The sequence below is a fragment of the Drosophila gunungcola genome (genome assembly GCF_025200985.1).
Source record: "Drosophila gunungcola strain Sukarami chromosome X unlocalized genomic scaffold, Dgunungcola_SK_2 000032F, whole genome shotgun sequence".
NCBI lineage: Eukaryota > Metazoa > Arthropoda > Insecta > Diptera > Drosophilidae > Drosophila > Drosophila gunungcola.
This window is the reverse complement of record NW_026453186.1, coordinates 77-144,255: the sequence shown is the minus strand read 5'-3', so window position 1 is coordinate 144,255 and position 144,179 is coordinate 77. Positions and strand designations below refer to the sequence as shown.

Here is a 144,179-nt window from a genome sequence, read left to right as displayed (position 1 = left end):
ATTGGGGTAACAAAGTGCTTTCCCACCGCACATTTCAAGATAAACCAGTCTGAAATATGGCATGGCTTATGATATAAATGTGAGGGGGCAGTTACGGATATTGCGGCATTACTTTCAAGAACGAAAATTAATTTATGCTTTCAGATTTTCCCTTTCATCTTGGGTTTCTGTTACCGTGTATGTCACCGCTTGCTCTTTCCTGTGATAAAGTTAGTTGAGCTAGTTGTTTAAATCTTTGTAATATGGTTTCCTCGGCGATTAATGTGTAAAACAGTAATTAAACAGTTAAGTTGAAGAATCTTATTTCAGAAAACAAAGAAAGAAAGAAATCAAATAGTTTCTAATTACTAAGGTAAAATATTTTCAAAAGTAAGTTTTTAGATGGCGTATTAAGGAAAATACAGCTGCGATTCATCGTTTCTGAAGAATTCGCGTTTGTTCTTCTTATTGCTTTATTGAAAAAATTAGTTCATTTCCTTATTCTTTTTTATTATTTTTCAATTTTATTACCCCAAATATTATTTCAATTTGTAATAATAGGAGCAATATTACAGTAAGCTTAAATTTCGATTCTCTTGAGTGCTGATTTCCCTTCGTTTAAGTGCTTTAAGCTGAATACTACCCACATGACTTTTAAATACTTTCACCTTAATCGTATCAGGAGCTGTACCCCCTACCAAAAGCACGAACCCACTCCATCGGCTCATTAACAATATATTAAATAATGAAATAAAGCGATTATGATAATAATTTCAGCGCAATTAATGATGGCAGGCAGCGGAAAAAAAGTTTCCCCAATAATTACCTACAATTAAAATTGATTTATGAAAAAAGGAGCGGAGGATTCAACGACTGGAATTCAATTAAAAAGTGGTAGCTAGAGTGTTTCATTAGCAGAAGCACCAGGACGAGCAATTGTCCAATGGCCAATCAATTAATAAGAAAATGTTTCACGACTTACGTCCCAGATATATGGGCCAATAAAGGATGAGCCGTCCACTTTGGTGTCGGAGGATCGTACATGCACGGCATAATGTCCGCCGTTATGCAATTACGCTGCCTGCTGTCCGCTGATGCCTAACATGAACGCCCAAGCCAAAGCCCAAGCCCAAGCCCATGGCCATAGCCATAGCCATAGTACCCAAAGATAATTAACGAACTCACACACACGCACCGGCAGGACGATGGATAAATGCGTTTATTTAACAAATTAATTGGCGTAAAGTACGCGGAAAGCAACAGCAAAGGTACACGGTGAAAAATGTTTTGACAGTTGGGAAAATCGTATATTTAATTATGATATACTCTTGCAATTTCTTCGATTATGTTATCCATATCTAAAGTTTTAAACATAAATTGAAATAAATTTTTTGCTGTATTTAAAAATCCATTTATCATTGGTCAACTTTATATAAAATAAAATAGTTGATATTTATCACTTATTAATTTATTTTAATAACAATTATTTTTTTAATTTTCCAATACAAAAATAAAATGTCCGTTATTCGTTGACCAATTGGTTGGGTTTTTTGGTCTTCTTAACTGACATTAATTTTTGGATCCGGAAAGATTTAAAAAAGCTAACTACCAAAAAAATATAAGGAATTGTTTTGGTGAGTTTAAGGGGACTGCCAAACAAGAGAGTCATAGAACAAAGTCGATGTAATTTAAAAAAACGTCTTGAACAGCTTAAAAATTAATATTTGAATAATAATTTATAATAAATAACATAATTTGATTTATATAATAACATTCCAGAACTAAATAATTGACTTAATTTTAGTCACGTTGTTTTATTTATAGAGATTTTTACGGAACATTATTTTGTAAAGAACTATATTAAAATAACAAAAGGTAAGAAAGCTTTAATGGTTAGTCACATAAGCACAGTTTCATATTGAAGTTTAAATTATTTTCCCATTTTATTTTGTTTATTCGTGTCTCAATATAAAATGTATATTATTTTGGCTGAGTGTACGAGCGACAGAGATGGACATCTTGAAATTTTTCTGAGGTAATCTCTTCCATTCCCCTTTCTCTTTTCCGCGGCAGTTCGACAATTACTTACACATTGTTGAACCTCTTGCAAAACAATTTTTTGCCGCTGCCGCCGTGCGATTTCCGGGTTTTCCGGGCCCTGAATGTAATTAATAAACGCATTAAATACGCATGCAAGTGAGCAACCGAGCAGGACGTGGCCAGAACATGGACATGGCGTGGCATGGACACCTGAACCCGAGGCCGAGCCCGAGCCCGAACACGAATCGCAACCACATCCGAAACTCAACCCGAGTTGGAGCCACAGCCTGCCCAGGCGATTGGAATGAAAACCAATTAATCTGCTGCCCAACTCTGGTCAATGGCCTATGAAATGGGGCAGCTCGGGTGGCTGAAGGCTAAAAACCAACCCCCCTGGGCTGGTGCGGCAACCCCCGTGGAGTTGTTACAATATTTGTTCTATTAAACATCCGCCCCCGACACCCAAAAAAAAAAAAAAAAAAAAAAAAAAAAACAGAACAATAAAAAGTCGATGAGTAGGCTAGCACGAAGGAGAATGCAAGATAATAGACAATTTTTACATTACTGCCAGATTTTATAGCAGCGTCAAATTATGAACCGTAATACATCAGCCAGGGGAAAAAATTCGGGAAATCTCCAACTTCAGAGGGGCATAATGAACTCGTGATGAAGTTGGCCAAAAGAAGAAAGCCCATATGTGACTGGCAAAATATTCGCAGATTTCCAGTTTACGTTCCAAGCAAATAAAAGCTGAAAAAATTGACATGAAAGGTAAGTTTTTAAGTATATTTGTTTCTTTTTTCCAGTTTCGTGGCACGAGGCTATCAATTATTTTACAATATTTGCTTAGTAGACTTTTTTATGACCTATATTATTTTTGAAAAAAGGAATCCTTTTTTTTTGTAGACCAGTAAAATAAAACTAATAATTAATAATAATAATATTTAATTAATAAAATTAATTGTTAAAATATTCTCCAATTGATTACGAAAGAATTTATAAAAGATGTAGATGCAAGTAGAGTTTGTTATAACGATTATTAGTTGTGAAAATATTAAAGGATACATAAGTTACAAAGTTCTTCGTCAATGGTGGAACAGGTATAAAAACGTGATATTAAATAAATATAAAAATGTATATATCTGGTTTGTATACATTTAATTTTTTTGCCAAGTTAATTTAAATAATGAGCTTATGGAACCCCAGAAAACCAAATTCGTTGACTAACCACCTATCTGTTACAGATCAGCAAACTTGAAGAGACAAATATTCCAGTGTTGACTCGCATTTCTAAGCGTTTTTTTTTTTTGTTTTTATAAATCTGCTGGTCTTGGGCTGCAGATGCTTATTTATGGGACCAGACCGTACGACTTCAGGGGTGCGGCAGGGAGGAATTTGAGGCAGATGAGTGTGGGAGGATGACAAATCACGGCCAGGAGCAGGATTTGGGGTGCTGGTGTTGGTGCTGGTGCTGCGACTCTCTGCAGGCAATGTAATCACATTTATTCGCGACACTCGAGACACTCTAGGACTCCGATAGCCCCACTCCACAGCCCTTAACTCCCCAACCCCCCAACTCCCCCGCTGCGAGCCACAATTATTGTCTTGTAACGCACACGCCCTCAACAAAAAGCAAAATAATACGGACAAAAAAAAATAAAATAAAAAATAGAACGAGCAGCAACATTTGCCCCACAACAAACACTTTATACAAATCGCTACCGACCCGCTCCCCCTCCCCCTCCCCTTCCCCTTCCACTTCCCTTTCCACCAACCGCCTAAGTCCATGAGTTTTCCAGGGTGGGGCTTTTCCTGAGCCAGACAAGCGGCAGCTGAGTGATGGCATTTTTCCCTTATCATTTTTACGTTTTTGTGATAATTCATGTTTATAAATTGTTTATGTATTTCATTTGCCATTACAGTGCAGAAATTTTCAGCAGGGCGGAAGTCGGTAAAATTCGCCTTCGAAATTCTAAGGGCATAATAATGCCGGGCGATAAAAAATTCATGGCGGGAGCCCTGAGAAGACAAACCGAATTGCGAATTGGATTACACGGGCCAGGCAACGGCAAGCCAACGTGTCACGAGAGGAGCGAACAAATCCAATAAAATCAAAATCATTGTCAAGTCATCTAAGTGAGTCGTAATCTCTGGCAGGAGTAGCTGGCCTTAAAGTCCCTAAGCCTGAGATCCGTTTAAGAGCCACTGCGAGGGAATTACCATGGCACCCTGCTCATCACCTTTCAAACTTTCAAAACTCAATTTTCCCGATGAGTTACAGAGGCACCGAGTGCAGCACTAGCACTCCTCGCTGTCACAGCCCATCAACAACATCAGTTTTCAATCAAACTTTGCATATCCCATCAATCAACACCGAATCACACATCAAAGCCGCTAGCGTTCTTAAAAAAAGTGACGCTGCCAAAGAGCAAAGAGCAAAGAAGCCCCATACTCCGCACCTGCCTGATTCCCATTTGAAAACCCCACCCCTTTCCTCCTCGAAATGGCCGTGTCCCATAGAGAATGGTTCCATGGAAGCGCAACAAATTAGGCTAAACACCGACAAGCCCTCCTCCTGTCCGCCTGTCCTCCTGTCCTCCAGCCTCCTGGGGAACAGTCTCCATCCTGCAAATCAACCCATTGTGTGGATGCTGATTTTGATGCCGACGCAGCGAGATTTCCAGTGGCAGACCAAACTGAAACACCAACAATAATAGAAACAGAATCCGAAACAGGAACAGGAACACAAATGTGAGTCAACGCACATGTATGCTGTGGAGTGCACTGCGAGAAAGCGGGAAGTGCACAACACAAATTAATAACAGGCCTTACACCATTTTAATATAACATTTTAACTGGTTTTAAGAATTGTTTTTCAGAATGTGGTTGAAAGAAATGCAAGCCTTTATAATTGATGAATTTAAACAGCTCTAATTCATCAATGTTGGTCAGGAATATTTTTGTACAGCCTCTATGGTAAAAATGGCTTTATTCAAAAACTAATGTGTCTTATTATTTAAGTTAATAATAACTTATACGAAAAGGATTTGTATTTAATTGCTTCCCAACGTATAAGTGGAATGGCTTTATTTCAATAAAATTAGCAACCATACTAGCTGGTAATACATTTGTCGAAATGGTTGATTTTTCTTATTTTCTAGCGCCTTATCTTTAAAATAAAATATATTCATTTTTAAGAACGTAATATCTTATAAAACAGCAAATTTTGTAAAACATTTAAAAAAACCCAATTTTGTTTATACAATTTACAATTTTTAAGATTTCAATATTATAGTAGTAAGTAAGTAAGTCAAAAGTGGGTCTTCCAATCATAATTAAGTTTATCATAATCACGATTAAAGGGGCCTTAATTCATTTAAAGGAAATATATAAAACCAAGTTTAATATGAATGTTTTACATTCAGTGAAATAGATTTCTTGCAGTGCCCGGCACATTGCAAACGGAAACTTCAACGATCACGTACATTCAGACACCCAAAGATGCATCCAATCAATAAACAATCTACGACGACCCCTTCGATCTCCCCCCAGATTTTCTCGGAGTGTATGCAAAAGGCAATAGCGCCGAAGAGAGCCATAGCCATAAATCATACATAAGTCTAAGTAATTGTGTGTGCCGGCGAGTGTGTGAGTGGCACAATCGAGTGCTGAACCGGAGTCTTCAGTGGCTGGCTGGCTGTCTGACTGGCTGGCTGGCCAGCTGAATACTTGCAGTCCGCTGGAGCACCTCCATTGCCACTGCCCCACATTTTTGCCCATCCAAAGGCATGCTATTCCATGCCACACTACTATGTATTTTCTCGTGCTGACGCAGCGGCGTCTGTCGAAGTTCGCAAACACTCTGACTGCGCATATCCGGAGCAAATTAAAATTTCATTAAGAGCAACAAAAGCGGAGGTATGATTGGTGGGCGGGGCGGACTACTAAACGAGTGGACTCAACTGTTTTCGGGGCTCCTCGAGCATAATCGCTGACAATGGAGGAGTCGCAGCCTCGCAGCTGTCATCAGACCTCCAAAACAACAGCTTTAAGCCCCATTCGTGGCCTACAAGTAGCATTTGCCCATCGAAACGTGCGCTGTTTGAAATAAACCTTTCGCTACTAAAAAAAACATTTTAAAATATATGATTCCCGCATCGGCCAAATTGACAAATTTTTTTTATTTGCTTGCTCACACCTATAAAAAATGGTATAGTAAATATATAAATATCTGAGTTTAAAACTATCTTTTAAATTCAAAATGTTATTTTTAATGCCTAAATTAAATATTAAATCATAATATTTAAGACAATGCATTTTAAATTGCATTGTTAAATATACAAATATTTTAATTAATGTGGAAAATAATAGTATGGTTTTGTAAAAATATAGTGCCAAAAATTAAACAAAATTTTAATATTTTAAAATTAAAGACAGCAATCGGTGAAAATCAAAGCCAAAAATATTTTAATTGATTACAAAATATTTGGACCTACTAAGCTTTGTACCACTGTTACTTCTTCGCAATATGGCCAGAGCGTTAAATCTAAAGTTATTACTTTATAATAAGAACATTAACATAAATAAAGGATTTCTAAGCTAGAAGGTTGGAATTTTAAATTTATGTTAGTGTTTTACTTAATCGATTATATGTTTTTAAAACTCCTTTATTAACAATTTTGTAGCTTGATACAAATAAGAAATATTTATTTGATTTATGTAAATATATTACATATAGTATGAACATTTAGTTTTTTATCCGTGGGACCTAACTCTATATACAGACGCATTTGTATTTCTTACACAATAGTAGCAGATCATGCCAGTCAAGCGTAGGTTTTCAAACAGCAGGGGGCAAAGGCTCAAACACTACCCATGTACACACCCACACCCACTTGTGGCGTGAACTCGTGGAACATTAATTAAACAGGTTGCCATGATTAAGTAATAGTTGTGCCCCGTGCTTAACACTGCGCTGGATTATGTGGAGCAACTACAACTCATAGCCACATCAGCAACAATACGGAGAATGCAGTAAGCCAGCAAACAGTGAATTGTGGCACATAATGAGCCACAATTTTTGAGCTGAAAAACCATTTTAAAGTGTTTATTCAATTCTATAAAATAATATTCATACTCAATGACTTAGACTTCATGCCAAAATAGTTTAGTTTTTTTTGCCCATAAAAATCACCGAATAAATATTTGTTTTTTTTTATAGCTGGAATTTACTTAGACAGTTCAAAAGAAACATTAAATAATACAAAAAACTATGCATATGTATTTTTTTAGGTCCATCAGTAAATCTTAAATGGGTCGATTTCGCCCCACCCTCAAAGACAAATTTAAATTTTAAACAAATTTCATCTGCAAAGATTTCAGTCTTAAATTTTAAACAAATTTCATCTGCAAAGACTTAAGTCTTAGATAAATTTTTATTAATCAATGAATAACTATGAAAAATCCGTATTAGATTAATTATAATAAATAATAAGTTATTTCTACAGTAGTTGAACTAACATGCTGAGAGACCAAGCTGCATGTCTTGATTCAGTGTATTTAAGATGTTTAAATAGTTGTTCCGTCAACTAAGACGATTTGAGCAGCTTAACAACTGACTAATTACTGTCTCCACCAGCTCGGCTCATTTGACACCATCCATCGCACTTAGCCAGCGACACCTGTGCCGCAGAGAGGACACACATCCTCTGGCCCACAGCCCATAAAGAGGACACTAACAAAGTCTTTTGTTCTGGTTGAGCTTTGAAGACTTTGCTGGTGTGAGGTGAGTGTTTATACCCGTTCCTCGTAGGGCAAAAGGGTATGTTGTACTCCTTAAAAAGTATGCAACACGTAGAGGATCAGAATCAATGTTCGTCGAGTGCATACTATAACTATAGAAACTTGAATTACTGTTTCAAACAAAAAAAAAAAACAAGCCAACTAGAGCCAAAACATCTTAACAGACATGGTAGAGAAATGCTTTCGGGTGGAATATATTTTTTAGTTCTAAATCTATAGTAACACCGAAAATACTTAAAATCAAACCATTAAACTTATGTTATTAAAAATTTAAGTTATGTTAGGTAAAGCTAGCATGTAGTACACCTTACCGGCAGATGGTAGTATTGCAAATGGAGCCAAATTTTGAAAGTTGTCACCAGAGTAATGGGTATTTGATAGTCGAGCCACTCGACTTCAGGGTTCCTTATTGTTTAATATGTATACGCTACAAACACTCACGCATCCCAGTGTGTGTGCGAGTGTGTGGGAACGCTTTGTTGTGCAAACATATCTAATTAGTGTCAACTATTAACATAAAGAGTGCACTTCACATAAGAACTTGAGACGACAACGGCAACACCGCAGCAACAGCAGCACCAACAGCAGCACCAGCAACAACCACAACAACAGGATGGCCATAAACTAACTCTCGACTTGAAGTTGACTAAGCTCTCACAACAATGGCAGCAAAGGATGCGGGATGAGATGGCGTGTCCCTAATGTTAAACACTAAAAACACAACAAAGTTGGCTGTGTTCGCTGTGTCGGCGAAAGTGAGGCAGCAACCTAATATGCGTGCATTATCAGCGCTCTTCAAGTTGGCAACGAAGTTACAGAGGGCAGGGGTTTTAAGGATTTCAGGGAGGTGGTCCTTAAGTATCATTGCGGCAATTCACGAGATGGGCACCGGGTCCTTTGGCCACATCCTCGGACACTTCCTGCAACAGGAAATCGGCAGCACGGCCAACACGCACTGGCCGCAGGCCGAAAAACACCACTTGACCTGAACGAGCTCAACAATAAAGCTTGGGGCAGCATTTAAATAGCAAGCGCACGCATGTGAGCACTCAGAAAATACATTTAGCTGCATTGAAACTTCTCATTTCTAAATATTCTGTAATAACATATTGGAATATTGGATATCTCATTAAATTGATTAAAAATTTTACTATTACTTACTTATTTAATTATATTAAAAAGTTTAAGCCCAACAAATAAAACAACCCTTCCAAATACAAGTTTATGATCAATTTGATCAATTTATTATATAACTATTCCACTGATATTGGTTCATTTGTAGCTTGGCAAGCAATTTTATCTGTTTCATAAAAGTCGTGAAGTAATTTTGAATCTGTTTAAATAATTTGTAATTAAAATCTTTTAAAATTTCGGCTTTTTTGTCGTTTAAGTTTCGCAATTACACAAAATTGGTATTTTTCTGTCGTTCACCAGCAACAGTCTCCACCGATTGTATGATTTTTTTTGTGGCACTTACAATAAATTGATCCCTTACGGAAATTATTAAACTTTGAAATGAAGATTTCTTTAAAATATCAAACTTTTATGTGAAATTTTCGAAATTGGGTTATCAACAAGTTTAATTTGATTTATAAAACAAATAGTGTTTAATTAAAGACTTTTTTTTATTGTTTTTTTTTCAACCTATAAAGCTTCATACATTTGTTTAGAATTCAAGCATATTTGTTTGTTGCAAGTATGAAGTGAGTGGATGGCAGAAGGTCGACAGATTAGGAATTGGCATGATGCGAGGAGATTAAATTTGCACTGGCTCACAAAGTTCTTTCGGCACAACTTGAACTATTGAACGATTCTCGAGAGGGGGAATTTAGGGATTTAAGGCTTAAGTGGTCGACAGCTTGGGCGACGAAAACTATGCAAAAATTATGTGAGCGAAAAATTTGAAAAAGGGTGAAACTCTTTAATACAGTCATAAATTTGGCGCCTGCCAAAAGTGGCCAACTGGTGGGCTTTGAAGGGGTCCGAGGGGCTGATGCTGAAGCTGAGTTGCCGAAACTTCTGGCTGCAACTATTTAAAAGCCATAAAAGCCGAGAGCTGTTGCCAAACGGATGTGCCAGCCGGATGCAGTTGATAGGCATGAGTTACACACACCAAAAGCCAGCGACAGGACACTACAGGATATACCGGCCAGGATCACACCACATGCAAAAGCTCGTGCCACCAAACCATACAGTGAAAAAAAACATTTATGAAATTTCAATTATATGCACCCAAATAAAATTGAAAGTTAAGTTTAAATAAGTTTGTCTTGAAAATAAGCTTTAGACAGTATTAAAGTATAAGTATGAATTTAATACTTAACTATTTTGTATGCCGAAGAGTTTAAAACTGTAGACTAATGCCTTATTTTTGAGTTTTCTTTAATTAAGTTTTCCTTGACAATTTTTTTTTAGTGTGTGTAAAACTGGTTGATTATTTAAAAAGATTTTTTTGAAATTTAACATACTTTTTGAGTGTGTTTCTCAACGTCATATTAAATTAATTAATTTGATGCTTTTAAAACATTAGCTTGTCAAAGTTTATATGACTGAGGTCAGTTCCCCAATGTGATTAAAATGTTTAGGCCATGTTCTAGTTAATATTTAAAAAAAAATGATAAAGACAATTTTTGACTGATTTGTGACTTTAGACCCTTTAAGAATTGGTCATTCTCAAAATGAACCTCACAATGAGAATGTGAGTTTTACAGATAAAAAACTGAACCCTTAACATGACACTGAGAAATCGTTTCTCAGTGTCTTAATAATATGTTATTTATTATACATTCTTGATCAGCATTTTCAGACTGATATATAGATCATTAAGATCTCAGAGTCTATACAAACTAGAGCAATGTGATTTCGTTTTGAACTTGAATGCAAATATGCATTATCCTTGATTACAGTTGGTGGTTTATTTATTTCTCCCAGTGCCCAGGCACTTTCCGGCACATTTGGGCAGCAAAAAGGCACGCCGCAAACAATGGTGTGGTGTGGGGCAGAGAGGGGTTAAGGGTGCCGATTGGGTTAAGGGCGATCGGAGGGGAGATCGCTGCAGAAGCAGGCCAGGACCGCCCAAAAAGTGTTTCCAAAGCTACAAGGGATTTGGCTGCGGAGCGCACTAATTGCAACTCTTGTAAATCGACAAGGACAACCCACTCACACACGCACACTCACACACACACAGAAAGGCACTCGCTCATTGGGGACACGCACACAAAGTCGTAATGACACAACGGCAAGGACAAGCTGCAAACGATGCCGACAAACGACCAACGACAACTAAAACAGAAATTAGTTGAGACCGCTTCACAAGACGGTTATCAAATACCCTTGATATCTGCTTTCGAAATGCTAAAGATTTATTTTTAATGTTGGATTCAGTATGTATTTCTAGGAACTTGGTAATATACCGACTGTTTATGCTATTGAGTACAAACTAGAACTAGGACTAGAACTAGTTGCAAACGCTTTTCCAGAATGTGTTCCTTTAAAATTACAATTTTAGCAACTTTAGTTATTTTTGAATTAATCCGTGGAATTGAAAAATTATTAATATAAAAGCATGTCAAAGAAAATTAAGTAAAAACTGGATAAATTATGTTACATATTTGTTTTTAGTTCTTTGTAATTGCCTGTATCATTAGAAAATGTTACTCGGCTGTTTTTGTGATCTTGCGATTTTGCTTGACCTTTGAATAATCTTATTTTCTAGCAATTAATGATTTTATATAATTTAAAATATATATATACCTATTACAAAATTATGGTTAATTAAGGTGGAAATAACAATTTTGTTTTTTCCATGATACATGTTAAAAAATAATACATTTTAGATATACTAAACAACAAATTTCTTATTTATTTCCTTACTTGTTGTTTCCATCTTTTATGAGTACATAGCTTTCTATTTTCGTTTGTTTATAAAAAATGAACAGATCTGGTGGGTCGCGTTGAATATTTAATTTCGAAACTTGGTATTTAACTGTCTATTTCCATTAACACATACCTATATCGTTGAAATGTTTAATTTTAACATATAATTAACGGATCTATTGAATCGCATTTGATATAGTTCAATTTGATATAGTTCAATTTTCAACATATTGTTATTATTTATTCTTGTTGATCTATTAATCCTATATATCCATGCAATATTTCTTTGTTCCAAATATGGTAAAGTATTTACCAATCCACTCCCGTTCAACCGGCAATATGTCCCTGATATACTAAAGAAGTCAGTAGCTTTCAATAGTCACATACCCTATTTTTCGCCAACCGACCGAACCCCCACTTTCGCCGCCCCTTTGTTGGTAGAAGTCACTCTGGCAGGATGCTAGGACAACGAGGGCGAATACATGCATATATCCTGTGTAAAACTTCAAGTAGTGCTTAATAGTTAGTTAAGTCGAGTTGAATGCGTTTTTTCGACAAGGGGCGTGGCATTTGGGGAGGAGGATGGGGCGGTGACAAAGATGGCAATGCATTCTCCGCCTGCTTTTGAATATTGAGTGAAATATTGCCATGCTGCGAGGGGGCGGGGGGAGCTGAAAGTACTTTGCTGGCGCTGCAAGTGTCGCCTGTAATTTATTTACATTGCAATTAGTTCTCAGCTCCGTAAAAGATTATAAACTTTCGCCATCTCTTTTTGGCCGCCCATCTAGCTGTCTCTGTCGGTGTGGAAAATGGAAAAGCACGGGAGAAACAAAGGACAAGAAACTGAAACTTATGCGCTTAACAAATTGACAAATGCATAAAGTCCTCAGGCGAAAGTTTTACCCATCTAAAGTGCATCAGGAAATTGGCAAAGGGCCGGCCTACTAGTCTGGGAAATCGGGGAAAATACAGGTCAGGAAACTACCAATTGAGATCCGGAAAAATGATGTCATTTACAAGATACACGGCCCAATGGCAACTGATAAACGTAAGCCTGATTGATCGATGGTTATGCACCCCACAACATCTTCATTTGCATAACGAAAAGTACTTACAATGGTTTAGTTAGGGAAGGCTGAGATTTATAGAATTTCATTTGTGCCCTTGAACGCTTCAGAAGCAACTGGGAAATCTCAGGATAAAAATCTCAATGGAAAATCACTGCTTAAACGTAAACACCGCCAATTCTTAATTTTAAGACGTATTGTGTAATGTAGGCGTCACCAAATAATAAAATTGTTGCACCATAAAATATTTGTTTTATTCTGTCTTAAGCAATTTTCAATTGGGAAACCAATATTTTAAATAAAAATGAATAAAATCGGATGTCTCTTGATATTAATTTCTTAAATATTAAACCCATGCACCTTTGAATATTTTTTATATTCTGTTTAAAAAAATATTTCATTGGGAAATCATGTCATTAAATTAAAATGAATGAAATCGCATACCTTTTGATACAAATTTCTTCCATTGATAAGTCTTAATCAAATATTAAAGACGTTGCCAAATAATTATTTACTGGTTATTTACTTAAAAAAAATATATTTATTTTATACATTGGCTAAGGGAACACCATTTAATACTAGTTTTTTAATAGGGGTTACATCATATATTAAATAGTTTTGTTCTGGTTAAAAAATATTTCATTCCGAAATCAAGACTTTAAAAATCAATGTTAAAATACAGAAACCGTTTGAAAGCCATTTCTTATTTATAATTAATATAATATATATAAAACAGAGTGGGCTTTTAACATATTTTTTTCGTACAACTTACCGTATAGAACTTAGATGTTCTCTTAAGCAATTAGCTTAAATGAGATCAGCAGGTTTTCTTAAAATAATCTTTTCTTAGTTCTTTGTAAAGTTTTTTGCTTAAAGTTTTTATGTAAAACTCAATGCCAGTTTTTGTTTCTCTTTTGGAGTTATTAATGGAAAATAAAAAGAACTTACCCTTGTGCATTAAGTAATTCAACAATGACTCAATGAAAATAAGTCCAAAGAAGGAAGAAATCGGTGATAAAGCAACTTTTGCAAACTATACTATATACAAAAACCAGACCTTTTATTTTATTTAAAACTTAGTAAAACGTAAATAGATTAAAGGTATTCTTCTTTTTGGATGCTTTTCCATTTCTTTGGTTCTTAGTGGTTGCGATAACTTTGATAATCTTTGGCAAATGGCTGGCTAAGGCTTAAAATCGGTTTCCTCAATCCGCCATCGAATGCCACGCCCAATCGAATAATCGAATAGCAGTGAGAAATAGTGTGATTTTTTTGGTCTTTTTGCAGCTACTTGCAAGTTGCACAATGGGGATATAAATAAATAAATAGAAACCACTTTTCGCGCCCCGTTCGGAAATGGCAAACAAAGGGGGTCAGGGGTGAACGGGGGCGTGGTTTGGATGGTGAAAGACACTGGGGAAAGCGAAATCAAAGAGGAGAAACACTTGAAAAAAGCACACCGAAAAATAAGAGAAAAAGGGTAATGGCAGTGTTGTCAGTTTGGTGCAATGTTCATTTTTCTTTACCATCCCACCCACCTTTCGCTTCTTATTCTACTTCTTCTTCTTCTTCTTCTTTTTCTTCTTATTCTTTGTGCAGCGGACTTGAAGCGGAAACGGAAGTGCCACGTCTTAAGATGGCGTCTTTTTCATCTGGTCCGCAACTCAATGGCTGACTGGCTGCCTGGCTGCCTGGCTGATTGAGTGATTGACTGGCCTCCTCTGCAGTTGCCAACTGGCTCATGGAGTTCATCTTCTCTTCGCTTAAAACTTAAATTCCACCTTCATGGTATCCAAAACCCCATCCCCCCCCAACCCAACCCCCTTTTTTTGGCCTCCGCGAATTGGCCATCACTTAATGAAGTCGTTAAGCGGTTTGGCTTTCGCCAGAAAGAAGGCGTGGCCGGGAGGCTTTTAATAGCTTTTGGCTCAACTTTTTATACCTCGTCGCTTTCTTCTTTTCCCTCACTCTCTTTTTTATCGGACTTTCTGTCCAAACCGAAGACTTATTACTTAATGATGATGCGGCTGCCATCGAAGTTAAAACCCGCTGCACTGGGGAAAACTGTAATGAAGTATTAATCTTTTAAATATAATTAGCTTTTTTAAACTAAAACTAAGGAGTTGGATTTAAAAGTGCAGAGCATCACAAAATGCTTACTTACTAGTTATTTTCAAAAGCTTGATTCAAAAGTGGTTTATTTTTATTTATTTGATGAATTGCATATTTATTCGAATAACACAAAATTGTCCAGATCGAAAAATTTTTTCAGGAGTTATTAAGAAATTAAATTTAATACGATAAATATACTTTACCACCAGATGGCGCTTTTTTACTTGTCGCGTCAATAAAATTTATGGTGTCGCCATCTGTTGGCGGCGCGTTTTTTTTATGAATTTTGGTCAACAAAGTACAAAGTATTTCATAGTCGTGGCACTCACATACAGAGTTCCTTTTTGTTTTAAATAATTAATGGACTATAAATACATTGAAATAAGACAATATTTGGGTTTATTATATACAGAAATGTATATTATTTTGGTCGTATTTTTTCCGTCTGCATCTTGCCGCTTCATTAGACGCGCTCCTCGAAGACAAAAGAGTGATTCGTGAGGGGGCGTCAAGGCTCATTGTAAATGACTTTTAATTGTGGAGCGATAAAATGTTTTATTTTTCATTACATATAATCTGGGATGGAAAGTGGTAGCAGCCAAGCAAAGACAGACGGATCAAAATTTGCGGACCAACGGAGACCAACGGAATTTTTTAAACCGTAACCAAGTCACAAATAAAGTTTGAATAACGTATTCACCAATACTTACGTTTTAAGCTTCGATAAATTCGCTTGGTTATTGTAATGGTAAATAATAATTATTTAAGGGATAAAAAAATATTCAATATTTAAGATTTTTAAGGAACTAAGCCACAAGCTTTTAAAATCGAAATACTAAAAGCCAATTTATGGGCTCTAAAAATTCAATCGGAAACTTTAAAATAGTTAACATAAAAATGGGTACGGTAAGTTAAAGTATACTCAAGTAAATTGTTAAGGTATGCATAGATAGTAAGTTAGGTACTACTATTGCGACTACGACTACTACTACTGCTATACCACTATACATACCTACGTGTTCGGATCAAATATACCTATAGATATTTCCCAACAAGACTAAATATTGCCCCCGGTTAGTTGCACATATGTGTTGTTCCAAGTGCCCAAAAGTCGTTTGGGTTAGTTATTATGATTTTGTTATTTTTTGTCTTTTGTGGGTGCAATCCAAGACGCCAGGACAAACAAAACCATTGCAGAGGATGACATCGGCGTTGGCATAAGGTTTGCATAATCTCCATCAACGTCAATTACCCAAACCATTGCTGACGACGAAATCGGGAAATCGGGCAAGAGGAGAGTAACGCAACACGCAGAATTGTCATTTGCAGGCTTATGGTCCGCCCATTTTAGGGGGCGTGGCAAGGGCAGGGAAAAGGGTAAGCGGCTTAGTTTTGCCGCAGCGCAAAAGTCAAAATGTAAAAAAAAATCTGGTCACAAAAAAAGATGATGAAAAGCCATCAACAAGCTATTGAATCATGGGAGGACAAGGCAAGGATATGAACTCTGATGCTCTTTGATTTTTAAAGCAGTGATCTGATTCTCAATTTTAAACATTTTAATAATTTCAATTTCAATTTGCATTTTTATATAAAAACAAGTACATTTTAAAAGCAAACACGTCCTTAAGTGCTCTTTTGATGTTAACACGTTATTGTATTTATTTTAATCATCAATGAGTCTTTTTTTTTTTTTCTTTGGAAACTATTATATATGTGCAATTAACTTTTCAATTAACAAATAAATGGTTTTCCTTTCTGATTATTAATTGTAAATTTAATCATTTCTGATTATTAACTGTAAATTAACCATTTTTTGTCAGCTTTAACGCCAAGTGCTCACCAAGGGTTAAAAGTGTGTGTGGATGGGTGTGTATTTCCCCAACGAATTGAGCAATCGGCGCCTAGACAGTTTAGAGACAAAGGCCAGCTGCCGGACGTCATTCACATCCACATCCACATTCACAATACCATCTGATTCATAGCCATCGTCATCATCACAATCATCCACAATCGTGGGCCAGCTGGACTGGCATCGCAACAATTTAAATTGTGAAACACGTCTAATCCTTTGAGAGCTGTCACAGTAAACGTGAATGGCCTCTGCTCCCCTTTTCCTATTACCGTTTTCCCCCTTTCCCCTTTCCCTTTTTCCTCTTTTCCCCTTTCCCATGGCCAGTGGTCAGACATTTATGAAAATGATTATAAATGCACAAAGCATGCGGACCAGACAAGAAATGGCAGAGGTAAACTCACCAGGAAAGCGCACAGGGAGTCCTGTTTTCCTGTCCGGCAATTTCAATGGAAGCTGCACAAAAGTATACCACGAAAAATGGCAAATAATTAAATATTCAATGTCAGTGCACAGGATTTGGAAGGCAAAACTTAATGAAGTGCAATAAAAATCACGGTAATAAATAAAAACAATTTTCTTTGTAAATCTCTTAGAAAATATGTTGCACAAGAAAAAGGTACAAATGGCCTATCACTGTAAAACGAAACACTTTTTCCCAAAGGGTACTACTTTAAGTAGCCCAAAAATTAAAAACTTGGTCAGAACAAATTATACAATGACCAAAAGACATTATTTTGCTCTTTGAATTTTCATACTATATATTTTGTTTGTTTAATCGTTTGGTTCAAACTTATAACTGTGGAAATAGTGCTCTAGAGTCCTTAATTTTTAATATCACATTTTGGTAAATATATTTTCCACTATTCTTTAATTTGAAACGATGCTAGTGGGCAAAATAACAAATTATTAATTATACAATCTTAAATTAGACTGCTAAATTTAAGATAAACATTATTAGCTTGTTGTTCCTAAAAGTATTTTATTTAAATATACCAGAGATCATTTGGTATGTTGTTGCCGAACCAAAATATTTTGTTATGTACCTTGTGGTACTTGTATGGGAAATTAAAATAGAAGAGATTTATGAAATTGAAAGCCAGAGAAAGTCTGAAAATGTCAATTTGGTGACTTGTAAATAAACATCCTACAAAATAATCAGTGGGGCCGTATAAATACACCAATCCCAAGGAAATCTCTCATAAAATTTCCATAGGACCCTCATAAAAGTTATCATTTCTTTTTTTTTGACTTGTTAATCCGACTGGACCAACTAACCGGATTCACCAGGCAGCAGCTAAAAGGTGACGAGGCGTGAGGTGGGAATCCTTTTCGAAGGGAACGGCAAGTGGCAACTGGCAAGTGGCAAGTGGCAGGAGCTGAGTGGTAAAGTTCCGACATCAGCCGCAGACCGCAAACTGCAAGCGCTGCTAATGAGTGGCCGGCAGTACTGGGATGCAGGTGGACCCTCGCAGGTTGACCCCTGACCCCGGACCCCGGGCCCCTGACTATGCAGCACTAATTGAAACAATGCCGGACACCTTAGCCAGCCAGCCAGCCAAAAGCCAACAAAAGCGGACGCAAAGTGGCCATCGGTAGTCGGGAGTCGTCATTTGATGAGCTCCCGACGTGGCCAACACCAGGTTCCTTTCCCTTCCCATCCCATCCCTTCCCTTCCCATACTTTCTCCTACCTTTCCTTCCTTTCCTCCAGTTGCCATTCAAATGAAGGCGGCAGCTGGCGGCAAGTGTTTGCCAAAGCAATGAAATGGCCAACAGACAGAAGAAGATGACAGCTCACAAAGGGAACGAGATAAAGGGCACACTCAAAAGAAATCCGTCGTAAAGCAAATCTATTTCATTTGGCCTCAATTATATAAGAGCAATCTATTTGAAAGGAAATAATTTGCTTTCCAAAGTCTAAGACTAACACTTCAGAAAATTGTTATAAATTAAAACAAAATTAAAAAAACACTATTTATTTTACAAGAAAAACTTTAAAATTGTTTATTTCAAAATAAATCTATGGAATGTATAGTTAGGCTATATAGATAGACTAGTTTAGTTGACAAAAGAATGTAAAATTAGTTCTTGAGCTTAAGACACCCATTACTCAAACTCATATTAGTGGCAGTTATGGAAGTGCGAATGCGTATTTTGCTAGAACTATACAATTATCGGAAAGTTATATTAGTTTTTAAACACAATTGGGAAGAAACACGTTTTAACTGTAACCTTGTATTTTAAAAAGTTAAAAACTTAATTTTGCAAGGCAAAAGCTGCTAAGTTTCTTTGGCGAGATTGTTCGTTCAATTCCGATAATATTGCGATTTTCTTAATTTGTGTTTTATACAGCATTGCTGATAGTTTTTAATATTTCGATATTTTAATATTTGACATGGACATTCAAATATAAACTTGATTACATTTGTCATTACGAACTAGTACAATAACATTGAATCCATAAAAAATCGATACAAACACGTTTTTAACATTATCTCTTGAACATGTAAACATATAGCACGTTCAAAATTAAATTATATTCAGAAAAGTTTGTTAAAACTAAGTTAGGGTATTTATTTACCTGAATTTTTCCTCAAAATTATTAATCTTTTCCAGTAATTTAATTCTCAGTGGCAGTGCCGGGAAAGGCAAATGACTTCAAGTGCACCAGCAGAAGGAGCAGCTGATTAAGCTCAAGGATTATGTCCCTGCTGCGTGGCGGTAGTAAATGGACTTGCAACTCGATGGAATAACAGGTGCGGCTGAGCGAGGAGGAAATCTTAAATCAATTAGCTGATGGTTTGCCTTTAGCTGGAGCTTAATTTTGTGAGGAGTTGCATAACCTATAATGCGACGAGTGCTGGCCATGAATTATGAGAAATTGTAGTGGAAAGATTCCATTTAATAAGTAATAAATTGAATATAAATATATATACATTTACATATATAATATAATAATAATATACAATATAAATATAATAATTATGGTAATAGTCCTTCATTAAAATAAATTCCTGGCTACATTTCACACAAACTAACATAGATATACATTTTGTATACCGTGGTTTTGTTAATTTATTTCATACTTAGAACAAAAAGTAAGAACTAACTCCGTTTTCAAGTAATTCCGCTCTTCGCTTTCCATTTTCAGTCGTTACGATTTCATCGCAGACTTTCCCCACCGGTTTAGCTTGTATAATCTGTTTATCCAAGCAACGAGTCGAATTCACTGTGATTCCCCATTGATTCCCTTTGATTCCATTACCCGGCTGAAGTTCGCTCCCCCAGTGCATTCCTGTGGGTTTACAGAGGGCGCAGAATGGAAGGAAAAGCCGGAAAAGCGGGGGGTCTGGGAAAAACTTTGAAATCAAGAACTCATATTGAATGGCAGCTAAAATAATTTGTGAATGAATGATTCGTGTTGGCTGAGCGGTCCAGGGGATTAGCCTGTTGACAAGTTATTCCGGGCTCAGAGCCTTTACAAGTTGGCCAAATTCAGATTTTAATTTGCGCTTAGCCGGATTACGTGGTCGGTGCGGTTGGCGCTTGTTTCCGCCGCTTTTCGCCTTAACATAAATAATTTATCATGCACAAATTAGCGTTGAGGATGTCGGCTTTCTGCTTTCGGCTTTCGGCTTTCGGCCTTTGGCTTTGGGCCTTATGTCCCTGCCACAAACACGCTCGTCGCCACACGATGAGTGATGGCTGACACATTAGTTCGGTCCGTCCGTCCTTGTCCCCCCTTTCGCCACCCCCCTTTTTGGCCCCACGACGTTGACAAAGCTCTATGTTTACTTTGGTTGCCGCTTCAATGTTTTTTGCGACAAAAAAAATAATTTTGGTCAACCGCAACAATTTTTCGGCAGGAACGTGACAGCAAAAAAGGACCACGACGGCCAGCATCAACGGCAAAACAGCAAAACAGCAGAGCAGCAAAAAGGGATAAATTATGAACCGGTAGCCAGCGTCGCAGAGGAGTACAACAAGACTTGGCTCAATACTTGTCCACGTAAAGAAAATTCCTATACTACGAATTCTTTAAAACGAACTTAGAACAATATATTTATAGTCAACCAAATACAAAAGCCTCTATTCTTAATATAAAGGTGTGCTAAAACTACAACCAAAAATATCTGAAAGTCTTGTTTCAATCTTGAAAACAATCTACAGAGGGTATTTAAGTATAAGTATTAACTGATAACTAAGTGCTATAAGCCCTATACTTTTTAGTTTCATTTTTTTACCGAAGAGTCTAAAACTGTAGACTAAGGCCTTACTTTCAAAAACATAAGTTTTATGTTGATACTTTCGCGGTATTAATTTAATACTCATCTTACTGGAAAATTGTTCAATAGTTTTAAATTTATGTAACAATTGCTTGGTTGCTAAGTCAATTTTTTTATTTTGTACTTAAAAAAAAACATATGTATTGAACTATATGCCAACCAAAAACACCATTGTCTGCGTACGATTTCCAATTAAACGGGTTAAAAAAAGATCCAGTTCAACAGAAAATAATACAAAAGAGCTTTAAAAAAATATTTGACAATGACGATGAAAATTTTAAACTCCAACAAGTTAAAGTTAAATAAATACTTGTTTGACTAGGCATTTTTCCTAAATTGAGAGTACATTCTTAAATGTTTTTATAATATTATAGTTTTAATATAATATTTATTTAAAGAAGAGGCAATTAAATTAATGCTTATTAGGTGAAACAAGCCGACGTCAAAATTTTTAAATTTTAGGTAAAATTTTGAAACTTAAAATGTTATTGTAATATTGTATACGTATTTTATATTTGTTTACTATTCGTTGAATTAAATTTTATTATTAAAAGAATTGCTTATTATTATTAAAAGAACTAAATGTAAAAAAAAAAAAAATACAACAAATTTTTGCATTAAATAGTACATTTAATATGTTTCTTGACTTAAGCAGCTTTTTTTTTTTTTAATTTTAGTTCATTATAAATAACCAACTCTAATATTGTAAGAAAAAAGGATTGTCTTCATAGCTACTATTTGGTTTTGTTTTCTTTTGTTTTTAAATGCTAGTTAAGATGAATTAATAAGAAATTTATTTTTGAAATTATATTCTTTTGAAATAAACAATACTTGGCTGCAGAAAGAATAAAAGAATAAGTTGTTTTTCTTTTTCCTTTTTATTAACTGTTCCTTAATTATATAGGAGTTTCTGTTTGCAATAAAAGAGGATCCTTTTTTCACAGTGACACCGCAATTTTCCCGGGCATGGCAACAACAGCAACAGCAGCCGTGGCAGCAATGTTGTGGTGAAACGCTTGAAATGTCCTGGCCAGAGCTCTGCGTCCTTCTTATCCTGCAGCTCCGGCTCCTGGTCCTCGTACTCGTACTCGTACTCGTCCTGCTCCTGCCTCTGCTCCTGTTTGTCCTGCACTTCTAATGTAATCAACATCTTGTAGTTTTAATTGCATTTAGCGTTGCGAGCGGCGCCTAATTCGATTGTAACGGTCAGCTAACAGCCCGGGACACCCCGTTTTAGCCCTTTTGGCAGTCCTTGGCAGTCATTGGCAGTCCCAGCCATCCTGCCAACCTGCCATCCTGCAGTCCAGGCATTCTAGATCCCAGACCACCTCCAACCCGTCCCCCATCACTTGTAGCACTTAATGAGTCTTGAAGGTAATTGGCTGGTTTTAATGGCCACGAGTTGAGTTCGACATTCAATTCTTTGCCCGCTTCCGATGCTTCCTTCCTGCCGGCCACGTCCATCGATTGGCCCATTACTTCCTTCCACTTCCTTCCTCTTCCTTCCACTTCCTGCCGCCCACTTTTGGCAAAAGCTAATTATAAAGTCAGTGTAAGTAGGTGCATGTAGGCAGCCGAGCACTCAGATATCGAAAACAGACTGAAAGCCAGAAAATAAAATTCGTTTACCCTTAAGTTTGCCTTTGATTTAGTTAATTTTATTAAAGCATTTTAATAACATTTTGCTTGTTTAATGTTTAGTAATTTAATATATTTATTTTTATCTTAAAAATTTCTTATGTTCTATTCATATTTAATATATTAAAAAGCATTTCAAAAAGTAAAACGCTTTAAATAGTTAATTTTACTTATTTGTTTGTAAATTTGTTGTTTTATATATATATATATCTAAAACGTTGACTTATATGGCTAAAATACATCTGTGTAGCATATACATATATATAAAATATTATAAAGGAGACCAGTGTATTTCAAATAGCGAGTGCTCTCATTAAGTAATGATTTTAAGGTAACTTAGGTTAAATTGCCCACGATTATGGGTCGGCTGAGTTTTCCAACCGCATCTCTTTGACTGGAGTGGGTGTTGGCGGAAAAGTGGGCGTGACTTGGGGAGTGGGCGTGGTGCCAAGACACGACGCATATTGCAATAGACAAAAGACAAAGCGCGCAAACAAGCAGACAGCCAACAGACAGGCCAGACACACTGAGAAAGACAAGAAAAAATGCCAGACCAAGAGTCTGGGAAACGGGGAGATTTTCCAGGGGGGCAGACGAAAAGACACAGCTATAGATACTCGAAAAAAACTTTTTCAATATGAGCCAAGCGAAAGGACAGCGGATGGCGAAGAGTGCCCCCCATTTGGGCGGTTTCGTTGGCTACAGTGGGACGGTCTCGAAATCAACCGAAGATCGATGTTTCGGAGGTGAGAAATTACAGAATTCGATCATATCCAGATGGTGAAGTTAGAATAAACATTAATTGTAGGCACAAATTAAAATATACAGTGTAAATGAGCTAACACTTAAACGAGAAGGCCAGATGTTTTTTTCCTAATATAATTGTCATTTGGATTAAATAGATCCAAATATCTAATAACATGCATATTCGTTCGTCTTACTTTCCAAAATGCCGAGCCTTGTCCAATAAACAGGAAAAATTGTCTTCATTTTAACATATATCTACAAAAGTAAAACATTTGTAAGTTACTGATTAACTATAGTTTACTTGGTTGGTTAGAAAAGAAATTTAGAATGTTTATTTTATTTATTTATTTAAAAAAAAATTTTCATTTTTAGGTAAGTTATCGATTGTCTAGCAACATCAGAAAAGCAATTTATAATTGTTTCATTGAAATATATGATAATAATAACAATAATAACCAGTATTTCGTACCAAAGTAATGCTTCAAACAACTTGGCGAAGGCAATAAAAAGGAAGTGCAAAACATTTGCCCACGAATCTCCTAATTTGGGCCCATTGTCATCTCATCCTGCATTTAAGGCCCCCTGTTCTTGGCCCTGGGTTGTCTGTGACAACAAGGCGACACATATTTATTTTCTTGTCCCATTTAAAAACTTTATTTATTGACGCTGATAGGAATCTAGTCAGCTATCTGTGCGTTTTAGCTACACCGCCTGCTCCCTTATCCCCATGGCCACGCCCCCATCTGCCCCCACGCCCCCAATTGGGGGCAGGCGGCCTTATACCTGATTTTAAATTTTGTACTTATAGTTTGGTTGTTGTGTATTGTTGGTCGATTCTTTTGCATGTTTGCAACTTGCTAGCAATAAAATCAAAGACCAACTACAGAGCCAAACACTTTGTAAAAGACAAACAAAAGCCCAGAGATAAACACTGACCAAAAAAGTGACCACAAAGCCCGAAAACGGAGGGAAATGGGCTGCAGGCAACTGAATCTACAAATTCTTGATGAGTGAGTGGCATCGGCAAAGGAGTTCACATTCATTGATGTCACCAATAAAGTGAAAGAGAGTCCTAGCACAAATAAATACGAGCACAGCAAACAATGGACACTGAGAGAAAAGGGTTGCATATGAAACTACCTTATTAAATTTCTATATTAAAATCTAAATAATTCGGAATAAACAAGAAAGGAAAGGTTAACGCAACATCTATAATAAAGTCTATGTTAATTTCTGGTAATATAAACAAAATTTATTATAATACATTTTTTTAAATTTAAATCGAAAAAAAACCCTCAGAGATCAAACCCTAATTTTTCGGTGCAGTTGGCCTCGATTCAGAATATGATACTGTTAAATGGTACCATTTTTTTTAAAGAATGCAATTTTTATTATATTTTCTGATGGTTCGTTCTATTTCTATTTAAACAGGCTATCAATGAAATAAATTATTCAAAAATAAAATATTCATAAAAACAGGTAAAAAACGTTTTTAACACTTAAAAAAATGGTACCATACAAAATACAAAATTTGGAGTACAATTTGCTGAATCAAACTGCTCCGGAAACTGAAGATTTGAACTCTGAGGTTTTTTGAATTTTTGAAATCCGTTTTAGCTATTAATCCGATGTCTATTTCTTATTAATTGTATCATCAACATTTAAATCTACTAAAAAATGATTACTGTTAGGTGAAGCAAATTATACAGATACTTTAATCTATTTGTTGTACATTTTAGGAAACTCATTTTAATTTAATTTTAAGTTTGACTTACCAGTTTCGCATGGTGCACGACCTGGGGAATAGTGGATCTGGATATTGCCCATCTGGTGGGGATTGTAGAGCCGTCATAATCTAAAAATCTTGCCGCCGGCCGGCCTGGCAAACAAACAAACAAACAAACCAACCAACAAACGGACCAACGAAAAGCCGTTTGGACTTTGCGCCCCACTCGAGAGCACAAATGACAAAAGGCCGGACGGTTCTGAGCCACAGCCTTCCCCCCACCTCCATTTTGGAAATCCCCTGCCCTCGACCACCCACTCTCTGAAAACGCAGGGAAAACGACAATGCAATTTTCATTACGCACTTGCCAATTTTAAGCCAAAGTTTAGCACTGTCTGGCCGCCCACCCATACAAACAAACCGATCGGGACAAAAACACAGAGGAACACTCAAAAAAAAAAAAATTGTAATCAGACCTTTTTTTTTGTTTTTTAACAGAACCTTCAAAAAAAACAATTAATTTTAATTTATTTTTAGAACAGAGCTTTAAAGGAAAACAGTTCAAGTTATTGCCAATTCTGGTTGAATCTAACATTAGTTAGAATATATTTAATATAACTATAAAAATAATGAAATGTCGAGTTATATTCATGTAATTTTTAGAAAATTTGTACAATAACCTTTGTTAATTTTTAAAACAAAACATTAGAGTTAATAAAAAACATTTTAAGTTCATGACAACCTTTTTTTGAAACTATTGTCAATTCTAATAAATTTAAAAGAACCAATTGTTATTTTTATAAAAAATCCAATCTTATTTTAAATATAAATTAGTTTCATAGTAAATTATATTTTTAGGAGTTACTTTTTGCGAGGGCAGAAAATAAATATTTGGGAGTAAATGTTATTCATACAGGTCATAATAATAAATATATATTTAATAGGAAAAGCTAAAGAACAAGAATAATTTTATATTCAATTTAATTTTTGTTAATTGTAGATTATGTCCATACGATTTTTGGAATGTAAATATAAAAAAGGAAAATTTTTCAAAACTGACATTAATATTTTCGCAAGCTTACACAAATTAAAAAACAAATGGTTATAAAAATCAGGCCGAAATGAGCCTAGCCCATAGATTTTGGGTAAATTGAACAATGTGTAGTGGAAAGCTCTCCACTTACTTGCTTGTCCCAAATTTTCTCAGTGTATCCACACACACATCGACATCATATTGTGGTCGTCGGCTTTGTGGTTGTGTCTGCCACGCCTACTGCCAAGGTAATAAAGCAAAAGTTCTGATCCAGCTCCAGTCCCCTATTTTCCCCTATTTCCCCTATTTTCCCCATTGCTCCTCTTCTCAGAATCTGATTCTCACCAAGGAGCCGATAAGCCGCCGACCAGAAGCAGTTTTGGGTGGATGTGGGAGGGACTGTGGATGTAGATGTGGAAATAGAAGTGGATCCGCATCAACAAAGGAAGCGGAAATGAGCCGGCCAGATGTCTTTCATTGCACGTGTGAGGGCGTAGGTGTTGCGTTTGTTTAGTCACTCTGAGGGCTCAAAAGTAAGCACACTTCTAATCACAGGTTCAACCTAACAACCCTAATAGATTGGCCTTAAATATTTAAAATTTAAAATTGTATATTAAACACTAAAATTAAATATGAAATCATAATGTTAAATACAATGCATATTATATAACATGATTTAAGATTTAAACCACATTATTATATATTTGTCGATATCTGAAGAACGACTTTCTAAATAAATTGATTTTAATATAAAATAGTCTTTTTATTATTCTTTTTTTGTAGGTTCTTAAGTTATTTAGTACTATCGTAATATTAATTGGTTAAATATTCAAAAAGGTTGATGTCAACTTCTTCGTAGTACGCACTGCAAAATAATTGGTGCTATTAGGTAACAATTTATAAGAAAATTGTTTTATTTAATTAGGATTAAGAACCTTTAACAAATTACATGAAGGACATTATTTTAAATAAATGAAAAAGTTTTATAAGACTAAGAAATATATTTAAATGATTTTGGATAAAAAGTAAAAATAGAAAAAGGTTTTAAAGGCTGTAACCATACAGCAAAGTGATTAAACCTAAGCGCTTATTCCAGCGCACACGTGAGAAATCGAATAATTAAGGAATATTTCGATACGGTTTCGACCGCCGCCACGCCCATACGCCCACCCGACCACACATTGCCCCATCCAAGCTAATTATACGCGCCTCCAAATAAAAACAAACAAAAGCGCGTGGTCGCTTATAATGATTATGAAGTTGAAAGGGAGCTGGAAGTGAAATGCTTATCAGAAAGGTGCAGGCAAAATGCAGAAAATATTGGAGTAGGCGCCGATTTCAGTGGGCCACAGAGGGGACACCGGGGAATATATAGAGGGACCCAGGTGGAGGGGAAAGCCATAACGAAGCCATCGTCATCGGCATGACCATCCGCTCGTAATTACGCGGCCCTCTTCGAAAACTGATGATTTTCATTAACGACAAGTTAATAACTTAGCCAACGCGAGAACGCAGTTGCGTTGAGTTGGAGATTCGAGGCGTCTTTATTATCGATAGCCATCGAAAGGTAAACACAAGGCGAAAACACTTGGAAGCGGAGGATGAGACAAAAAAAAAAGTAAATAAAAATGTCTCCCTACCTTGATTTTTGGAGCTCAAAACCGTTTTTATTCCCACTTATGTATTTTTAGAACACCTTTTAAAATTTTCCAACGTTTTTTATTAATTAAATTTTATAAAACCATCTGGTTATTTTTATACCAGTTTATATTGCTAGTCGTGCCAAAATAATAGTTCAAAAATCTTAAATATTATTTTTTTTCGAAATTTTGCATGAAGTTAGTAAACATTTTTCCGTTTACGTTTTCAAATATTTTTTAGCCGATTGTTTTTTTTTTGTGATTTATAACACAGTCAGCCCTTTTTTGTTTCTAAAAGCTGTCATAAAACTGGCGAAAATTATTCTTTTTTTTGTTTAAGTGTTTATTTATTTTTATTTTTTTATTTTCACGCGATTAGATCACAAAGCACTTGCAATGAAAACAAGAGTAAATTAACTAAATGCCTTTCTGCAACAGAAATTTTTTAAGTTGATATATTTTTTAATACAAATTTACTTAAAAGCTTTTTATAGGGCTCTACAATTTCAGTCAAAAGATATTTCGACCCTATAAAGTATATATAATCTTGATCAGCATCACTAGGAGATTCGATCAGAAGATATTAAATATAAAGTAAGTGCAACTTTTTCAAAAACTGTTAGAAATATTATTTTTAAACCCTTGTAACTTATGTCAGACCTTGCATTTACTATTTAAGTTTAATATCTTTGGGGCAGAATTTTAAATCATTTGATGGCAGTCCAAAAAGGGTTCATCTTTTCGAAAAGAGGACATAATTTTTGTGCAGTGTGTTCGTGCCGCCAAAGTCAAACAACAAACAAACAACAGCAAATAAACAGTGGCAACAATGTTTCGCCAAGTGTATGAATACAAAACAAAAGTGCAGCGCCAGCAAAGCAACAAATGTTGCAGCAACTGCGCAGCTCGCAATAGAGAGAGAGAGAGGTTTTAACAGCGTCTGACATTAACAGAAAGAGAGACAAATTGTCGGTCAACATGTTAACAGCATCCCGGCCTAGCAACACAGCAACATGTTGCGCGGACGGCGATCGAAAACAAAAACAAACACACACAGCACACGTGCGAAAAAACGAGCGCCGAACGAAGACGAACCAAAACGAACGAAGTCGAACAGTCGACTCTCTCGCTCTACCTCCGCTCTCAACACACAGCCTCTCTCATCATTTGTGCTGGGAACGATGATGTTTAACATTCTGTTAGGAAAACGTTGGTACTTAACATTCTGTTGGGAAAACGTTCAATCTAAAATTTCGTTTGGGAAATCGACGATGAGCTCTTTGGCTAAACTCAAACTCAAACTCAAACAAAAACGAGAAACCGACCGAACAACAACAGAACAACTGAACAACTGAACAACCGAACGCGAACGCCGCCGAACGACGCGATTTCCATGCGTTTCGAAACGCCTGCGCAAACGGCTGGAAAAGCGGCGAATTTCGAATTTTACTTCAAGTGTTTTAATTAATTTTGAAAACTATGGGAGACATATAAAATACGTTTTTTTTGGAAGTGACTTTTAAGGGTATTTAAATCCTTTGTGTGACTTGAAAAACCTGTTAAAAATCCTTTGAACTTAGTTTTTTTTTGTGTGACTTTTGAAAATATTAAAAAGTGTAACCAAGTGGTTTTGAAAACAATCGAAATATTTTGTATTTCGAATTGTATAATTTTTAAAACTATTAAACAGTTTTGAATTTGCATTTCGGATGACTAGTGCTATTGCAAATTTTCCTGCTTAGTGATTTCAAAAACTACACTTTTCAAGATTGCATTTTTTTTTGAGTGAATACAATTTGTGACCTCTAAAACTACAGAACAACTGAACGTTTTTTGATATTTGATTACGAATACGTGGTTTCCAAAAACGAAGGATATTTTGGAGCTGCTGCAATACTGGTTGTGAATACTTGAAAACAAAGGACCGGAGATGTCTCCCCTGGCAACGATCATCGGTGGACTGCTGCTCCTGGGAATCCCCGGATTTCCGGGCTCACAGGGAATCCCCAACGACGTGTACTTGAAGATGTTCCCCCAGCAGGTGGCGCCAGAGGATCCCTGCTACACCAAGGCGAAGGAGCCGCGCGTGTGCATCCCGGACTTTGTGAACGCCGCCTACGATGCCCCCGTGGTGGCCAGTTCCACGTGCGGGGCGTCCAGTGCCCAGCGGTACTGCGAGTTGCAGGACCGCGAGCGGGACCTGGCCTGCCACACCTGCGATTTGAGCGATCCGCTTCGCAGTTTTCCGGCCCGCTCGCTGACCGACTTGAACAATTCGAACAATGTGACCTGCTGGCGGAGCGAGCCGGTCGTTGGCAGCGGCGACAATGTGACCCTGACCCTGTCGCTGGGCAAGAAGTTCGAGCTGACCTACGTGATCCTGCAGCTGTGCCCCCACGCCCCGCGCCCCGATTCCGTGGTGATCTACAAGAGCTCCAACTACGGGCTCAGCTGGCAGCCCTTCCAGTTCTTCAGCTCCCAGTGCCGCCGCCTCTTTGGCCGTCCCGCTCGCCAGTCCACCGGGCGGCACAACGAGCACGAGGCCCGCTGCAGTGACGTCAACACGCGCCCGCTGGCCTCGAGGATCGCCTTCAGCACGCTGGAGGGGCGGCCCTCCGCCCGCGACCTTGACTCCTCGCCGGTGCTGCAGGACTGGGTGACGGCCACCGACATACGCGTGGTGTTCCACCGCCTCCAGCGCCCCGATCCCCAGGCCCTGCTCTCGCTGGAGGCCGGAGCGGCGGCGGACTTGGCCGGCGGCAAGTACAGCGTACCGCTCGTCAACAGCCCCAGCGGCAACAACATTGAGGCGGAGGCGAGCGCTGCCGGCAGCGGCCTCCACTACGCCATCTCCGACTTCTCGGTGGGCGGGCGCTGCAAGTGCAACGGCCACGCCTCCAAGTGCTCCACGGACGCCACGGGGCAGCTGAGCTGCGAGTGCAGCCACAATACCGCCGGGCGGGACTGCGAGCGCTGCAAGCCCTTCCACTTCGACCGCCCCTGGGCCCGGGCGTCCGCCAAGGAGACCAACGAGTGCAAGGGTGAGTTCAAACGACTTTCAAAACCAAATATACAAAACATAATATTTATATGCCTTTTTGGGAAAAAGTAGGGCTAGAGAATGTATATAAGATAGTATAAATTTAAGTAAATTCCATTATTAATCCTTACCTCTCATATAATACTGGCACATTTACAATACTCGTTTTTGGTAGTACTATCAGTCAGTACCTCTTTAAATATTCAAACCATATTGCTTCTTGGGGATACGAAATCGAAATGCATACAGTGTTAAAAAAAAATTGAAAAGAAAAATTGATAAGTCATAATATTAAATACAATGCATACTATATTGCATGAAATGCATTATATTCAACTTAAATGGGTTTAAATTTCATTTTCGGATATTAAAATCAGTTCTAAAGATCGAATGAAACATTTAAAAAAATGTAAATGATTTCATAAACAGCAGGGTGAAAATCAAAGCGAAAAGTAATTTTAAATTGATTACAAAATATTTGGATTTACTACGTTTTTTTTTTATCAGTGCAGGTAGAATAGTTTCAATCGAAAAAGAAAAGTTTTGGAATTTATTTTTTTGGACATTTACTTGTATTTGAAGAATAAAATTTATTTAAATTCAAATTATTTTGATTTTGTTAAAAATATCAAATTTTAAAATTGAGATATGTTGGGTTATACGACACGAATATCATCCAAACTCCTAAAGGAAATCAGATATAAAAACGTTATTCAAAACAAAACGCAGTTTATCTAAAAACTGTTTGAGGCTTAAAAAAACTCTCATAATAATCAAGGGCGTTTAAAATAAATATTTTAGCTCTGGGAAAAGGCTATAAATAGAATACGGTTTCATTTCAACAATTTAGCTTTGTTTATTTATTGGTAATGGAAGCAAAGACCCTATATAAGCATTATTCCCTGACAGCTGCCAGTATATATACCTTTCTCAACTTAAATTGTTGTGTTTATAAGTTTTGAGTTTTATTCTGAGTTATGATTATCTCTAATGAATCTTGTTCGATTTAAATTCACTCTGCTGAGCTATGATATTATACTCCTATACTAGCCAATTTTCTAATCCTCATTTTGAATCCCGAAACTAAATTGCCAACATACCTTGGGGAAAACTATGGAATTACGTATTGTTTTATTGGCCAATATTATTGAGAGGGCTTATAGAAACACTCGAGGGATATATATATATATATTACCTGAACTGTTGTACCTAAACTTCTGCTGTGCGGAATATCCCGGTCGGGAGTTTTGCCCCGTACGCGTGCTACCTAGACCGAAGTCAACCGAACTCCCCCAAAACATTCCCAAAAAAAGGGAAATTTCGATGCGATAGCTACCTTCGGGGCGAGTTACCCCCAAGGACTCTTGCGTGGCCATCCATCCAGGCCAATCTGTTGGGCAAACATATCGGGGCACACAGTTAAAAACACTGGAAAAAGGTGGGGAACAGGGTTGCGAATGGCAGTATGGAGATATGGCACGGGGGAGGCAATGGCAACTCCATTAGAATTCAATTTTCGAGCCAGTCGCGTGTGTTTAGTTTTCATCTTAGCTCCGGCGATCTGGCTGGAGACTGGAGGCTGGGGTTTGGGGGTTGGGGGTTGGGAATTGCTCTTTTCCTCGCAGGATAAGAATTCTGTGACAGAAATCTGGTGGAAAGGGAAAACCTGAAGGCATTACTGTTTGGGCTGCGGATTTGGCTTAGCCATAATTGAACAACTCGACGGACACGTGTATGGAGTTAGGGGGTGAGGAGTGAGGCTTGGGCGTAGGTAAGTGAGATTGAAGCAAGACCAAAACCAAGACCGCTTCCCAACTCTTGGGCCAACCCTCGCGAAATCGAGACCTTACCTTCGGCCAGGCTGAACAAGCAAACAACAACAGCACAAGCATTCAATCAACACACAATAGATTCCGTTTGCCAGACGGAGAGGCAGATATACCGAGTCCAGAATCCAGAATCCAGAATCCCGGATAAACCCTCGCAATTAACCCTCTAAAAACACGCTGAGCTCGAACAATAAGCGCGAATTTAAGCGAAATTAATTTGATAAGCATTTTCAACAAGAGCGAACACACAATTCGACAATCGAACATTAAAACGAGAGCAGGGAAGTTTTTCGGCTTTCGATTTTGCCAATGTTGATGTTGGTATTTTTACGTTTATCGTTGGAGCTAACAAAATTATAAGGGTTCTCTATGTGACAAACGAATTTTATAAAAAGTGGTGTGGGAGACTTTCCTTGTTGTTTTCCTTGAAAGGGTATCAAAATTTAAGCTGTAACTTGAGTCCTTGGGCTCACATTATCCAATACGGATTATTCTTTACTTATAAAGCAAATTTTTTTATTTTTCAAAAATGTTTATGTTACTAAACTTATGAAAAAATAAGTGCCTGAAACAATTGGAATATCCCTTAACCATTTTGGATAGCATACTAAATTATGTTTTATAGTTTCTCCATGTTTGTTGTTTTTAAGTATTTGATTTAACATTTAATAAATAAATGCAAGTTTCATGACCCATTTTTCGGAGTTTATCCATCCAACAGCTTTTGTTATTATGTATAAATTAAATCCTTATCACAGTGAAGCATCATTATGGCATCGAAACTGTAACCTGTTTTTCATTAGAACACAAAGTTCAGCCATCATTCACTGGCTGCAGTGTGTGTTCGGGGCACTTGATGAAAGTGTCCTTCGTGGTCATCACGTGCCATAACATTGCAGTTTTTTGTGATCCAGTTCAAGGGGAGGGGATTGAGGGGTTCTGATGGGGAGATTGACATGCAGCCGGGACCTTTTGGTATTGTTTAGTGCATAAATCACAGTCACACCAGGGCGGAATATGTATGGAGGACGGCGGCAGTGGCAGTGGCAGAGGCAGAGGCAGACGGTCTTATCAGAGGATGGCACGTGTGCCAGGCTCTCCGTCCTGCTGCTGCCACGCCCACCCCGCCTTTCGGTTTATTAGGGTTGCAAAATGCAACCCCTCACCCCCTGGTATCCGGCTCAAAGGACCCGCGCAGCCATACACACATATGTTGCATGTTTATGGACAAACGAAATTAACGTTGCCATCGCCGCTTTTGACGTTCAATGTGACCTCAAACAACGGCTACAAAAACAACCAACAGGCAGCAATTACAGACCCACAACGGCAACAACAACAACAACAATGAAAGGGAAACGGAAAATGTCCAGGCCGGAAAATATTTCCGTTGAGCGGTGTGAAAAGAAAAAACCACAGAAAATTCGGAAAAACGAACATATGCGAGCAGATTGCATTCGAATCGAATCAAACGAAATGGGTATGGAAATCGAATCGAATCGAATGGAATCGAATGGAATGGAATGGAAGGGCACTAGATTATATCTCCTAACTAACTGCGAAACGATTTGGCACGGGCTTTAATGAGGAGGCGGTGACAGCGGGCAATTTGCATGCAAGAAATCACCAAATTAGGCGTTTCCCAAGTCCACACAACACATGGAAGGATTTTCAAAAAGCATTTCAAATATACAAAACAATAAAGAGGAGAATGTCGACTGTAGTACCAATTTTAATATATGTTTACATATTTTTGCATTTTATTTAAATATTAAATATGAATTTGACATTTTTTATATTGATTATCCTTTAATTACCAAGCGTGTAAAAGGAAAATACTCTCTCTTTCGAAATGTATCATCATTTCATATTTGTTTTGTGCCATAAACAATTTGAAATTCATATGGATCTAATCATTATGAGAAAGAAAACTTAAAGGCGGAAGTTGATGGTTTATATAGCTTTTTTTTTTGGAAATTTCTTATTACGCCCCTGGGGCAGATTTTCAATCTGATGACCAAAATTGTGGAAACTATGGAAATCAACAAATAATAAAGCAATCGTTGGGTTACAAAATAACCCTTAAGTGTGCTGATACTTTAGAGGGCGCATTATGAAACAATCTCCTGAAATTCGTGATTAATGCACAGATGCAATCCCATTATTTCTTTCTGCGCCGGAAACCATCCATTCTCAACATTCTTTTACCATAAATTGCCAAACTCCCAACTCGGAGCATAAATTGCGTTAGATTTATAGGTGTCGGGAACAAAGGAGAGCTGCGCACATACATATATTTTTAATGAGTCGAGACGGGGCCAGGGCCAACTTTGACCCGCACTTAGCCCCTCAATCATAAGGCGAATGCAGTTTATCACACCTCCGTCGACACCTACGGCGGATCCAAGATCCGGATTTTAGATTCCGGATCGAAATAGTCAGCAGTCAGCAGTCAGCTTTGGCTGCAATATATAATATAGTGTGTGCCTATACTCGTATGCACAAGCACATGGGAGTAATAAAGAGCAGAAAATAGAGAGTCCGCCGACGGCGTGAATTTAAAGCAAAAACAAACAATTTCGAGATGTGGCTAAAATTAACGTCGGCGTTGTTGAGATGGCGCGCAATAAATAAATTTAAATCCGTTAAAACGTTTGGCAAATCAAGACATTACTCATACGCCGTGTTCTAGCCGCACCAGAAATAGTTCCTCACCCTCCACTTTTACCCAGCCATCAGATCGAGAGATGGACGTGTCTAAAATGCCTCGGAGTGGTGATAAATGTGCCGGGGCTTAGGAAAATGCCGCGCAAATTAGCCAAACAATTTGTCCAACCAGCATCGAATGGAATGACTATAGTGGCCAGGGCTGCCCGTTGATGATTGTGTGTCATCTAGTCCGTCAAGTGTATCGCAAGGTCAGACGAACTGACTAACTAAATGGTTGATTATACGATATTTAAAATTTTTCCAGTTTAGTTACCTAAAAGTCAGTTTAAGGGTCTGTTTCTCAATGTCATGTTTAAGGTTCTAGTTTGTTATCTTTTGGAGGAAGTTACCCTGAAGTTCGGAAACGGTTCGGAAATACAAATACGCTTTTCCAATATGGTTCTAATTTTTCAAAAGGTCTTAAATGACATTAAGAACGTAATAGCAATTTAACTCCATGTCATTACTTAATTGGTTAAAATCCAGGAAATAGTATCTTGAATAAATATCCCCTAAACTGGCAGTAGTTTTGCCAATTCCAATAACAGGCAGTGTATTCGAACGTTTTTATGCTTCATGACAATACATGATTAAAATAGTTAAAAAAAAAAAAAAACATTTTTAATACTAACCTTAAAGCTATTTAACAGAAGGAACTTAAGTTCACCGAGAACTTCACATCAACAAAGGCTTATTGCACATCTTTTGTGAATGAATTTCATCTCTTTGGCCTTATCACCTTGCCCTGTGGATGCATTTTTCCATCAGTCAGTTTTAGTTGGTTTTACCAAATTTTTTCCTTGTCGTTTCACGAGCTTGCCTTTTTTGTTTGGCTCTCCTGGACACTGATTCAAAATTGCATTGGCATGTCCTCAAGTTATTTGAGGGGAGGAGGAGCGGGGAACGAGGAACGAGGGCATTGTTTGGCTCTGATTCCGCTGCTTTGTGTGTGAATGTCCTGTGGCTATAATTTCGCACAGCATTCCCCAGCCCGTCGCCTTATGTCAGTTTTCATCAGTTACATTTCATGCATTTTTTTGTGCTCTTGCATTTTTTCTTTTACACTGAAAAGCCGTGGGTGCTGAGGGCAGGTTTTGGGGGAGGGGCTGGGGCCAATGAGTAGAAAGCGAAACGTGCAAAAATCCTTTCGCCTTGCCATCTCCTTCGTTGTCATTTTAATTGTTGTTTACCGGGCTTGTCAAATGCGCACTTCAGTGTCAAAAAAAAAAAATATAAAATAAAAAAACAAGAATTTAGCTCTGCAGCAAGGGCTTCCGACTATATGATATCCTGTATGTGTGGAAAACATCTTCAAAAACTATCGGTAAAAATGTATTCTTTTAAATGCTGCTACTGAAAACTTGTTAAATTAGATTCGCAATTAAAGCAGTAGCTCTGCTCCTTAAACCCTGCTTAGATTTATGGTATTTTTGTATCTTTTTTAAGTAGGAAATACTTTAAAATGTGGTCCGTGTTTTATGGCATAGTTCTTTGATTACTGATGCTAAATTCAAGCTATAGCTTTGCTCCCTTTATATTCTTAAGATATTTTAGTATATTTAAAATAGGTATTTTTTTGGTATTTTAAAAAATGGAAATACTGAAAAATGCTGTCCGTGATCTGTGACACAGTTTGTTGCTTTTGATATAATTTTTTCTGAGTAACGACTTCATTTTCACTAAATAGTTAGCAAAGCCTCAAAACGGAAAATTTCCAGGTAAAGGAAAAGGACGGAATCGGCGCAATATAGAAGCCCCCAGGTGGTGCTTTCAGTCGGTTGCTCGGCTCGGGGATTTGGAGGCCAAATTGGGGCCGGGGACACCTAGACCATTCGTTATGATGGCCGGCTGTCTATGACGAGGCTGTCATCGCCATACGCTCTGATTTACTGGCCGGCACACACTCGCACTGACACATCCTCGCCCATATATCCTGGCCGCTGCTTTTGGCTTTTGGCTTCTGGCTTTTAAGCCACCTGCTTTAATTTTTGCGCTTGAACATTTGTGATTTTAAAACTCGGCTTTTCATCGTCATCACACATTTAGCAACACATTTTAATAAGCCCCGAAAAAGTGTTTGATTCTCTTGCCAAATTTATGTTTTATTTTCTGTGCCATGCAAAGTACTCAAACCGCTCGCAGCCAAAAAATACCTTTATCCTCGTCCTCGTCCTGCTGCGTATTTCGGCTTTGGCTTTGGTTTGAGTTCGTTTTGGAACGGGCTTGGCTTTCAAGTGATTATGATTATTTTTATGCACATAACGCCACACATACCGACTATACATATGTTATTATGTATGCAACCCCAGCAGCGAAAGACCGTCGCAGGCTCATCAGCAAACGAGCGGCAAAAGCAAAGGGCATCAGCAGCCAGGACACAGGGAGCTCAAAAGCCAAACAAAACAAAACAAAACGAAGCGAAAAGTTAAGTCAGCAGCTTTGAGGCGGATCTGCAGATCCATAATCACTGACCTGCAGATACCCTTTGGTGGGTGTTAGGCAGAACCAGTTACAATATGGTTCGAATCTAACAAATTTGTTAGGAATAAATATAAGCCAGGGACTCCAAGTAAACGGCACTTGAGGATTTTATTTTTAAAAGACTACTGGGATTTAGCAGTATATTTTTTTCAATTTGGTTGATTTGATGGCATTTCTAGTTTTGCTTAAATAATAATTATTATTGGTTGCAAAAAGTTATTTTTTGGTTACTATTAACATTTTGTGTCGCATAGCAAACAACATAAAAATAACAACGTTAACTTATCAAGTCAGATTTGCAATCTTATTATTCAGTATATTTATCGTTTAATTATTTATTTACTTATTTTTTTTATTATGATCCAAAATAATTTGATATTTCAGACTTTGATTTATGTTGTTTATACAGACTTTAATAGGAACGAGTATAATAAAGCAATCCATTATAATGTTATTGTTATTAAAGAGATATCCTTTAGAAATGTTTACTATATTGCCTAGCAAATAATGTAATGTAATTTGTTTTATTTTTTGGCATTCACTTTTCAATGTCATCAATGTGAAAGCTAAAGCACTCCACAAAGTGCGAGGACTGCTCTTGGCTTCTTCTGGGCCACAGCTTTAAAAGGTAGAAAAGGGATCTAAGCCTTTTGCCACCCACTGATTTTGGAAGTCACAAGACCCCCTCCCCCCTTGTGTGTGTCTGCTAGAAAATGGCCAAGGGCCAGCTAGGATGTCAGAACGAATGCCGTGCGTTGATTTTAACTGTTATTACTTGTGGGCGACGCGGGATGGCTGCGGGGATGAGGAGATGGGGGATGGGGGATGGGGGGATGGGGGGATGGGATCAGGTAAGAGGGGATATACATTTATACATATGTCTCTGGACACGGGATAAGGACCTTCTCGACCGTCTCGACCGTCTCTATTTGTCTGGCCATTTGAGTTTTGTGTAAGCAGTTAATTGGATCAGGGGCTGCTTTCTCCCTCCTTCCACCCTTGGATTCCCCTAGACCATCGCATCATCGCCAGGACGTCAGTCCAGTCCATGTGGTGCAAGGAAACGGCACAAGAGATTGTTGCATACTTCATGGAGCTGTCAGATACATTTTTAATAGGCTGTGAATGCCAGGCCAGTTGTTGGCAAATGTCAACACAAACGGCAACATAAACAGCAACAGCAACTCGAGGAATGCCACCGCCTAAAGTCAAGTTGGAGCTCTGCCTGTTCGTGGAATCTATTAAATCATTTTTGTTGCTAATACATTTGTACATAAATAGCATAAACATGCAGCATATGTGCCACTCCCCTTTGTTGTCGCTATGTAGCTGGTGTTTTCGGCGCTGCTCTTGGGAATTCCTTTGAATTTCAATTGCGAAAATTCCCTTCGAGCCGGACTAGCCTGCCTGCCAATATGCGAAATGCGAATTGCTATTTGTGACTTGCGACTTGCAACTTGGGGCAGCTGCCCATGCGCAACAACAACATCAATATCAACTGTCTGCAACAATAGACAAGGAAGTTAGCTAAAAAGGAAGCTACATGGGTGGCTGAAGAAGTTCTGGAATTCAAATAACGCTATTCGCTATAATCCAAAATATGTAATTCTACTTACTGAACAAATTTACAAAGCTTAACTTAATTCAGATACTCGATTTATGTGGCAATATTTCAATGCAACTAGACTTGGTCTCTTAAAAATGATTTAATTTAACCGCTAAGTATGTTAAAAATGTTAAATATGTTCAGATTAATATATTATTTGCCTTGACTTAGATAGTTCGATATGCAAAAGAGTTATCATCACACAAAAACATAAAAAAAAAGTTTAAAATAAATAAAAAATTATTTTTGTCCATATAAATGTGTTATCTCATCAAATTATATGAAAATTGATAACATTGTTTTTTTTTAACGATAGTGGCACAAAATGATCTTTAAATATGTATAAATATTTTGGTCGATATGAGGATCTTTTTTAAAATCTCACATTTACTTTTTCTTTAGTATAAGGTCTGTTCTAAGTCTGATCTTTCCATCTTGATATTATTCACTCAACAAAAATATTCGAAAAAATGTTAGTAACTATTCGTCGTGTAATAAATAAAAACTCTTTGGGAATCTCTTCGATCAACCCACTGGGCCTGGCCTAATGATATGTATGGCATATCGGACACAAAATAAAAAGAAGCCAACAGCAAAAGGCAACAGTTTCAGCAGTTTGCCGGCGCAGCCGACATAAATCAAAATGTGCGCTGCAGTGGCAACTAAGACTTCTTCTCACCTTCTGTTTTTTTTCGGGGGAAACGCCGCAGCCAAGTGCCACTAAACGTAATGTAAATAAGCATTTAACAGCAAAATCCAGCATCTAGCATCGAGTATCCAGTATCCAGTGTTCAGTGTTCAGTGTTCAGTATACAGCATCCAGCAATAAATGGCATTACAAACAACGGGCAAATAAATCGCAGTGAAGCGCAAATGCTCAGATGAAAAACGTCGACGCCGCCAAAGTTGCTGCCGCGCTTAACATTTACAACATGCAACAGCAGAATTATGCAGGCAGCAGCAACATTGCAGATTGCACATTGCACATTGCACATGGCATATGGCACATGGCACATGGAGTTGGTGTTGGTGTTGCCGCCGACATGTTGACTTATGCCGCAGCAACACTGCCGGCAACAACTTCTCAGCTTCCCGAAACTTGCACGCTTCAAAACACTTGGACATGCGATTCGAGATTTGAGCAGCAGCAACACAGGAGAAACACAGCCAACAACTAGCAACAACTGGCAACAACTTGCAGCGGCGGCTTCATCTCGCTTTTTATTGTTGCCGCTGCACCTTGCCTTCTTCCCATGGCCAACTGAACAACTGAAGAAACTCAAAAGACCCAAGTCTGAAACAGCAAAATCAGCGGCGCAGCCAGAAGTTGCTGTTGCGGGCGCCATAAAATGACCAGAAATGAAACATAGCAAAACGGGAGGAGAACATGTTGGTTATGGGAAGATTTACGGATGACTAAAATGCAGTTTTGTATTAAAAGGAAGCAATATGTATGCACTTTCACTTATTTTATTCAAAAGTAAAAGATTTATTTAAGGATCATTTTGACCAAATATTGCATGCTTTATTCGGAAGTCGAAAAAGATTGTCAGTTCTACAAAAAATATGTGGTAAAATTAAAAATGTACCCCCAATCCCATCACTTTACCACGTAAAAACGTATTTATTTGAACTTAGTATTACGCGAATTCAAAGTACTAAAAAATAATGTTGATATAAGCAACATATAAACTTTAAATTAAAGGTTCAGGTCATCTTTTGTTCTTAAGATACATGAATGACAAGACTAAGAATTTTAAGTCACATTATAAATTTCCATCTTATTCCATTTTGTATGTTCCGAAGTGATTTATTTATTTCTGCATAAATCTTCCTTATTGTGATCCATAAATCACGCAGAACTGAAAATTATGTATTTGATTTTCTCGTGAAAATTACGATTATTTTCATTTCCATTTCGCTTATATGTGTTTTATGCGTCTGACTAACCTATTTTGATGCTGTATTTAGTCAGCCCATTTGATTGATATGTTCTCGGATTTGTTTTATAGATAAACAAACACCGGTCCGTAATTAAGTTTCTCACTTTTTATATGCCACGTATTTTTTTTGTTTTTTTTTTGGTATTCAGCTCTCATCTCCTGCGAGCATGCCATAAAATTTGCTCCAAATACACCTAATTATCGAGTAATGTACAGAACACTTTCCCCGCCAGCCGCCCGCTTCACAGTTTTCCGCCTGTCAGCGGGAAAATTTATTTAAAAAAAGGAAAAAACAAAGCAGGTGAAATACCGAAACGGGGCGAAGAAGTTGCGCAAAGTGGCTAAAAAACGAAAACGATGTAGATGACGCCTCTCGGTTGGCGTCAGGTGCATGGGTGTGAAGTGCAATCAAAATGTACACTCAAAAAACTCAAAAATTTGTGCCTTTAAAACTAGGAAAATCGTCATTGACGTTGCCCAAAAACAATTTTACAATTTTTTTCTATTTAAATAATAGCAAATTAACGTTTCACCAAACATTTTAACCAAATTTTGCATTGATTCAAAAAATCTATGAGCTCAAATTGTGCTTTAAATTTAAATTTGTGTGATTCCACCGATCTTACACTTAACTTGTACTTCTCATTGTACAGAAAAGTGTTAATTTCCCAACCAAGCGGCAAACCCTTTGGCAGTTTACATATTCTCAGCCTGAGTTTTTAGACAAATAAAAAGCTCATTAGGCGAGCTGACCAAATTGCAACATGTTTCTTAATTTCGTTGTTATTTTTTTTTGTTTTTTGGGAGGGCAACTGCCACGCCTGCGGAAAAAAGCCAATTCAAATATTAACCCTCCAACTTCCCCCTCCCTCTCGCAAGCAAAAGATAAACAAACAAGCGGCGAGTAAAATAAAATGAGATAAAATAAATGAAAAGCAAATTTCAAGTTGGAAAAAAGCTCCAAAATCAAGCGGGAGACGTTAAAAGCCATTAAAATTGAAACTGTCGAATGATGCCCATCATGATGGTGTTGTGGAAGGGGGAGGCGGAGGGGTAGTGGGGGCGTGGCAGGGGGGGAGGGGCTGGTTGTTCCAGCAGGTGTGTGTGTGTGTGCGACTCGCCCAGGGTCAGGCAAATAATTAAACCTCAGCCGATTTAAGCTGCGAAAGTTACATTGGCCTATCGGGCAGATCCATCAGTTTGGATTGGAGCATGTGCTCGTGGGCCTGAAATTAATTTTCACACAAACAAGGGGAATCTTTGGGAAAGCTCTTTCTTCTGGGAAACGATTACCAACATAATGATCTGAGTCGATGTGATTTTTGTTTGGTTTTCAGTGTGATCTACCTTTGGGGTGGCATTTTAGGTAAGCATTTGTTATAAGTTCTTAGAGGGAATCTTAAGACAATAGTCATATTTTTTTTTAGGCTACGTAACCTTTTCATACATTGTTTACCGTCTTGAGAAGTTTGCCTTAACATAGTTATAGATTTATTTTTTGGTATAAGCATTTATAATATATACAAGCATTAATTTTATTGACACGGCTTTGAACTCGGTTTTATTCACAGTTAAAGTCAAACGGATATTTAAACACAAACTAAAAATCCCTATTAAATACCTAATTTCTCTCCGATTAGCGCACAATTAAAGCCAATTTATTTTATTACATTCTATTAGGAGAAATGTCCTGTCCAGGATTTGAACAAAAAGGCTCGCGGCTCCAATTAATTTCTCGGTAAACCTCATTCTTTGGGCCCTCCAACGTAGTTTCCACTTAGTGTTGTTATTGCCTGGCGCATTCATCCAAGCATCGATGTCGTTTTGGGTATTTTTCCTTTAATTAAATTTTACACAAATATTTTGTGCGAAAGTATTTCCCAAATTGAAGTTCTATGCCGACGAAGCCACCCCGAAATCGCCTGAATGGGGATGTTCATCGCGGCTGAGACTGGAATGGGGATGAAGAAGGGTTTGGGGTTGGAGGTCTGACAAATGGTCACCTGTTCGAAAGGTAAGGCCCGAGAAAAGGGTGCCCGGACCATCTAGCCGAGATTTCTCGACGCTCCTCGGACCCTGACAGGCGCCAAAAGACGATGAGATTAAGTCATCGAAGCGGCAACTCGGAAAAGGGCAAAGGGAAATGGGAAATGGGAAATGGGAAAGCCAACAACAATAATCTGGCTTTCATTGTCTCGGGGTGGGTGGGTGGCACTCATCGTTTTCCCTTTTAGAAAATATTTTCATTTGACAAATTTTAGATTTCCTTTTCATTTTTTGCGTTCGGTGGTTGGTTTTCTCGTCGCTGTCTTGTCTCTTAATTTTTTTTTTTGCTTTGGAGTGGCATTTATTTGCCGAAGGCAAAATGCTCATACCATCCACTGGCTCACTTTAATTTGGTTTTTTTTTTTATTTTTGTTTGCTGCTCAAGCACGTAATTATCCTTTTTGGAACGATTGCTTACTCCCCGACTCCGGCCATCTTTTTCTGGCCATTTGCATTCGGCAACTTGTTTATTTACTTACTTTCAGCCCTCCTTCTGCCAGGCATTTCCATTTTATGACATCTTGTTATTTTTATTGTTATTGAGTTGGCCTTTTGTCGTGTTGGGTTGTCCCAGCGACACAGGTCGTAGATTCTCCCATTGTTAATGCCATATTATTAATTTTTGAGGTCTGTAAACGATCCTATTAGGCAGTCCCCGAAGAACATTGACAACTTCATCAGACCTTAAGGAGACATCTCGCCAGAAACAACAGCCCAACAACTTTTGGATGGTTGGGGGCGAGAAAAGCGGATCAAGTATCGTAAGACCCGTGTCAAAAAGAAACTAATCTTCGTTCTACAAGATCCAGCCACTCTGATTAGAAATCAAAGCCTTTTGCCGGAACCACAATTTTCGCAGCCAACAACAATCCGTAATCAAATGCAAATTATCGACACACACTCACCAAAAAAATGTTTGGGGCGTGTTCCCAAAACAGAAAAACACCAACAACCACGTCGACGTCCACAAAAGAAAAAGTTTCGATTTGGTTTTTATTTTATTTTTTCATTTTATTTTCCCTCCCGAATTTTTTCTCCCTCCCTCTTGACCACAAAATTTATGTAGATTTACTGTGGGCAGTTGTATCTGTTGGATTTCGGTTTTTCTGCCTTTTTTCTGTTTTTTTTTTGTTTTGTTTTTGATTGAGACATTTCCAAGTGCGACTTCTTGGCCATGGTCAATTAAAATGTGGCGGAGGCCGAAACCGAAGATTGAGAGATTTAAGCTGAAGATGATAGTTGGGATGGGAAATACTCTCCACAACGAAAGGGGATTAGAATCTTTGAATACAGAAAGACAAAGTTATAGTCACACTCTAGATTCATTACAATTAACTTACTTCAACGATGTAAGCTTTTTAATTAAAACCGATAATAATGATGAATAAATGATGATCAATCAACAATGAAAAGTCAATGTTAAACAAAAATCTGAATAAATTTCTTTATATAAATACTACATGCCATGCTATGGTATTCTTTTTAATGAGAAAGTACAAAACACAATATAATGCCTATGAAAATTATTAAATACATGTCTTTTAAGTCAAAGTTACTCTTCTAAGATAGGGTATCTAACGCTAAGCCGCTGGCCAAGATCCACCAGGCAACGCCTATCCATTTCAATAGCTCTGCCGGCTGATTTTAGTTGACTCCAGCGACCCAACACGCCAAAGCGCAATCAAAAAGCGTTTTTAATAATGCGCTAAGTGATTGTTAAGCGCTGGCGGAGAGCTGAACTCGATGGCTTTCCCAATCCCACAGATTCCGAAGTCGGTCTCAAGTCGTTAATGAGTCTGGCGGTTCGACTCGACAACTGCGACAGCAAACCTTCGCGACCTTCGGTGACACCCGCATCTTGCACCCGAAAAAAAATTGGTTTCTAACATTAAGATGTTGCTGGCGAGAGCAAAATTGTATATGCTGACCTGCGGGCTATAACAACTGTGATAACTTTTTATAAATCGCAAGGAAAATCCTGTATTTTTGATAAATTTAGGTCCAATTTCTCAATGTAAGGTTAAGAATTAACATAGAGTTAAATTGTTGTTTCAATAATATTGAGATTATCAATATAATTTCAAAATGTATCTGTAAGAATCGATGTTTATAAGTAAGTGTTACTGTTAAAGTAAATAATTGTCAGTTGGCAAAACGAAAAAAAATAAAAATTAGCCTTTGCCGTCTGCCTCAAGCATAGTCTTTTGCTTCCTCATCAGCCACCGATGTGCTGGTCATCTGACTAACTTTAACAACTTATCAAGTAGTGCTTTAAGTTTGCCATACCTTTTTATGTACACCACACACAAACTAACAATTTTTAAAGAAAACTTCCAAAGGAAACCATTGCCTCGATTTCGTTGATTATTTTGTGCAACATTTTTAGTGGCAACTAATGGCAAATTTTTCCCAGTGTGGGAGTTGCCCTCAGAGACGAGAAACGAAGGGCTGGGCCTCTCCGCCAGCTTATTAAAACTCAATTACATTTAATTAATCAACCAGACGGAGATAGGAGCTCCGACACCTCGCGCGATGACGTTGCACAATCGAAAGGCGCCGCTGCACGAGGCAAAGGAAAATGAGTCTCGGTCTCAATCTCAATCTCAATTTGAATGCGACTCTGAATCTGAAGAACTGGCGAATCGGCATTGGCTTCATTAGCGATGAGGCCAAACACCAAATTATCGGCTCAAACAAATTGAAGTTGCTCATCTGCATGCGTAAACAAATCGGTCAAGTTCCCCTGATTGGAGGCGACAAATATTTCGAAACCGATTCCGGTCTGTGGAATGCCGCAGCCCATCGAGGAAGTGAAAGGTGGCAAGATGACGGTGACGTCGATGGGAAAACGATGAGTCTCCTCCACTGGCCGACTGATGAATGGTCGAGGCCTGCATGAATGAATGTGAATGGATCGGTGGTCATTGAAGGGGAGAGTTGGAGGAACTCGCTGCATGATTTCTCATTTTTTAAGAGTCCATTGAGGGGGTGAAGGTTACCTAAATGACAGGACTGGATTGGCTTGGGTGTGTATAGGCTTAAGCATACAGTCTAATTAGTGCATAAAAATGCTAATACCATTGAAACTCCTAGTTCTACTACATTGTAGCATTTGTGTTCACATTTCTAGCATCTAATACCATTAAAATTTCAATTCAACGAATCGAAATATAGAACAATTACATACTTCACTGCCAGTGTGAATTTCATCAAGAGTTATTTGTCAAAACAATATTGTACTCTTTGCATTCTTTGCTTAGCCACTAACTGCTAGCAATTACCAATGTTTGTTCGCTTACGGGAACTTTGTCCCCATTTCAAAGTTTTCTTATCACACTCAACTATTTAAGAAGCTGGGAAAACAAAACGCTCCCAAAAAATAAATATAACCAAAAGCTAAACCAAACCAAAAAAAGAAACAATACAAGATGCAAACAACAAGAATAAATATTGTAAATAAATAAATATATGATTTCCCAGTATTTAGATGGAAAGGTATCCATCTTTCAAAGAAAAGTTGTTTAAGGATATGGGCGAATATCCAATTCAAAAATTTGAAAAAAAGTACAAATTAGTTTGATACAATAAGTCGGTAATAACAAAAATTCCTGGATTAGGCTGCGCATTGTTGATTAGATTTTTAATTAACAGCTTTATGTATATAGATTAATCCAACCCCAAAAACTTCTTGTTCCAATTTAGCTATTATATAATTCAACAAATCGGACATACCTCAGGAGTACCCTGTTATAAAAACTGGGAGAAGTCGAGATTGAAAATGACAAACAATGCAGCGAAAGTCGCCAAACGACGCCTGCCCTTAAATAATATTTATACACCTCCCCCAAGTGAGTTTTCCCCATCTCCGCTTCACATTTGGGGAAAACGTTGGGGAACCAGAGGAAAAATTACTTCATTAAAAGTTCGGAATGGAGAAGAAGTGTCCGAAAAAGGTTGCTGGGGGAGCTGAGGTGTCCAGCTGCTGTCCCGATAAGAAACTCATAATTGGTGTCATTAAAAAAGCCATTTCGGAAGTTGTTAATCTTCCGCCGCGTCGCATCGCATCGCATCGCATCGCGTGGGGCCAGCAATTATGCCAACTAGCGGGGGACTCTGTGGAAGAAGTCAAGTGAAGATACATAAATATGTAATTTATTAAAAGACGAACCGAGCGGCAGCAGATGAACCGAGCTGAAAGAAGCAGGCATCTGAGAAACCGTTTACAACAATGCCCTGACTTTTGTTTATTGTTATCATTATTTAGCCAACTGATAAGGCACATCGTCCAGGGACTTGGGAATACACAAAGCTACTAAGCTACTGAACGGGGTATTCGCGGCTCAAGCCCACCACTCCCCCTTCTTGGCCATGGCAAAAAAAAAGCTGCTCGTTTTTCATATATTTCTGCCCTGAGCTGTGGTCTCTTCTCTGTGTTCATCTTTTAATTATAAAGTGCGATAAATGTGACACAAAAAAGTTGAGGCAGATAGCCAAGAACACAAAAATAGCAGGGGACAGTAACAAAATTCTGTAAGTGTTAAGCATCAGGTCGCAAAACGGAATACTCTGTAAAACGTTTCCTTACTTCTTGTTCACTTTGTTTACTTTTACTCTATGCATATAAATATATAAATAAATTGAAATAAAAATATTTTATATATGCACATTTATTTACATCTTTTATTATATATAAATCTTAAACGGATTAATATATTGCTTATGTATAAAACCGGTAAACATTAATCATCTACTAAAATATGACAAAGAACTTTCAGTTATTCCTGTTTATAAATACCAACCATGTTTATCTTTAGTAATAGTTAATAGTGGTTAAAAAGAAGCTCCCTAGATTTATATTATATATATACATATATCCTTTTTCATAAGACAAATTATTAGAAACTATGCAACTTTTACAGTTTTAAGCCGATCCAAACATTTAAGGGTATAAAGTATTCCTTTGTTTTCTGATGATTTCATTTGAGAAACCCCAAGGTAGGGTATAAACAAAAGAACGGCAATCAAAAGTCGAAATTTTTTTGTGGCCGTCGTTTGTTTGTTTTTTTAGGCCGCCTGCTGCCTTCTGCCTGCCTTTGTGAATAGCATTTAATAAACACACACCCAGGACACCCAGGATGTCGGAGGGACGAGGAGAGCCCATCCCATCCCATCGCATCTAGGCTGGCTTTATGAAATAGCAAAATGTCCCATAAAGTAAAATGGCATAAGATAGTACGAAGGATGCAAGTTGGGGCAGAAAACGAGTGACCACAAAACGAGCTGTAAAGGGAGGAGATACTCGTACATGGCCATCTTGTGTTGCGGCTTTGTCTTGCCCATAAATATTATCTGCACTTGTTGGCCTATAACTTTGCACTGGCTTCTGTTCCGTTCTTTTTTTCTACTTTTATTCTGTTTTTTTTTTTTGTTTTCCTTTTACGACTGCCACTGTGCCCGGTTATCGGGGACTGAAGTTGTGGCTAAAGTTGGTTTCGTCGCCCCAGTCAAGTGTTAATTTCCTCCCCAACAATTAACTCTGGCCCATCTCCCTCAAAACGAAACGAGGCCCGTCATCGGAAAGCATACACATAGATGGCCAGAAACGGCAGAAGATGCATTTGGAGCTTTGGCGATGTGTAGTAGATACCATTGTCTTAATATGCAAATTGCATTGTCCCAAGCTGCAGTCGTTGTCCTAGGGTTCAATTGGAGCGCGGATCAGCTTCCGTTTATCTCTTTGACCTCGAGCGTTTCTGGAAAACAGCAAAGCAGATAAATATATGTACAAATATTAATAAAATTCGGCTGGTCTGGCTGGCTGGAATCATGACCACACAGGGAAAAAAGTAGGGCAGCTTATTAAGGGTCGATTTCGCAATGCCATTTTAGGTTTAACTTTTTTCGTCATTCGTTTGAGAAATCTGCCATAAAATGATCTACCTTAAATATCTATATTCATCAGATTTGGCTTACCCTACTTACGCAAGCAGAATATATTGTTTTAAAATTACAAAATCTCAATAAGTTATTATTTTCAGTGCAGATCGAGGCTGTCGCGGGAAAAGTCTTGCACATTTTACTTATTATCATTGTTTTGGCCCATTGTGATTTGCTTTTGGCTGGCCCCGTTCATGTTACTTTCACGACTTGTCCTCTCCCAGTATCCATATCTGCATTTGTATCTGCATCTCCATCTCCATCTGCATCTGCATCTGTATCTGTATCTGTGGCCCTGTCCCGTCCATTGACAATATAGTTTATGCCGCACTCAGGTGAATGGCACTGCCAAATGGTAGCTATCGAGTAACCGTTTTGTCAAAGTACGGGTACATAGCTCGACCTGACTTAACTTGACTTGGCCTGGAAGGAAGCAGGGGCATCCAGATAGTGATCTTTTGCCAGATTTAAATGGGAAACGACCCAGGAACCGGGGATCGGGATCAACAATCGTGTGAGAAACTAATAATCCATAAGCTGGCATTTCTCATCCGATTCAAGCACAAAAGACTCAATTCGCCAAGGAGTGCGTTCCGAGCTCACAAATATGTGCATCCCAGTCAAGCCAATCACTGCCTCAGTTTAATGGCCTAAATCTTGGTTCTGATTCGGCCAGCCCGACAACAAAATCTTTATTATGGGCCGGACTAGCGATGGGACTACAGATATCCCTGCCGAAGGCGAAAAACACTGTGATGTGGGAGCTGTGACAACAGGTTCATTAGAATCGGGAGAGTATCGGTTAAAGAAATGTTATGCTTATGAGACAGCAGCAGGAAATTAATGTGAGCCATAACTAAACCCTTTGACAGTTTATGCATAAAAAGAGTTTGGTAATTACTTTGGTGTAAGCAACGAATGTATAAGCATTGATCTGGGAAATATCCTCAATATAGATATAAATAGGGAAATAGTGAGATGATCTTAAATTCACTGACCTCTGAGTATGATTTTATTAATGTCTGTTTATATTTAAATCCAGTTTTTAATTTGAGAAATTTGTAAGTCTTAGAATTTTAATAATGTTTTCGTATTATGGCATTAAAAGCAGGTTTTCCCTTGTCCCCTTTACTCTGCGGCCCTATATTCTTGCCAAGTCCTTGATTTACTCCAGCATCTGGCTCATTTCCAGGTGCATCCACGCCAGCACTTCCTGTTCCCAATGTCGCTTTCCACTTTTATGGCTTAATAGCCCTCAATGGAAATCGATTTATGTTGTCACTAATTGATTAGCAGCAGCTTTATCCCTGCCCAGTCGGCATCGCCGTCGACACATCCCTCTGCACCCCGAGCTCATAATAAAACATTTCCATTTTGGCCACCGTTTGCACACCTGTTAGGTCGGTCCCTTTTGGGCGGCAATTTCCGAAAACCCAGAAGAAAAGGCTTCGCCAAGCCCCCTCCCTTCGATGGCCAGTGAATGAATGAATGTCAATGCGAATGCGAATGTGAATGCGAATTTGAATGCATCGCAACCGTCTGCCTCTCTGTCTGTCCATCCTACAGTCCATGTGCACGGAACAAATGTAAATAAATGCAAAGGCTGCACGAGGGACTTGGCTCCTCTGCCGGTCCTTAATACATAGTTTTGCATGCATTTTCCTTCCATCACACTTAGGGAAAATGCTCCTAAACAAATGAGCATGAAGTAATGTAAAATGAAAATTTTGAAAGGAAACCAACAATATTTCGTCCTTATTCTTCAACAACTTATGCTTCCCTCCTTCCATTACACTTAAATGCGCGTAAAGTAACCAAAAACCAAAATTTAAAAAGAAATCTAGCTAGGTTTTAGAAAATGTCATTTGCAAGTCTTAGGATTTTAATAATGGTTTCGTAGTATAGCATTTAATGCAGGTTTTCTTTTTTAAATAATTTAAGCTAGCAAAAGTGTCCAAATTAGATCGCAGAATTATATATATTTTCCATAACCTATAGGGTTTGAATTTAATTTGTAATTTTTTAAGGAAAAAAAATGCATTATGTTTTGTAATATGCACAAAAAGTTAAGGTCTTTCAAAGTAATTTTTATATCAGATTTAAGATTAAAGATTTCTGATATAATGGTACGCTTAAAAAGTTTTTAAGCTTTAAAATTCAAACATTTTCAATCTAGCCTTCAACTTATCATAAAGACGAGAAAATGGGCTTTAAAAATTAAACTACAAACGCATATTTCCATAGTTTTTTGGAAAAAATGAAGGGTAAGACCCATTTTTATTTCGAGTGCAAGAGAAGGGCCTGAGAGACGGGCCAAAAATGTGCAACATGGCAAAGCAGAGCAGAGCAGAGCAGAGCAGAGCAGAGCAGCTGCTGCTCGGAAAACTCATTGAACAATTGACCAAATCGAAGCCTCAAACTCGGCACAGACAATAAATGCACAATACTACATACTCGCACCCCTCCGTGGATCCTGGTGCTGAAATGTAGCAAAAACCGAGGGGAAAAAGATTAAAAGAGCCATGAAAACGAAACTGAGGCGGCTGACACGCCTCCTTTGCCAGTTCATCCCATGATGGCCAACATGGCACATGTATACATGGTCCGCTTTCCATTCCTGGCACATTGTCATATCCAAAACCCAAAATCCAGAGACAAAATCCAGAGCCAAAATCCAGTGGCATTGTGCGACTCGGGCCACTGGTGGCATCTCTTATTAATTTGCTTAAGTGCCATAAATGGCAAACAGAACGCAACAGAACATTGCGGCAGCCAGGGGACACAAAAGGATTTAGGTTTCTGAGCCCAGGCCGCCCAGCTGGAGATTTACACGTACTCTCCGATATCTCAGGTCCTGACCATGACGAATTGCCAAAAACTACAATAAAAAGGAGAAACTACTTAAAAAGTGAATTGCCGGTTTCTGGGGAAACCCAAATGCTCTTTCTTGCAAGCCACAGTTGCAGAATTGCTTGCAATCGGAGAGCCCCAGGAAATAATTGGTGACCTTTTCACTTGAACAATAAGTAAATCTATGGGTTCAGATGTGCGAAGTCATGAATTTGTGTGATTGCGTGGGATAGTTTAATGGCTTGGATTTTGCAGTGTAAGACATTTGAAAAGCATGTGAAATTATGACTGGTAAAATCAATTTCAACAATTGTTGAAAATTTAAAAATGTATCATACTAAAAAAATGTATTTTTTTTTAATTTGCTTTTATTTTTTTACATATTTTTATTTTAAAAAGGCTTGGAATATTTTTGAGAAATTTAAAACATCAAATTTTTATGAATTTTTATCTATCAATTTTGTTTGTTTTTTTCTTGCTCCTACAGGATTTGCCAATGCATTACCTTAAAAATCGTTTTATTTAATCCAGTTATTACATGTAATGTGTTGTTTTTTAATTTTCAAAAAAAATATTTACCAAGTATATATCTAACAGAATCCCTCAGTCGATCATACTCCAACCTATTCTTTCTCGGGCCTCTTGAGTGCAAAGCAGGGGCACCCGGGGAATAAAAAAGTAACTGAGAAATCTGCGGATAATTGCATGTGACATTGAAAATTCCGCCAGAGTGCGACCCGAACTCGTGCCCCCCTTCCTGCGCAATGCGCCTTCAGTGAATGTTGGAGGGGGCAGCTGATTTATGTTTCGCTGGTGGCAGCAGCATCTTTGACCTTTCGGACGCATCGCATTTCATGGAAGGTTTCTCGGGAATTTGTTCGACCATCGCAGATAGACCATCTTCGAGATACGAGATACGAGATACGATGACCAGTCAGCATTGTCAGAATGGGAGATACGATTTTTAATTGACATTCACACAACAAAAAGGGTAGCCCCAATGGGTGAGATAAAGTGACAGAGTGACGGAGTGACGGAGTTTTCTGCTTAATTAAATGCAATCTACAACTCTATTGAGAATCAGTAGCGGGGCATTTTTGCGCATTTAAAAATCATTTATACGAATTAGCCCCCGGCAAATGGTAATTAAGGCGTGGCCCATGGGCACAGAGTCCACGATTTTACACAAACACCACACACACCGACCCTCCACACACGTGCAGCTCCAAAAGATAAACAAACAAAATGCAAATGATACAAATGCAGCAAATGCAACTGCAAGGCCCCCGAAAAAGGCGAGAAAAATGTTAAACAAAACATATTGCCGCAATTGGAGGCCATGTGCGGTGCGGCAAGTGCTGGCTGACATTTCAACACCACAAAAAACGAGCACCACCAGTTCCAAACTCTAAACCCAACCAGCACCACTTTGATCCACAGAACAGACCTGCACATGAAAAAATCTAGGACTGGCTAAGTCTAGAAACAAATAGGCAGCATTAAATGCAATTTTAGCATTAGCAAAAGGTATTTCAATCACCAAAACAATATTAAAATTTCCATTTTAATGATAGTTCAAGAAAAGTGATATATTTGAAATAGGTTGAATTGTGAATTGTATCGTATTTGTGAAGTTTTATGTAAGAAAAAATTATTTCAATTCACAACGAAATAGCTGTTATTGATTAAAAAAAAATGCTAGTTTATTTTAAATTTTTTTGAACTAGCTTGACTAGCTTATATTGATTAAAACTGTTATTAATTTTCAATTTTATTCAACTTGCAAAGCTCAAAGATGACCTTAAATATATATTGGCTTGGCTCATCTTAAATGTACCAAGTTCTACATTATAGATAATATTAAAAACTTTTTAGATAATTTTAATTTTTTGGGGGGTTTTTGGTTTATATTTCAGTGTAGCTGTTTTCCATTTGTTTAGATAATCACTGGAAATTCTAAGTTCAATTGGTTAAGGTTGTTTTCAAAGTAAATATCTTAGATTGAAATAAAATGGATTTTTTCACTGTGTGAAAATCCCAATGCTCCGATCCGCACACGAGTCTGAATCCGAAATCCCAATTCCAATCAAAACAAAGATCAAAACCCAGCAGCAACAACAATGCCGCACTTGAGCGGTACGGGCGGGACGAGCGGTACGGTGCGAGCGGTACGGTGCGAGCGGTACGGGCGATCAGCGGGCGGGCAACGGCAGCGGAGACCTTTCACCTCACCTGCAAGTGCTGTTGATCTAGCTGCTGTTTTGTTTATCTGGCAGATACACACGCACACACACACACTCAAACACATACACACACTTGGTGTTGTTTTCAACATCAACAACTTCAACAACAACAAGAACACCGAGCGGTAGCACTCAATTGAGTTTGCTTTGTCTACCATCTCAAGTTGTCCAAACTAATTAATGAGGAGAAAATTGTGTTAGGAAAAATACGTAAGGACTTGTGTTCTATGGCATTTCATTTGAAATAAAAAATTATGCTGCATAATATTTATTAGCTTTCTGAAACATTTATTTATAGGAAAAAGGTATAGTTCAATAGCTTACTTAAATTCAAATATATTTATTTATTTATTAATGAACTGCACAGAAAAAATTGTCTCGGAATTAAAACTATTTATAAATTAACTCTTAACTATTGAGTATAAAAACTTTTACTAAGTTGTTAAAATTAAACTTTCGATATTAAGCACCAGCATAATCTTTAGCTCGTCGGCTTGTAAATTAAATTGAAAACATAGGCTTATATTATTTAGTACTGAATTAGTAATTAACTATTAACTATAATTTAAGCTATGTTTAATTGTTTTGGTTGTGAATATTCAATTAAATATGATATTTTTATTGCTTGAGTAATTATAAAATTTCGGAGTTATCAAGCTTTAATATGTTTTGTGTCTTTTCACTTAAAATTGCCATTTTTATGTGCATGTTTTAAGCACTGTATTAAATTGTGAAAATATATTGACATCAAATCGAAACGTGAAATGAATCAAGTGAAAAGTTTCCAAGGCATTGGCAATATTGTACATCACAATATACAGTGGATAGTGCTATAGCGGCCCTTTATTTAGAATCTCCGTTCACTTAACTTATTTTGTTTTTATTTCGGGCCCACTTTTCAAGCAAATGAGTGTGCGTGTTTTGGCTGGGCGACTTAATTAGGAAACTGCTGCCTTTTATTTATGTGTCTTAACGAGTCGTTTATTTAACCCACCCTAACGTTCGCTCCTTTTCTCCCTCGAATCGAAGCTGGGCACACAAGCATTTTGAAAATTTGTTTATTGTTTTTCCTCTACGTCCTCCTCCACTAATTTGGGAAACGTAGAGAATGCACCACATAAACCGAAAACTGAAAGCCGAAAATTGAAAACTGAAAGCCGAAAACCGAAATCGGAATTGGAGTTGGAATTCGAATATTTAAAAGGAAGAGGGCACAGAGAATTGAAATAGTTTGGGGCCTTGACTTAAATAAAAAAACAAACAGAGAAACATTTTCCGAACTGAACTGAGCGTTCGACGAAAAACCAAACATAAATTCCTATTCCTATTCCTATTCCTATTCCTATTCCTATTCCCCCTCGACCTCGACCTCAGCCTGTGTGGGCCGAAGTGAAGCCATGAACATTGTTTTTTATTAGCGGCAGGATATCGTCGATGCTAAACCCCCTCTCTATCCCCCTTCCCCTTCCCCTTCCCCTTCCCCTCACCCACCAAACCTACATATATTTATATGTTAATTCGCCGGCGTTAATTAGAGAACAAAACTCTGAATGCGGCTAAGAACAAGTTGGATACTCCGGCATTCCCATACACTTCGAGTGCTGAACCAAAAATGTATTTATAAGCATGCATTTTTTCCCTGCTCTTTTTTTATTGTATTTATTTATTTGGCCATAGGCAAACAATTTGTAATCGTTGTTGTTGCCACTGTCGTTGACAAGGAAAATGTTGCAGCTGTGGCACGCAAAACGACACCGAAAACAAAAGCTGCAGTCGCCTTAATTGCACTTTTTTTCTCCATTTTTTTTTCTTTGCCGTCCGCAAGGAAGCGCCAAAAGAAAAATGTTTTTAAGTTTTCCGAAAATCCCCTGGGGGGCGGGAAAAAAAAAAGGAATGGAGTGGATTAGATGGAAACGGGCGTGGGCCGCAGAACATGGCCAACTTTAATCCATTACTCTTGTTCTATTGTCTGAATCTGAACGAAAACGTACGTGGGTTGGTTAAACACTTTAAATTGGGCTCAAAATAAATGTGTCATACCCAAAAGAGTCTCCTTCTAACTGTACAGAGTGGCAATAGTTGGGTGCAAAACAAAAGTATTAGATAATGCTGGTCTTCAGAACTTTAAATATTTTAAAACGATAAACGATAAACAAATATTTAACTATCAAAATATTTAGATTAACTAGTGGAGTACAGAATACAAGTTTATTCAATATTGTCTCATCAATTATTACTTAATGTGTGCAAAACGCTTAATTTTCGCTGTTGACTTTTACAAATTTGCTTTTTTGCGAGCACCTGAGCACTCAATGCTCAAAAGTAAGCAAGATAAAAGGTGGTGTTCGGTGTTCTTACCTTTATTACCATTTCAAGTGACTTTTAAAGTGTGCCAGCTGTAGGTTTTTTGCATATTCGTGGGTGATGTTTAGTGTTTCAAGCAAGTGAAACTCAACTATTTACCGCAGATAAGAATCTAAATTTCAAAAGGAAAAAATTCTTTTGAAGCCAAGCACTTTCGAGGTGACTTTTTGATCGTAAGCGAAATGGAGTTTTGCCATCGAGTAGGCGACAGACGAAATATGTTGGCGGGCAGGTGCTAAGAGGCACTCCACAAGTTAATTACTCGCGCCGATAAAGCTCATTGCAATGCAGTTAGAAGGGGAACGCAGAAGGGAGGGGGATTTGGCCCGGGGTTCATCATTGTTTGGATGTTTTGGGCCATGTGGATGAGGATGGACGAGTTTCTTGGTAACGCGGACGCTTCCAGCGAAGCCAGTGCGAACAATTTATGAAAGTGGCTCTAGCTGTTTACGACTGTTTTGGGGCGTTTACGATGAAAATGTTTATAAATACGCGCCCTGTACTAGGAGTAGTTCAAAGAGTGGCGAAATTGGGTTAACCAGAATACTCGGACAGACAGACCGACAGACAGACAGACAGACGGACAGACACTAGAGCTAAGGCGAGATGGGATGACATAATTGGCCGCTTCTTGTGAATCCACCGAACAATCATTTCGCTTTGTTCGCCTCGCAAAATTCAAATTATTAATTACCAAAGTATGCGCGTAAACAAGTCTTTTTTTTTGTGTAAATCGTTCACTTGTGATAAATCACAGAGACACACAGACACAGACGGAACAACACGGCCACAGACACCAAAACAATTTTGCGATGAAATTGTCAAATTGCAGTGCAAAAACGCAAGAGCAGCAACCGCAACCGCAATCGCACCAAAAGCAGCAGCAACAGCAATAACACCAATTGAAAGCCCCCTCATCCGGGGAATCCCCCTTTGCCATCCCACACCCCCACCACGAATTCAATTCACAATTTTCGGTTACCGAAAATCACTGCGAGGCGAACGCAATCAATCATAAAACGATGAAATGTCGACAACGACCAGCACACGAGGGGTCGCTGGAGGGGTTGGTAGAGGGTGAGGATACGGGTGGAGGTGGTAGTGGAGGGGGAGGGAAATTGAAAACTCTCAGCCAGGACATGGACAAGGAAAAGCCCCGGCCCAAACAACCCCAAGCCCCAAAAAGTGCGAATATAAACCCATCAACAGCTACTGGGTTCATGCGAGGTCCTTTCCGCAAATTCATTTCGTGATTGAAAGCTCTAAACTGGAGTTTCATTCCAAGGAAAAATCAGAAAAATTATTTTAAGCCCTTAACATAACTGTTAGTTTTGCAAGCAAAATAACTACACTCTTTGATTTTAATCAATTTTTAGTTATATTAAATATTCGATTGTTTTCGGAATTGATTAACATATCTGAAAATGGAATCAAATTTAAATCATATTTAATTTAACACATTTTAAAGGTAAATTATGGAATTTAACATTAGGATTTAATATCTAATTTATATAATAGATATAGCAATTTGAATTCCATTTTACTATTTTATTTTTTTAGTCATTCCATTTTTTTATCAGAGTATATATCATTTTTAAAGGAATAGTTTCTTTGACTTGAGGGAATATTGGTAAATTAAGAAACAAAAAACAAAAGCAAAATAATTACTATGAATACATATATACAAACCATTCCTCTCAAGCGACTCGTCTAGAAAACAATTTAAATAATTTTTAAAATATATAAAAGCGCTGCAAGCGCGTTTTTATTTATAAATCATATTAATTGGAAATATTATCGAAGATATCCGATTTTACAATTTAACCTGCATAAACTTGGCACTCCAGAGTAAGTGAAAAGCGTAACGTTGGATTGGCTTTTGGTTGGTTTGCGTTTGCCTTGGTCTGCTTGGGTCCGGAATGTTTTGGTTTGTTTTGGGCACTGGCCAAAGCGAAAGCTTTCCGACAATTTATCAATGGTCTTCGATGCAGCAGCTCTGGCCAATTCTGAACTCCTAAGCTGGGCCAAATCTGCTCCTGGCCAGAGCCAAAGTCATGGTTTAAAATCCCCAAAGTGGAAAAAAAGAAACATTTGACTGCGTCTCTGCGGCAGTTAATTAGAGATGCCCAACCGTCGATTCCGACTGCGGATTGTGGATTGTGGATTGGGGAAATATCAAAGGGCTTCCATTCATAACTTGCAAGCACTCGCATTGCACTGTGTCAACATGGACCGAGTACCGGAAACAGTCGCCATTCAAATTTCGATTTCTGGGGTCGAGAAAAAAATTAAGTCCAACTTGGTCTTGCCAATATATTTATTGGACAGGAAAACAGATTTTCTAATCTCAAAATTAAAGGAGAGTATTAAATAAATCACTACGATTTGAAGTCTCTTTAAAAGGTGTCTAAAAATATGCAGCAACATGTTTTTGTTTGTGTCCGGAAGTGTGAGGGACTTGCTTCGAATGACGCGGTTAATTATTTTATTGCATATTTTTAGACGGCCAATTAATTAACTCAAGTTAAATCGCATTAAATAGTTACTAATAAGAAATCAATATTATTTTGATTTAAATTACTCTTACTTATTAATATTCCAAGATATTGTGAATTAAATATCCTTTTTTAGTTGTCGTAGATTATTTGCCGTCTAGGACTGTATTTTCCGGCCTACCAACTTTCCCTGTCAAAAGCAATGTTTTTTATTCTCAGCCGAGTGACTAATTCGAGTCGAAAGTTAAGCGGCCTAAAATGTTTTTATTGGAAACTCTCACAGGCAGTTAATTTCGGAGGCTGCGACAAAGATACAGATACAGATACCGATACCGATACGGATACTGACGATTTCATTGTCTCCCCGGCCATCCACATCCATCCATGCAATGCGGGGAGTGTGAGAGTGTTTTCGAGGGCCACTTATCAAATTTGAACTTAATTACTGGACTCACCTTTCTCGGATAACACAGCAGCTTGGGGTCCGGCTAATGAGCGGTTTTATGCATCGCTTTAAGTCGCATTTGATTGAGCTGGATGGGCATTTTGTAATCGTCGAACTGAAATTTACATGGCCCCAAAAGCCGATCCAACAAAAAAAAAATAAAAACCAAACGAAAATCTCTTGCCCAGCCCATAAATCAAGTGGCATTCGCCGGCAGTCGCAAGTCGCAGGTCGTAAGTGTGTCATTAAAATTAATTATCTAGCATTTTTAACACCGAGCCGAACCCTTTTCGGGGCGGAAGTGGGGAGGTACGGAACATAGCCCATGGTATTCTGGTGGCTTGGTAACTTGTCAATTAGCCACACGCCGAGCTTTGAGCTCTGCGTTTTCTAAATATTTGCTTAGCTTTTGTTGACGATTCTACAACGGTCTCCGAATGCTCCTTCGAGTACACTGGAAAGAAATATGTTACAAAAATACAGAGAGCATGTCTTATAAATTTACAGCATAACTTAGCGTAAAAATCTGTCATCTTAGGGCGAACAGTACTTAATTAAGTCTTAAATTTAACTAGTTAGCTATATTCAAATTAAAGTTATTAAGTAAATGCTCACAACAAAATGAACCTCTTTCAAAATTCACCACTTCAGTTAAAAATTTAAGAAATCGGTATAAAAATGAGTCTATTTTTATATGGATTTTCTGCCCATATCTCTGTATCTCTTTAATTTGAATTTTATAATATATTCTTTGTTGGTACCCACTTTTATTAAAAACCTTATGGATGAAATATTGCTATACAAAAAAAGAGTCCATGAAAATATTAATAAAATTCAGATTTCTTTCACTTAATATATGAGTAAGATAAATATTATTCTAAAATGGCTCAACCAAGCCATCTTGGTTTGAATAAAATTAGACTATATTTTTAAAAAACATAATTTAATTTATTAAGAAATTCCAAAAATCCCAGTATTTTTTTTTTATGATAAAAACATTACAAAATATAATCAAAATTAAATTTTTTCAAACACAATAAATCAAGTTGGTTTTCAACCTTATTATGTGTTTGTAATATTCTTTGATTTTTCCTAGTGTATGAATGCGACAGTTCCTGACTGCGTTCAAATATTTGCGCTGACATAAGTTTGTCTGCGGCTGGCATGAGGACGGAATGGAGATTGGAGATTGAAGAATGGGGATTGGAGGCAGTGGTATGAGGCATGGGGCATGGTGCAGGGAGACCCGGTGGAAGCAGTGAGAGTGGAGTGAAAGTGGAGCCGAGAGTCGTCTTGTCTGCCTGCGGCCGATAATTATAACATGTGTGCCCTGTCCAGAACAAAACCGAACGGCGAAATGAAGCAGGACTGACACAACTGTCGATTGCACGGAATCGCAGACAGTGGGCCCTCGACCATGGACAATGGTGCGGTGCTTCAAGTTTTTGTCTAGCCACTGGCTGCAACGGCAGAAAGACTCGTGGTCTTTGCCATTGACAGGTCAGCTGTCCATTTTCGACTGCGCTTCCCTTGGCGTCCAGACCTCAGCCAAAATATGCCAACTCAGCACCAGCAATTGCACACAGATAAAATGGGCAGCTGGTTTAGACGGCCAAGATTTAGAGATCCTTTGAGATAACTTTGCACCTAGATAGCTTAAAAAGCAATTTAGTTAATGAAAGACTTTTAAGACTTTTAAAATGATTTTTTTAAGGCTGTTGCTAAATTTGCAAATATTTCAAAAACCTATCTTACAAACTTTGCTCAAACAATTTGATTTAAAGCTCAATCGTAATAGCACTGTTTTATATATTTGCTCACAAATTGTAGCCACAAATGGCTGACCATTCAAACAAAGCGCCCTATTTCTCTCCGTGTATCAATGGCAGGCAGCAATAACCGCAGCAGTCGCCATCGAATGTCAATAGCAAAACTGTTTGCCAAAAGCATAACAAGCAGCAGGCGACAGCGAATAAGCAAAGGAACGAACCTACGGTCTTCAGTGATCGAATGGAATATGCCAGTTACCTTCTCTTTAAAAGATTTAAGAGATTTTACCATTGTTAAAAATGAACAAAGACCAATATTTCTTATTATGATTATAAAAAGTTATGATTAAAAAATTAAAGAAATCCCATAACCAGTAAATTCACCCGAAATTTTCTCTGTAAATTTAAATTCTATGCCCATTTTCTAATCCCCATGAAAAGTTCAACAAAGATTTTTTAGCATCGTCGTGGTATTATATCAATAAAATACACAACAAATATTCTTGTGATTAAAAATAAAAGGGAGCAAATTAAGTAAAGGTAAACCTTTTAAATAAAAAATGTATGTGGGAATCAGAAAATTCGAGGCTACTTATTGTCCCTATATTAGGCATACGCCCCGTTGTCGATGGGTAAGGTCTTCAGTAAGTAATTCAAAACAAATCGTCGCATAAATTATCCAACCTAAGCCAATGTCCCGCTAGACAAATAGCGCGCCCATCCACTGCCAATCCTAGACCCATTTCCCCATCCCATCTCGCTTCATTCCGTCCAATCTCGAGCCATTTGCCTGGACAAACCATTTAGCGGGCCATTTTTTTCCATTTATCGCATTGGGCAATCGCCAAATCAGAGGCGGCGATAAAGCCGTTTAAAAGCGGACAGCTAGAACTTAACAATTGCGAAGTGAACGCGTATCTGCCAGATGTGTCTTTTCTCATCCGAACTTGTTTCGCCTTGTGTCTTTCAGAGTGCAACTGCAACAAGCACGCCCGCCAGTGCCGCTTCAACATGGAGATCTTCCGACTTTCGCAGGGCGTCTCCGGCGGAGTCTGCCAGAATTGCCGCCACGCCACCACGGGCCGGAATTGCCACCAGTGCAAGGAGGGATACTACCGCGACCCCACCAAGCCACTCACCCACCGCAAGGTGTGCAAAGGTACGTCAATACGTTGCTTCTGAACCATTTTTAAGGACATAAAATATGAAGTATAAACCCACAAGCTCATAGAAATTGGTAGCCAATAAGTTATCCGTGCTAAAAAAAATAAAATTTTTAATGCAGTTGTTGGAGAATTAAGCCACCAACACATAAATACTTGCTGCTATAAAATCGAGGGCCAATCAGTTAAGTTATAAAGCCAAGAAGTTTCATATTGAGCCAGCTTTCTGAAAATTATTACACAAAAATTTCCAAACGTTAAATTATTGCCAACATGATGAATACTGTCAGGGAGATTTAATCACAAATGCAACAACGAAATCGATTTGCAATACGTCGAGTTATGGGATCCAGAAAAGACGTTTTGGGTCACTAATCTGTATTCCATCTGAACCTAAGAAATAGGTAACAAAAAAATGAGTTAAAAATTCACCAGTCACAAAATTTTTAGAGGTTTTCTATATCGAAATGCCCATTGTTTAAGTTTTGCGCTCTTATGTGTTTTAAGCAGTTTTAAATTATTAATTTATGAAAATTAATTGCAGTGAATTGTGTATGGCAAAACCTTAAATACTTATCCAAGAAACACTTTTTGTTATTTTACTTATATATAAGTGTAAGACAAAGACAACAGTATGGAAACACTGGAATGAAATAGAAAGATTTTAAAGGTATTGGGAAATCGGAAATTCTTCCTCCCGAGATTAGTGCACAATTTACAATAATTAGCTCCCTGTGAAATCCAACTGGGCCAGCATCCAGCCCCCTGTGGCAACCCTTTGGCCGTCCCCAGGCGACCTTCGAGTGTGTTGTTTGTAATGTAATTTATGACCGCCATAAATTCACGCGCTCCAATCGAAACAATAAAAATAAAAAGAAGCCAGCGGATAAGAGAAAGACTACAGAAGAAGAAAAAAGAGCACAGCCAAGGCCCTCTACAATCGAATACCCTGCTAATGCTAAAACACAAAAAAATATATTCATAGAAATTTTTAAGCATTCAGAATAACAACTTTTTAATAAGCTGCGTTTTTATTAAAAACTTGAAATGTATAAAATTTAAATTGGTTTGTAAATGAAACTAAAAAGTATACTAAATAAACTAAAGCCTATTTTTTTGGTACTAAATTGATACTTAATTGTATTAAGTATTAAGTTGATACTTTTTATTTAGTGTTAAATTGGTTCTTCATTTTATTTAGTATTAAATTAACACTTATACCTTTGTATTTGGAATAACGCACAGTTAATTTCAACTATGAGCTATTGTCTTATGTGTACTTCAAGTACCAAAATCATTCTGAATTATAGGTGAATTTGGTCATTCCATTATTTATTTTATAATGATAAGTGGTCAAAATGGGGTATTACGTTTAGCGAAGATCACGGATGTGGTATATGACGCCGATGAGGAAAAGGAGGAAACGCGCACATACGGGAACCCAAATTTATGACCTGCAATCATTTTCATTGGCAAACAATCAAATCAGGTGGACCACATGGCTTAAATCTGAATCGCTTGCCTATTTATAGTTGCGCCGCCCACATATAAATATATATATATATATATGCGTATTATGCATCCCGCTGGGAATTCACATTCAAAAATGTATACCTAATTGCGAATCGAGTATCGTAAACAAAAACAGAAACAAAAGGCCCCGTTTGGGGGAAATGTGGGAGGTGTTAGGGGGTGTCGACTGTCGTTTGTCATTGGGATGTCAGAAATTTTGTCGAAACCGCTTTGGCTTTCGGATTTTCGGTTTTCGGTTTACGGCTTTCGGCTGACTAAGCATCATAATTCTCGCAACCGCTCAGCCAGAGCCGTTAAATCCAAATCAAATTCTTATCGATTTTTAATTAATTATCCGGCTAAGTCGGAGCAGAGCGAAGCCACATCGTAAATAAGCACCGCCGATTGTCGATTGTTCCCCGCAAACACCCAACCGATCCACCCACTCAACCACTTGCGATTTTGTGATTTTGTGATTTTGCGATTTCCAGACAAAAGGCGCCGCGGTGACAATTTTTAAATTATATCGCCTTTTTTTTAGCGGCGACTTTGTGCGTCCATAAAAAACGTATTCGTTTTATTTTGACACGCGTGCGATTTGTTAAGAAATATTTTTACATTTTTGCATTTCGCCCGCCGCCTTACACAGTGGCTGCCATTGTATTCAGTTGTTTCTGGCTTGTTGGCAAAATGTTTTACGTCATGTTTGCCATTTGCCAAATGTTGCAACCGTCGACCTCTTTCTCCTTTCTCCTTTCTCCTTCCCCCGAACTTTCAATTAGTCAACCGAAATTGTTGGGAAAATCTTTGTGGCCCAGGAGCCGAGCAATGGGGAATGAGGAATGCTTTCCAGCTGATGCAGACTTGCGGAGGACATCCAGTGATTTATTCGTTTCATCTCGAGCTTGCTCGTTTCCCATGCCCCCAAAAACGTTCGAAATAAATTTTAAATAATTTCACATTACTAATGGCATTTGTTCAAGTGACAGCAGCAGCCACAAAAGATGTCTCCTTATGTGTTTTGGAAAAAGGAATTCCTATTTCAACATTCAAGATCAGCAAAAGAAATTGAATTCATAAAAGGTTTTGGCACAAACCAATGTTGTAAATTATAAATTACATTATCGATGATTAATTTGTGTTCTTGAATTCCTTCACATGGGTATTTCGAACAATTTTAAAAGAGATATGAGAAATAAGATATTTTGCTCGACATTTATGCATATAAATGAACTGTTTTGTATTGATAATTTCATATAGAAACCAGTCCAAATAACAATCACTTACTGAAATGACTTTATGATTATTTAATTTACCCATCAGCATTACCCAAATACACATTAGTGTAACCTTCAAAGCGGCACTCAAACAACAGCCACAATTCCACGATTAATATAACGAAAGGCTTTACATTTAAAGTTAATTCGACAAACAAGTATTGAGCTTCCATTAAATCAATCAGTTGCTTAAAGCTGTGAATTTTAAGAGCCTACTGTCCATAAGTTTTGCCTATTAAAGCACACACGCATCCCATAAACCCTCGTCTTTCGCTTTATAATTAACGCCTTAAAATCATTTCGAATGGCAGCTAAAATGAAAAAGATTAGACTGAAGAGGAAGCAACTCACATCCGCAAACTATGTTTGTTTGAGCACACACACACACTCGTTGTATTTGAAGTTGATTTAATTTAAATATTCAAATGATTTACTTGAGGATGGCAAAGTCAAGTCTAATGGAGCAAACGCCACCCAAAAGCCATAATTCAACGCCCAGACAGGGATTTTAGTTGGAATATGAAACTGGGTTGCGAATGGGGTTAGGGATTGGAGGTTTGGTTCAGAAATTGGAATCGGCTTGGAATTAGAACTAGAATTACACACAGCAGCAGATGCAGATGCAGATACAGATACAGATCTGGATTCAAATTCAGATACGGACACGTGCTGTCAAAGTCATTTTGGGCAAACGGCTCAGTCAATTTCCTTATTTGTGCAAATGTTTCAATGACCGGAAAATTACATATTATTATTTGTCCAACGAGAGCATCCCGGCATCCTGGCCGTAAACGAATCGTTATTCATACACTTGTCTGCATGTGTTGCCCGTTGCCCGTTGCCCTGGCTGCTGCTCTTTTGATAATTAAAATCCGAAATCCACTCCGTTTCCCCACAAAAGTATACTCTGCTTTTTGCCTTGTTGCCTTTCGTCGACATCATTAAATTTGCATGACACACAGAAAGGCAGTAAAAACAAGAAGAGCAAATCTCAAATCGAATTATGTTTGCCCTGTAAATACTGTGCACGAATAGGGCCTGCTATTATTTCTCTTAAATTGAAAAATGATTTTGCCTTATATATCAAATACCACGAGCATAGAGATGTTCTAATTGAATTTTCCATTAAATTTTAAGCTGTCCTAATTGACATCTAGATGATTCCATTGCTGTTATTTAACTCTCTTAAATATTTAAAATGTGCGAATTATAAAATAATTAGCTTTTTAATATTTTATAAAATATGTTTTCTTAAGGTCTATTATTATTAAAGCAGTGTCTATATAATATCTGTACTCTCTTTTTGGCTGTTTTTTGCAATATCCTTTTTTAAAGAACAAGATTAGGAAACAATTTAAAGCAGACTAAATAATTACTTATGGATTACTGCCTTTGAACACCTCTTAGTTCAATTGAATTTTTGGCTTATATATATATATATATATGTATATATAAAACCCATTTAAAATGTATTAAAAAACAAAACTGTTTTAAATTCATTTTTTAAATCAGGGTTTATCCATGATCATATAATACTCTTATGTTTTTTTGACTTTCCTTAAGGTAACCCATTTTAAAAGAACAGATCAAGAATCATTTAAGGACAAACTTATCGATTACTTGTGCATTTCGGTTTGCTGAGTTCACAATTTCCAATAAATGGCCAGTATTTTCTGCAAGTATTTGCTCAAGCCAAGGCTAGCCGAACGAGGCGGCCTTCCTTTGTGTTGACAAGGCCGTTGAGTCCTTCCATTATCGTGTCATATCTGCCATCACCGTTTATCGTCACCCAGTAATTAGGGCGTACAATTGAAGGCCTGCCAATTGTTTTCTGCTGCCCGAGATCAGAACTCATAGGCGTATCAACTGTGACAAAAGACTCCCGAATTGCATGTGTCAATGGGGGCATTTACCACACATTTATGGGGCGTGGTCGTGGGCGTTGGGCGGTGGGCGGTTGAATACAATTAACCTTAGCCGTGACTAAATACGTGAAATTAAAAGCCATAAAATCAGAAAGTCACGTGCGAAATGTAACAGCAATAACATGAAGGAAAAGCAGGGGGAATAACATGGGGTCACAGCAGGAGCGGCAATTAAAATAATGCCACACACACGTAGCCGGGAAAAGTTTCTTTATTGCCCAAAAAGTTCATGAAATGCTGGGGGGGGGGGAAGGGTTTGCAGGGGGAAGGACATCTGCGGGGGAGGAAATCAGTCAAACATCATTAGAATTTCATAAAACGCGTCGTTGCAACTGTGCCGAATCGCTTAAAGGTTAAAGGTTAAAGGCCATCGCCACCCCAGCGAGGTTCGCTCGGCAACTTAATTGAAATTTTGGAATGCCAGCGCGAAATGCATTTATCATACGGCATGCCAAGACGGCTTCGAAAACTAAGCCGGAAAAATCTATTACAGTCGCCCCCAGAAAAAGAGTGAGTGGGTGGTGGTGTTGGGTCCCACCAAAACTAAGCCCTGTGACAAATTTTGTGCTGGCAAAGCTATAAAATTTCATGCCAAGAGCACAGTCAATTTCCAAACATTTTTAACAAAGCTAAACAACCCAAAATACGCAAAAAAAAAAAATGATAGAAAAAGATGAGTTGTGTAAGGGGAAAAAGGGACACCATAACGAATCTGATATGCCCTCAGAGTATTCCGAAACGCCAGGGAAAATGGTTCGACCTTAGAGGAATTTCAGCAGATTTGATTGATTTATATTTTACTTAACTTTACTTAACTTAAAGTTATAACTTAATAAACCCCTTATAGGTAGACTCTCATTGGTCTTTAGTTTTCAGCTTAACTTTTAATAAAAAGTTTGGGCACAGCACTGAAAATATTACCGATCCAACAAAAGCTGTTCATTTTTATAGCCCTACAAAATAATCACAATTTTAAAATTAGTTCTTAATTCGTTAGTTTCAATCGATCTTTATATATTACAAAAATCCTATTTGTATACATATTCAACAATTTAATTTCTTAAACTGTCTGACGCTTAGAAAAATTTTAAATTAATTGAAATTTGCTATTTTCTATGTGCTCCTTAAAGTTGTTCAGCTCAATACTGCAAATGAATCATGCAAATAAACTTTGTACATTTGTATATTAAGGATCGGAATTAAAATACTATTTTCATAATTAATAGTTTAATAATTTGCGAACTTTGAAAATAATTATTCGATGATGGTCGTAATCTAATAAGAAAAGCATCTTACTTAAACGTAAGATAAAAATTTTAACATATTGCCTAAAGACCTTAGTTTACTGATGGGGGCTTGTTATGGGTTTTTATTTTCGTACAGTGTAATTTGTGCCTACTGCACCGTTTAACCCACAACGACATGGTAATTTTGGACAGTGGTTTGCCTAAGGGCAACCATCCAATTTGATTTATGACATTTTGCATACGAGGTGACATTTAAAGCTGTGCAAATTGTTCGAGCGTCAAATTGGCGCTGCCACCCACTCCAATCCACTCCGCAGTTGGAAAATCATTTTCCGAAACGGTGCACTTCAGTCAGAAGTAGCTGGAGTTTGGCAACAATTCGGCATTGCCTACTTTACTGCGCGTCGTTTGATTTTCAATAGGCCCATTCAGATCTGTTTACCCTGCCTTTCGCCATTTCCCGAGGCGCCTCAATCTTTAACGCACAATTTGAAAAGCGCGAAAAGTTTTTTCCATCCGTCTGTTGGTCTGAGATGATTTTCCCAGCCCCCCCTCTTCACCCGCCTCTCACCTGTTTGGAAAACTTTGTACATGCAACAGAAAATTGTAGCCTCCAACAGTTGAGCGAACTTTGCGCCAGTTGCAACCGCGATAAACTTTTTTCCCGCTCGTCGGGAAATGAAGGAAAAGTCGGGTGGCGGGAGGGAGGCGGGGTCGGTAAGTTTTCCTAGAGTGTCGCGCAAAGCCTTTGATTTATTAATAAGACCCAAGGAAAGTTCCGCCCGCCGGCGGAACTTCAAGTGTGAAGTGCGAGCAAAGGTGAATCGCCTTTTGGACCGGTTTGAGGCTTTCGGGCCAAATCGAATGGCTCATTTGAATTCATGAGCAATTGGTAGATCATTCGAGTGAATCATTGGCGCCAGATGCGAGATGTGTGCATTTAATTGAATGTGTAATCCATACCTTAAAGGAGCAACGCTTACCTAACCGCCTTAGGTGCTCTCTTAAAGGATGTGGGGTTGAACGATGGTAATTCAAGTGCACTTCTGGGTCACTTAAGTTGTAAATTATTAGATTACTATTACTATTTGGTACACAGTTAATACAAAACAAAAATGTTAGCTATCATAATGTCTGGTATCTTGAAGTTATTACATCGCATTTTATACTAAACAGGAATGTTAGATAAAATCTGGTTTCTTGAAGTAATAATATCTATACATCGCGCAATTAAAGCTGCCATAAAATAAGCAAGTACTCTTAAACATCGTGTTTTGTATCTGGGTTTTGTATCTGAAAAAAACCTACAAGCTCTTAAATTAAAATAAACATTTTTGCATATAAAACTATATCAATCTGCCAAAGATTAACAGAAATCGGCAGATACTGGCATACAAGTGCGATTCGATGTGGTCACATGGCCCTTTTTCCAGGTACCTATTCGCACAAATGGATTTCCTTCGAATGCAGAAGTTCTCGCCATTATCCATATACATATATATATATACACACCCGATCTGGTCTGGTTAGTGTTCCAGACTGGATCCACAGACACCCCCCTCCCCCTCTACCATCTACCCTCTACAATTCTGGACTCGCCACTTGGTCAGGTGTAATCTCTCACTGCAAATCATCCGATGGCGCTGCAGACTGGATCTGCGAAATCTTCTTCATAATTCTTCTTCTGCGGCTGCGGCTGCGTTTGCGGAGGAGTCTGTTTGGTTTTCTTGGGAAAATTGCACGATTCTTTGGGCTTTTGTTTTTGCTAATAATAACAAATAGCAGCATCAACAATAGCCCCCTGACTAGTGGCAGCTGTGCTCTTTATGGCTAACAATTTTCGTTCTCATTTTCATTTTCGTTTTCCTTTTTCTCAGTTCGTCGCTGTTGTACTAGAAAATTTCGGGTAATATTTTATGGCAATTGATGGCCGAGGAAGAGACTTTTCGGTGAATTTATGTAACGCACTTTCCTTCATTGGTCAGTGTTCTTTTTTTTTTTTTGTTTTAGGAGAGTGTGGGGGGAGGGGGGGTTCGCTTGCGCAAAGTTGAAATAAACAATAACAAATTGCGCTTGATTTGCTTTATGATGTTTACACTAGGCCCAGTGCCTTGTTGTGTGCTAGTACTTTGGTTTGAGTGAATGCGAGTGGGTGGTGCTCAATTATTTTCTTTTTGCCGAAAAAAAGGAAGCGAAAGCCAAGAAAAATATGATTGTGTGCTAGCGAATTTTAGGACTACCTGGAATTGCAAGCAACGAAAAAGCCACTATAAAGGTGAAAATAATATTTAAATAGTACAAAATTCTAACCATAGTTTTAGGAAAAAAAGGAACATCAGAAAATGTTAAATTAATAACAATCCCGTTAATAATCATTCAATCCTTGAAAAAAAGGTTTAAAGAGTACATTGTATTTGTAAATTGATGTATGTATGCCTGATGTATATATTCGACCAATATATTTCTGAACAAAAGTCAGCAACATATTTCCAAATCAAAAAATTGTTATTCAAGTTATAAGAAAATTAAGTCTGACATGAAAAATGATTAGCCACCAGATGGCGGCACACCTGTTTTGTTTCCCAAGTATATAATTCCTGGAGGCGCCATCTGTTGGGGGTATTTGAATTTTGCAACTAGTTAAACAGAATAATGGGTATCTGATAGTCGGGGCACTCAGCCACATCGTTCCTTCTTATTTCATTTATTTCTGTGCGGTAATGAAAAATGATAAATAAAAACCAAATCGAAATATTTAAAGCAGAAAATTGTCCAAATTAAATGCGAAGGGTCGGAGGTCGGAGGTCAATGGGAGTGGAGAAAAAACACACATTCTGGCCATTTCATCTACAAATAAAGGCCAAACCATACTGCGAATGATTGATTTAAAAATACCCGTGCCTGGCAGATGCCATAATACATACCTGCAAATGTGAATAAACATGGATATATATTCGGCACATACGCACATGAGAACAGGCATATTTATTTATGTGTACTCAACTGTTTAATAGGTCGTTCAATGAGGTAACTTCGAATCGGTGCGTAGCGAGAAATTCGTGTTAAATCAATGATCTAATGAGTGGATAATGGCCTTATATCACCAGTTTCAGTGGAGAGTAAATATCCCAGGGAAATATGAACCAATAATTATTCGGTGAGTAATCAAATTTGACGCACTGGAGGATAATAAACGTTTCCTATGTCTTAATTTTACAAAAAAGTATTTAATAAATCAAGTTTAATGATGAAAGCATCCGTGTTTTAGGGATAAATAATGATATGGGTTGCATAAAATTTCAGAAACCGAATTTCAAAAATTAATCTAAACTAACTAGTAACATGCAAACTCGATTTACTCTCACTGGATCTGCAGTCCCCTGCTGCCACATGATATATCAAATGGCCAGCCGGTCGTTCGAGTGATTCATTTGCCAACTGCTCTCATTAGGAGCTCATTTATTTCGGGGAACCCTGACCTGAATCGATGTGGATAAGCCAAGAAGAGGGACGAGCTCTTCATGAGCTCTTTGTCTGGAAAAATGATTCAAAGCGGTGGATTCGGGTCGCACTGCATCTCAGCACTTCTCGATTCGAGTTAAATTAAAAGGAGACCTGGTGAAAGGGATTGTCTGAGTCATCGGTCCACTCTGCACTCAATAATTAAATGGAAATGCAAATGACTCTGGGGAAATCCGTACCCGACTATTCGAAAATGTAGCCACTCGATTGGATCCCTCTGTTGCCGCCTCGCCATAATGAAAATTCATAATCTTTACCTCGGCCAATGGACCACACACGAACGCGATGAAAAACCAGAGGAAAACGAATTTACACAATGGAAACTGGTAAGAAAATCCGGCCGGAGCATATGGAATGCACTGGGGATGCAGATGGGATCCGGATACGAGTATTGAGGATGTATGCCAATGCCAATGCCGCGCACTGATATGGGATGTGGATATGTAATGAACTCGTTCATTTCGCGTTCCACCACGCACATTGCCGCTTTTTTTTCTGGCTAGCTTATTTTAACAATGTCCAAAAGCTGAAAGACCCAAGTCCCACATCCCATATCCATACACCATCCTACTGGCCCACACTCTGCCACTCGGAGATAGCGCGGTGCGCACAACTCGCATATTGTTGTCATATTGTTGGCCTCAAACCCACCGTATGTTGCACTGTACAACCAAGTATATTTTAAAATCTGAGATTTTCTTGAATTTGTAGCTCTTTTTGAAGAAGTACAATTACAAAAATCTGATAAAGAACTTTATTGGCAGGTCATACCCATGATTCTCTTGTCTTAATAACTATGTTGCATTGTATAGATTAACTGAGAACGCAAACTTTATAATTTCTCGTTATTTTAATAATTTTGGTCAGTGCTAAGGTACCTAGTAAAGGTTCAATAATTATTAATTAATTAATTAATTATATCTATAGATTAAAACCTTATCTAAGAAAATATTTATTTTATTTCTCTTATGTAAGTGTTTATAAATCTATATAATTTTTATTGATTAATTTAATTTCCTTTTTAAAATAATCCTTTTTTAAACTTAAATTAAGACAAATGGTGGCTGTGGAACCTTGTCACTTACTACTTTTAAGATAATTTTGGGCACCAAAAGTGCGATAGGTCCTTAATACCATTATTTAAAGAAAAAACTCTATTGATGGTGCAAGAAAATTGATTTTAAATTAAAAGTATTTAAAAGACGTTTAAAAATAGAAATTTTCAAATATTGAGTTTTGAAAACAAAGAAAATTCGGAAATATAATATATAGCTTGATTTAAGATTTTGCACTTTATTTTCGACCCACTGTGCCATTCTCCGACTATGAAACGCACCGCAGGCAACAATGGACACTCGGAATTGTTGCTCTGGTTGCTGTTGTTGCAAGTTATTATTGTCTGTTGTCGTTATTGTTGTTGCTATCATCCGGATGTGTCACTGTGTGCATATAAATCGCATTTAATTTATTGTAAATCGGATTAAATTACCAAATGTTGCACGAACGCACGAAACGAACACGAGATATGGTATATGGAATATGGGAGTGGGAGCGAGAGCGAGAGATTCGTAGAGTGAGAGCAGGACGGAAGGATGGATTGCAGGCCTAGTTTAACCCATTAAGTTTCAGGGGTTAAAACTTCACTGGTAACTTTGAGCCTTTAATATTCAACTGAAAATAATAAATGAAGCTTAAATTCGTATCTGATTGCTCTTCGGACATTTTAAATAAATACAAAACACATGTGCTTAAAATAAAGCAAATAAATTTAACATTTATTGTGTCATTCGAAAATATTAAGCTTTTAGTGCATTTGTCGGCTCTAGTAATGGGTTAAACACTATGAGTGTGTACTCAGAATTTGACATGAACACAACCCTCAGCTTTTCCCCTTACAATACCATACACAAGTTAAATCTTTAAATATGCAACAGCTTTTAGCCACGAGACAGCGCAAAGACCCATTAAATGTGGCCAAAAGCGGCTTATTAACTAAACAACCCACAGGGAGCTAAGAAAACCACCGTGGAGTCCTTCAAAATGGTCTCATACCGACACATATGACACAAATAATGCCCCAAAATAAGGGCAAGATTCGTGAAATAAAGGATAAACTTCTCGCTTTCGCCAGTGAACAAAGTAAACGAAAGCGAATGGCAAAAAATATATAATAAATATAATATATAAATACAGATAAATAAAACAAGTATTGCGGGTACCAAAGAAGGTAAAAAAAACAATGTAATTCATAATTATACTTTGTGCTTAGGCTTTTGTATTATCTCTGTATTCGTCTTAAAACATTGAATGTATATCACCATTTATTTTCTGAATAGCAGACTAGCATAGTGATAGTATCTTGAATAAAAATGAGTTATTTGTTTGTTTATGTAGAGTCTATTGGTACTACCATTAATTATCCATTTTGTTAAAAGTTAGAGAGTGGTAGAAACCTGTGTGTGCTGGCATGACCAATGCATGGTTGCGATAAGTGTATGAGTAATTCCAGTTCTACCTCGAATAAATTCATTTTTTTGCTCTGTGAAAGATACAGAACCACTTGCATTGTTCCAGTGCCCACTGATTCTGTAAATCTGTAAAGCATAGAGGAGCATTCCCTCCGTCCATAACGCTGGGCGGACCCATTTGCACTCTCATTTGCAATTAACCGTGTGCGGACGGACAACAAACGGACAAAGAACGGACAGCGTTAACTGGTGGCGTGCACTCAATTTGCCGGGAAAGGCGAATATACGTATACGAGTGCTCGGACCGTAATCGTGTCTGTTAATGTACATTTCCACGGCTCATAAACGAATCTTTTTCAGCTGCAAGGACGGTAGCTTGGGGGCGAAAATCACCGGTAGTGGCGGTGGGCGATGGGCGATGGTGCAGAAATCAGAACTTGAAAGACTTTAAGTAAAACTCAAGTGGACCAGATTGGCGATTCTGGCGGCGATTGTCGATTGTCGATTGGCGAATGGGGAATGCCATTTGGCTTTGAAGTGCCGGACCGCGTCCATTAAGTTCTCAGCACGCTCCAAAAAAATTTCATCAGCATCTGCATCTTGTTTTCTTCGTCTGATATTTGTAATATAGCCCGGCTAATTGTTCGATCGCATATCTCTTTTCGTTGCAGCCTGCGAGTGCCACCCGATCGGGTCATCTGGCAAGATCTGCAACAGCACCAGCGGTCAATGTCCCTGCAAGGACGGGGTCACCGGACTGACCTGCGACCGCTGCGCCCGTGGCTACCAACAGAGCCGCTCCCACATCGCCCCCTGCATAAGTAAGTACTTAACCCTAAAAGACTACGACTGAAGTATCACCAAAATCAACTACAAAGGGAATTCAATCGTTAGCTGTGAAATAGTGCTGCAAAACTATCGATTGCTTGTTTTGATTAATATTTTCGATATTTGCTCTTAAAATTTCAATAAGCAATTGATGGTACCATCATTGACAGTTTTGCAGTGGACTTGTTTTTATTGCTTTTTTTATTGGGTACTACAGTCATTTCTAAGAATTTGAAATCACTTATAAAGGTATCTAGAAGTAGGCAACAATATATTTTAATTACGGAATATATTGTCCCTAATTTTCTTTGCATACTTTTAGACACCAAGAATCCAAAACCTTATTGTTTTATGTGCACCCCCACATGAAATAAATAGTAAAAACTTCACCGGTAACAATTATAATTGTTTATTATTCACTATTTGAAATACCTACGTTTTTTTTTTGCAAACATCCAAGAGATGTTCCACAATTGTGTTAATAGGACAGCTATTTATTTGATTTTCATCATGTAACAAACTCTATTTCCTAACCACAGAGCAACCGCCGCGAATGATCAACATGCTGGACACCCAAAACACCGCTCCCGAGCCGGATGAGCCCCAATCCTCGCCAGGATCTAGCGGCGATCGCGGAGGCGTCTCCGGAACGGCCGCCCAAACCCAGTACTATCGCACCGAGGGCGGCAGGGGTAAGTAAGTGCCTCCTCTCATATCCATATCTTTCTGTTGTGTTTTGTGTGCTAACCGACTATCCGGAGCCCCTGCTTCCCCACCCTTCCGCACCTTGACATCCTGTTTCGAGTGCTTACATTAACTGGTAGCATTGTTTATCAGTGGTCACAGGGAAGTCCCGGTAAAGAGGACCAGTAAATGGAAATAAACAGCAATAGACTTTCAAGACTAGAGTTTAAGTCGGTACCTCCTTAGGATCAGCGTAAAGCTCCATAATAAGTATATTATTAAGTTAAAAAATCTCCTTACAACAACATTTATTTACGTTAAATGTCCAACAAAATAAAATGCCAATGCAAAGTTAGATAATTTTATAGTTATCATTTCAGGAATGAGTAACAGTGGAAAATAATATTGATAAGACAAAAAGTTTTATTAAAAATTCCCTATATTTTATTACTTGAGTTCTGCTAGAATAGATAGGGCTTTTAAGAGACCTGAATTGCAAGGAATACCCCACGTAATGTCACTATCCAAAACATTGTACAGCTTGTGACTGATTAAACGCTTAAGTGGAAGCACTACAAATGCCAGAGTTCTGCATAAGCGAGGGATCACTGTCCAAGGCCCGCGGCGAAGGAGGCGCATAGTTTGCCATGGCGCTTGGCCCGCCTTTGTAATCCTTTCAAATGGGTGAGAAAACACAAATCCGCTAAAGTGCAGTCGGCTGTCGGTCAGGAAAAGTGGAAGTGGAAAAACAAGAGGCGGCATAAGGAGCAGAAGAGTTAGAAAGAGATGGCGAACCAAAATGAGAAAGAGATGGAGAGACAACGGCACCTAACAGACAACGCAAATGTTTGCACGCAACTTTTAGTTACAGTGGCGAAGAAAGTACAGTGGAGCCCCAGAGAGAAAAGGGAGGAATGGGGAGAGAGGTGGGGGGGTGTGGCGAAGTGCAACAAGCATACAAAATGCGCCACGCAGCATAAATCATACTAAGCCCAGTTCTGCCCACCTCCCACTCCCTCTCAAAGCAAAACAAACTTTACAATAAAATTCCAAGAAAAAAACAAAAGGACAGATTCTATTCAAGGGTGACGACTTTTAGTTATCCCATACTAATCATTTACAAATTTTGTTTTGAATTGAAATTTCTTATTTAAACTTAATTGTGCAATATAGACTATAGCGGAATTTTAAATGTTCTAACATAATTTTATTCTTGTACCAAAAAAAAGGTAAATTACCTAGTTCTTATATTCAATTAGGTTGAACTGTCTACTTTTTTTTAATTTAATTCAATTTTTTTAATCGAAAAAAAACTGAAGCATTTTCTATGAGCAAAAAACCATGGTGATATTTGGAAAGATAGAAGCAGCATTTAACTGTTTTCCAATATAAACGTAGCTATTACTGAGAACTACAAATTCTTTGAACAAATCAGGCATTCCCTTGATAGCTTTGAGTACAGGGTATTAAAACAGCAGCAGCAACAGTGGCAAAAACAACAAAGAAGACCCCAAAGAAACATCACAAAAAGATAGAGAACCAGTGTGGAAAATGCAGAATGACAGAGAGCAGGCGAAAAACTTAGCAGAGCAAATGTATTAAAAAAGTTTTTTATTTAATTTCCCATGAATAAGCTGCAGCAGCGGCAAGAGCAGTCGCCCACTTTTCGGTCCCACTGTGTCCGGTACGAGTACCAGTGCCAGTTCTTCTGCCTCCGCCGCTAATTGCTCCCAACTATTTGCTCAAGGCATTAGGCAAAAGTCAGCGAAGGATTACGGAAAGGCGGGTTGATGGGTGGATGGGTGGATGGGTGAATGGGAGGAAGGTCGACAGGATGAGCCATTTATGCAGCTGCAAGTGGAAACAATGACAAATTGACTGAGCAAGTTAAGCAGCCACAGGAAGTATAAGCGCCGACTTAATCATAATAGAGTAACATCGTCATCGTCAAGTGACCAAATCAAATGAATGAAGAAAGTGAAGAATAACTATGAGCCTCATTTTGAGAAAGCATAATGAAACTCAAATCTGTTCTATAAAAAAAGTTAAACGAATTAGATTCTCGCCAATGATATACGAAAATGTCCAGTAATTAACAGTCAAAAAGTCCTCGATGCATAAAAAAATGTTTAAAGCATTCTTCTTTAGGCAAAGAAAATATTTTGAAAATAATATTTGAGGAATTTAAAAATGTCCTGTTGAAATGCAGTGAAATTTTCTTAAATTTGTATCCTTTTGTATACAAAAGGAAATTAAATTTATCAATTTAACTTAGAAAGACTTAATTAAAAGTGCATTGAAATTGATACCATATTTTTTTATTTGTCTGGAGTTCCATATCCGATTGTTTTATTTTATATGAATTTGCATAACATAGGAATATAAAAATAAATGCAACACGATTAATATGTCAAATTAAGTTAGTCGTAGTCATGAGTTTAAAACTTGTTCTCACTATTAAAAAAATCCAGGAAAATTTCACAAAACGCTCTTATAATTGACAACCACCTAACAGTGACAAATTTATTCGTATATTTCCTTTAATACCCTGAAAGCTCTATTGAGAACATTTTATTACCACGGCACCCGAAGCTACAAGAATAAGTTCTCAAAATCCATAAAATCCATTAAAATTGCAACAAGATATGAATAGCTGCCAGACGCTGTGCCCCAAACCCAAGCCCAAATATCCAAACCCGAATATCCAAGCCGACTAGGATCAATTCCTGGCTGCAATTGTTGCATATCAAGTTGCCTCCGGCTGAAGAGCAGCCACTCCACTCCACTGTACTCCGTTCCTATTGCTATCCATCAGGCCAAAAATGCAAATCGAGGTGCAGACGAACTGAGGACTGCGTTTAAAGAGGCAGCCCCTCTTAAATTTATTTGTCAACGGCAAAGAAAAGCGCAAGTTGGAAAAGTTGTCGGTGGAAAGTTTTCCATTTCTTGTAACCAAGAACTGAGTTAGTCAAATGGACACACAGACGCAGGCTCAACGAAAAAGTTCGTCCTTTGCTATTCATTGGCACAACATGAGGGGGCGTGGCTGGCGCTATTGCCACGCCCCCCGCAGTCAACCCCTCAGCACACCCCGCCACTCAGTACTCAGTGCTCAGCACGAACATGAATGTTAATTATGAATTTATAATTTGATAATCTTATTAAATTAATTTAAAATTCTGTCCAAGTTTGAGTTAATTTAAAGTTAGTTGCCCCCGCATGGCAAAACGTCCAACTGTGTGCTTTTATGGGGCGTGGGTCAACTTTAATATTATGTTAATTTGATGACTGGCAAATTTTTGAAAGATTTATGTTTACTCAAAATGTTCACAAACGGTTGTTATAGTGCAGCGTACTATATTTCGTTGCCAAAGGTTAAAGTTGCCGATTTATGTTCGAAAGCGGTACAATAAAGTAAAAGGCTTTAAAGTATTAAATAAAATGTTATAATTTAATTTAAATATAAAATATTTCACTAGGTATATTCCAGTACATTTTCCGCTGTTCAAGGTGCTGCAAAAAAGAAAGTCAAAAACAAAAACAAAATTAAAACAGTAATTGACAAAGGCTAATTCTTAATAAAATAAAACAAAAGCAATAACGTTTTTTTTAACTTTAAAGTAAAATTGCATATATTTGACCCTTTATAATAATTATATTAATATAGCATCGTGATGAAATATTATTGACTTTGGTCTAGGCGAATTTTTAATTATTTTCTTTAATTTTACATATTGTAAAACATACTTCATAGCAAAAATAAGTAACTCGAAGAATTTTCCAATTAATATCTCACAATTTCTGAGAGATGCTGACCCACTTAAGCAGCTTCATAGTACATAGAACAATGACACCATTGCCAAAAGAGGGATTCCCTAATAATGACTCAGAAGTTTTTGACCTCCTAGCTTTATTTTCGGATATTTTAGTTCGTATTCGGGGCGTGGCTAATGATCTTTAAATGACGGCGATAAATATCGTTTGCTTGCTAAGTGCATCGGAAAAATTCACTTTATTCGGATGAGAGGGATGCGCAGAGCTAGCTCCATAAATAGCCAAGGGAAAGTGCCATTTTCACTTTCGACTTCAGATTCGGTTTTAATTTCGACCTCTCGGCGATCGATTTATAAATCGTCCGACTCATTTATTATAAATGTTTATGCCACGAACCGATCGAGAGTTGCCTCAATTGTGTCACGTTTGCTTTGACATTGCGATCGGCGGCAGAAAGAGCAACAAGGCAAATTGCAATTCCCAGCCAAAGGAAAAACAAAACAAAAACTTATTGGCTAATTTTAGTCGACACAAAAGGCGTCCCAAGGCACGAAGTCGAAATACACGCAAAAAAAATAAGAATTAAAAAAAAAAGCATTGGATCTGAATGCAAATGGAAATGTATATAAAAAACTTTTGTTTTTAAATTATTAAATTAGAGCAATACGTGATGAATTTCTTTTTTCTTTCTTTCCTTCTGATATCTTACCTATCTACCATTAATTAAATAGTTACTGCTAAGCGCGAATTCTTTAGCAGAAGTTGGTGGAATATTTCGCTCGAAACATTTATAAACCGATGGCTGGGGAAGACACCATTATTTTCTTTCTGTGCAGGCGAATGGGCTGGCAGGCGGGGCAGTCTTAATGTAAAATTGATCGAGCACTACTGCCGTTGTTTCTGCCACTGTTTCTGCTAATTGGCATTGGCCATAAAGACATAAATTTTGCAATTAAATTGCAAACACCAAAGTGGAATGCCCGCTCCGAAGGACGCATACAAAAAGGGACGGCTTTGGTATAGGAGCAAATAGCACACCCTAGCAAATCCTACCCTTAATTAACCTCTAACACAATATCACTCCGATCCATTTGACCATTTGTTCAGCTTCATGTCATCTGTGAAATGTCGAAGAGATTGCTTGCTCTGTGTGGCGAATTCCTCAACACAGAGGACCTCACATTGCGAACAACTTACTATAGGATTTGATTTGCTAATTTTAAATTCCATGTTTTGTGTCCTTTCAGAATGCGGCAGATGCAAAGTCAGCACCAAAAGGTTAAACCTAAACAAGTTCTGCAAAAGAGACTACGGTAAGTTGAATAGCCCCTAAAACAAAACATACACAAGGAAACCTAATAGCTTAAGCTCCTAATCAAATCAATTTCTATATTTTTTGTGTTTCGATGATGATTATTATGCAATAACTTGGTCACTTTTTTAATTAAATCAAAATGAACTTTTATTTATTTCCATGCTAGAAATGTTTAAAAAACTTATGAAAAGCATAGAAACCATTGTGCCATTGTGCGTACATAATGCCAATTACATTTATGTTGAAATGTTGTTTTAATTTAAGCAATTTTTTTTATGTTTGGTATTTGGATGCTATGGTACATTTTGATTTTTAATGTAATTGTAATGTTTCTTGGCTTCTTTTTAAATGTTCAATAAAATCTCATGAAAATAACTATTGGCACTTATTTTTATTTTTATTTATTTTTTAAAAATGAACAGTTATAATAAAAGCAAAGAAAGTGCCATATTAAACCGTCATAGCTAAAAAAAAAGGAATAGTTAACATTTTCCCATTCTCTGCTTTTAACCAGCAGTTAGGGTATTAATTTCTAGTTATTGCAAGTACTATTAAACTCCAAGCTAATTGAAATTTCCCCATTATTGTTATTTATTATTTAGCAATAATGGCCAAAGTAATTGGTCGCGATACGAGCAGCGAGGCGGCCAGCAGGGAGTCTCCACGGCGCGCAATGGATCCCGACGTGGCGGACTACGAAATGGACCAGGATCGTCCGGCGGAGTACGAGTTGCAGGTGGGGGCGGGGGCGGAGGCGGAGGGGGCGGACTATCCCAGCGCCAACGAAGCGGTGCACTACGATCTGCAGATCCAGGCCGTCTTCAAGCGCAGCAGGCCAGGCGAAAGCAGCGGCGCGGGGAACGTGTACGGAATGCCGAGTACAACGCTAAAACGCGGTCCTATGACCTGGATCATACCGACTAAGGACCTGGAGTGCCGCTGTCCCAAGATCAGAGTAAACAGGTAGGCATATCTGTAAATCAATAGCCGATAGGGCATCAGAAATAACTTATAGAGTGACTTAATGGTCAGTCGAAAATATATGACACCTGTAGCACATCTGTAGTCATCTGAATTTTGCAAAGCAATCTGTCTTGAATCGCATAAATACAAAAAAAAGCCTTTTTCCTTGAAACAAAAATATATAATATAAAAACACTGAAGTTATGTCGATTTTCCAATAAAATTGTTCTATCCATCCCACTCCCAAAAATCAAAATGAACTTACAATGATTAGTGTTGTCTAAAATAAAGCCCAGTTTTCGCAGACAATATGTGAGAAGCTTATCATTTAGTTCATAATTCCTAAATTTTAAACTATTTTGACAATTGTTTAGGTAATTTGTTACTTGGATGTATAACCGCTTTGAGATATAATCGTATTTAAACATGCAAAATGTCCAATTCTCGATTGAAATGCGTTTATGTTGAAAAATCATAAAATCAAATTGTTTTTAAAATTGATTTTTCGAACTTCGCCTGATGCGTATAAATTGAATAAAAATAAAAACACTCTACTCTAAAAAGGTGATTTCGGTGGCCTGTCTTACCAACCAAATAACAATTCTTGGTTTTGTTTGCAGATCCTATTTGATCTTGGGTCGGGACTCGGAGGCACCACCCGGGTACCTGGGCATCGGGCCGCATTCAATCGTTATCGAATGGAAGGAGGACTGGTACCGACGCATGAAGCGCTTTCAACGGAGGGCGCGCACCTGCGCGTAATTAGCCCAGCCCCCTAAAAACCCACTTCCTCTGTGTAGTCTCAAGATTCTAGACCTAAGAAATGATTAAAAGCACGGAGCCGAACAGGAGAAAACAATCAAATCGTGTCGCGATAATATATTTTTTTTTTTTCGTCAATTTAACCGATTTTGTAGCAGTTAAAAATCAAACTAGCGGTATTTAATTTATTTAACTAACTTCAATTGTTACAAATCAATCGGCTATTGATCAATAGCAATCGAACACACGAAAGTATCTATACATGTAATCTATGTAATCTATATATACGACTTGTATTATTCGCTAAGTTAAGATTCCTGTCAGCCCAGTTTAAGCATTTGTGAACAATTTACGTACTGGGTCAGTTTCAGCAAGCAAACGAAGCGCCAGTAAGCAATAACTTATCTGTAAGAAACACTTTGATGCATGCAAAACTCGCAAAGAATCGTAATTAATAAATATTGTACAGAGCAAAATGCTTAATTTATCTTTTTAGTTTTATTTTAAATTTCAAATTTTTGGCGGGCAATTGTAAGTGCTGCCACTCTGTGCTATTTTTAGCTCTGCCATCTGTGAACTATCGTTGCCATCTTTAGGCTATTGTCGTTTATTTTCGGATAACAACTTGGCAGTTTCCGATTCAGATCTTAAATAATTTTTCATCGTGCGGAGCTGTTAACATTTTGAATTGAACTTTAAATCTGTGACACTTGGCGGGCTATCGACAGGGTGGCATCCTTACAGCGTTGCCATCCACTTAACTATCGCTTAAGCCTATCGATTGCTAACCATATGTTCTGGGTTTTGTTTACATTTGCTATTTTATTTGCTTACTTTTTGAAATAAAAGAAATTTGAAATTTACTGATATGGAGACCAAAAGGACAGCACATTTTGCAGGATTCTGGTAACTGCAGGACAAAATTTGATTTGGACTTGATGCCGACGCAATTTGTGCATGGATTATCTTGGGAGTGCCCCTTAAATTGAAGAGATGGCAGATTCTTCTGAAGACTTTGGTAAAAATGTTTTAACACTTATTTAAGATTTACAAAAATGTTATTATTGTAATGTTTACTTTATTGTTGTAGTCGCGTTCTTGGGCATGGACATAATATATAAATATACAAAAAAATTTGTTCAACTATTGCGAGCACATCGTGCAGGATTTTAAAAAACCAAAGCTCCAAATTCAAGAATCAATTTTTAAAAGGTAAAAGGTACTGCTCGTCAATATATCTGTATTTTAATAGTAATGCCTTTCTTTTTACAGGTATTGTTGTCATTACTAAAAACAATCAGGTCACAAGAGAATTAAAGAATTAAATTTAAAGTAGTGTATAATTATTATAGGGTAGGCACTAATATTTTTCAATACCCGTTTCATTGTTTAAAAAACTTATTTAATGTTACTGTTTGATTGCAACAATATAATTGCAATGAATGCCTAATAAGCAAATTCATTTAAGAGAATTAAATAATTAAATTCAAAGTAGTGTATAACAGGGATTAACAATAGCCTTTTTAAGGTCCCAGTTACTAGCACTCTACGCCTTAGTGTATATCATATCTAATGTTATATTATAAAAATAATTAAACAATTGTGTCTGGAAAGGCATGGTTTTCAGTTTTCGACCTTCAGAATTGGCTAATTGAAAGGCAGTGAACTATTGAACTAGTTGTACTATTGTATGCTTATATTGTATGTCATTGGTTGCTACCATGCTTCTGCACTGACAATAAAGTGCAGGTTCTACTTTAAAACCATCCAAAGCATTTTTAAATAATAATTATTATTTAAACAAATTTAATTTTTATTTGCTTATAATACAAATATTTATATTTCAATTAATAACTAATATCACAAATATATTTATCTTTATCTTTCACTTCGATTTATTTCTACAATTTTTAAACATTTACAATAGTGTAGCTATTTTGCTACAATTTTCTATTTGTTTTTAATAGAAGTTTACATTAAAAAAAAATAAAAACCCAAAACCTTAGCACCCAATCACCTCCAATAATAAGCATCTCTTATATGTTTATTATTTACTTTTTTTTCTGGCTTCGGTTTGTTTGTTTGTCTATGCCTCGATTTGTTTGTCTGTCTGAGTACTGAGAAAAATGATTACTATTTAGCATACTAAAATATGTTACATTTAAGGTAGATGTTTTCGAAACTTTTGAAAAGTTGTGTTACTATTGCAGGTGGTATATAAGTCGAAACAAGATAGATCGGACGAATATATCATACAGACAAACGGGAAAAAAATAAAAAAAGAAAGTATAAATTTGCTGTTCTTCAATTTTTTTGTTTGTTTTTTAGTGCTGGATTAAATTTTATCGAAATCGGACGACTATATCATATATCTTTCATGAGAACAGTCAGAATAATATAAAAAAATAAATAAAAAACAATTTTATCTTCTCCAATTTTCAATTTTTTGCAAATTCTTTTGGACATAGTAATGGTTTAATAATTCAGGAGGAACGATCAAATCACAGCGCTAAAGATAATAAATATAATTCGATGTGTAGATGTTTTAAGGAAAATATAATGTCTGATATAGCTGTAAGGGTAAATAAACTTTCCGAGATCTCGAGGCTCACACGGACGGACAAATAGATTCATCGACTCTGATAGTTATATAGTCTTAATCAAGAATATATATACTTAATGGGTAGAAAAAGCTTCCTTCTACGTGATTTCTCTGTAAAAACGAATTTTTGGCCAAAAAATATGCCGTAAATTGCAAATTGCCGAATGTTTAAATGCAATCAAAAAAACTGCTACGTACTTAATGTATACTTTCCAAATTCTAGGTTGGTGTTACCCCTTAAGGTAACCACTGCGACTTCAAGTCGACCCACCTGCAGTCAATTGCCAGCAGCTTAACTAGTTCCGACTAATAAGGCTTCAAAAAATCCTAGCTTAAAAACATTCTGATTATTTTTTTGTCTGATTATTTTTTGACCATATTTAAAGTTAAAGTAACCTTTTTCTATTACAATGTCAATTCTTATCAAGTTGGTCTAAAGCCGTAGATTTCGAGTGTAAAGTGGAAAGTCGGATGCAAAAGCAGAAAACCTAAGGCGGCTCACATTTGTCCAAATATCATAGCGAGTAAGCATTGGCGGCGGCGCTTCGAGTGAAACAAAATATTGCCTGTGTTTGGCGACTTGCTGTCGCCAAAAGTGATATGCAAATGAGCAATGAGAGCCGCAAATTTACTGTTTATATGCCATGCAGAAATTTGAGCAACTCAGAACGATGTAATTGGACCAGGGTGGTCAGAAAAAAAGACAATGTTTTGACTACCATATTGACGAAGTTAATATGTCCTTGAAGTTTATATCTTTAAATGGAAAAAATCAGACAACCTCAACCTCAAGTCACTTTATTTAATGCACCAAAACGCATAGTACAAGCTGAAAAGAGTAGGACTTCAGTGTTTATAACTCATACGTACTGTTGCCTTCGAACAAATGTTTTTTTCCTCCAGGTGCCGTTTATTTAAATTTGTATGAAAACTGGTCATAATTTTTGGGGTTTTGAATAAATTCTATACACTGCCCTCTTTTATAAATCTGCCATAATAAATGGTAAGAGTAACTATAGGACTCTATTATACATCCATAAGATAACGATAGCCCAATAACCAACATATTCATATAAAAATATCATACCTGCTACGTCAACAATTTTATATGCCAAAGATATAACTCGCTATGCTATAAAACAATTAGGATCGCAACTCAGTTTAAATCTAAAATTAAGGAATACATAAAGTAATATAAACAACAAAAGAAAATTTAAATTTTATTAAAAACCGCTCAAAAAGCCACTATTTTATTAATAATCTTAAAAAAAAGAAGGAAAATATTGAGTAAGACAAAACGTAAGATAAAGGTATTAGTTTAAAGTCTTTGCCTGTTTGAATAAGTTTGTATTTTTATTTCAACGTGTGTAGCGCTTTAAATATAGGTGTAAGCTTGCTGCGCCTGAATATTAATTATAATAAATCAAATTGAATATTTAATTAATTGTCTATTAAAAATAATAAATGTCAGTCTTGAGTAAGACAAAAACGCTAGTTTTAAGTCTACACCTATTTAAATAAGTTTGTATCTCCCATTCAAAGTGATTAGCGCTACAAAAATAGGTGTTAATTTGCTGCGCTGGGATATTAATTCAAATAAAATTATGACTCTTACAAAAACAAGTTCATAGTTTTTCTTGATGTAATTATAATAATGAATTATAATTAATAATAGGATACATTTTTAAATTAAAAAGATTTTGCTTAGTAGATGTGTGATTTTTTAAACTTCTGACTCCCTTCTGCCAAGCCAACAAATTTTTTTGGGCTGACTTTTACAATTTAAGCCAAAAGGCTCAATCGTCTTGCCCGCCTATTGGCACTATTAATACAAACTATTAATACAAACAGGTGATTCTCGACCGCATCTTTCAGAGCACCGCACTTAATACACAGGTGCTCAAATATTATGGCATTGCTTCATATATTTTAATGCAAATAATGAGAAGCCAATGGGGTTGTCATATTAGTCATATTAGCACTGGAAATCGACACAAAAAGAAATGTGTGCTAAAGGGCTCGCAAATGTTAGTTCCGCACAACAACAAATGGTTTAGTGGGTCGCTTAACAAGTGCATTTCGGCCGTCGACCAAATTCGGTTCCGCCCATCGCCCGCCTTGCGCCCAACTACGTCATCAAATCGCTCCTCTTCCTTTTCCTCGCTCTCTCTCTCTCTCGCTCTTTCTATATTTTTCTCTTTTTTCGGGCTCCTGCAAGCCGCACACCCACGCAAGCTTTTCTCTCTACACACAAACAAATTAAGGTCAATATATAAATTCTTGATGTAAAGAAAACACCCAAGGGCCTAATGCCTTTAAATATGGCATTGCTCATTAGGGTGGTCAAAAAAAAAAAAACTCTCACCAATTTGGCTGTGCAATATTGTATACGAAAACCAAAACGTTTTTATTTGTAAGTGTTATGTGTTTTTAAAATGTTCTCAACGTTTCAATAAAAATTCCTTACACGAAACTGTTATTGACTTTTAGAATAATTTATTTCATCAAACACGAATTTAAATTCGTTTTGTATGGTGTAAAAAGTACCCAATATCATAGACTCTTACATTCTGTATTCTTTGATGATAGTTTCACTGGTAAAGATATATTTTATTTGAAACAAATTTTTTGAAATTAACTAGGAATTAATAAGTTAAAAAAAACAGGACTTTTACTTTTAATTTGACAATTAAACATTCATTTGAAAATTATTTAATTTTAATTTATAGAGAATTTTTTCCAAATTAGTGACTTTATTATTTAATTAAGTAATAAGACTCACTGAGCCTTTGCATGCTAACGATTCAGATTGAATTTTGATGGTAGCTTAATTACGTACATATATTTTTTTCTGTGTAGCCGGCTAAGCGGCCGAAAGCTCTGCTTTCCGCTCAAAAAGGAGCAGGGTCGACGGGAAATACTGGGAAATTGCCGGCTGCGACGTCGACAGAGAGCGAGTACCGATACCGATTCCGAGTCCGAGTCCGAGTCCGATGCCGATGCCGATGCCGATGCCAATGCCCGACTCCCAGTCCGATTCCGATTCAGATTCCGATTCCCGGCGCCTTATAAATACGCAGAGCCGCAGGGCGACGCTTTCATTCTCTCGCAGTGTTTAAAGTGACATGAAAGTGACGACATTGGCGCACTGTAGCAAGTCATGTATCAGCATGTCCAACCAAACAACACAAATCATATTCACGCCAATGGTGAGTTATCGCTATCGTTCGCCCATAGTTAATTTTTTTTTTTTATTCCTGGCACCGTTTTCGTTTTCGCAAATTAGTGGTGATTATCCCGCAATTTATTTCCACTCCATTCTGCGGTGCTAAGTGAGCGGGCAAACAATAATTGCTCGAGTTGTTGCAGCATGTGGTGCCAGGTGTGCGTGCTTTTTTCGCGATTTTGCTCCGCTTTTTTACTACCTTTTTTTTCGTGTGAAGATTTGTGTGTGACGCGCATGCGTTTAATCGACAAAAAAAAAATGTTCAATTACGGGCCGGCTAACGGTTTCCCGTTTGTGTGTGTGTGTGTGTGTGTATGTGTGTATGTGTGTGTGTGTCTGTGTGTGTGTAAGGGCGTGAGTGGGTGGGTGCCACTGTGTGTGTGTTTGCATGGGACTGCAGCAGAACAGCTGTTCCAATCAGCCAAAAACCGAAAGCCAAGTTCATAAAAGTTGCAAAATAAACAACGGATGTGTGACACACACCTACACCGAAATAAATTCCCATGGGTAAAACCCCGAAATTCACAATAATTCGCCATGATTCTGACTTATCAAAGTGGTCACCACCATAAAAAGAGTTTTATCCCCAAGACGGACAGTTGTTTTGATAAAAATCAAACAGAAATTTAAATCTTGTTGATAAGTGCATCAAGTGGCATTAGTTATTTTTAAAAGTTAAACATTTTTTTTTCGTTTAAATTTGTTATCTAAAGACTTAAGGACTTAAAGGGAAATCACTAAAAACCCCTAAAAATCAAAAATTCGCGTACAAAAACAAACACGCACTCAATGATTTATGTGAGAACTAAACAGACGATTGACAAGTGAATTAATTAATTTATTGGGAGCACCGCAGGCGATTTTCGATAAGATAGGCAGTATTAATATTATTAGCTCGGATACGGAAAAGTATTCCGGTGTTAAGTATTAACCAAAACCTTTGAAAATAAAGTTCGATATTTTATAAATTTCGGATGTAATTTTATTTGTTTCGTAAAGATCTTCTATGTTAGTAAAGATAAAGTTTTAAAACTAACAATATAAAATTCGTTCCAAAATACCTCTTGCTAAATCTTTTGCTGTTCACAATATCAACTCCCATTTAGGTAAGGAAACTATACAAATATTGGCAATTACTGATTATACGACTCTTCTTTCTTGTGACCCCCTCACGTTCGATTTTACTTTCATTCGAGCTTGTTTACGCTAGTGTCCCTAAAAGCAATTTAACGACGGCCAGCTCGGCCACCATTGTTCCATGCCCTTCGCCTTGTCAGTTACGTAATCGCCGAAAGCTGCCGGGAGTTGCTTATCAGCGGGTGCCTACTGTACCCCAACCACGCCGCAGATATGTCCAACTTCCCAGATACATAGACTGCCATTTCAGTGCTCTCGTATCGCGTTCGCATTCAGGAGGCCTTTCCGATTAACTGAAAATGCGTTGCCTATTTTTAGGCGCTGCCACAGAGTTTTCCGCCTGGAAAAGGTTTAATTACGGCCCAGCCCTAAGCCGGCTTTTCCCGATTCGAGACGAGCTCGGGCTCGACCGAGATTCTTTGGCTGCCGGAAGCCGTTAGGGCCCAAAGTTGCAGCCAAGCGAGTCAAGGACAAAGTCAAGGCAACGCAAAAAGGGGTGGAATTCTGCTGTGCGTGGGTGGGCTTAAATGGACGGGCGATTTTTGTGGGTGGTGGGAAAGTTCTTGGCGTGAGTGCAATTTGCACTTGACTTAATTTGGCCACGAAATGCTGTGGACTGGAAAACTAAACAGGAAACACTTTTAAAACAAAAGTCGATGTAAATTAAGCTACTTTTATACGAAAGATATTACAAAAATTTGAATAAGAAAGGCAAGAATAAAGTTTCTTACAGTCCTTTAAAGCTAGTTTAATATGTACATTTTAAAAATTATTTTAAAAACATTTATTTTTAAAATGTATCAACATATTTTATATACTCTTAGAGTAAAATTGTAAACTTTTATAATAAGGCAACTGCAAAGAAAATCTTTACGTCTTTAAGCTGGACTATAGATTTCATAAAAGAGCAGTTTGTAAAAAGTATTTTAAAATCCAATCTTTTGGATCTAATAATTCCTCTTAGTTCCTAGGAATAGTAAATTCTAGTTAACAATTAAAAATTCTTTTTTTATCATTTATTTTGTACAAATTGCCGTCTCGAATCTATTACTGCGCCTACAAAGCAATTTCGCTACTTGCCAGTTCATTGTGCACAGGAAAAAAGTTTGCGACTAATGATCTGATGCCTTTAGCAAATAACTTAGAACTGTCTGTCATTAATCACACTTAGAGAGAGATGTCGCCCAGTGGTTTTCCCCCAGTGTTTTTTTAGCGATCTAGCACTTGCAGTTCGCTGTTTGCATTGCTTGTGCAATCCGCTGAGTGTGGGGGCATTCCCAGCCACACCCAGCACCTCCTCCTCGGCCCCGCCTCAGTCTTCTTAAATAAACAGACTAATTCCGCCCTCTGTAGAGCCTCGTGTGTTGTAGACAATATATAAGAATATGCCTAGTTCAAGATTTAACATGACGTTGAATATATGCTAGCATTCGAAATTATTTCAAAAATGCAAGAATCTGTTGTGTGACAATACAAATTTTAGCTAGAAAGTACACTGTTTCGCGTATCTCAATTTATCCGTATATCAATGCTTAAGAAATGTTCACAGTTGACTGTTTTTTTTTTTGAGTAGTGATTATCTGAGCATAATAGAAAATGTGTTCAAATAATAATAAGTGGTCATTTTGAGTTGATAATTTATAAATCAGTCATTATTAATTGGCAAAAATAAAAAGGAAGAAAAATTCATAGAAACAAAACTGTTGTTAAATCAATCTAAACTATTGAGATTTTGTTTTGTTGTTCAAAAGTATGAAAATCATATTTTCGATATTAAAACAATACAAAATAATATACGAAGTATAGGCTTTATGTTATTTAGTATTGAATTAATACTTATGCCTTTATTATTTAATTCAATCTTAAATTATTTATAAAGTATATTGTTGTTTTGGGGATGATTCTAAGAGAAAAAAACCCAATTTAGATCATACCTCCTGATTTTACCACACAATTTTTCCCTCAGTGATCTAGTGTAGTCACGAGTTTAGCAACGTCGCAGTTAGTTAATTTCATTTAGACTTGGTTAGAAGGCATCATTCTCACTACGGAATTTGGGGGCCAGGGCTAAGAAGTTCGCCATTGTGCTCACGCATTGTCCTTGGCTTTGTCATTTGTCTGGCGAGTGGGTGGTGGATTGCTTGTGGTGAGTGGTGTGTGCTGGGCGGTGGGCAGGTCCTTGGGGCGGGACCCCTGTACGGCCCCGCAAAGTGTGCTACGTGCTTTGGGGAGCAATTCCCCAGCTGCCAAGAAACTTTCGTGTCGCTGAAGCGGCGCTCAGCAATCGCAGCCAGTTATTTTTTGGGCTGGCAGTGAAAGTTCCAATGGCGATAACACAGCCTGCGATTTGTTATCAGCGGCATCGAGATGTCCTGGCAAGGACATGGCCCAAAGCGCAGGCGCCGACTGCCAGAGCTTTCCCGCAGAATACCGGTATTCGTTTCCCTACTTTAGCTATTTTTAACCCAGAGTCGTCGAGCCACCTTAATACCCATCCATCCATCCAGTGTACATACGTACTATACATCCGTGGATGAGCAGCTGGCAACGTCACCAGGAGCCGGCTTCCTGGCTTCCATTGCGTAAGTGAGTGGGGCTGTGCCATAAAAACAGGTGGCCCCTCGTACCGCCCCCCGCCCCCGGGCCAAAGGGGCGTGCCCCACAGATACACAGATACACAGATACACAACTACACACCACCGCACACAAACGACACGTGGGCCGCTTTCGATGTCAGCGACAGCCGTCGCCATCAGTCGCCTATAAAAATGTCATATATTTGATGAGAAAACCGGCAATAGTTTGCTCAAAATGGCAGCATCATAAATTCCCTGCTATGACGAGGATAAACACTTTTAAATTACAATTGTTGTTCATGCCTTAAAGTATTAGGGCAAGCAAAAAGTGTAAAAAGTATGCATTGGCAGGGCAAAATAACAATAAAATAAAGAAAGTAATTTTTAAAAATTTTAATCAAAATAATAAAAGAATTAAATTTAAATTTAAAATATCTCTTTACTGCCTATATTTATATTTTTAAGACAATATTATTTTAAGACAATGTTTATTAAATTTCAGCTATAAGGTATTTTTGATTTTGGTGTAGCTTGAGGTCAGTCATTTAATTTTTAATTTCTATGGAAGTACACATAGCAAAATAGCTGTTTGAGAAATTTCATTTAAGAGCAAATAGCAAAATTGTTGTTTGAGAAATTATTTAAAATATCAAATGTTTAAAACACCAAGCAAGTTTAAGTTCAATTTCTGTTATATTTTAATAGCTGCACATTTTGTTACTAATAATAATTCCATTCTGACCACAAACGGATGTACTTGCGTGGGAAAACAAAAAAGAGACGGCAGTCAAGAAGACCCACTAAACTTTCAGGGAATTCCAGAGAAGCGGGCAGCAGGCAAAACGGCGAGGAAAAGCGACGAGCCTCTAAAATTCATAGCCTGCCCACAACAAAAAAGTTCCGTGATGAGTACTATATTTGTGTTTGTATGTCCTTGCCAAGCTTACAAATAATTGAATGGCGCCCGAGCAGGAGAAATGGGTTCAACGCCTCGAAGTGCTCCTCTTTCGCCCCTCCCACTTTCGCCCTCCCACTTTCTCCCCCCTTTTCCCCATCTGCCTGGTTGTGTATTTCATCCCCCCTTCATCCCCCCTTCGCCAGGCAACAGCTTGGGAAGCCAATTTCTGTATTTCACCAGAAGCATTAAGCTTGCATGAGCATGAAGGGGAGGGGGAAAAACTTTTTCGGCTTTTCCTCAGCTGCCGCGGCTATTTCTGAATCCAAAATTTCATGGACATGTGCCGAGGTTTCCACCATGCATAAGAGATAAAGGGATCGAGAATGAAAAGAAACGGAAGCAGGACCGTGTTTTCCATTGCAGCTGTTTGATGCTATTTTTAGAAGCGTTTTCCAATCAATTTGCGCATGCACATCGTTTACACTCAAGGCTATTTGATTAGGGCTTGAAATGATTTAAATGTGGATTTTATACAAATCCATTTGTCAGCTAATTTTGAGTATAATAGCAAACTGCCCTTTCTCTCGGTGTAATTTTATTATGCAATCGCCTTGCACAAACGAAATTTCTCTAATATTCTCAGCTGCCCCGTCGCCCAAATGAATTTATAGCTTTGTAATTATTACGGCCGGTCATTAGCGTCATCGTCGCAGACGACCGAGACTGAGCACTCACCATAACGCTCGGCGCGTCACGAGTCAATTTAAAATCAATTGGCTTAAATTGATATGCCAGCAGAAAAAGGCAACGTTGGTTGTAGTCAACCGATGGCCGTAGCAAATGGAAGCGAATAGCAAAAGTCGGCAAATCCGATTAACACAAGATCAGCTGTCGACTTTGAAGGGATTTAAGTATGTTTATGTTATGTGTTTACGTAGCGATCTTCGATTATAGCGAGAAATACGTTGAAGAGAACGATCCATTTCTTTTTTCTAAGATTTCATCCTTAAAACCATTGATTGAATGAAAATTAGCTGGAAACACAAAAGCTATTTTATGGATAATACTTATTTAAATCTGATTTCTGCAATTATAGATCTTATTGAGCCAAACTTTGTTGGTTTGTGTCCATACTACGAGGGCTAAAAGCTTATGCGAAAACTCTTATAAAGAAAGAAGTGTCGCTTATTTTGGTAAAGTTACATATGGATAGCCCAACAGCAAAAAAGGATTTTATAAACATTTTTCCTCCATAGAAACAATTTAGTTAAACTGGTGTAGCTTTTTTTGACTTCAAATATAATTTATATTTATGTGGCTATCAAAATTGTTTACGATTCAGTAACCCACTTATGAAACTCCGTTTTTAAAAGTTACAAGTTAGTGTCCTCATGGTTCTTAAATTTTCGTTTTACTTGGGTAGCTCAAACTTTATCCTGTGTTTTAGGACTTGCCCTTTGCTGAATGAGCAGACATTTGTGTGTGACCTTCGTGTCGACTGCTGACAATGTCAAGGTGTAGTTGTGTAAATTAACAACCGAATGGTTTTTCTGTATTTGTGTCTGTCACATATATTGTGGCTAACAATGACGGCAAGAGCTAACAGTAATAAAAAAGGCAATTTAGCGTTAAAAATGGCGTACACTGAAACAAGATGTTTATGTAAGAACAAATCAAAAACAATAAGTTTTCACAATTGTTTGCGACCAAGCTACGCCATTTTGAAAGATAAACATTTCCATTCTCCAGAAAAAATCTTTGTTTACCTATTTGCCACCTACATTTTAAATTTCATATTCATATTTTTAGATGGCTTCTTTAAAATTCGCCACAGTTGGTCGCCAAAAAGTATGCTATTTATACAAGCTAAGGTCGAGAGTTTATAAAATATTGTTTTCAACTTTAAAGTTCTACAATTTAATGTTGTATTAATGTAGTAGAAATTTAAATTATTCAGAGTGCGAAGAAAACAAGCTTTTTACATTTGGTACACATGGCAAAATGGCGACACACCCCACTGCCAACCACCATCCACTTGCTTTAAGTGCATGGCTCGCCTTGACATTGACTTTGTCGTTCTTCCGCCCAGACAACCCGACCCCCCTTGAGTTTCTGAATCTCAATTAACAAAAACCGAAAGCTGGCGAGCAGAAGCCTTAAACGTTAAACGTTAAACGACAATCGATACATTTCAATTAAGACTAGGGCGAGCAAAATTTCGACAGCATCCAATACGAGAAAAGGGGAAAGGGGACTCAACAGGAGGTGGCAGAGGTGGGCATGCCTGACGCAAATGGAGCCCAACACATATTGAAATGAAAGCATTTTATTAACGAACTCGTATGTTTATGCATAAACGAATATGGCAAACAACGACCTAAGAAATATTCTTGCAATAAAGATATCAATTTCTATAGAAAGCAAAAGATTATATAATATATTATAGAAATTAAGAAGTTATATCATATTTTATGTGGAAACGATTTTATTTTTTCAACTTTTTTGCTGAACAAGTTTTTTTTACTTTATACTTAAGGCAAATCATATTTAGCGACTAGGAAATTTATGAATGAGCAGCCATAATTGCAACATTGATTAAAAAATGGTCCCTTATCATTTACCTACTGAAATAATTCGCTCGTAGGCGGTTTATAACCGGTTAGCAAATGACTTTGGTGGCAATAAAATTGAACAGGTCGCAGATTAAGTTTCAATTAGATGGAAACTGGTTCGCACCTGATTTATCAGCAAAACTTTCACGGTCTATGATAAAAAAACCGAAGGTGTTAAGAATGAAACAAAAAGTGAATAAAACGAAAGTGTATGATGGTGTGGAAATGAATTTATTAGCTTAGCTATCAGGTTTCAGTTCGTGATTTGTGGCCACGCATAACCAATGCGTTGTTCTGGTTATGAAAAGTGTCCAAACAGAATTAAGAATTTTGGACATGGACTTGGGACTGGGACTGGGAATGGGACTGCTGAGGGCCATTGACACTTTTGTCGCGACTTGGAACTCACAACTCGGGACGTCCATCGATGCAGAACAAATCAATTAAGCGAATGGCAAGTGGTTTATTTCGGGCGCATTTGTGGCTCGCGTGTTAGTCGAGGGTTAAGCAAACACTTGTAACAGCGTTTTCTGATTGATTTGGTTGGGGGAAGGGAGGTGGGGAGACCTGGTTGGAGTGTCAAAGGTGAAGCGCGGACAATCGATCCATCACTTGATCAATCAACCCATCTGTAGGCCATCCAACCATTTTTGTCTAATTAGCACAAACGAATTTGCGACACAGGCAGATGGAAAATTTCATGCTTTGTTTAATTAACAGAGCCAACGCATATAGGACAACAAATAATTTGTGTTAAATACAAATACATTTTCATTGAATTGAAATGAAATGGCAGCTCAGGAAAAAACGATGCCGCCAACAAAAGATGATCGGAAAAGGGGTGCTCTATTATTGCACTTAGCAAAAATAGAAGTTGCTTCGGTGTTTGTTTTGATATCACGTATTGAAAAATTCTTGAAATTAATGGCATGAACTTAGTTGATGTGCCAATGCATTCATTCTGCGTCATTGCGCCTTTTGAAATACATCGATATTGGGCATGAGTCGCCAAACACTTCCGGTCCCTTGAAAAATGTATATTTTCCTGTTTTGAATAATCGGAAAATCCACAACCAATAAAAAACTTTAATAAAATGAGTGTTCCTATTAATACAGCTTGATACAAAGTCATGGCTTCTGAATTCGTTTCGTGTTCGTTGTGGTTTTGATCAAACTCTGCAGAGGCCTTGCTCTCCTGCCCCGATCATTTCGATTCAAGAATTTCTGACGCGACGCCCGCAACAAAATTAACTGAAAATATTTACCATCAGCGTCGGCCGCAGAGGAAAATCGTTTTTATTTGGCCGCCAGCCAATTAAGATGCACGAACGAACACTCCCCCACCGAGCTTTTGCATATTTGAAATTTTCATTTGCACGTAGCAGCTTTTCTTCGTCCCAGAATTTTAGCTGAGCAGCGCGTGATTATTACTCATTTAGTGGCGCTGACGCTGACGCCGACGCCGATGCGACATCCTTTCCTCCCTGGATTTGAATGGCTACACTACAAAAAAATGTGAATATCAAATCAAGAAACTGGGAACACCTATTTATTCAAATTTAGTTTATCAAATAAGTATTGCTATACTGTAATAGACGTTCAAAAGGGTAAACACCTCATTATTTAAACAATCTTCAGAGGAAATATAAAAATGTTTACGTTACGCTATATGTAGAATTAAATCCGAAGCGGAAAAAGTTTTATTTTCGATTATTTAAAATACGAAAATCTCTAATTTTTCATGTATAAATTTAATGAGATTTGTCGTATGTCAATGGCTGATTGCAATATCTGTTTATTTTATCGATTTGAATGATTTTTAGTGCATTTGCAGTAACGATTAATTATATGCAGTGACGTTTAGAAAATTAAATTGATTATTGCCGGACAACTCAGTATAAATAGCGGGCGATAATGATTTTTTTTGTTTGCCCCCTCAAAGCTCGACAATTTGTGAAATCCCCTAGCTGTTATCTAGTCGAATATCTTAACAGTTTGTGTTTTGCGTTAGAGGGTCTAAATAATTAGCGGACAAAATCAGCCGACAAGTCCAAACAATGTTCGACCTGCACGGCCCCTAAAAATACGAAGATAAATGGCACATCCACACACAATTATCCGCTGAGTCTACGTGCATCGCTAGGCGTAGGTTCTTCTCACGCAAACTGAGATACAGTGGTCACTCCGCAGTTGAACGTATTTAAAATTTAAATTTCACATAAAATATCATTTAGTTCAATCGCGTGTTCCTCAAAATTGAATTTTTTTAAACTATAAAAGCTATAACCCAATTGTTTTCTAATTCAAGCTAACTAACATTGAACTGAGAACTTTTAGTTTTACAATTGTTTTTAAAAACTAAAGAAAACAACAATTTTATTATATATATATTGTTGCTTTTTTTGTGGGTCTTTGAAAATAATGAAATACTAACCAAACGCGTATAATTAATATTTAAAGTTGGCTTAGCAGAATATTGTAATGAAAATATTTTTCAAAAACGTCTTAAAATATCTTTCCACTTGCTATTACTTAGATTATAAGAGTCTATGATCTGGTTTCGATTGCCGGGCGATCACTGTAATAATCTAATTGCAGGCATTACATTTATGTGGCGCTTCATGTCTGGATCGTCAAATTGCTGACATTTAATAGAACGGCCCAATAATCAACGTTTTGTCCGCCTTCACTCAACTGGATGTGGACTTCAAAAAGTGGGGGGTGTTGGGGATTTTAAGTCTGGCTCGTGTTCCAATTCAATCAACCAAAAAGTTGTGACGTCATTTGATGGTTGTCAAGTAGAGCATAACAAATACAACAGAAAAAAATCATTTATTAAGTAAAAATTACTGCACATAATTTGGAAGAACGAAATTTGAAGTTTAAATTAATGCCAAGCTAATAATTTTATATTTATTGTCTTTTCTATTTATGTGCTCAATATTATACTAAAAGTGTAAAAACAATTTTGTAGGCACTAATATCATTTAGTAATCGGTTTCTCAATCAAAGTCATTATATTCTATAAGAAATTTATTGATTGATAACATGAGGTATAAACATCAATTTGAGAACTTGATGTTGCCGGCTATTAAAAAATATTTAAGTCATAAAGTAACTGCCATAACGACGTGCTAAACTGCATGTATGAACTTAAGTGATTGATTTACCAAACGATTCTATCAATTGTTTACTTTTCCCCGCCCTTCGCAAATGTGCACGAGGTATTCGATCACTTGTTGACTTGAAAAAACTCTTCAAGAAATTTATCCGACCCGCCCATTCTCCGCCTGCCACGCCCCCTTCGCCGGCCGATCAACAAAACAGAATAAAAACGAAATGCTCACAGGCCGCGTGACTTTTATGACAGAAAATACATTGAGAAAAATAATAGCTGAACAAGAAGAAGCTAGCGAAGCTGAAAAGCGGCAGAGAGCTTAACGTAGGAATCGTTATTTATGTTTTTTGGGCCTACATATATGAAGAGTTTGTGTATCAGACGAATATTGTTTATTTTTATACGTACACTTGCTGTCGAAAAAATAGCGCTTAAATATTAGAACGGCTACAATAATTTTGAATTGTATCAATTACTAACTATTTCTTAAATTCAATGAATACCTGAGTTCAAAATGTGTAATACAATGATTATGGCCAGACATTAAATTAAAATTTATTGTGTTTTTATCCATTTAATTAAAATGAGGCCAGATCTCAAAAGTAACGTATACACATCGCCTAATACGTATACTTAACGTATATTACGTATACGCCCTGTTAAGCTAAACTTATTTTTTTTATATCTCTGAAAATTTCCTTGGTTTCCTTGGAAAGAAACTCAAGCCATAACTAATAATTCAAATTAAATCGATACTAAATGTTTGGATCATGCGGTGCGACTACTGCATACGTAGGCGCCGCGGCGTGTGTATCCAAATCTTAAAATACGTACAAGCTTTATGTTGCTCGTGCAGATGTCTATTTGTTCAACACTATCTTTGATACATATACGATTTTTGGGGGCAAATCCAGTCGCAGAATCGAGCCAGAGGAATAGTGTGAGAACTTTGGAACGATGAATGTACGCACATATAGCAGAGTGCTATGTACATGCGGTCGGTCCATCGGTCGGTCGGTGGGCTGATGAAATTTGGCCGCCTCGTGGGTGAAAACAGAAAAAAAAAAAAAAACAAGAGATCCAGTGACGTAGCCAGACGACTTTCAATAGGAGTCGCAGCACATGACCACGGGCAGGGGCTCCATTAATAAGCGGCCAATTGAGACAAATGAAATGCGCAACCAACAATTAATTGAGTGGAGCCGACGAACGGAGGCGACGCGAGCGGAATCGAGTCATCATAGATGCCACTACAACTGCAGATTCGGATTCGGGTTCGGACTGGGATTCGGATGTGGATTCGGCTGAGTTGAGCGGCGAGAACCATCTGACGTCGCCGGGGCATGAGCCGACTAATTCAATTTGAAATTTTTATGCAAAGTTATAAATAGCCAGGAAGATCGAGAGCAAGAGACAGTGAGGATGCCTTCACCTTGACAATTCTATAATCAAAATATAGAACCATACGACAGTCGGCGAATTGCATAAATCAGTCAGAAGGAGGAGGACTTCTATACATAAGAAGAAATAGAGAGCAGTGCTAGTACCGGCATATATAACTAGGTGGTTTCCTTTCGAAGGTACAATAAATTTGGCCCGATATCCTTATTAAATCCGTTGATTTTACTACTGTTTTAAAACTTAGTTATTAGTCTAATCGCTTTTTTGGCGAAATTAGAATGCAATTGAGATTTAAAACCACTTCAACTTCAACTAAGTTAAAACAAAGTATCATATAGTATATACAAAAAGATTTAACAAACTATATTTAAATTATCTCAGTCAATTAGTTTGTATTGGGAATATTTAACTAGATATTCAATCTTTTAATTTCAAATAAATACTACCATACTATGAGAGGATTTGATAATTTAAGGCCAGTATTAGTATTATGCATGCTGCATTTGCATTTAACGAATATTTGTATCTAATCTTTAATCAGGTATTTGCCAAGAAATTATTTTTTTTTATTTAAAATTTAATATTATTACTTTACTCGTTAAGTGTTATGTTAATGAGAATTGGTTTATCATATATCTGAAACCAGTTACCGTTGACCTTGGATATTTTTTGTTTAATGAGAATTATCTATCATATTGTTGTAACCAGTTACTGTATACATAGTATTATCATTCCACTAAATTATTTTAATATTTAACGATGCATTTTCTATCATATTTAAAAGACCAGTTATACTGTAGTTCACCCTTAATCTGCGATGTAAATTTATTAGTTGTCATTTGAAAAGAGTTACTGAAAGGTTTCTGTACTTTTTTCTTTTATATTTCTGAAACTAGCTTTCGAGATAACTTTGGATATCATTATTATCCTCCCTAAATGTTACATTTAAACCGCGTTTTTTGGAACTACTAACTAAAAGACAGCTGTAGCTTTGACCCAACCATCTCATAGCCAATCTCCCTTGGAGAAAGTGGTTATTCTCTCGTCGGTTTTCGGGTGGCCGCTCTTCGGCTGATTTTCCGGCGCTCGGGTGCCGCTCGAGTACCGCTCGGAATACCGCTCGAAAAGCAACGAAAAACGAAAATCGAAAGGCGAAAAGCTTTCGCCGGCGGACTATTTGACGCCGCCGCCAATTGGGATGCGAACAGTTGCCTGCGAATCGCCGCCCACTGCGCTACACTTTTTTGATCCGCTCTTGGTCGGAACACATATATACATATACTTTTACATATATTTATATTCGTATTCGCTGAGAGCTGAAATTCGCGGCGAAATAATTTTAGCAACTTGTTATCCGTCCATGCCATGCGCGATAAAATATCACAACTATTTTGCTTGCAAAAGAACGCATGCAAAAATAATTCAACAGATAATAACAGAGGTGTGTGTGTGTGTGGTGTGAGCTGTGTGCTGTGTGCTGTGTGCGGTGTGTGTGTGCCAATGCGAGTATGTGTTTTACTCCATTCATAAACTCTGTCTGCACAGAAAAGAAATTCGTTATGTATACCAGCTATCCGATTCGATGCAAATTGTTTTCTGTGCATGATTTTTTTTTCTGGTGTCTGATGCTAATCCATGTTAAACCATGCTAATCCCTGTGTTCTGCTCTCTCTTTTTTTGATCCGTCTGCTACCGTGTGATCCTTGCAGGACATAATGTGCCAACAAAAGCAACGAGCAACGGGACCATGTGCGCCAATGGGGCTCTTGGGACAGAAGGGCCCGAAGCGCCAGAGACCGACGCATCAGGGACCGGGCGGATGCGGAAGCCGCTGGAGAGGAATGGCTCAACGCAGAACCACGTTGTTCACCTCGAGAGAAGGTAACGATCTCAGCTAAATCTCGTACTCACTTTACCCAAAAAAAAATCTGAAAGTTTAGTTTGAATAAGTGTGTCTTGAAAACAAACTACAGAAAGTATTAAAGTACAAGTATTAATTCCATACTAAATAACCCTTTAACATTTCAGTTTTATTTCTTAGGCCTTAATATTAAACCACATAAGTTTTTTTTATTGAGAAATTTTTCATACCCAACAGTTTAAAATGCATGCAACAATAGTTTAGTTTTGTATGACAATTTTTTTTTTTTGTTGGGTATATGCATAGGTTATACACGCAGTTAATCTAAGAAGTGGGATGACTTAAATATCTTATTTAGAGAAAGACGGTTGGAGTTTGCCTGGCTGTACCGATTCCAACCGAATTTGACTGGTTGGCTATAAGCAAATCAGAATTTTGTAACGCAAGAAAAATATTATTAATACATTATTTTTATATTATAAAAAGCAAAGAGACAACAGCCATTTACTTTATAGCTATTGGACTTCAGCTTAGCGTAGTTAACTTTCTTCTTCGTTAACATAATTTACATTTAGGATATCAATTCAAGAGATTGGCATTATATTTATAACGAATTAAATTTGCTCCGATAATAATATTTTAGCTTAAAAATTGTAAAACCTAATAATTCCTTAAATAGTAAATGATTTTTTAACAATTTAAGAAAATAACCATAAATCGTCGTTAATCTGCACTTTGTATTGGAATAAAAAAGTATATTTTTTTTCCAAGAATATTTATAATAGGCGTTAAAAGTTTTCAAATGTTGCTTTAAAACTATTTTTGATTGGTATTTCCGGCTAAGCCAAAAAAAACTTCTAATATTTTGACAGCAAATATAAGATTTATAAAAAAAACAATTTTTGAAAATGCACTAAAATGTTTAGCTGTGGTTATTTGTAAGCAAAATATATTTAAATATTGAAATATAATATTTATAAGATTGAATTATAGCAAAACAAGAAAAGAAAGAGGAGACTAAGATTATTTACCATTAAAGTTATAACAAATATATGAATGTGTGTCGACGTAAATATTTTCTATTTACCTTGCTGAAAACGCGCTATCTACTTGATTTAGTACGATTTACTCAACTCACTCAAAATTAACAAGTTCACGGATCTATTTTTGACATCTATTTACCCATATCTACCGACTTTGAGTTTGGTAAAAACTTGAGTGATGAAATCGTCTGTTATGTTTTAGTTTTGGTTTCATTTCTTTGTGCTAGGGATAAAATTTTCATTTAAAAGCTTCAGGCTTGACTTTTAATATATTGTAATTTAATATGGTTGTTTAATTTTACATTACATTCTAAATTCTTTCTAAAGCTTCTTTGCCTTAATATTAAATTGATCAAAACCTTGCCCCTTTATTTCTTTACTTAATGTCTGGGCATATTCATCATTGCTTATTTTTTTCTTTAATTTCAGGCTGGGCCTCTTCAGTGGGGTGGCTTTAATTGTTGGAACTATGATAGGTAAGTGTAAGAGCCATTCGCATATGCTTTTCCCCCAGCGAAGTGGTCAAAACAAATGCATAAAACATGAGCCAGGAATGCGGGCACCACCGTCAAAAAAATGAAAACGAACAAAAAAAAAAAACACGAACACGCAGTTTTCCTTGAATTGTGTCAAGTGATTCTACTCTTGTTGACTTGGCTGTCCATCGTTCCTGCTTTTTAACACATCTTTCTCTCTGGGACTCTGTCGGTGAAGAATATTGAGGCACATTTTTTCACTCGGTTTATTTTTTGGTTAAGATTGGAGGCGCGCATGGCCAAAAATACGTACGCATAAATTTGGATATATGTACGGCCGAGTACATATACACAGCTTTAGATTCAGCAATATGTATTGTCTGTCTGTGGGTGTCGAAGTTTATATAAATGTTATATATATAGATACGCAATCGGCGTGAGAACGAATATGGCAACGTGGATTAAGGGCATTTTCCAGACAATTGTTGGGGGGAGGAATAGGACAGGTCTATAAACTTGTGGAAAAGGTGTAATTACAGCAAAAACAGTGGTGGTCAAATCACGAGCTTACAAAATTTGTATGAATATTGATGTTTCAGAGTAAATGGATTTTAAATAACGACAAGTGATAGCTAAATTTAAATGCATTTCAAGATAATGTTTATAATTTTTGCCTAATTTTAACAAATTAATTTGAACATTGCTATTTTAGCATAAATAGATTTTAATCAACGACAAGTTTTAGCTAAATTAAAATGGTAATCACTATTATAAATACCTTCAATAATATAGATTTATTTTAAATGTTTTTTTTTTTTGATTTAAAAGAAATGAAGGGCAATTAAAATTCATGAATTATGCTTAGAAAATGGTTTTTTGTACAGTTTTGATACTTTTGCCAGCCGTTGTCCCTTATATCGAGTTTTTAATAACTTTCACCACCGAACTGAACGCGGCTGTACATAAGCTAAATCGAGGCGAGGAACATGCAATGAATTACATATTTATGACACGAATAGCGCGTATTTCAGCTGCTGCACTTTGACCTTAGGCAATGGCACGCAATTGTGCTACGTTACCAAATTGTTGCACGCCCCCAGCTCGGATGTCCGCCCACCACATTATCCATTTCGTTCCCGGAGAATTCTCTGCAAAAATACCACTATTTACCGGTATTGCGCATACGCCGCGTGGTCGGAGCTTTCGCCGAAGCTTCTGCCCACTGATGACGTCCGCACCACCCCCAATCGTCTAGCTATACATATACCATCCTTATTAGCATAAGCGAATCAATGGGAAACGCTGGCAAAAACAATGTGCTCCCCGATCAGCTGTTTTCCCAACTGCAGCTGTGGCGTATAAATCGGTTAACTTGTGTATATAAATATATATATATATCCCTATTTATATGCTCTCTTTCTCGTTTTTTGTATTCGCAGGGTCTGGAATTTTTGTGTCACCCTCCGGTTTACTGGTTCGCACTGGTTCCGTTGGAGTTAGCTTTATAATCTGGCTGGCCTGTGGTGTGCTCTCTCTGCTGGGTAAGTACACAGCCCCGAGTCGAAGAGGAATCACCCCCAAATGTGTGCACCACGTGCAGCTGACCCACTTACCGACGCGGCCAAGTGGCCAAGTGGCCAAGTGGCCAAATGGCCAAGTCCCAAAATCCGACCCTGCACTCATCACAACTTGTTGCATGGCTGGCAGGGGGCCAAACTTTCGCGGAATCTCACACCTCCCCAATGTTGTGCACTAGGCATGAACTCGGGGAACTGGTTCATTCAAATGATTTAAAACCTTTTCTTCATTTGAACTGTGGAAACTAACCATCTAAACATTAAAAATGACTATTAAATGGTACATTTCTCAATGTGATGTTAAAGTTGAACATCGAGTTAACTTTCTGTTAAAAATTGTTTTCACAATGTAACGTTAAATTAACAATCAGTTAAGAATTTTTCCGGGTATCGAAACGAATTTGCAGATTGAAAAATATCATCACTATTCGGCATAAAACCATATAGAGATTACAAATTACTTCTAAAGATGATGTTTAAGTTTAACATTGTTTTCACAATGTATTCTTAACTAACAAATAGTTACACATTTTTTGGTCGATTTAAAAAATATCAATCGTATTGCGCATTAAACAGTTTCATTTACACGTTGTATATTAACACTACACTGAGAAATCGAATTAAGGCAACCCAACAATGAGACTTTGTCTTAACTTTATTTTGCTGATTTGAAATTAGATTCCCTAAAACATCTTTTAGATCAAAGAGTATTGTTCATTTTCCGAAACAGATAATTTCGAGATTATTAATCCGAAGTAGTCCCCAAAAAATGATCATACAAATAATGGAAAATGGGAGGCCCATATAAATAAAAACCCATCAACACTTTCTGTTTCCACATTGTGCAAATTTTGCAAACGGACTGGAGTTGTATCCTTTTATTTATAATATTATTATTACCATTTCTCTAATTACTTTCTTCCTGCTGAATTGCAGGCGCTCTGGCATACGCTGAACTTGGCACGATGAACACGTCGTCGGGGGCGGAGTGGGCGTACTTTATGGATGCCTATGGACCGGCGCCGGCGTTTCTGTTCTCATGGGTATCGACTTTGGTGTTGAAGCCATCTCAAATGGCTATAATATGCTTATCATTTGCACAGTACGCCGTTGAGGCCTTTGTGACGGACTGCGATCCGCCCAGGGGCGTGGTCAAGATGGTCGCCCTAGTGGCAATTGGTAATTATAATTTATTATATATTTTTTGGGGATTAATACCGAAACCACTAATTTAATTATTGGTATCCAAAGCATTGCAACACAGTTCCGTTTGTGTTAGGTCCTTTTAAGCAACAGATTTTGCATATTATAAAATTTAAGTTAATAATACAAATTTTAGATTAAATCAAAATCCAAATTTGGTTGTTTTTTTACTTCAATATTTCCAAAACTTGAACATTTTTGTCGTCAAAAGATAGATTTAATACTGGATGGAAATGAATGAATGTTTGTTCCATATTTACTTCAATAATAAAATTTAACAGATTGATATAGTTTTTTTTTTATTTTTAAGGAATTTAGAACTGATTGTGAATGAAACGATAAACAGTATACATAGTTTGTGCTGCTAAAACATTCTTAATCGGAAAATAAAATATTTGTATTTTATTGTTTTTTTAATTTAAAACTTTATGTTGTGTACATACAACAAGCAAACACTTTCTTTATGCCAATACTGAAAAAGGAACTGTATTAAAAGCCTTAGATGACATAATGCAACTGTTTATTTGATTTTCCCTTCGGTATTGAACCCTGCGATATATATGTTTTCGAATAAAATCAAGAACGATGATAGCTGACGAGTGACTTTCTTCCGCACAGTGACGATTCTGTTCGTGAACTGCTACAGCGTCAACCTGGGCATGGCCGTGCAGAACGTGTTCACCGCCGCCAAACTGGTGGCCGTGGTGGTGGTGATCTGCGGCGGAGCCTGGAAACTGATGCAGGGCAACACACAGCACCTGTCGAATGCATTTAACGGGCCGATGCCGAACGTGGGCTCCATTGCGACGGCCTTCTACACGGGACTGTGGGCCTACGACGGCTGGAACAACCTGAACTATGTGACCGAGGAGATCAAGAATCCCAGCAAGAACCTGCCGCGCTCGATCATCATCGGCATTCCGCTGGTGACGCTCTGCTACGCCCTGATCAACATCTCCTACCTGGCGGCCATGTCGCCGGAGGAGATGATCGAGTCGGAGGCGGTGGCCGTCACCTTCGGGAACCGCGTCCTGGGGGCGCTGGCCTGGCTGATGCCCCTCAGCGTCACCATCAGCACCTTCGGCAGCGCCAACGGCACGCTCTTCGCAGCTGGGCGGTAAGCATAGCTATACAAATCATCAGTGCTGGGGTGTACCTATAGGTACTTGTGCCCAGGTTCAATTTTTTGGTACCTTAAACCTTGCCCAATTAAAAATATATGAGGCTTCCTCTTGCCTTACCTGGGTAACGATTTGTATTTAACTTTAGCACATGCTGTGTTAGGTTCTTGAACATTTTTATTTATTTTGGTTTTCAAATAAGCTTGTTATTCAATTTTTAATTCATTTTTAGGTTTTTTTCGCAAATACGCTAATAATAATTGGATAATTTTAAAGCAACTTGAAGATAAGCTAATTTCACCTCATGTGCAACATATAACGATGATTATTTTTACTTATTTCTTCAATCAGATTATATGGCTAGAGCGTATACAACATATCATAATTAAACTGCCACTTCGACAAGAATCTATTGACCTCAAAATGATTAATTTTCAAACAAATTCAATCAAAAAATGTTTATTTTCCCTTTGTTGGTACAAACCTTTCCCAGGTACATGAAAAATTTAGTATTTTTTACCTTGCCTAGGTACTCATTTTCGCAAATACCTTGTACCTTACCTAGATCCAAAAAACTAGTACCTTTCCCAACACTGGAAATCATATGTTTAAATTTCAAACTTTATAGCAATGGGAATTTAAAACCATAGACCTTAAAATAAAAGTTCTATTCAGGAATTGACTTTATCCGTGCTTTTAATTTTTGTTTTCTTTAAAATTCGCACGACTAAAAAACCCTTGAGTTCTGTAACCTGAATGTTATAAAATTTCGACAATACTTTAAATATTTAGTTTAATACAAAATTAACTTTTCCGAAAAAAACATTGGTGACGATAGCTTTAAAAGTTCTCAGGTCTCTATTTTCCACATTCGATAAAGATTAATTTTCACATTTTTTCCAGATTGGAATTTGAATACATATATCTAAAAAATAAAATGTTTACGTTGTTTAAGACTAGTATTTGATTAGTTTGCAGTTTAATATAAGCTTTGAAATTATTGTGAAATGCTTTGAAATGGAACCACTGATCACTGATTATTTCTGATTTTGATTTTCGTAATTCTCTTGATAGCCTATGCTTTGCGGCCAGTCGAGAGGGTCACCTGCTGGACATTCTCTCCTATGTCCATGTGCGTCGTCTTACACCCGCCCCGGGGCTGATATTCCACGTAAGTATCTGATAGAATCTGTGTAGATCTTAGCATTCCCCATCGCTTCACAGATGATATGAACAATCCCAAATATGCCATTTTATATCTAACTCAAATCCGATTATAATTCTCTTAGTAATGACACATAAATCACTATCACACACATAATAAAAAATAAATGTGTCTAAAAGTATGCAACAGTATATTTTGAGTCCGGAAGTCCGTGGAATTCATTGCGAGAGACGAAGCTTTCTTTTTCATTGCATACTTTTAGACCCTATTAAATCATTTCAAACCGTAGTGCTTTCACCCCGCCAATAAGCCCTTTTTATATGTAACTAGATCCCGAATGTAACTATCCTACTAATACTCCGTTTCGTGTTCCGCCTTCTAGTCCATTTGTATATCATTTGTGTGATGGCTTATGTGAATGACCACGTATGATCCGATCCTGGTTCTAAACTCCCCTATCTTTCTGTATCTTTCTCTGTGCGTATTTATCCCCGTCTCCAGTCGCTGATTGCCTCGGCAATGGTGCTGCATGGCACGATTGATTCGCTGATTGATTTCTTCAGCTTCACCGCCTGGATTTTCTACGGCGGCGCGATGCTGGCCTTGATCGTGATGCGCTACACCAAGCCCAACTATCCGCGGCCCTACAAAGTGCCGATCATCATTCCCGTTGTGGTCTTGGTCATCTCAGTGTATCTCGTTGCGGCGCCCATTTTCGAGACCCCGCGCGTTGAGTATCTGTACGCCCTGCTCTTCATCTTCGCGGGCCTGATCTTCTACGTGCCGTTCGTCAAGCTCGGAATGACGCCCAGGTTCATGAGTAAGTGGCTGCAATTTCAGCGGGTAAAACCACATTGAAGGGCCTTAAAAAATATAAATAAATAAATATTTAAGTCAAATTTATAGCGATAGATTTTGAAATACTAGAGACCACGTAAATTAACATTTTGATGGGATGAAATACATTTTAAAGTTGTTTAAATTACATATAAGGATAAGCTTTGCAAATATAGAAACTCTAGAAACTGAAAATCATTTATAAAGGTCTCTAAAAGTATGCTATTTTATATTTTAATAATAAGGTTACTTAATTCAGAAAAGAACATTTTTTTTAAAAGTTTCCAACCTTGACAGATCTCTGAGAAATAAAGATTTGCATAAATCACTAAGATTTTAAAATCACTCTCAAATGTTTGGGAAAGCTTTAAAAATCCAGAGACCAAAGACTTTAAATTATTTATAAAGGTGTCTAAGACTATGCTATGATTTATTTATAAAAGAAAATAAGCAATTCATGGAGTTACTCATCTCTCGAAAGGTCTTTTGGAAGGCAACCAACCTTGACCGAAATCTTTAAAAATAAAGATTTAAATATAAATTCAATGGGGTGTTTCACAGAAATCATTAAGGTTTTGAGATCACCTAAAAATGTGTCTAAAGAGTAGGCAACGATATATTTGAAATCTGAGAGTTCGAAAATGGCCTTCTTTTTCATTGCATACTTTTCGACATCTTAATAAGTTGTTTCAAAATCCCAGTGATTATTGTGACACTTTAATTAAATTTAAAAAAAAAAAAAAACATGACTTTGAGGCAAATCCGTACCTTAATGTGGTTTCCATTAATATCTCGACTGCGTACTTGTAAATTCCGAGACTAATTCTAATCCCTACCCCTGCAGACAAGGTGACACTCTTCTTCCAGCTGCTGTTGGAAGTGGTGCCCACCTCCTCGATGGCCATGTTCGAGTGAAGCTGCCCCAGGAAGTGCTCAAGCCAGGTGGACTGGGGTCACCAAACTCGGAACGAGAGAAGCAAATACATTCACTTAATTACTATATACAAACGAGGATATGTGAGGAGTGAAGCATGGACAGGATGCAAGGGGCGATATGGAGGAGTGTTGAGAGCAACCTATATTGATATACTGACGTTGTCGTTGACAAAGTAGTGCTAGAGAAACAGAAACTATTTGAAATAGTCTCTTATGCTATGAGCTGGTTATATTCAAAGGTTATATATGAATATACAGATATTTAGTGTGTATCTTTATCGATTGTATGTAGCGCGTATAGGCCAAGTTGCATAGTTGATACGTTTATACAAACAAACAAATCTATATATACATATATTTTTGTGTTCTATTAATTGAAGATCAAGACAAATGACAGAAATAACTAAAAACAACCGAAACACAGTGAAACAGTCGAAACTATCCTTGCCAAGCGGTTGAAAGTGCGAGCCCCGATAAACCTTTAAAATTATTTCTAATGGGCTGAGGTTTGAGTACAGTGAAACAAAGACACCACCAATCCGTACAGTGCAGTACCGTACCCACCTAAATCAACACTCGCCGCAGAGCTTTCGGGCTTATCCTTGTTTGATCACTCTTTGAGTTTTCCGTTGGCGCTAAATGCCCACATTATATACGAGTTTAACGATCTAGAGATCGGCTGGAATAGCAATATTTATATATATAAATGTATATGTGTGTGATGGAACGGGCATGATGATAATAAGGCAGAAACAAAAATAAAGGAAACCCAACAAGGAAACACAAAAGGACAATGGCAAAATACAAAATACAAAGACCCCAAACTGAATGTTTCTAACTTTGTGCGACAATGACGCGTGTGAAATTCGTAGGACTGCAAATAGGCATTAAAGATTTGTAATTGATACCAAAGTAAGGTAAAGAAAACAAACACTGAGAAAATTCAAACAAAAAAATAGAAAAAGCCAAGGGAAAAAGAAAAGAAAAGCAAACATAAATACTACTATGGATACTTGTTAAATACATTTTTTTGCGACTTCTGTCTGCTTTGACAAATCGTTGCAACCAAAGCTAGAACTAGATTTAAAGAAACGGTTATGCTTCTATGACTATAAATTCTATACCATTTTTTTGTTTTAATTTGTTTTCGGTTTTTCGTTTTTCGTGGAGGACTCGTCGAACACGAGTTAGAAAAAGACAGCAGATGCAGGTGCCATCTCGCTCGCAGCCAATATATGAATTTAACTTTTTTTTCAAACTATATATTTTTTTTTAATTCTCGCTATGCTTATCAATTGTCTGAACCGATATACAAAACATTTATATCTTTACCTATATATAGGGATACTACAGAACTTACACACACATAAATATATATTTATATAATTTGTTAAGTTTAAAAATTGTATAATTTTATTACCAACTATTTACAATGAGCTAAACGGTAACCAGAACAAATCGAAAATCTCTATCTATACATGTACCTACCACCTAAAGAATTGTATTATGTAAACCAGAAATTGACGAAATAAAGTTTTTGAAACACAATCTCAGAAATTTTAATGGAGCAACGGTCGGAGACCGAGCTGAACAATTAACCTTTAAGTTTACATTTTTTGGAGTTGGTAACACAAGGATAGAAAACAAAAACATTACTTAATACCTATTTGAAGGTTATCTTAATCTTTTTAAAGTAATTATTAGAGCGTCTTTAAAAAGAGACAATTATTAACTTTTATTTTAATAGTTAACAAAAGAGGACATCCCTTACTTAAATCGAACAGATTTGATAACTTTGCTTATAATTATTCAACAATCAATTTTTTTATTTGTCAACTACAGAAATTCTTCAGATTAGAATGCCTTTAAAAATAATAAAGCGAATAAATAAACTACTACACATTCGTTGCCTTTAAAAAACTTGTCTTAAATTAAATTGCGGTCAATAAACATACGATTAAAATTTAAATGCAGTTCAACTTTTGCCTAGTCCGAAGATCGTAATATCCTCGGTTACGTATCCTTTTTCGCCTGTCTGTTGGCCACAGCGACGTTGAATTCCGGAAACAAGATGCTGATCTCGCGGAGGGCCGATGCCTCGCTATCTGAACCGTGGCAGGCATTGCGGGTATCGGATAGCCCGTACAACGCCCGGATGCAGTTGGGATCGCTATATACGGCCCGGAACACCTTCGTCGGCCCTAGAAGACCACGCCACTTCTGGATGCAAGCCTCCGACTGCAGGATCAGCGCATAACAGGGTCCGCTGGGGCAGATATACACATATTTATTTTGATTAGTTTTCGGTAAAATTGTTACTAATAGTAATATTTAATAATAAAACTTATTAGACAATATATGGCTACAGATCTTTTTAAATAGCGTTACTGAATTGGTTACATTATGCTTTACCGTGCTAAATATGGACAAATCACAAAAAGCTTTTGAGTCTTTGTAGTATAAATAGCAGGGCAAACAGGTAAAAGAGAAAGAGAAAATTAAATGAGATTACGAATAATTTTGAACTAGGTCCAAAACACATATCATTATTTATCTCGTCAGCACCAGCAGATGGCGCTTGCAACACTTTTGCTTGCCGCGAAAATAAAATTGTAGCTACGCCGTCTGCTGGAAGATTTGGAAATCGTTATTGTAGGCAGACAGGAAAGTGCATTTTACAGAAAATTCCAAACAATATTAGCCCTTGATTGATTTAAGAGTACAAGAATGCAATTTCAAAATCGGTTTGCAGGGGGTATTTTTTTCTTTTTTTAATGTAATACTAATGCTTACCTGTTCATAAAGCTAGTGAGCCGGTGGTAGAAGAACTTGCCCTGGTGCTCCGCGTAGAATTGCTCCGACAGTTCTTTCGTAATGCAAACCTCCTTCTGGTCCAAAACCGTAAAATTCTGCGCGATCAGCGCCCGGATCTGCTGCATCGCATAGGTGTTTCGCAGCACATGGGGCTTTATCAGAGCCAAAGTTATTTCCATTTATTTATCGTTCTGAATTCCAACGAAAAAAGGTAAACAAATTAGCTAACCAAAAGTCGCCGCTTGCAATTCTGATACATCGATAAGCGATATATCGATAAGCGATAAGCTAAAATTAAGAGCTTGATTCCACTGCCACATATTTTAAAATTCTTCAAGCGTACCAAGGTATTTCCTAAATGACTAATAAAATTAGAAAAGTACAATAAACATATCCATGAGTCCAAAAATTTTGAAACTAATTACGTTCAGTTCTTGAACAACACAACAGGAACAATTTTGTAGTCTTCTTAGTTGCTTTAAATTTATATTGAGTTTTCGAGGGCGTTGTCGTTTAAGATTCAGACAATAATTAAAAACTGAAATTTCTTTAGAATTGTTTGTAATGGATTTTTTTGTGCTTGGGTGGCCAAAATGGAATATAATTTGATGCTCTTAATATGTAAAATTATTCAGAAATGGAATCGCATAAGGTATTTGAGTATTATGTATTTTATTATTATTTAAAATTAATAATTTTGTGCTTTGACAAAATACCTTCTTAATTTAATAATTCCTTATGTTGTTCTTCAAGTTTAAAACTTGCATTTGCTTGCGAGTTTAAAAGAAGTGGAATCAGGCTAAAATCATATCGATAGAACTTTTTCCCCACACAACGATAAGTCTTCGCAGCGTGCGGTCACACTGGTGCGTCAAACAGCTGTTCACATTACACAAGCAACCGCTTTTATAAGATTTCCCTTAGCTTTACCCGAATTATTTGAATTAAAACCACATCATGCCTTTCATGAAGGGCCGCGAGCCCATCCGGCGCACTCTCAAGTACCTGAATGCGGGAAAACTGGTGCTCAAGGACAAGGTGCGCATCTTCAGCGTCAACTACAACACATACGGCGACCATCACGCGGGAGCACGGTGAGTTTGGATCTTTGGGATATATGGAGCACATATATGGAATATATAATAACGCCACTCCCCCCACAGGGACTTTGTCTTCTGGAACATCCCGCAGATCCAGTTCAAGAACCCCGAGGTGCAGGTGCTCACCCTGAAGAACATGACGCCCTCGCCCTTCGTAAGGTGCTACTTCGACGACGGACGGGACATGCTGATCGATGTGGACGGCCGGAATCGGGACGACATCATCGAACACCTGGTAAAGGTGGTGGGCAAGACCCGGTAAGAACCCATCTCAAAATCCAATCCCTCCTTTCTCGAAAAAAAACATGGAGATGAAAGCTTTAAGAATGCGATGCTTGCTGTTTTCTTAATTAGCATTAATATTCTCCCAGATCACCAGGATTTTTTACTAGCCGCAATGAAATCCAAAGATATTTTCAAATTGCGTTAATAAACTAAGGCACTCATTTAGCTTCTCGTCTAGAATTTAGTCTTCAAAATTCTTTTTTTGTTACTTCCTTATATTATGCATCACTATTCCAGCTTAATTGAGGTGCTCTTTATGTAAAGATTTCGTACACTAACAAAATTTTTTTTTCAGAAACTAAACTATTGTTACATGAATTTTAAATTTTGGGTATTGAAAATTTCTCTGTAAACGATTAGGAGTTAAAGTGTTAAAATGGACTAGCACTGAAGTCTTAAAATATTTTAGATGTGTTTCGGCAAATTTAAGTATTTAAATTTAGAACATAGTCAAAATGTAGCTGGCAAATGTCAAGTATTTTGTGGTTTTGGTCCAGAAAAATCAGCTAAATAGTTGCGACGACAGTTAAATTTAGTTATAAATGTGATCGAGGTTATTTTACGGGCCTCGAACGTGTGTACAGCTGCGTTCAAAATAATAGTAGTGGGACAATGTAAAGTGCTTAAAAAATACCTTTAAAGCATAAAACTTTTCTTTAAAATTAGCTGAATGCTGATAATAAACAATGTGAGGTCTCAAAAACCTTGTATATTGTTTTAGTTTTTTAAGGAAACGGTAAAGTGTTAATAATTCCTTAACATTTCAATATACTGTAGTAATAATAATAATAATTTAGGAAAATAACCATAAATCCCTGTTCATCTGCACTTTGTGTTGCAAAAATAAATGTTTATCAATATTGAAAATTTTGTAAATGGAATATTTTAAAAATTTGCCCAATTTATTTTATAGTATTAGCTTTACGAAAATATAAAAAACTTTTTGAAAAGTTGCTTCCAAACTATTTTTGGTTGCTAATTCCATAAGCTATGAAAACTAATATTGTTTTGATTGCAACAGTTACTATATAAGGTCTTATTATTGTCCATCGAAAACTCTGTTGAAAATAGGGACCTTTTGAGATCGAAACGTACGACCGATTCAGCGTTATATTGGTATTATTTAGTTTACTTAGATGTCAAGGGATCTTTTTGTTCTACACTCTTTTTATTTTTCACTCCTTTTAAATGCATGTATGTTATAATCGTTTATTCTTTTGCAAATTTTCAGGGAGCAACTGGATGCGGAGGCGCGCTTAAAGGAGAGCAAGGACAACCCGGCCAATTTCGGCTACGGATGCGGCAGGCACTGCATCTGCGAGATCCCCGGCCAGGTTCCCTGTCCCGGAACCGTTCCGCTGCCCGATCACATGCGCGGCAAGGTCCTATTTGCACCCAAGTAGACATCATCCGCCTGCTTTTGTTTCCTTTTTTAATAAATTAATTGTAAATTACACCTGCAAGGCTCGTCTGCTGAGGTAGCGCCCTAAGTACTAAGATTTTTACAGACTACGAGGGTGAGACGGTGGCTCAGTCGGAGACCTTAGCGCCGCTTGGGACGCTGCTGTCGATGATATGGCGCCGAGGATTTGCCATAGCGCTGCGATCCGTCCCGGTCCTTGTTGAACTGATAGCGCTGGATGAAAGGCACGTTGGCCTCACCTCTGCCCGCCGTATTCAGCTCGAGATTGTCGTCCGTCTGCCGCTCCAGCACTTTCAGCTTGGCCTCGATGGCACGAATGGCTTCGGTTTTGCTGATCTTCTCCTCGCGTTTGCCGGTTCCCAAGGCAGGTATCTCCAGCCGTGGCTTTGGTTTCTGCAGGTCGTCCTGTAAGTTGATAGGGAATTAGCTAAATCAGTAATTCAGCGAGGCTTAAGCTTCCAAATTGATTAATTCCTGCTCCATGCGCAATAAAAAGGGCACAAAATAAAGATGAAATAATAGGGCGGGGCTTTTCACAAATTTGCTTATTGGTTTAATTCTTTATTAAATTGAGGCCTGATCTCGAAAAAGTTAATTAATAAGGAAAAGCTTTTCGGCGTAATTGCATCCTTTTTATTTTGTGCCATCATTTCTTAAACAATTTCTGCGATGCGAGTTTCTATGTTTTCACTAAATTGTACATATGTAATATATTACAAATTAATCGTTAGAATCGTTCTTTCTGTCAACTGTTTAAACTACTTTTGACTGATATGAGTGTGAAAATCAGAACAGGTATGTGAAGACTCCCTTGGAAAATAGAATCAAAATCATTTGAGTTGCTTACATATTTGATGTTTTTGGCCAAGCGCACAGCTATAGAGCGATTTCCCACGCTGGTTCCGTCGAGTTTCAGCAGAGCATTGGTGGCTCCCTCGTTCTGAAAAGGACTCTAGTTCGTTAGTAAGAAGAAATCAGGATTCACGGTGTCTGAAAACGGCGCAGCGGTAGCCTTACATGGTTATATTATTATTACTTCGGAATCATAGCTCTGCAAGTCATGATATCACCGAACAAAAGCTTCTGACATATTATACAACATAAATAAACTCTTAAAGACATTAAGCTTAATAAGTAAAATATGAAGTCAATTTAAAAATGTTTGGACAATTCCTCTAAAAAAATGTTGTCCTCTCTAACCAATTTTTCTTTTATTTTAGGTATAAAAACGTATTTTTACTCTAAATATAGTGAAGTTCTACATATACGTCGCCAGTTGCTTTTTATAGCCTCTTAAAATCGAGATCGTCAAAGTGTACAGAGAACTGAAGTTGAAATTTGTGCTAAAATGCTGAAAGTTCGAAAGTTGCTTAATTATGTTCACATGAGCAAATGGCTGTGTTTTAGAAGAATTCTAGGACACATAACCAGTTCGATTTTATCGCTCCTTTCCTTTTATCTATACCTATAGAGTAACAAAAAGTACGGAAATTGAGATGAAATTCTTGCTAAGAGGCTAATATAGGAAAAACCACAAACAATTCTATTGTATCGGTTCTTGAAGGAATAGAGTACAAGAAGAACAATGGATGAAGAAAAAGATAAGTTTTGACATATTTCATTTAGTAAGGTAAGAAGGTGGAAATCATATAGGAATAAATATAATCTTGGCTATTCAATCGCACCTTAAGGGAATTCAATACCATACAGTACTATGCAAAATGATCCTGTACTGCCAGCGATCCTGCGACCGCTGCATCGTTTACAACCGGCCATAATGCATTGTACCCACCTGCGCGAAGGTAACGAAGGCATAGCCCCGGGATTGGCCAACCATGGGGCCGCCCTTGTGGAACAGCATGTCGAACTTCTCGATGGCACCGCATTTTTGCATCAGTTTGAGGAGTTGAAACCGATTGGGGAAATGCAAGGGGAACTATTAGCACGACCGATTTGCACGGCATTATACTATCCACAACTTACTCGGTGATGCGCGAGTCCAGATTTCCCACCCAAATGCGTCGCGTCTCCTCGGAGTTCCCGCTGCCGCCGCCTGAACCGCTCGATCCGGCCTGCAAGGACATTTTACTCGTTACAGAGAATGTGAGGTAAGGTTTTACGTCGATTTACGCACAGCATTTGCCATTTTGTTAGCCAAAATAAATACAAAACTACAGTGTGTTGAGTTCGGATGAGCCGAGGTGTACTGCGGTCAGCTGTTCGGCAATTCACCACGAATAGTGCTGACACAGCACGCCAGTGTGTGGTGAGACTATCGGCTAAATTGGATGTGTATAGTTTTTTAAATCACTTAATATTTCATATTTTCATTAAAAGGTGTTTTAAAAACAAGTCAGCTTAAGAAAGTTATGGGTATTTGTGAAACTTAAACTTCTACTCTGGAATAAAATAAAAACCAATAAAAATGTGCAAATCCCAAATCAAATTCAAAGGTAGGGTAAATCCGCCATGCTTTATTTAAAATCCATTTTTCTCCTACAAAATTAAGCATTTTAACAGTATTATAAATATTTAAATAAGAAAAAAACATGCATATTTTAAGTACATTATGCAAATTTGTAAAACTTTAAAGTTAAAAGTAGAAGTTGACCCCTAATATACCATTGTAAAAATACCATGACGATCAAAATATTCTTTGTTGTGAGATTTTTGATAATGTTAGTTTACGAATTGGAGATGTTTTCGGTTATTTTGTTCGTTAATCGTCAAATAAGTTAAAAAAAAAAATCTTGCAATTTCCTAAGCCAATGTCTACTTTTTAAAGGACAACCACTGCGAAAGGTTACCAAGCGTCTTAAAACGAGATGACAAACAGAGAGAAATCCACAAAACCCTTTGAAATATGCAACAGCCGTCCTCCGGACAGGATGGAAATAACTTGATGGGGACTCGTGTAGACACTGCTAATGCGCATTGTATGCGATAAGTTCCAGCAAGGACCCTCCCCTCGAGGTCCTTCCAACAGGCCACTTTTTCACTGCCCCATGGACAACTTCCGACGACTTCAATTCTGGACACTGGACACTGACTCGTTGCGACTGCAAAAATGCAAGCTATTTTTATGCCAAGTTGGGTATGAAATGTGCAAGAATCTGCTACGCATATGTCATAAGGGGGAATAGGCATTTCAAAATTAAAAAAAAAAATTAAGTTGTGAATTAATTTTTAAAAATACCTTCCTAAATATATAATATGCATATATAAATATATAAATACTTTGCTCTATATTGAAACGAATTAATGTTTACCTTAAACATGAATAGTGTTTTAAAAAAATTGTAAATATATATATATATCTATATAAAATATATTAATATCCATACCACACTGGTAAAATATATTGCCTCACCCCTTTTTTTGTTAAGTATTTTTGAGTGTGATTTTTATACATGTAAGTTTTTGGACAGGTTTCATGTCTTTTTTGCATCCGCTTGTCGCACGACCAGCACAAATTACTATCCTTAAGCTGAAGAACCATCAAAAAGCAGCCGGAGATGGGAGTGGAACAGGGGTCTTGGAGATGGGGTCCTGGCGATGGGGTCCTGGCGATGAGGTCATGGAGATGAGGTCCTGGAGATGCAGATGCCAAGCTCGTCCGGTGTCCTTTTGAGTTAGATAGCGATGATGAAAAACTGGCGCTTGATCTTTGTCCTGCATCGCTGCTGGCTGCTGCTGCACCGGCATTTGTTTAAATAATTCACCGAGACGCCGGGCTCCACCATGCATATCGAGTTTGTCCAGCCCGGACGCACTCGCATGCATATGAAAGGAGTTTGGAGCTCGAGCCAAACACTGACCAAAAAAACACTCCACACCCCTTAAATCCTCCGCTTTAAATACATTCAAACAAAAAACGTTTCTCCTAAAAGTTTAGAAAAATGAACAAAGTCATACTTTTTAAGTCTGCTCCTGTTTAGCATGTACTGTATAAATATCTCTTCAAAAATACTGCATACGTTTTTATTTTAAACTAAAATAGCCGAACACTGACAAAAAAAATGTTCACAACTCTTTAAATCCGTAGTAAATGCCTTCAAACTTATTAGCAACATAAACAACAAGATTTTTTTAAGTCAAATATTTTGAAGTCCCAAGAAATAAATATTTTTTAAGATTAACTTTAAGGGGTACATACATGCTTGATTTAAGAATACCAGTGGGCTTATTTTAAATTCAAAACAATATACTATATTATAGTTTAATTTTAGTTAAATAAAACCATAATTAAATCAATATGTGCAGCGGAGTACATTTTTGAAAGTGTAAGCGTCTTTCTTCGTTTGCAGTATTTCCAATCATTTGGTGCAGATTTTGTACGAATTATTTTCAGAATAGAAATGCAATCCCCTGCTTGGTAGGGATTAATCGAGCTTGAAGACCACAGTGTAGCTCAAAATTGCATTTTAGTATGCATGCTGCAATTTCCATAAGGCATCCTCCTCCTGCCCCAACTTTTGCGCTTGTTCGTATGCCAATTTTTTATGGCACAGAGCTGGGAGCAACATGTTGGTCATTTTCTGCATACGTAATTCCTCCAGCAAATCACTTGATGGCGCCAAAATGGCAATTTAGTGGGTGCAGGTCATACGAATTACCGTAGCGAAATTGCTGCTTTAAGTCGCAGTCTTTAATAAGAAAAATGTAAGCTCAAAAATACAGTCAAATGGTAAGCAAAAATTACAGTCCATGATTTTGGGTTGTGGTTAATGCATTGTTTTATATAGTCAAATCTGTATTTTGCGATCATCATCGTCAGGCACCTTTAAAAGTGTTATGTTAATGTGGTAAGCCATTTGCAGTTGCCAAGTGATGAAGTGGTGGGCAAAAAAAGTGGTTCCAATTATGGATTTCATAATTTCCTTCCAGGAAAATTCCCAACAAAATGAATTTCCGTTAAGGGCAGACTTTGCGGGCTCCTGCTGTTTTATTTTTTGTTCGTAGCTACTCTATACATATGTCCCCACTTACCCGCTGCCACGCCCTCCCTATTTTCAGCCCTTCCACGCCCCTATTCAAGCCACTCCCCTTTTTGCACCCATCTTGTTCCGTCTTTTAACCATTTTGCCTTGCGTTCACCGCGCCGGCGGCAAATTTCAAAATGGACACCATTTTTTTGGCTCTTTCTTTTTTTTGTAAACATAGTTTTCTTTTTCTAGTTCATAAATATGACTACTTTTATAAATGCACTTATACTCACACAAGAAAACACTGAACGAACTAAAATACGATTTACAAAACTAAATTAGTATTTCTTATAGTTTTCGATATATATATTCTATATGAATATTAAGAAATTCACAGACATATAATTTAAAGACAATTCATTAAAAATGCTGATTAAATACAAAAAACTACTACCAATAATGGATAACATAAAGTGTGCAGACTATAACTATATTAAACATTTTTTTTCCCCGTTTTTATAGTTTAGATATGCTGATACGGTGGGGCCGTCAGGGAGGGGGCGTGGCAGAGGGGGGCGGTTGAGTGGGGGTGACACGCATGCAAAACTTTGTATAGGAAGCAAACCAGTTCAAGTGCTTGGAAAAGTAAAGTCGTCTGGTGACTTAAGTTGTTATAAAAATGCAAATTTTGTACAGCTTTTGCCATTTCCTAGAGCAACGTAACGAAGAAAAGGTAGAGTGGGCGTAGGCGGGGCGAGCTCGGTGAAAAGTGGGGCCAGGATATGTGTATGCCAGCATGTATATGAAACGATAACTACACGAAATGGTTGTAATGATTTTGTCATGAGTTCTGCTGTGTGGCACAAACTAGGCTGAAGGATGGGAAGGCTGGGAAAGCCGGACATTCTTGGAAATAGTGGACAGCAGCAGGACTGCGACTGACATTCGAATCCTGTGCTGGGAAGGGTACTATTTTGATGGGGTTACAACTTCATACAAATGGAACACGCTTAAATTCAACTAACTTAACTATAGCATAACCAATAAATAATAATAAATATATAAATCGAGTTGTGTGGAGGAGTGCAATTGTGATGAAAGTTATATAAATATTTTTATAATCAACGATAAAAACTTCGATTAATATATTGATTCTCAGGTCGCTAAAATCCAACACAAAAATAAACGAACATGTTATTTTATAGCAAAAATAATACATTTAATAAAATTCAGATGTGACCCATTCTGTGCAGTGATAGAAATCGCTTCCTACTTCTGTGAACTGTTATATAACATAACTATAATATGACAATATATGATAACATAATCATAATTGATATTAATATTGATATTAATATTTGGGATTTATATAGTTCATAGTTAATATTCCTTTTTTTCACCACATGAATAATTCATATTTTTTTAAGCTTTAAAATGCCTAGAATGATTATTGATTTCTTAATTTAATATAAATAAATAACAATTTTTTTTTAAATAATAAATATTTTTGGTACTTAAAACATTAAAAACGCACCAAAACATTAAAGCAAAATCCTTCCTTTTTTCCACATTACATCTTAGTAAATCCCATTATTGATATTTTTCTACCAGATCTTGGAAGTATCGACATCACTGTGACACAAAATATGTAGCATCAAAAAAAGTGCAAAGCTTTCCAAATATAAACATGACAAAGGTCAAAGGTCAAAGAGATTGTAAAAGGTAGTAAAGATAAGTACATAAGTCGAGATGAGTAGAATCGTTCCATCACTGGCCAGCAGCCACTTGGCCAACCGAAGAAGACGGAGGTTCCCTGGGGGACCTCAGAATTATGGTCACGTCTTCAGCTGGAGTCTGCTCTTGGCAGTCAACACTCGATGGTCTCGAATATATGATATATTTGTATATGTACGCAGCAGACTTCCTGCGAAGACATTATGAACATGCTCATTAATTTCACCTGTGGCTACATAATGCAGTTATTTGTAAAATTTAACCTAACCGCAGTCTTTATGACTTTTGCTGCAAATTAAAACCGTAACGTAGTAAGTTTGTTTGGCAAGGTGCAAATAATCTAACTCATTGCGTCTTTGCTGAGACAAGACTTAACCTTAAATAAATTATGGAAATCTCCCATACAATTAACATGTGTAAATGGCTTAAAATAAAAGTTTAACATTAATAAGATGCATAATATTAAAAAATTAATTTACAGAATGTTAAAGATTAAACAATTTGGGGTCAGGTTATCGGCTCTTGAACTACATCTTTGGGGTCCAAAATTGTTTATATTCTATTATGGAGGCTAACCTAAATCCCTGTGGGGATAGAGGGCCTCAGCCCTTAAAAGAGGAAGGACTGGCAAGGTCCTGTGTGTGTCCTAGCCTGGCTGATGTACGAGAGCATTATGCGATATATGTGCATTTTTGTGAGTTATTCAAATTATGTATGCGCATCGGTGTGTGTCCATCTTGCCATGCTCCTCCTTCGTCCTTCGTCCTTCGTCCTGTGTATGGTTCATTTGTGCCAGGCTTGTGCAATTTATGACAGCGTCTAGGATCAGGACATGGAAATATGAAGGCAATAAAGTGCCTCAGCCGAAAACTCTGGAACGTGAATGAAGAAGGAAGTGCCCATCCCTATCGTTAGAATCCTGGAAAGGTATTGTAGTGCCCACCGAGAATGCCAAAGTGCCAGACATCTTAGGATGCAGTGGAAATTGGTTAACAACAATTGAATGCGGAAACGAGAGACATAAGTTACAGACAGGAAGCGTTGAGAAGCCTTGGGATATTAATTTGATCTATAAATTATTTGAGATATTTTAACATCAACAGCAGCATTCAAGTAAAATATACTTACTACCAACATTATATACATTTTAAAATAGTATCACAATTAATTGCCATTTCCGTCCGTAAATTGAATTTAAATATTTTTTATAAAATCGATTATTAAATGAGAAAACAAATAAGTTCTGGTTTGTCTTACAATGACATTTGTATCAAAGGAAAAGGGCTACTTAACATTTTGTTTTATTTAAAGAAATATAAGTAGTGCTTTAGGCTGAAGCTTATTTTGTTGCACTGTAATCTTTAATAAGTAATTCAAAATTAATGAAAATAAAATTGTTTTCATCTTTCTTTTCGAATTTTTGAAGTAGGGAAGCAAATTAAAGCTACTGATTGGATTGAAAGCACATCAAAATCTTTTTCAGGAATCCACGTTTCAAATGTTAGCTTTCAAATATTTCTTACCAACTTAATTAAATAATAATATTATTTATTTAGTTCCATATGTCTTTTGTTGAATGCCTGTCAAATGCAAAGACAATAGGTTGATTATTATGCGGTTTGAAGAAGTTGAGCTTTGTCCTTAACACAGGCACCCATGCCAATCGGGAGTGCCAAGCTTTTTGATTTAAATTAAAACTTATTCGTGTTGAATGATTTTGACCATAATACGTGTTACAAACATAAAGCTGAGCAATAATAGCAATCTAGTTCCATGTGTCTTTTGTTGAATGCCTGGCAAATGCGAAGACTATAGCTTGATGATTATTCGGTTTAACAATGGCATTCCAGAATAGATATTATAACGCCGAATGGGCAAATTTTAAGCCGAGATGCCGAAAGATTTTGATTTTCAATTAAACCTATTTGTACTTAAAGCCGTGCAATAATTGTAAATTAGTTCGATATGTATTTGTTGAATGCCTTTTAAATACTGAGACAATAGATTGATTTGGGGAAGAAGAGTGCTTGTCCTTATCACAGGCATCCTGGATAGGTGTTATAGTGCCGAACGGAAATGCCAAGGTGCCAACTGTCTCGAGATGTCATGCAAATTAGTTAAGCCGAGATGTCGACAGATTTCGATTTTAATTAAAACTTATTCGAGGAATGCCATCAGCATTTGCAACGGGAATCTTTAACAATTACATACAAGACATGACGAGTTCTGCATAAATTTGTCCGGCACATAATGCACTTCCTTCTGTGCAAGTGTGTGTGTGTGTGTGTGTGTGTGTGTGTGTGTGTGTGTGTGTGTGTGTGTGTGTGCGTTTGTGTATCTGTGTAAGTCGGTGTAACTGCATCTGTGAGCAAGTGCATCAGTGCGGTGGGCTGGGGATGCATATGTCGTATAGGTATATGAGAACTAACGGTTGCAAAACCATATATCAAATTGTATTCTGCCGGCGTTTGTAGCGCCGTCGAAATAAGTGCGAGAAGACGGGCTGACGCGGTGCGAGCGAGAGGGTAGAGTGAGTGAACGAGAGGGCCGCTTTGATTATTTGAACAGTGGCGAAATGCCTTTTGTTCGCCTTTCCTTGACGTCGACGTCTTTAGCTTAGGTAATAAAAAGCACAACAGAAATGCAAGAGCCACCAATTCGAGTGCTAAAATGCTGCGATGATCGATCCCGAGATACCCTCTAATTGATATTTTTTTTTTTCATTTTCATTTTCATTTCCATTTCCATTTTTTTTTTTTTTTGCAGCACTTGAATTGAAAGCGATTTTTGCTGAAGAAAATGTCTATGTTATTTATTTATTAAAAATAAAAAAATAAAATTAAAAGAAATTATAACAAGTGTTGCTTTGAGGTTTAAATAAATTTTAAAAATATAACTTACCTTAAAGGGCGTACATTATAATTGGCAGTTAAACTAAACAAGTCCAGTAACTTCAAGATATAAGCTCTAATTTAATACATTGTTCATTGGCTTAAATATGTAAGGAATTTAATTGTTGCAACAATTTTTTTTTAATTGATTGCTATCTGGAAAGGGTCGAAGTTGTTGTACAAATTTGTTATTTTCTCCTCCTACTTGTAATTTTGATCCCAGCATGCCCCAGATAAGTGGAAAGTAGACAAACCGAAAGTGCAAGGAATGGGATGAGCAACAAAGAGCAACAGCAACAGCAATATAATAATGTTTTGTAAATTGTGGCAAGTTGTAGCTCCGCCTGCTGCTCGACATCCTTTCTGGGTTATCTTCAAGATGGGGTGCGCCGGATATTGAAGACGAGAATATGCGAAGATTTTTCCATTTTACGGCAGCAAAAAACTTTTTAATTATCTGTGGGTGTCGGAGTGTGTGTGTGGGGGCCTGTGTGTGTGTTTGCTGGCAATTAAAGCGATGTAAAAAGCAATCCCCCCACCGTACTGCTCTGTCATCCCCAATCAACTTCATCCTCATCTCAAGCTAAAATTAAAATTACTTTGGTTTGTGTTTCCGCTTTCGCAGCGCCAAGTGGGTGGAATTTAATGGGTCACAGGGTCAGCTTTAAGTGACACTCACACTCACACTCTCTCACACACGCAGGCAAATACACACACACAGACACAGCCGCAAGCTCACACGAACACAAAGCGGTGTTCAATTCAATTTTCGTTCAATTCAATTAGTCGGGGGAGGATTTAATTGAAATGCCGTCGCCAGCTAAAAGAAAACTTATCAATGCCTCGCCACAAAATGCTGTCCTGTCCAAACATTTTCCTCGTCCACCGTCCTCTTCTCTTAATGCTATTTGCTACCAACGCGACCGAAATTAATGTCAATTGATATTGATAGTCCATGCATTATGCGCGATAAACAAAGTTAATTGAATCAAATGTGCTGATCCCCAAAATCCCCCTCTCCCTCCACTTCCTGCCCGTTAACGGTGCGTATGAGCAATGTCCGTTCATCACGAAATAGAATTTCAATTGAGATTAGAATTGGGGTGCCCAGAGGTATCAATGTCGCTGAAAAGCTTCGATAGTTAACTTCGCTTGGTGACAATCCGAGTCGCGGTGCTGCAAAATCCGATTTTCCGGTTACCCGTTTTTAAATCCTTGCAGAGGGTATTATAATTTCAGTCAAAAGCTTGCAACGCAGTGAAGCAGTGAAGCGTTTCCGACCCTATAAAGTATATATATTCTTGATCAGCATCACTAGGAGAGTCGATCTAGCCATGTCCGCCTGTCCGTCTGTCGGTCTGTCAGTCTGTCAGTCTGTCCGTCCGTTTCTACGCAAACTAGTCCCTCAGTTTTGAAGCTATCTGCATGAAACATTCCCAAAAGTTGTCTTTCTATTGCAGGTAGTGTATAAGTCGGAACGAGCCGGATCGGACGACTATAGCATATAGCTCCCATAGGAACAATCGGAAAAATAAATAAAAAAAATTATAACTTTGCTGTTTTTTAATTTTTTTTTTATGCTAAAAAAATTTAATAACAGCAATGTTATAATTTTTTGGTAATTTTTTTTTTTCGATTGTTCCTATGGGAGCTATATGCTATAGTCGTCCGATCCGGCTCGCTCCGACTTATATACTACCTGCAATAGAAAGACAACTTTTGGGAAAGTTTCATGCAGAAAGCTTAAAAACTGAGTGACTAGTTTGCATATAAACGGACGGACAGACGGACAGACGGACATGGCTAGATCGACTCTACTAGTGATGCTGATCAAGAATATATATACTTTATAGGGTCGGAAACGTCTCCTTCACTGCGTTGCAAACTTCTGACTGAAATTATAATACCCTCTGCAAGGGTATAAAAATGTACCAAAAACGCAATGAATGGAATAAAACATATTTCTTTGACCTGCATTTCTATTTTTAGTTAGATTTTTAATTTAAGACTCGCTGACCACGCCCACTTTTTGGGGGAATTGAAGCCGCCACCTGGCAAGGCGTCAAAATTAAAAAGTTTCGACAGCACTTCAACAACAATTTGGCAAGTTTCTTGATGCTTGAAATGAACAATAGTTTTAAAATGCCACCAACCCAAGATTACTGCCTGGCCCGAGGGCGGGGGCACAGTTTTATGAGCTTGGCAAAAAGTTAGCCAACAATTATTTTTTGTCGGAGCAAACGCAAAAATACGAAAAATCTACATGACACTGAATGAGTTTTCAAAGTTTCCCAGCCAGAGGAGCCGAAGGATGGGGCATACGCATTATCGTTTGGCATTGGTAAGTGTGTCCGTGTGTTGAATGGCTCCCTGCCTGGCAGATGGGTGTCTAATGTGTTTTGAGGAGCACATTCGTACTGCCATTCTCCGGCTGAAGCCATCTAAATGTTCTGTCAAAGCACACACTCGCTTCAGCAGACTCACTCTTCCGTTTTCCTTTTTTTCCTCTGGTTACCCAGGCACTGGGAAAATAAAATTAAATACATTACATTACATACAATAAGAAGTAATCCAATTACACTAAGTATTTGTTAAAAATCTCATTGCTCTAGCTTTTGCAGCTCTTGCGTTCTCTTTTTTTAAGCAAATGGATTGTTTTTTTTATGGCATTCAGTTTTTAATATGTACAAATGTATAAATCGTGTAACTAAATTAATTAATACTAAATTTGTTTTTAAAACGCTTAAAAATTCTTTAATATAAAATAATTTTGGGGGAGACAAAATTTGGAATATTGTAGTTATTTTAATTAGTTTTTGTAAGTAAAAAACAAAATTTAAGCTAGGATAATTTATAAGTATCTATTTTTCTGAAGTAAAAAGAGTTTTTTTCTTGAAAATTTAATACTTTTATTTACAAAAACTATATTTGTTGAATGGTTTGAATTTGATTTTCTGTTTTTTTTTATTGTATTTAAATATTTTCAATAAAGTTTTGAAAACAATTCAAGATTTTTTCAAGAATGATTGCCATTAAAGTTCCAAATAATTTTAAGAGTGCTGAAAAGGTTTCTCATCCCTTATGTGGTTTATCTGCAATTCGCACTGACATTGGAACTGTCCAGGAAACGGAAAGAAATCAGGCACTTGCCCGCCCCTTTGTACCCCACACTCCATACTCCACACTACATCCTCCATCCTCCGTATTTGAGCAGCCTCAGTTGTCTGCTCGTTTTAAAACTTTGCGCAATTGTAATTATTTTTCGATTTGCATGCGGCAGTTTTTCAGTTGTCCAGCAACTTTACAGCAGCAATGGCAATAGCCACAGCAGCAACTGCAGCAGTTAGAGCAACAGTAACAACAATAAAACTGGCACTTTCAGCTGCCACTTGCAGCAGATTCCACACTCGAAAGGCACCCGAAAGCCACCCAGAAGCCACCCACCTTCCATCCCAGCACACCACCACCAACCACCCACCATCCAAAAACCGATGACCCACCGCCTAGACAATGGGGAAAATGCCTGAGCAAATGTTTGGCTTTGTTCGCTTAATTACAAAAATTGCAAAAGCTTCAAATAATTTTGATCAGCTCTCTCTTGCAGCACTTTCGTAGAAATTTCCGTGCAGTGGCGGCTTTTTGGGGGAGTTTTTGCTCTGTGTTTTTCTGTTAAAAAATTAAAGTAAAAACAAATAATGAATAAATGATAAAAATTTTATAAAGAATATTAAATTTAAATATTCAGTCACAATAATAAAGACAATGCATATTTAATTTTAGGACTTATAATTATTGTGAAAAATATTATTTGTACTTAAAATATTTTTTACTTGAGTTAAATTCATTTTATTTCAGTTAAACATGTTTTAAATTTAAATTAATTTACTGGAGATATTAAAATCAATTTAAAAAATACTTAAATTGAAAATTTTTTATAAATTCATGTATAAATTAGAACGTTTAAATTGTGTACAAAATATTTGGATTTAACTCAAGAAGTATATTTTCTTATGGAAATCTAATTTTGAAAATATGGCACCCCCTTCGAAAATGTTATTTTCTGCTTCCCTGAAAAAGGGTGTTAACTGAATCTCAGTTCAAGGCGTTTTCTTCGGACAGGCCGCCATATGAGACCGATTTTCAGTCGAGGGACCTAGTCGTCTGATGAAAGTTGCCCGATGTGGAAAAACTTTGCACGCACTTGGCACATTGTTCGAAGGGGTGGTGCAGTGGGTGGTGCTATGGGTGGTGCAGTGGGTTGGGTCAAGGGGGTGGGGTGGTCAGTGGGTAAGCTGTCAAGTGTGCGGTGTTTGTGGTCATCATCGGTCCGGGCAGTCCAAACCCAAAAACAGAATGGCGGGCGGGCGGGCGAGGTCCGAACAACATCATCATCAAGAGCTTTGAGTGCATGTACATGTGTGGGGGAGAGGTGCTGGAAAAGGAAAAAGTTTAGGGGTGGTAACTGGTAGTACGCCTTCTTCATCAAGCCACCCCCTTCGCCACCAATTTCCCCACCCAAACTGTTGCAATATAACACCATTTTTCGAAAAGGAGCCGAAAGAGTTTAGGCCGCCGTTGTCCAAATGGAAAACTACTACGAAACATTCAGGCAATGGGATAATGGAGGACTTAGGGAAGGAAAGGGAGACCAGAAAAGTCTGGGATAAATGAAAATGAAAAATATTACCAAAATAAAAATCGACTAATTGGGCAAATAAGGAAGAAAGGCGGGTGTCCCACTATTAACTTCTGTTTTCCGAAACATTTCGAAATCCCAAACGGCGTTTGTCGTGTTTTTCTTAAAAATTGTAAATATTTTTGGGGAAATCGATTATATTAACAAAACAAATTCAAATTCAGTTTTTAAATAAAACCATACCAAATACAACAAATCTGTTTTAAAAATATGAAAATTTGTAAAAAAAATAATTTTCTTATAATTTTCGGATCTTTTAAAATTATTTAGGCTTCTCTTTCAGCGAAGTAATTAATTTTTTTTAATTTCCAAATTTGAGGAATGTTAGTGTTGTTCTCGGAAACTTAATATTTATTTGGATTTTTTTTACATTTATTTTATAAAGCAGAGTCATAAACAAGATAGAGAATTAAAAAATGTTAAAAACAGGATATATGATGTTCTTGTATGTTAACTAAAAACTAAAAGATAAGCACATAAAAACCAATATGTAGGTATGCATTTAAAACAATTTAAACAAACCATTGCCAAGAAATTAAAAAAAAAAATTGAAATTAAATTTTGTTTGTCTGTTTTATAGTTTTCTTAATGTTAAAAATATCATTTATAGAACATGACCAACAATTTTTGTTGTTAAATTAAAAGAGAATGAAAGAGAATAAGTTTGTGTTTTCAGCACAGCATCTCATCTGTTCAAAATTAACCCTGTTATTAAACTTTAGTGTTTAACCATTTCAATTTCAATCAGTTTGCGCTTCGCTTTAAGGAAAAGTGGTAATTAATTCGGGGCATAAGTGTCGTCTCAAGTAGCGGTATCCGGTTGTCCTTTTGACTCCTGTTTTGGTAGTGGTAGTGGTAGTGGTGGGGTTGTGGGTGTGGATGTGTGTGTGTGGGACTGAAGGGAATAAGCAACCGCAACTCTGTGCCCTTACATCTGCCCCAAAACTCAAAGCCCAAAGCCCGAAGCCCAAGCCCCGATCTCCCGGCGGAACCTTTTCCATTCTGTTCCGCCGTTGTGGCCTCGCGTCTGAAATTTAATACTTTTGCACATTTTCTAAACTGTCGTTGGCCCAAAAACCCCCCTGCCCACCCCTCAAAGGACGTGTGTGTGTGCGGGCCTCTGTGCATTTTTCTATTCCCGTTTTCATCTGTGCAACGTTGCCGCAAAACGAAGAAGCAGCTGCCGGCGTGGCAAAAGAAGCAGAAGCAAAAAAAAATTGTGCGTTTTTCTAAAATTAAAATAAAAGAAAAGCGCTGCAAAAATATGCGCGCTTCGTCGCTGCTTCATTGCTGCGGTTGGCGGCAGCAGCAACAGTACTATTGCTGTTTTCACAGAGAAAACAATATTCTAGGTCGAACAATGAATAATTTGACTATTTTTTTTACCATTTTTATCTGTCTGAAATGGTATTTTGATCGCAGGATTTCAAAGTAAAAACTAAGTGCTGATAAAACAGACAAATTCAAAAACTCTCGAGCTTACCAAACGGTAAAATAATTTGAATTATTAATGAATAATAAAATTAAATAATGGGAAACATTTTAAAAATTTAAAACACAGTTATTTTTAGAAAACAGCCATCCTAAAGACCAATTTTCTTTGGTCCCTGATGACCAACGATATTTATTTTCATAGATCTGAGCAATTCGTATTTGAAATTAATATGTACGCAAGCAATCGTTTTTTAAAATTTTTATTTTTGTAATTTTTATTTAAAAGAGTCACAAAATAGAGATAAATTACAAATTGCAAACAAATAAGGTGCATATACCAGTAGTCTTTAAAAAATAAAAATTGTATCAAAAACTATGTTTTTTGATTCTTGATTTTATTTTTATATATATTTATTTAATTATTTTAAACAAAAGCAATCAGCTTTTAGATTTTTTATTTTTATAGGACCACTGTGAATTTTATTAATTAAAGTCTTAAATAAAAAACCTTTTTCCTCTGTCCACAAAGTGAATAAAAACAAGACAAATTAAAAACAAAATAAGTACAAGTCCTCAGAAAGTTTCTTTCCGGTCCATGGTTATTTGTGATTTTAACTTATAAAATCCGAAATAATTTTATATTTGATATTAATTTTTTCAGTCTTTTTTGTGCCGGTGCAGCAACACTGGCAGCTGCAACATTGACGCCACTGCCGGTGCCGCTGCCAAGTTGCAATTTTTATGACATTTCATTTGCATGCCGCGCGCAAAGGCAGCGGCGGCAGCAGCGGCGAAAAGAAATTAAACACAACGGCGTCGGGGGAGAACTGGGAAAGCTGGGCAAATGCTGTGGACGTGGACGTGGACGTGGACGGGAGTGGCGGTGAGCTGCCATTTTAGTATGCACACAGAATTGTTAACAATATGGCGCCTGCGTTCGCCATACTTTGTAGCTCCCCCCGAAGGTCCTTATCCACGAGTCCTCGCGAATGTCCACCCACAGCCACTGCGCTCCTTGCCTTTGGCTCGATCTCGGCCTGGAGCAAGGGTATTTGCGGCTGGCACTGGTGTTGGCCGCCCAGGATTTATGGCACGGCTAAGACCGATCTGAGCGGGTTCAAATACACCTGTACACCGAGAAAAAACACACGCTCAAGGCCAATAAAAAGCCGAAAATCACATTTTTGTATGTTTTAACATTTAAAAATAGTTTTCTGATTGTTATCAATATTACTACATAGCCGATTTTCCCCAATTGACAAAATATTTAAAATGCTTTAATTTAATTTTCAGTTAAAAGAGTTATTTCTTAAGCATTAAAACTGTATGTTCTTAAGACTAATTTTCGAGAAATTTGTACTAAATGATGTACTAATATAAATTTTAAAGGTGTTTACATTTTAGTTATAATTTAATTTTTTTTTAAATTATCAATTATATGTACATATTAAGTTCGACATGCAAAAGTGTTTTAAACCTTGAAGCACTAAGACAACTCTAAGTAATTAAGTTTAAACGTTCATTTGAAGGCTATGTGATGAAGATTTATGATTAAAGTTGAGCAAAAATTAATTCTAATGCAGGCTAAGATTTTTACCAACAACATGTTTTTAAAAAATATATATGTCAAATAAAATATTAAATAACGAAATAACGAAAATCAGCGAATTTGTTGGATTAATTATATTAATATAAATAATCTTACACACGAAACACACTTTTAATTTGATTATATTGACTGCAAATTTAATATTTATTTCAATTAAATCATGCATTAAATATAATTCCGAAACCAATTCGTTTCGGAGAGGGTAATTCAGCTTCGTGTACTCCATGTTGACAGTTTCCATTTGGCGCTGTTGTTTTCCTGAGCTTAGCTTGTGCTGGCTCTGTTTGTATTTTTTTAATTAATTCAGTTTTGAGCAATTAGTTTTGATGCGTTGCATTTAAAATTAATTGCAGTAGCGTTAATTGGCTGCAATCTGCCACTCCCCCCGCCCCCTTCCTGCTGTATAAAGCTTAGGCAAATAAATCAACTAAAAAGTGCACAACCCACAAAAATGTTTCCTCTGCGGCACATTAAAGGTTAATTTGTTGAGTGCCGCCGAGGGGGTGTGTGATGTTTTTCCTGTTTTTGGATAACGGAAGAGCGAGCTGAAATGCAAAATTAATTATAAATGATTCTGTTACTGTCATTGGCCCCATGGCTTGTGCTTGATTTGGTCCCTTCTTCGAGTTTTCAATTTTTCTCCAACCCTGCCAGATAGGCATTAATGGTATACACATGTACGCCTAGCTAATCAATTTCATGCCCCATCGTACCTCACATTTTTAAGTAATTCAAAGTTCTATGGCCTAATTAGTTTTAGTGATTAATTTTTTAGATAAACATTTTGTTTTGAAGTGTTTTTTCAAAAAATCTTGGGTCTAAAAAGCATGATGAGTTTATAAATACGAGATATAATGAATAAAAATAGATATAAAATAAAAGCTATAAAAGCATGGTAATTGAAGTGCTGGGACTTAAACAGATTGAATGCGCTTTTATCTGTGTGTGTCCATGTCTTTTCCACTCTTCCTTGTGCTCATTAAAGAGACTTCGTTTGTGCGAAGCATTGACACGAAAACAGTGACAACGCTGCGTATAAGTAATATGAAATAAAGATTCCCTGTATGTTCACTTGTTCGATGTTGGATGGGTAGGTTGGTAATGTATTTGCTAATTAGAGTACGTGTGTGATTTTCCATTACAAAATGCCATAAATAAGCTAACGAACAGACATATTGCCCACTCAAAAACTCAATCCTGGTGGGTTGAATGTGTTTTTCGTTTTTGGCCAGCAGTTTCCCGGTTGCTGGCCTATTCTGGCAAATGCGGTTATGATATCGAAGAGGGCCTACTGTGTCCCCAAGGTAAAACAATGGATGCATTTGCATTGTGGGTTTATATGCCCAAAACACTTTCTGGCACACCAAGGGGAAGCTTTTTCCTCATCAAGAGTGAAAAGCAAATTGAAAAAGGTGACTTATTTTTCATGCAGATTTAATTACAACTCTGTTTGCTGGCTGCTGGTCTATTCTGGCAAATGCGGTTATGATATCCAAGAGGGGCCTACTGTGTCCCAGCTGGCATTTAACCGAAACCTTGAAGGGGGTTAATTTTCCCCTGCATCCGCATTTCCCTTTATCGTTTTGTCACCATTGGTGTGGCTCCTGTGGCTTCGCCAGCAAAAACTATTGCCTATTTATATGGCTACTCTTTCGGTCAAGTCCTCTACTTTACACCATTACAAAGATAAAACAATGGATGCATTTGCATTTGCATTGTGGGTTTCTATGCCCAAAACATTTTCTGGCACACCAAGGGGAAAGCTTTTTCCTCATCAAGAATGAAAAGCCAATTGAAAAAGGTGGCTTCTTTTTCTTGCAGATCCCTTGGCCCATTCCCTATTGTGTTTAATTACAACTCTGTAGGCCAAGAAACTGACAAAGTATGCATTTTTAAAAACTATTTATCGAAATAAATGATTATCGAATATATGTACATTAAAGACAAAGTAAATTGTTGCCCATTAAAACTCCTTTTTGATTAAATTTTCGGAAAAATACTTTTCACTAAAAAAATCGGTTTATATATATTATTTATCCAAAATAAATAACCATCGAATATATATTAAGGCTAAGGTAAATTATTTCTTATGAAAACCATGTTTAATTAAATATTCGGTGAAGTGCACTGTTGAATAGCTTTGCTTTATTAAAATTTATTTGTAGATATTAATGAAGATCATAATTTAGACACATTTAAGCCCATTAATCAGAAAATGTAATTTAGACACATTCAGACCCATATGAAAGAACAAGTTATTGCATTTAACGTCAAAATATTAATTGTTTGTCAACTTGTTTTATAGTTTCGGATTAATATGTTCAAATTTAAGGCAATTTGCATTCATAATATGATGGATATTGTTTGCTATTAGCTGCTAGTTTTTAGTGTTAATAAAATATATTCACTCAATTTTGTGCTAATATTATCAGAGCGCAAAAGTGGGTTAAAGATATTTCAGATTTTCGCCCTCTCAGTTTCCACAACTTACCCCACAATTTCCGACTTTTCCTGCCTGCAAGGCTTTTAATGCTTTGTTTTTTGACTGCTGACTGCTCTTTTGCTGTTTGCATTTGGAATTTGGCGGCCTCACTTGCAGCTGCGACGCCTCCGATGATTAACGCCGCCTATATTCCTATACTCCAGCCTATATACTTCTATGTCCTCCATATCCCTTATGCTCCGCGGATCGCCAGAGGGTTAAGGGCAAGGGTTAAGAGGTCACGCCTTGTTTACACCCAGCAACTTGTGTTTTGCTGTATATTTTTGTTTGACAACATCAAACTTCTTTGGCATAATCAACTCGGCGATAAATGTGTGTGCTCCTGTGCGTGTTTATATATTTGCTACGCCCACACTCGCACAGTATACACTTGAGCACATTTACAAACTCAGGGAAAAGATTTAATCAAAGCCCAATAATTACGGTTAGGCCAAGTGAAGTGAACGCACTCAACAAAAATATATTTTTAAGCATAAAAGTAGTTTGCTAATGGCGAAAGGTAAAGTTTTTTTGTAACAAATTTTAAAATAAGGCAGTAGTTAAACTACATTTATTTCAATGCTTTCCAATTTGCTGGAAAAAAAATTTTGTCCTTCGTTTCCATATTTAGCAGAAACAAATATATTTATATTTTTTATTCTCCTTTACTTTGCTTTTTTACTATATTTATTTAAAGACTTGTTTTTGGTTTTAAACAAATTCGGCTTGAATTTAAAACCAGCTGAAATTTTTAAATTAAAAATTTAACTTAACTTAAGTTCTAATAATTCAGTACAGTTAAATATCCTTTTCTTGTTAATCAGAGTAATTAATATGTTTTTTGGACAAGCGGCCCTGCAATTACTTAAAAAAGTAATTTGGTTTCTAATATTATTGTTTTAGGAACATTTTGTTCAGAGTCACACTTTCTTTCCCTGAGTGTGGCCTGGTTGTGTAGTCTTGGCACGATTGCATTTAGCTCTCCAGCATTTATTATCGGCCCAGATCGGTGCTACGGGTGTGTGTTGGCCAAGTAGCCCAGGCTGCATGTGTGTTAATGTATGCGTACATGAATGAGCGTCAAACAATAGCCTGCGAACTGACGGAATGACCAACTGGCTAACTGAACAATTGACCAATTGACCAACTGACTAGCTGACTAACTGGTGAGTGTTATTTAATTACGCTCAAACGAAATTCAATTGAATTTCCTCAGCATGTGATTGTGATTGTGTTTGTGTGTGTGGGGGTGGGGGTGGGGGTGGTATGGGCGATCTGAGCATTAGGACTTACATGCACCAACACGCCCAACACCTTCCCCCCACACCCTCGCACACACACACTGCAAACACATTTTGTTATACAAAATAAACAAATCAAATTAGAATTAATGTTGAATAATTAGTCGCAACATAACGCATTGGGGGCATTTGCGATTGCGATAGGACCTGCACAATTCGTGGGCTTTGGGGTTGCATAAATGTCCTCGTCCTGTGTGAGTGTGTGTGTGTGTGTGTGTGTGTATGAGTGTGTTTGTGCGTCTTTGTGGGTGTGTGCTCAATGGCATGCAAGTGCTTTGTTTGTTAAACATGTAATTTCATTTTGAACTCGCTGCCGCGAGAAATGGTCAACAGTTTCAAGGGACAAAGAGAAGTTTCGAGGTGATTGTGCCAATATTTGAAGTGCCTGCCCTCTTTGTGTAAAATTAATTTCCAAATTACGAAGAAGTTATGAGTTTGAAAGCTAATTTTTTAGCTAGCTTAAACATGTTAAATTTAGTTACCATTTCTATTTTTGCTATACAAAATGTTTCTCAAAAAGCAACAAATGTTTTTTGTTTTTTGTTTGAGCCAAGATATCTTAGAATGCAAACAATTCTCTTAAACAAGAAACTTGAAAATTAATTGTTTTAATACTGATAGTTCTTATTACAATGAATTATTCCCTTTTATCATTTGTGCAGTAATCATTTGGCATTGTTTTGCTTGGTATAGGTCTGACCGAAGTTACCGAACAAGCTTTACTTGTTTAAGTTGAGTACCACAGAACTTGACTTGGAATGCAAGCAATCTAATGCCTTTCATCATTTTCCCTACTGTTCATATCATAGATCCGATTTTAGATAAAGCCAGGTTTTCTCAGATCTTAGAAAACTACGAATTATGATTTTGGCCTATTTACCAGCCGAAATTCAGAGGCAACTGCTTATACTGTGCTTTTAAACTGCCAATTATTTTCCTATTAACCTAGCAGGATACGAATCTGTATGTTTTCTTTTAAAATGAGCTATTGTTTGGTGGTCATCATTCAGCTTTTTAGAAACTGAAATCTAATTATAAATTTGCATCACAAACCATGGCCTAAACAAAGTCACATGTAATTTGATCAAAATAAATTTGGAAGCACTTAATTATGTATTTAAATGTCGTGTAGCAGTGGCAAAATAATATCAGTTTAAATAAATGGAACTAAGTACGATTTTAAGTGGGCCTATTGTACAAGCTTATGTCTAAAACCGACTAAATTATAAATTTGAATGTTGTATTATAAGCCTGTAACAATTAAAATGTTGGGGACAATGTCAAGGCATGCAACAATTGCGCTTCAGTATTTTCCCTAACTAATGTGTTTTCGATTGATACATACATACTAATATAATTTGGAGAACATTATGCAAAATTGAGGCTCGGTTTCAGGTAAATTCGAGATGCCAGTTCAATAACGGCAGGGCTCTTGGCTTTTCAAGCCTTCATTACGACTTGACTGCCACCTAATGCTAATTGATGGCACCCGGTTGTCCCCACCCACTTAAATTTCCATTCTTCACTTCCCATTAGTCGTTTCCCTTATCGCGTATACGACGCGTGTTCGGCGTGTGTGGAAATTTCTTCCGCTTTGAGTTGGAAGCTTTTTCGCAGCCCACGCCGCAGCCGAAAAAATCAACGCAAATTGCTAAATGCTGCAGCCAACCCCACGCGTGTCCTTCGGCCCGCCTTTCCCCTTATTTTCCTTTCGGGAAAAAAGAAATCAGGACAAGCTGTAGGTGGCGGAAAAAGAAACAAGATGGAATATCTTTTAAGCCGTAGTCGGTAACTTGCCGGCTTTAATGGCAGCGGCTTAGAGTCCTCGCTCCTCTTTCCCTTTTATTTTGTGCATAATTGAAATTTATGCTTAAATACATTCAACGAGCTGCTGAGCGGCTTATGATCCTTCCATCGCATCCTTCGCCTTTCGGGGAATGCCGTGCTCATTTCGAGAGTCCTGTGGGCAGGGGCACTGCGCAGCTTTCTGCGTGTGTGTATTTTGCATATTTAACTTTGCATTTGAGCGCTAAGCTTTCTTAGTTTATTATTTAAACAGAAACGGGCGATGACGACAACGCGACGAGCTGCAAGGAATGGCGAAAAGAGGGCGTGGTGGCCAGGATATTGTCCCGGTTATTATTATGCCAAGTAGCTGCGTCTCTGTGTGCGTCTCTCTGCAATATACACTCAACGCAATTTTGGCATTTTGGCAATTAAAATGAATTGTAAATAGAATTTACCTTTAGTGGGTATATTTTTTCTGTTTCTGTTTATTTTGGGGATTTCATATTTGTTCATTTATTATTTAATTACTTATTAATTAACTCATTATTAAAATTTACTGAACTATATTAAAGAAAATGAACAAAGATAAAGAACATGTATCTAAGGTGGGTATTTCTTCTTTTTTAGTTTATTTAGAATTTTCCTAGATTTGTTTTGTATTAATTAATTATTTTTTAGATTTTTAAAATTTACTGAACTACCAAATTACTTTCTTTACTATTGTCATTCCGATATAGTTGGTCGTCCAATTACTTTTTTTTTTAAAGTTTATAAATTTTTTACGAATACAAGGAAGAAAAAAATGAACTTAAGAATTTCTGTTCAAAGTAAATAAACTTCAATATCTTTAGAAAATTAGTGGGATTGCAATTTTCCAAAAAAAAATTGTAACAAAGATATTGAGTTTCAACGACATGAAGTGGGATTGGAAGTTGAATTTTGAGTTTTGTTATCATAGAATATCATGCAGTAATAAAAAAAATTGTATTTGTCTGGCATATGCACAAGACTTCCCATTTTTTTTAGAGTGTTTATGTGTGTGGCGAGTATTTAGCGTGCGTGAAATTGAGATAAATGTCGTCAGAGTTATGACAAGCAGGCAACCCCAAAACCCAAAGCCCGGAGACAAGTCAGACCTAAGCCCAAACCCAATTCCAGCCCACAAGTCGCGATGCGCGAGTGACGCAGTCAGCGGAATATGCAAATTATTTTAGAATTGTTTGGCGTGCCGCCCCCCGCCCACCGCACTCCCACCTGTATGTGCTGTCAGCCTTTCCGCCTTTCCGCCTTTCACCGCCCATTCACCGCGCATTCACCGCCCCAGCACCGGCTCATTGTCATTAAGATTGTGAATTAGCATTTGTAAGGCATTTTTTCATAGGCTCAGCTGCGAAGGCCACGCGGCTTAAAGAGCAGCTCAGCCTGTGTCAGAATGTGCCGGATGATTGAGTGCACGCAGGTGAATGGGAATGGTTTGCAGGATCTAATCCATCTCTTAAGGACCAGCAGGAAGTATTCCTTGCAACACCAAGCCAACGCAAGTTGGCTTAATTTAACGCAAAAGCGGTATTAATAATAGTTTTCATATGATTGCCAGGCTGAAAAGGGAAATTAGAGTAAAAGAGGGCAGTTAAAAGATAAATTTAAATTATCCGCTTACACAAAATTGATTTTGTTTACCAATTAAAAGCAATTCCAGTTAATGTTGATGAAAGTCTCTTATATAATGCTTAACCAAAAGCCTTTACTTAATAAAGGAAATGATCAGTGTACCATTTGTTCCTGTTTAAATTCATATATGTTACATTTTTTTAAAAAACAAATCAGCCAGTTAGAAGATCATCCTAAATGGCGATTCCTGCCTAAGACAAACATCACAATTACAAAAAGAAAGGGTGCTTTATAAAGTGTGTCAATGTTCTTTAGAGTATTTTAAATTTAAAATTATTATTATTATTATATTTATACAAGGAATATTTTGTGACTGAAGTTTCGTCATTTTCTTTGTTTCTTAAGAAAAAGGAACCTTTTGAAAACAATCAGTTTAATATTAAGAATAGTGTTCAGACTTATAGGAGCATTTTAAAATATCAAAAAAATCCATCTAAAACCATGAATTTGCCACATCAAGAAATATTTAGTTACAAATCTTAAGGTTTTAAAAGGGGTATTTTTATTGTTCAATTACAACTAAGCTTTTTTTGGGACAACTAAGCGGCTTGGCGACCGTGTCGAATACGTAATTTTCGCCTGTCCCCCCCATACATTCGGATTTAAGTTATTTGAATATCAGTAGTTCGTTTGAGTGTCCAACTCTTAAACAGTTTATTATCGCACGTAAATTGCGCGCTAGAGACTCCGCACTGGCGAGTGATAAAGAAGTGGGGCTGTTGAATCTGTTTGCCGTCATGTGGCCACCGATGTTGATTGTCCGCCCCGGCACTTTCGGTCTGCATCTTGCCCGACAATTCCTCCAGAGCTCCTGCTCCGGCTCCGGCCACGGCTCCGGCTCCCATTCGATTCCCCCGGCCAAGTTGTGTGCTTTTATTGTTTTACGAGGCCTGGCAGCAGCTGCGTGGGCAACTTTAAACATGGCTGCCCGGCCCTGGGTCCTTGGGGCATCTTGGTGTTGCAGCTGCAACAATTTCATAAACTGCTGATGATGCACAGCGAACAAAGTTTCCACAGAGCTTGTGGAGAACGGGAACGAGGGCATTTGCCTCTGCTCAGCTTTTCCCTGGTGTTTTACAGGCTTTTGGGTCAGCGTCTTCTCAGGGTTCATCAGTTGCTCAGATTTCCCTACCCGCCTCAAAGATTCAGATAACCGGGCCAAAGATGGAGATGATGGTGCAAGGATGAGCAGGTTAATATTTAACATTCGTGCGCTTGGTTACCCAACAATAATACGCCCTTTTTGTGGCCAGACTGGAAGTTATTGCATATGGATCCAATAAGGTTTGTTACGGAAATGTATTAAAAATATGGACCATTTCTTTACCGAGTAAATGAAAAACCATGAACAAAAATAAGTATCTCAGATATAACAAATTTTGGCAGAAAGCAATCTGACTGCACAAACTTATAATATTAAAAAATCATTTTCTTTTCTGTTTATATTGCATCCTTAAAGTATTTTCTTTTTAATTATTAGTTTGTCCTTTTGTGGATTTACATTTTAAAATGGGATTGATTCCCGGTTTCTGGGATCTGTTTTGATGAAAAATTAAAAAATTCGACAATTTAAAACCTTTACCTTACCTTTTAATATAATTTTAGGAAAATTTTTCTGACTTTCATAAAATAGAGTACTTGACACTGAGCGAGCATCAAATAGCATTTGATATGATTTTGCATATATAGAATTCAACCCGCAAAATCATTTTAATTTTTATAATTTTCCCTCGAATGATTTATTGTCATAGCTATCTGTTAGATTGCATTGTAAATTACACTGCTTTGTTGAAACTTGTAATTGGGACATTACGAAAATAACGTTCAATCCATTAGCTGATTAATTTCGTTATGGTATTTTGCCGCCGGAGAAACTAATGAGGTGTATTCTTCCCCTCGGAAATCCGACATTTATGCGGTGTGTTAATTGTTTATGGAGCTTTGAGGACGCATTATTCACAGCAATTAAGCGTGGGGAATTGATTAACTACCACTGTTTAATGTTTCGCCAATTTCCCAAGAATCCGGTCGACTCTTGTTGCCATTCACCTATTCTTGGCATTTGTGTACAAATTATTGCTTATTGGAATGGACAAAACTTTTGATTGCAATTGTAGTTCTTGCATCTCAGTCGCGTTTTTTTTGTTTGTTTAGCATTCGCATTTTGAGCATAATTTGATTTTGCTGTTTTTGCATGATTTCAAAATAAACATGGAAAATTCGACGGCTTTGCCTCTTCGCCTCTTTGCTGGCAGGCAAAGGAACAATAAAAAATTTCCCTTTTCGTGCAGAAAACTTTTTACTAGTTGAACTTCTTCGGGGAAAAGTTTCGTCGTATTTTGTTGTGTTTGCTGTCGTCGTCTCCTCTCCCATTTTCCCTTATTTTCCCCATCTTATCACGAACATGAAAATATCGCTGGGGACTTTGAGCTGTGGGGCGTGGCAGAAGGGGGGGGGGGGGGCACTCTTGCGTTGTAGTAAAATAAATATTTGCATGTGTTGTGCATATTGTTTTTTGCATCCTCCTCCATCGAACTTCAGTCCCCATTCTTTTTATTTTTGCCGCATAGTTTATCGAACAGGGGCGTTGGGTTTGGGGTTGGTGGTTGGGGGTTGGGGAGGGTTGGCTGAGGGGTCAAGTGTCCTCCGGAGGTGCATCCCGTGTAAAGTGCAATTGATTGCTGTTTAAGTGCGTTTTCATGTTTCATGCGTTGAATTTGCGCTGTCATATTTGCTATTTGCCCGTTTCCTTCCCGCTTTTTATCGTTTTGCCCCACTTGCAAATGTTCCAGATGGTTAATCAGTCAAGTGACGTAAGCGAAATTATGTTTAATGCACGCCATCGACGCATAACATCTTCTTTGGCCGTTTGTAGGTTCAGATTGCCAGCATTGTTGCACCACGTCATTGTTGCACTGCACAGCAAAAAAGCACTGCGATCAAGAGTTGTAATCACCTGAACACGGTGTGGAGAGAATTTTATAAAATACAATTTCAATTGTTGAGAAGTACTAACTTGGCTATATATAGATACCATTGTTCAAACAGTATCTGACCATTAACATATTGCAAAAACGAAATATTCTTGAAAACTTGCATATATATTTAAAAACATTGAAGCTATGATGATTTCCAGTCCATTATTCGATAGTTCCTATGGCAGCTATTTGATACCTTTTCCGATTTTAATAAAATTAAAACCGTAATTCTGAACTGTCAAATTTTATTAATAATTTGACAGTT

General features: G+C 37.3%; 5 protein-coding genes and 2 long non-coding RNA genes across 14 annotated transcripts; 5 read left to right on the top strand and 2 right to left on the bottom strand.

Moving 5' to 3' along the window:
• Positions 1-29,096: 29,096 nt before the first annotated feature.
• LOC128260522 (netrin-A) lies at positions 29,097-83,481 on the top strand. 2 transcript variants are annotated; one of them, XM_052993599.1, is made up of 7 exons: positions 29,097-30,838; positions 62,525-62,713; positions 75,340-75,489; positions 76,036-76,188; positions 81,202-81,267; positions 81,872-82,232; positions 82,853-83,481. In XM_052993599.1, the coding sequence occupies exons 1-7, from the start codon at positions 29,728-29,730 to the stop codon at positions 82,992-82,994; spliced, it is 2,172 nt and encodes a 723-aa protein (XP_052849559.1). In that variant the 5' UTR covers positions 29,097-29,727; the 3' UTR covers positions 82,995-83,481. The 2 variants fall into 2 exon arrangements, with proteins under 2 accessions (XP_052849559.1, XP_052849560.1); XM_052993600.1 differs by having other exon boundaries at positions 76,036-76,192; positions 82,853-82,991.
• A 296-nt stretch (positions 83,482-83,777) lies between these two features.
• LOC128260500 (uncharacterized) lies at positions 83,778-86,961 on the top strand. Of its 3 annotated transcripts, none has more exons than XR_008268141.1 (3): positions 83,778-84,012; positions 84,085-84,206; positions 85,820-86,961. It is a non-coding gene; the product is annotated as an uncharacterized LOC128260500 (long non-coding RNA). The 3 variants fall into 3 exon arrangements; XR_008268140.1 differs by lacking the exon at positions 85,820-86,961 and adding an exon at positions 84,267-84,760; XR_008268142.1 differs by lacking the exon at positions 85,820-86,961 and adding an exon at positions 84,267-84,760 and having other exon boundaries at positions 84,085-84,213.
• Positions 86,962-88,659: 1,698 nt separating this feature from the next.
• LOC128260498 (b(0,+)-type amino acid transporter 1) lies at positions 88,660-112,331 on the top strand. 4 transcript variants are annotated; one of them, XM_052993563.1, is made up of 10 exons: positions 101,760-102,005; positions 102,274-102,445; positions 103,898-103,944; positions 105,384-105,485; positions 106,458-106,564; positions 106,625-106,700; positions 107,343-107,841; positions 108,920-109,016; positions 109,512-109,830; positions 110,692-112,331. In XM_052993563.1, the coding sequence occupies exons 1-10, from the start codon at positions 101,930-101,932 to the stop codon at positions 110,760-110,762; spliced, it is 1,566 nt and encodes a 521-aa protein (XP_052849523.1). In that variant the 5' UTR covers positions 101,760-101,929; the 3' UTR covers positions 110,763-112,331. The 4 variants fall into 4 exon arrangements, with proteins under 4 accessions (XP_052849524.1, XP_052849522.1, XP_052849523.1 ...); XM_052993562.1 differs by lacking the exon at positions 101,760-102,005 and adding an exon at positions 88,661-88,805 and having other exon boundaries at positions 106,458-106,700; XM_052993561.1 differs by having other exon boundaries at positions 106,458-106,700.
• Positions 112,332-112,493: 162 nt separating this feature from the next.
• Positions 112,494-113,844, bottom strand: LOC128260499 (nucleoside diphosphate kinase 6). Its single transcript, XM_052993565.1, has 2 exons — positions 113,577-113,844; positions 112,494-113,049 (listed from the first exon to the last, which is right to left on the bottom strand). The coding sequence occupies exons 1-2, from the start codon at positions 113,774-113,776 to the stop codon at positions 112,797-112,799; spliced, it is 453 nt and encodes a 150-aa protein (XP_052849525.1). The 5' UTR covers positions 113,777-113,844; the 3' UTR covers positions 112,494-112,796.
• A 603-nt stretch (positions 113,845-114,447) lies between these two features.
• Positions 114,448-116,438, top strand: LOC128260537 (probable 28S ribosomal protein S25, mitochondrial). The gene is made up of 3 exons (XM_052993621.1): positions 114,448-114,691; positions 114,761-114,955; positions 116,214-116,438. Exons 1-3 carry the CDS (start codon positions 114,555-114,557, stop codon positions 116,383-116,385), a joined length of 504 nt encoding a protein of 167 aa, XP_052849581.1. The 5' UTR covers positions 114,448-114,554; the 3' UTR covers positions 116,386-116,438.
• LOC128260535 (probable RNA-binding protein 18) lies at positions 116,398-118,630 on the bottom strand. 2 transcript variants are annotated; one of them, XM_052993619.1, is made up of 5 exons: positions 118,540-118,630; positions 118,389-118,477; positions 118,198-118,318; positions 117,253-117,345; positions 116,398-116,810 (listed from the first exon to the last, which is right to left on the bottom strand). In XM_052993619.1, exons 1-5 carry the CDS (start codon positions 118,549-118,551, stop codon positions 116,526-116,528), a joined length of 600 nt encoding a protein of 199 aa, XP_052849579.1. In that variant the 5' UTR covers positions 118,552-118,630; the 3' UTR covers positions 116,398-116,525. The 2 variants fall into 2 exon arrangements, with proteins under 2 accessions (XP_052849579.1, XP_052849580.1); XM_052993620.1 differs by having other exon boundaries at positions 118,198-118,272; positions 118,540-118,591.
• On the top strand, positions 117,307-118,220 carry LOC128260538 (uncharacterized). The gene is made up of 3 exons (XR_008268144.1): positions 117,307-117,565; positions 117,626-118,035; positions 118,097-118,220. It is a non-coding gene; the product is annotated as an uncharacterized LOC128260538 (long non-coding RNA).
• Positions 118,631-144,179: the final 25,549 nt, after the last annotated feature.

Excerpts from the sequence above, each read along its gene's own strand:
- LOC128260498 (XM_052993561.1), top strand. The coding sequence starts at position 101,930 with ATGCGCGATAAAATATCACAACTATTTTGCTTGCAAAAGAACGCATGC. Across the intron at positions 105,486-106,457 it reads TGGTGTGCTCTCTCTGCTGG|GCGCTCTGGCATACGCTGAA; the intron begins GTAAGTACACAG and ends GCTGAATTGCAG. Across the intron at positions 107,842-108,919 it reads ACGCTCTTCGCAGCTGGGCG|CCTATGCTTTGCGGCCAGTC; the intron begins GTAAGCATAGCT and ends TTCTCTTGATAG.
- LOC128260535 (XM_052993619.1), bottom strand. Across the intron at positions 118,319-118,388 it reads CTGGACTCGCGCATCACCGA|GTTTCAACTCCTCAAACTGA; the intron begins GTAAGTTGTGGA and ends TTTCCCCAATCG. Across the intron at positions 117,346-118,197 it reads CCTTCGTTACCTTCGCGCAG|AACGAGGGAGCCACCAATGC; the intron begins GTGGGTACAATG and ends AGTCCTTTTCAG.
- LOC128260522 (XM_052993599.1), top strand. The coding sequence starts at position 29,728 with ATGTCTCCCCTGGCAACGATCATCGGTGGACTGCTGCTCCTGGGAATC. Across the intron at positions 76,189-81,201 it reads TCGCACCGAGGGCGGCAGGG|AATGCGGCAGATGCAAAGTC; the intron begins GTAAGTAAGTGC and ends GTGTCCTTTCAG. Across the intron at positions 81,268-81,871 it reads GTTCTGCAAAAGAGACTACG|CAATAATGGCCAAAGTAATT; the intron begins GTAAGTTGAATA and ends TTTATTATTTAG.
- LOC128260499 (XM_052993565.1), bottom strand. The coding sequence starts at position 113,776 with ATGGAAATAACTTTGGCTCTGATAAAGCCCCATGTGCTGCGAAACACC. Across the intron at positions 113,050-113,576 it reads CTCACTAGCTTTATGAACAG|CGGACCCTGTTATGCGCTGA; the intron begins GTAAGCATTAGT and ends TATCTGCCCCAG.
- LOC128260537 (XM_052993621.1), top strand. The coding sequence starts at position 114,555 with ATGCCTTTCATGAAGGGCCGCGAGCCCATCCGGCGCACTCTCAAGTAC. Across the intron at positions 114,692-114,760 it reads GACCATCACGCGGGAGCACG|GGACTTTGTCTTCTGGAACA; the intron begins GTGAGTTTGGAT and ends CTCCCCCCACAG. Across the intron at positions 114,956-116,213 it reads AAGGTGGTGGGCAAGACCCG|GGAGCAACTGGATGCGGAGG; the intron begins GTAAGAACCCAT and ends GCAAATTTTCAG.